The sequence below is a fragment of the Heterocephalus glaber genome, unplaced genomic scaffold, assembly GCF_053883595.1.
Source record: "Heterocephalus glaber isolate CG9 unplaced genomic scaffold, H.glaber_assembly_v1.0 deba00001673, whole genome shotgun sequence".
NCBI lineage: Eukaryota > Metazoa > Chordata > Mammalia > Rodentia > Bathyergidae > Heterocephalus > Heterocephalus glaber.
Window position 1 is genome coordinate 21,403,016 of NW_028258410.1, and position 142,133 is coordinate 21,545,148.

General features: G+C 46.8%; 3 protein-coding genes and 1 pseudogene across 14 annotated transcripts; 3 read left to right on the forward strand and 1 right to left on the reverse strand.

Annotated features, from left to right (window-relative positions):
* Nucleotides 1-6,977: 6,977 nt before the first annotated feature.
* On the reverse strand, nt 6,978-7,727 carry LOC101702695 (high mobility group protein B1 pseudogene; annotated as a pseudogene).
* A 13,541-nt stretch (nt 7,728-21,268) lies between these two features.
* On the forward strand, nt 21,269-27,701 carry LOC101703077 (uncharacterized). The gene is made up of 3 exons (XM_087197651.1): nt 21,269-21,320; nt 21,813-21,908; nt 25,791-27,701. Exons 1-3 carry the CDS (start codon nt 21,284-21,286, stop codon nt 27,551-27,553), a joined length of 1,896 nt encoding a protein of 631 aa, XP_087053777.1. The 5' UTR covers nt 21,269-21,283; the 3' UTR covers nt 27,554-27,701.
* A 30,400-nt stretch (nt 27,702-58,101) lies between these two features.
* Elmo2 (engulfment and cell motility 2) lies at nt 58,102-96,444 on the forward strand. Of its 7 annotated transcripts, none has more exons than XM_004858109.4 (22): nt 58,105-58,195; nt 68,948-69,071; nt 69,426-69,466; nt 69,931-70,003; nt 70,676-70,726; nt 73,764-73,945; nt 75,498-75,597; nt 76,983-77,134; nt 79,924-80,002; nt 81,164-81,199; nt 83,182-83,232; nt 87,864-87,986; nt 88,336-88,470; nt 88,986-89,090; nt 89,170-89,278; nt 89,719-89,855; nt 90,958-91,121; nt 91,237-91,349; nt 91,525-91,632; nt 92,022-92,104; nt 93,774-93,851; nt 94,954-96,444. In XM_004858109.4, exons 2-22 carry the CDS (start codon nt 68,994-68,996, stop codon nt 95,152-95,154), a joined length of 2,199 nt encoding a protein of 732 aa, XP_004858166.1. In that variant the 5' UTR covers nt 58,105-58,195; nt 68,948-68,993; the 3' UTR covers nt 95,155-96,444. The 7 variants fall into 7 exon arrangements, with proteins under 7 accessions (XP_087053914.1, XP_004858166.1, XP_087053913.1 ...); XM_087197783.1 differs by having other exon boundaries at nt 58,111-58,195; nt 69,426-69,554; XM_087197784.1 differs by having other exon boundaries at nt 58,111-58,195; nt 69,426-69,554; nt 92,034-92,104.
* Nucleotides 96,445-98,073: 1,629 nt separating this feature from the next.
* On the forward strand, nt 98,074-110,792 carry Slc35h1 (solute carrier family 35 member H1). 6 transcript variants are annotated; one of them, XM_004858112.4, is made up of 10 exons: nt 98,074-98,146; nt 103,038-103,410; nt 103,765-103,915; nt 104,604-104,667; nt 105,428-105,500; nt 105,992-106,160; nt 106,253-106,336; nt 108,337-108,512; nt 109,602-109,731; nt 110,052-110,792. In XM_004858112.4, the coding sequence occupies exons 2-10, from the start codon at nt 103,291-103,293 to the stop codon at nt 110,153-110,155; spliced, it is 1,071 nt and encodes a 356-aa protein (XP_004858169.2). In that variant the 5' UTR covers nt 98,074-98,146; nt 103,038-103,290; the 3' UTR covers nt 110,156-110,792. The 6 variants fall into 6 exon arrangements, with proteins under 6 accessions (XP_004858169.2, XP_021094680.1, XP_087053915.1 ...); XM_087197793.1 differs by lacking the exon at nt 98,074-98,146 and adding an exon at nt 98,396-98,535; XM_021239021.2 differs by lacking the exon at nt 105,428-105,500.
* Nucleotides 110,793-142,133: the final 31,341 nt, after the last annotated feature.

The following is a 142,133-nucleotide window of genomic DNA, read 5'->3' on the forward strand; positions in this document are numbered from 1 at the left end:
CCTTTTTAGAACAATATATTGGATTAGGGACACACCCCGGCAATGTATCATCTTAACTACATCTGTAACAACCTTATTTCCAAACAAGGTCACATTTCGTGGTGCTGGGGGTTGTTAGGACTTCAACATAAACTTTGGAGAGACACAATTCAACCCATAATAAAGTAATATATTTCATAGCTACTACTGTGCAAAAAATTATCCTGAAATATATAGTTTAATACAGTAGTAAACATTTATTTTTCTCACTTTCAGAGGTGTAGAAACCTGGGAGTAACTTAGCTAGGTAGTTCTAACTCAAGGTCTTTACAAGGTTCCGGTCATTTAAAGACCTCACTGGGTCTGAAGGTTCCACTTGCATGATGGCTGTCTCGCATGGCTATTGGCAGGACACCTCAGATCCTCATCTCGAGGCTTCTCCATATAGCTTTCGTGTTTTATTTTTTCAATACTGGGGATTGAACCTAGGACCTTTGCACTGGGCTACATCTCCATCCCTTTTTATTTATTTATTTAGGGGTTTTTTTGAGACAAGATCTTGCTAAGTCACAAAGTTGCCCAGGCAGTGTTCAAATTTGTGATCACACTGCCTCAGCCTCCCAGAATGCTGGGAGTACTGGCATGCACCACCGTGCCGGACTCCTAGAGCTTCCTGAATATCCACCCAACATGACAGCTGGCATCTCCCCAGATCCAGGAGAGCAAGGCAGAAGCCACAGTCTCCCTTGTAACCTAGCTTTGGAGATCATCTTTCACCATGCTGGCTTGATCTCACAAACCACATTCCGTAAGGTGTAGGAGACTGCACAAGAGCATGGATGCCTGAAGAGGGGGATGACTGAGCCATCTTGGAGGCAAGGTCACCACTGTAACAATGGAGTGGCTACAAGAAAAACTGAAGGGGACACACGGGGAGCAGTGAATTTAACTCTCAAGGAGAGGTACTAAAGTTAAGAGAAATGATATGGTAGCTCAGCAGAGAAGTATAGTCAAAAGACATTTCTTTCTAGAGATAGATATAATTGCATGTTTATGTGCTATAGGAAATTAAGGAGAGGAGGAAGTAGTAGAGTGATGTTCTGGGTAGATAGAAAGAATTGGAGTTTAGTGCATAGGAGGAAAAGGTAGCCTTTTTGAAAGACTAGGCAACTGCCACGACATGCCAATGAAGCCATTCATGAGTAGGTTGATAAGATGAAAGTTCGTGGATTTTTCTTATAATTGTCCCCATCTTGCCAGTGAATTGAAGACTATGGCCATTATTGAGAATGGGAGTTATTTTATATATTTATTGATGGGACTGATGTTTGGTCTCAGTTTTGCCATATTGCCTCATGTTATACCAGTTTGTCTTTCACTGCATAGCATGTGGGGAGTATGCCTTTTGATATTTAGGAAAGTTTGTGTATTCATTTTATTGGTTACCATTATTGCCGTGTCTTTATATAATGCCTGAATGTTCTCTGTTATTTGCAGGGAGTGGCAGTAAACACTGTCTACCAGTTTCTTACTAACGGTCTATAGGGAAATTGGTTGGTAATCTCTTCTCTTCTCTCCCCAGTCACCTGGAATATTGTTTTATAGTAAAAATTATCTCTTAGGGTATTTGTACATTTTATTTCTTTCCTCTTTTCAATTTTTAAAAAGTTAATTTTATGGTACACTCTCATACACATAATGTTTGATAGACATAAAAATCACACCTGGAGTTTAATTTAAAGTGGTAGCTCATTCTCTACTCTAAGATGGACACAGACAGCATCCCATGAATTATTGTATATTCACACTGTTTCTCTGTGGACTTTATATTTGAAGATGATCGGTGTGGCTGGTTAGAAAACCCCTGGCTAACTTTTTCTTTCATTGAGTGTCCTAAAATGGCTCACTCCATCACATGTAGTGTGAGGAGTCATTTTTCAGAAGCCTGATGCAACTGGATCATCTGTTTCCCCCTCTACACACATGAGGTGGACCTCTATGAACTGCGTGAGCCAAGGTCTTTTGCTGTCAGGTTACTTGTTGGTGTCCTAACCAGTGGCCCTCTTCTATGACTAAAGCTCTCCCCTGAGCCCAAGCCTCATTTCCTTCCTGTGTCACTCAGGGTTCAGTCAGAAGCAGAGCAAGTTATGTGGTCTTAGATCAACAGATTTTGTTACAGAGGTCTGACTTTATATAACTGTGTGGAAATTGTCACATGATTGCCCCCATGTCTGATGCTAGAGCTTGAAGTCCGCAAGCCAACCATTCAGGAAAGGAAAGTGGATGTTCAGTGGGAGAGAAGAAAAAGCGAGACAAGCTCACAGAGAAGATGGACTTGTGTCAGTTTTCACCATCTTCAACCCAAATGATGTGAGTGTCCTGCTGTAGGAGACTTTGATACCACTTTTCATGTCTCTAAGCACACACTTAGCCCAGGAGCTGGAAGAATTAATGGAAGATCCCTGGAAAGGGAGAGCAACAGACCCACACCACCAGGAGAGCCAGCAGGTAAGATACAACGTGGTCAGTTACAGACACCTTCTGAGCACACAAGCAAAACCACTGTTTCTCCACCAATACCCTCCAGACCCCATCCAGAAATGTCTTTTGTGGTGGGAAATACACAGGGAAAGGAAGTATGGGGGAAGCTAAGGTAACACATTACAAAGACCACGCTCCATTTCTCCTCCAGGGATAGGGATGGTAGCTCCTGTGTTGATTTCCCAAAACCCTTCCCACTTTCATACTCTTCATTCAATTTCCTTTCATTCCTATTGAGCATGCCTATTCTTAACAGGACTGATTCTGTAATTGGTACCAGAATGGGCCCTGGGAGATAGATCCACAAAATAATAGGATCCTGGAGTGACCTTTGGAGATAAAGGCACCTGACCTTGGAGATAAAGTGGGCACTGTTAATGGAGCAAGTATTGGGACAAAGGGATAGTCAGGTTTTGGCCCTCCAGTGACTGATCAGGGAGACCCTAGACTGAAATTAGAAGGACAGTCTTCTGAGGTGCACCTTGACACATAAGTGAGGCTGAGGAAGGAGGATCAGCAAGCATTCAAGGGCAGTCTGAACTACATAGTGAGACCTTCTCTCAAAACAACAACAACAACAACAACAACAAAAACCAAACAAACAAAAACAAATCCAGTATGGTGCCACTTGGATTACAGAACTTTTAATTATACAAATTCCAAAGGGGCAAAGGGTATAGAGCTTAGTGGTAAAGTGCTTGCTAAGCATATGTGAGGCCCTGGGTTCAAGTCTTAGCACCACAAAAAGAGAAAAAAATGCTAAAGAATGATAATGTTCATAATAATGTTTCATATTGGGCACAAATTTCAGTATAGTACAACACTTCCAAAATTTCCAGAAATTGTAAAGAACCACATAATTTAGGCCAGGTGTGGTGGCACAAACCTGTAATCCCAGCACTCAAAAGGCTGAGGCAGGAGGATCACTGAGAGTTCAAGGACAGCCTGAACTGCACAGGGAGACTGTGTCTCAGGAAAAAAAAAAAAAAAAAAAAAAAAAAAGGACTATATAACTTATGAGCAGCAAAGAGCACTGATTTTCAACTTTGTATATGTTAGTGACACATCGCTGTGTCATTTAGCATATAAACCAAAATATACCCCTTTCACAATCAAATCCATGAATGTCTTAGTTACTTTTCTCATTGCTGAGATAAAACACCCAGAGTTAAAGGGGAAAAGGTTTATTTGGCTTACAGTTCATAGAGGTTTCAGTCCATAGTTGGCTGGCTCCGAAACAGTGGCACGTGGCAGGGAGGCATCACAGAGGAGAAGCAGTCCATGGCAGCAAAAGCAACAAAGGAGAGATAAGCTTCTTTCTGTCCATTATTTTGTTTCCAGGCTACCAGGATTAGAGCTGTGCCAAACCAATCAGTGTACTGATTTAGTAATCACACGCCCTTAATCCCAGCATCACACACTCTAGATTCAGTCACCTCTGAAAAAACAGCCTCACCTAAGGCTGAATGAGGCTTTGGGGGAACATCTAACAATGAGAGCTTGTCCTGTGAGTGAATACATTGTTACTCATACTTTAGAATATTTTGAATGATTGTGTAATGTGGGCAGTTAGTTTTAACATTTACTTTTCTTGAAATTTAAATCTTTTAATTAGCGCATCAGTCTTAACCAAATACAGCACTCATTAATGATGGTGCTTTTACAAGGTTCTAAAAAATTCATGAAGACCAATTATATTGAAGTGGAAATTAGATGCTATAATGTACAAGAAAGGCACTTAAGCACCATAATGCACTGTACAGTTAATTTAGTGGTGAGTGCTCAATACAGCACCAGTGCTAGAGCTGAGAAAATTAAGCCAGGATTGGAGTGGAAAGCTTCCACAAAGGATGCAGATGTATGCTCCTTGAGAATACATCCTCCCTATTCTGCCTGTTCCATTAGGGGGATTAGTATTGAATGATGCATGTTTTCAATTCTTCTAGGCCTTTTATAAACAAAATCCTTGCATAGACTGCTCTATTGTTATGTGTGAGAACGAAGCGGCTTTTAATTTTTTTATTTGATTTTGTTCCTGTATTTGGTACTTACATTTGTTTTTAAACCCTTAGGAGATGCATATGATTTTTATAAAAAATAAATCAATCAATACTTTCCTGTATAAACAATATTTTATCTTAAAATAGCTATATATTTTAAACTCTAATGTCAAAGTATATACCTGCATTATAATTTTAATGGTTATCTAGTATTCCACCTTTTGGATCCCTGAAAGTTTTTTATCTTTTTTTATATTTAGATTTTTTATAATATATTGCATTTAACATAAACTGAGAAATGCATCCATACATGCATCTTTTTAAAAATCTCTGCAATTATTAGTTTATTAGTATCATCCAGAACTCAGATGTTCAGTATTTCTCCTGAAATTACATAAATAAAAGCAAATTGAAAGAATTCAAGTCAAAATTATATAACAGAACAGCCCTCCATCACAAAAGCATGTAAAATTATAAGAATGCTATTTTAAAATACTGGCACATTAAGAGAACAATAATCTCAAAACCCACAAAACTCCCAAATTGTTCCTGAAGCTGCTAAGCAAATAAACATGACTCCAATGAGTTTGGATTTTGTAAATACAAAAATTAAATAAATTGGATAATTCATACCAAAGATGGGAAGTTCATATTCTTTTCATGTGTCCATGCAATTTATAAAGGGACCGGCCACAGTATAGAAAATCTACCTGTCATGCCTGACTTAGTAAATCTTTCACAAACAAACAGGACAAAAGCAAACAGGCTGCTTTCAGCAAACGACAAGGCTATTTCTCAGTAAACAAAAGACAATCTCCTCAGTGCTGAAAAGTCCTGTGATTGTCTACACACCAGTGCAGACTGTCCTTGGACTAACCATAAACCTTTTACCCTAGATTCCTTGGCGCCTTCAATACCTATACTAGCCTAATTCCTTTCCTAGTTAGCTGCTAGTATCTCTCTCCTAGTGTTAGCCCATCCACTCACAAATGAAATCTCTTCTAGCTAGCTGCCACTACCTCTCCCAATGTCAGCCCATCCACACAAGGATATAATAAGCTCGGCTTTTCCCACCTGGCTGCTAGAATCTCCCTGATTTTAGTCCTTGATTTTAGTCTCTGTTTACTAGAATAAACTTTTCTTTCAAAAGCCCATTTAAATGAGTCGTTTCACATGTGCCGTCTATAACACTATCCCACTTCATAATTTGTGGCATCATAATTTTAAAAGATGATCCAATTAATTAAAGATATTTTTACTGGAAACAACTGTCCTGAGCAGTCCATATATAGATGAATGTGTAAAGGCATTTATAGCCAGGACTTTCATAGCCTTCACTGTGACTAATATCAATAAAAAATTTAAGGGCCAGGGATTTAGCTCAGTGGTTCCGCTGCTTGTCTTGCAACTGCAAGGACCTGAGTTTGATCCCCAGTACCAAAAAAAAAAAAAAAAAAAAAAAATTAATATGACAATCTCGTATTTTAAGCTCATGTTTTGGGGAATACATTCTCAGCTCTCTTTTAATGTGGGAACTGCAGAATATAACTGCCATTACATGGTAATAGGAGTTAAAGAATAGAGTCCCCGTGTAAAGATTAGAACATACTTTTCTATTAGCCCTTCAAGGACAGACTTCCAGATTGCTTGATCCTAATAATCCCGTGCTCTGAATAGAATTGGCTCCTCTTTGCTTCATAAGTGTAAATGGGCTATGTGAAATTTGTCATCAACTGATCAAGATATTGGAGTTTGGGGCCAGGGATTTAGCTCAGTGGTTTCGCCGCCTGCTGTGCAGTGCAGGCACAAGGACCCAAGTTCGATCCCCAGTACCAAAAAAAAAAGATATTGGAATTTGTTTTATGGATGAAAATGTCTTAATTTAACTTTTATTACCCCCATTATGATATGCAGGGTATTTTAACAAAAGCTTTGCATCCATTAACTATACGAAAAGAATAACACTAATGATTAGTGTGGTCCAAAATGGACAAAACCTAAAGACTAGCTTCCCCTCAAGAAGAAAAATTTCAGACCTATGAAAAAGACAACAATTTTAATCAAAAAATTTTATTTGCTTAGAAGCATTCAACAAAACAACTGCAACCTTTTTTTTTTTGCAATTACAGAGTAGTATTCAGTTAACAGAACAATTATTTCATATAAGCTGCATCAGAGACAACTAAAGATGAAAAAACTATTATCCTCATATGTAATTAATTTGTGCTCTGCGCCACAAGAACCTGCTCTAAATTCTTGTGCCAATTTACAACTCCCATAAGTACCAGGCAAGGTTAGTGGCTACTGGAAATATCACCAGCACAGGGCTATTTAAAGACACAATTGGTAGTGTGTTATCAATACAAAAAAAGATACTGGTTTAAAAACAAATCTAATACAACTTTACATTTTTTTTTATTTAAAAGGAGTGAGTTGTGAACGAGGAGGTTAAATCCTTTATAGATAAGAAAAAAACTGCACTAGAATCAATTTATTATCATCCTCTTCATCTTTCTCTTCTTCCTTCTTTTTCTTGCTTTTTTTTCAGCCTTGATGATTCCCTTTCCTGCTCCATCAGGTTTTCCTTTAGCTGGGAAGGCAGCAATGTCCCTTTCATTCTTTTCTTTCAGCTTAGCAGCCTTCTTTTCATATGGTTGCTGGTCATCTGCAGCAGTGTTATTCCACATCTTTCCCAGTTTCTTTGCAGCATCACCAATGGAGAGGCCAGGATGATCTCCTTTCATTTGGGGGAGATACTCAGGACAGAAGAAAAAGGCTAAAGGAGTCCTCTTGGGTGCATTGGGATCCTTGAATTTCTTTTTTGTTTCCCCTTTAGGAGGGATATAGGTTTTCATTTCTCTTTCATAATGGGCCATGTCCGCCTTTGCCGTGTCTTTAAATTTCCCTTCTTATTTAGCAGACATGGTCTTCCACCTCTCTGAGCACTTCTTAGAAAACTCTGAGAAGTAGATGGAAGTGTCTTGGTTCTTCTTGTGCTCCTCCCAGCAAGTTTCCACAAAAAATGCATATGATGACATTTTGCTCCTCGACTTCTTAGGATCCCCTTTGCTCGTGTTTACCTATTTTTTCCTCAGCGAGGCACAGTCACCCTATGCCTGTTCAGCTCTCACTTGCTCTGTCACTCTCCTTATGGAGCTCAATATCTTGCAATGGCCCATACACATATCTTTCCGTGTCTGGGTCCATGTCTCACTAAGTCAAAGAATGAAATCAAAGACTAAGGAAGTAGACAGGAGAAATGTTTATTAAGAAGAGAGAAACAGCTTCCAATAGTCAGGAGGGGACCCAAAAGTGGGCTGCCACAGAGACTCTCTGTCAAGGAGTTTTTATACCAAAAAATGACGAGGGCTCAGACCACTCTGAGTCAAACTAAGGTCAACCCATAGGACTAAAACAAGTTTACTTAAACTAGAAATGGGCCCATGAAGAGTCTAGGAACATAGCAAGCTTATGTGTATAGGTGCTCTTTGCCTCTCTTATCTAAATGGTTTATTAAAAAGTGAGAAGGAAAAGAACATTTTCTAGATAGGTAGGAGCAGAAGTGGTCATACTGGCCATCCATCATTGCTTGTTGCCTCAATTGTTACATCCTTGAACTTAATTGTCCACCTGGTTCTTGCTAACTCTTGACCTCAGGCTCCTGCATATCTGACCAAGTCCTGGTCATCTTGACTCTATTTTGGGCCCAGTGACTCTCTAGCTGCCTGTTGTCTTCTGCCTAACTTGCCTAATTTTCCTAACTTGGATAATTATTTTCTTAGATCATATTCCCAGAAATAGAATTACTACATGTCTTAGTTACTTTTCTCGTTGTTGAGGCAAAATACCCAACTACCAGAGTTAAGGGAGGAAAGGTTTATTTTGGCTCACAGTTCATAGAGGTTTCAGTCCATAATCAGCTGGCTCCAATGCATGGTGACATGGCAGGGGGACATTGCAGAGTGGGCAGCAGGCAGCAGAAGACAAGCAGCATCAGCAAGCAACTGCAGCAACCCTCCTCCTGTCCCTTGTATTCCATCCAGGCTACTCGCACTTAGAGTGGGTAGCACTTACACCCAGGGTGGGGCACCCTTAATTCAAGTATGACACTTCCTAGATCCAGCCACCTCAAAAAAAACCCCACTTTTGACGGCATGAGGCTTTGGAGGGACATCTAGATACAAGTCATACACTACATTAAATAAAGTGTGTGGTCCTTTTAAATCTTGGCATGGAGTGACTTCAAAATTGTTTTACAAAATATGTTCCAAAAAGGAATTTATAATAATGAACATTTCTCCAAACTTATGCCACCCTGGATATCATTTTTCATTATGATCTTTGCCTACTGTAAAAGCCAAAATATGTATTTAAACATTGCATTTTTTTATTTGTAGTGTATGAGCTATTTTCACATATTTATTCCTCATTTGCATTTTCCCTTTTATTACTTGCCCTTTATAGATCATTTTTATGATAGTACCATCTCCATATAAATGTGTGAGAGATAATTAAATGAAGCCAATAAACCATTTCTTTCATATTCTTAACAAATGAGTTTTCCCAGTGTATTTTTACTTGATTTTTTTTCTGAGAGTAAGGTTTTAAATGTTTCTAGAACAAAACAGCATTCTTCTCTTCTGTGGCTGCCACCTTTAGTCCCTACCAGAGATTAAATAAGAAAATTATTTTCCTCTTTTCTACATAATTGATGGTTTGTTGTTAAAATGGTCAATCAAGTCTATATGAAATTTGTGTATTATGCTGTGCATTACTGGAGACATAATCTTCCTATCCTGCCTCCCCCACTGCTAGGTTCTTAACATACTTTTTGGACTACCTTTCTCTCCTGCTCTGACCATCTCTTACTTGGCAATTTCACCTTATCATACTCTAAATTCTTTTTATTTTCTTTCTTTCTTTCTTTTTTTTTTTTTTTTGGTACTGGGCATCGAACTCAGTACCTTGTGCTCACAAGGCAGGCATGGTGCCACTGAGCTGAATCCCTGGCCCCATACTCTAAATTCTTATGAACTCTTGGGTATGTACCTGTTCTTCTAAGGAGCAGAGGCAAGCTTTATGTCTAATAGAAAATACCATTAATTTTTCAATTAAAATGTCCTGTCCACTCTCTTAGGGTTTTTGTCCTTCCAGATGAAATTTATTTTTATTTTATTTTATTTTATTTTTTGGTACCGGGGATCGAACTCAGGTCCTTGTGCTTGAGTAGCAGGCGGCGAAACCGCTGAGCTAAATCCCCGGCCCCTTCCAGATGAAATTTAGATGTATTCTATTAAGTAAAAAAAAAAAACAAAGGAAAAAATACACATCATTCAACTTACTGTGGTTTTGGTTGGAAGTTTTGTTTAAAAACAATGACTCTTGGGCTGGGGATTTAGCTCAGTGGTTCCGCTGCCTGCTTTGCAAGTGAAAGGTCCCGAGTTCGATCCCTGGTACCAAAAAAATAAAAATTTAAAAAATGACTCTTTCCATCTAGAAAACAGTGTTTCCCTATGTCTATAGCTTTGATGTCACACAGTAGAGTGGAGTAGTTTGTGCAGTGAGAGTTCTGCCCAATTCTTGTCAACTTAGTTGTAGATACTGAATGCTACTCTGAGTGGACTTTATTATTATTATCTTATTATCATTGACATAGGAGAAACTACTGACATAAAACTATATTGACCATATATCATCAAAGTTAATATTACCCAAAAGTAGAATAAATGACATCACATGTGTGAAACTGATCAGATGTGATTTACTAAGAATATGGCATCTCTTGTGCAGCATCCTGCCAAGAAATCTACAACCTGAATCTAAATATGAGAAAACAATCAGATAAACTCAAATGAAGGCACATTCTTCAAAACAACTGAGGTCTTCTTTGAAATTACCAATGTCATCAAATACAGAAGAAGGTAGAGGAAATAGATTAAAGGAGTCTAAATAAATCAATTGGAGTCTAAATAAATTATCCTGAATTGAATTCTGAGTCAGAAAAAAAAAATCTGTTATAAAGGATATTATTAGGACTATGGGTGAAATGTGAACATAGTCCAGTGCAACCACTAACTGTGCTATGTCAACTTGACAGGAGTAAGAAACCCTGAGCACTTTGTGGAGTTCTAGTGTGTCTGTGGATGATTGCCATGTGGGCCAGCAAACTGAGGTAGAAGACCTTGCATGTGGGTGGTACCGACCCATAGGCTTGTACCCTGGATGGAAATAAAAAGGGAAAGGAGAAGGAAGTTCATCAGTTTCGAAGAACTCCAGTTTTCTTGAGCAGGGGTTTTCTTTGATGCCATTGCTTTTGGACATTGGTCTCCAGTTTCTTCAGCCTTGAAATACAGACTTGTGCCAATAACTCTTCAATGAGCTTCCAGGCCTTTGGCCTTAGACTGGTGCTGCATCCTTGATCCCTCTTGTTCTGTGGCTTCCCTCTTCTTGGGCTGAGCGGCTACTGGATTCTCTGACTGTCCAGCATCCAGAGGAGCATTGTGGATCCTCCCGCTTCTGATCCTGTATGCTTATCTAACAAGTTCTCTCACATAATTATACATATATTTTCTGTTGATTTTGCCCCTCTAGAGAACCCTAACTAATACATCCAGTATTATACAATAATAATATATCAGTGTTCAATTTCTTGGATTTGATAATTGTGTGGTGGTTATTTTTTAAAAAACTGAGCAGGGAGGATGCCACAAGTTTGTAGTCCCAGGAGTTCAAGGCCAGTGTGGGCAATACAGTGAGACCACATCTCAAAATAAGACAAAAAATCCCCATGTTCTTAGGAAATATATGCTAAAGTTTTAGGAGTATCAGTTCATGTGTGCAACTTGTTCTCAAAGGAAAGAAGAAGAGGAGAGAGTGCATGTGGCAAAGTAGTCACAATTGATGAATGCAAGTAAACAGTTTACAGATGTTCAGCCAGAATAATCATTCCTGCAATGTTGCTGTCAACTTGAAATTTGTCAAGGTAAAACAGATAAAACTATTAATAACATGTTTAGTGGAAAGACCAAAATAACACATTTAGCTTTAAGGGCTGCCTTTCAATGAAAGTATCACCTAACATTGACCATGGGACGTCCAGAAGGGGAGATCATGAACTGCTTCCTTTGTGATTTATGTGTAGTTTCTGTTTTATCTATAGTTTTAGCATATTACTTGGGAAATCTACCTTTGAGTAGAGGTAGTTGTTTGCATTTGGGAGAGAAAAGTTGCTGGTCATCAGTATTAATGTTTTACTATCTTGTTTAGTTTTTTGTTGTTGTTGTTGTTGTTTTCTGGTACTGGGGATTGAACCCAGGGCCTTTGGGCTGACCTACCTCCTCATCCCATTTTTAAATTTTGAGACAGGGGCTTGCTAAATTGTCCAGGCTGGGCTCGAACTTGCAATCCCCCTGCCTCAGCTTCTCAGTGCACCATCACTCCCAGCTTTATTTTATAGGAGCAGTTGACATACATCTTTTCTTTCTCCCTTTCTTATGTTTTGCATGTAGTTGTAGGTAAAACCGAGTTCAAATCCCTAATGGGTGAACTGTAAGGAACCAGGGCTACAAACAAGAGTACAGCTGATTTTGGAACGTAAAATCACCCAACTTGCCAAATAAGAACTCTTCAGACATTCCCGGAGGCGGGGACACAAAGACTTGTGGAAAACAGACGCTGGAATTTGATTATCCCGGGAGAGGGCCGCGGAACTGGCCCCTCATAGCTCCTTCTGCGCATGTGCAGTTCTTCCTCATTGTTCGACCGCCGCTCTTTTCTCCAGCCAGGCAAGCAATCTTGTTGCCTTTGGTTCTTAGCGTCGCTCAATGACCGGGCCCTGAAGGAAGGGTGTGGTGTGCACTATAGGTGAGAACCTGGTGGTGGGGGGGGGGGGGGGTTGCTTTCTCGAGTTTGGGGCAGGTTTGTGTCCACCGCTGGTAGACGCAAAAACTTGAGTGTGTCCCACGGGATTGAGACCCTGAAACACTTGTTCCCCAGTCTGCTCTCCGTTTGCCCGTCTACTGAGAGAGAATGTTCGCTGCGGATCTGCAGTCTCCTTTCTCTAAGGATAAATGCGGGGTGGGGGATTTCTACATCAGAATAAAGTGCATTGGGAAAAGGCATTCAAATGTCAAAAGAGTTGTTTGCAGAAGCTCCTCGAATTTGCGTGTGCCCAACATCCGTTCCCTAGAGAAAGGAATCGACGGGGCTGCGGGGTGTGGGGGACGGGGGCGGGTGACGCTGAGAATGAATTCTTAGGACCTGTATTGTATTCCTGTAGGCTAAAGGGGGTGGGGGGCTGCAGTATAAACGGCTGATTTCAAATTCTAGCTTTGCCACTGAATCCTCTTGGGCAAAACGAATCTCTAAGCCTCTAAGCCTCAGTTTTCCCCCTAGTAAAATGAAGTTGTTGCTAAAACCTGCCTCAGACTTATTCTGAGCTCTGCATGGGAGAGCACCTGTAAAGCCCTGGACAGAGGTTCTGGCATTTTCTCTGCATTTGGTAAGGTTATCTTCTTTCCTCACCATTCTGTTCTTTAGGTATTGTCTCTCATTTGACTCTAAAGACTCCCTGAAATCCGGTGTTACCAAGCCCATTTAACAGAGAAGAAATCCCAGACTGGGGGGAGGGGGGCGCGATGCTAGCACCTGAAGGAGTTGGGTTGCAAACCTCCAACCTTCTGATTTGCAGATCTCCTCCTGGGTTTTACCAGCAGCACATTGCCCACAGCCCTCAGCAGGGGCACATCCCTAAGCGCCACAAGGAACGTCCACAAGGAAACAGATTTCTTCCATTTTTAAACTAGCATGCATCAGAATCACCTGGAGGGTTTATGAAATCCCAAAGATGGCAGCCCGCCCACCTCCCAGTTCCTGATCAGTAGGTCTGAAGAGGGACCCAGAAATGTACCTTTCTACCTAGTTCCTGGGTGATCTTGATGCTGCTGGAATGAAGACCTCAGTGTGAGAACCACCATTAATAGAGGATGGTAAAAGTGTGAAAGAGGTGGGAATCAGCTGAAGCTTCCAGTTATTTGAATTTATTTCCTCCAGCCAAGTTCAAATTTCCTTGGATCACATGGCTTCTATAAGGAAAGAATGAGGGGACCCAGAATCAAGAATCCTACATAGGGGAAATCCCTACCTCACCTTGAACCTCAGCTGCAGGGCCTGGGATTAAGAAACCAGCCCAGACTATATTTGGGTGTCCTGAAGCACTCCCCAATCCTCCTGCACTGAATAGCATCAGAGGGTTCCCAGCATTGGCAGTCAGCAAAGGTTGAGCCAATTTCCAAAGGAAGGAGGTGAGCTGGGCAGAGGGTAGTGAGCAAGAGGTAGGCTGTGTGGGAAGAGACAGTCCCAGGAGGGGATGGAGAAGGGCGATCGGAAGGAAGGCCAACAAGATGCTGTCTCCTTCTCCCAGAAGCTCCTCCTACACCTTCAGGCCTCTAGTCCCTCATCTCAAATTCTTTGGAGCCCTCCAACCATGCCCTCACCTACACTGGACTTCCACTACCCGCCCCTGTTTTTAGGGCTTAGGTAATTCTGCCTCACTTGAAAAGTGAAAATGCTGCGCCTGAGAGAGTCATCAGCAAAGCACTTAAATGCATGGTTTCTGGAGCCAGACTGCCCATGGGCAGAGTTGGTTCAAAGCCCAACCCTGGCATTCCCGTTCTTCCTCTCTATGGCCTCATCTGTGAAATGAGAGTAACAATAGGACCTTTGCCTTATTTCAGGGGTTAAATGAAGTGATACATGTAAAGTAATTAGAACAATGCCTGCTATATACCTCGCACTATATAAGTATTGTGGGTACCTAATATTACAATCTGGGTTTGCATTATCCATTTGGGGTCAAACTAAAGATCACTGAGGCCCCATGACTCTCAGGCATTGTCCACTATGTCTCGGGTAACTCTTTCAACAACAAAAATCCTTTGGAAACCCTAAAACCAGGAGGACACAACCCTTAAAAAAATTAAAAGAAAGACTTCATTTAAAGTGCACCTGCCTCTGTTGTCAGTGGTTCCTTTATATTCTTTAACCCCAAGAGTTAATAATATATGTGAAAAAGTAAGTGAGCAGGTCTTTATAAGGTTTTTGTTGTTATATCAGTTTTTACATCTTCTATTATGGAAAAATTCAAACATATAAAGAAAATACTGGAATAACTCCTTAAAAATATTGTGATAAATCCTTGTCATAGCCTTAGCATATGGAAAATCACCTACTTAGCCCCCACCACACATGCACACCCCTATAATTGCTGTCTTTCTACCTTCATTTACAGGGTTATTTTAAAGTAAATCCCAGATGTTTAAAAAGGCAATATATAGCATGTTTAATGACTGAAGGACTTTGTAGTAATGTGATTTGTTTAGCCACATCTTTCTCAGTTGAACTTCATGTTGTTTATACAGTATTTGTCTACCATCAAATCAAAGGAGGTTTTAAGTTGTGAGAAAGTAATATTCACTTTCCCCAATGAAATGCTTGCTTCCCTGAGCTCTGCGTGGCTACACGAAGGTTGTAAGAGTCCCCTAGCACACCCCTACCTGCTCCCTCTGATTGGGTCCAAGTGACAGTCTCCTGCCCTGTGACCGTATGTCAGTGGATGTGTGGATCTCCTGCAAGCACTATGAGGACCTTCCAGGTAGCCTGTATTTCTCATTATTTCTTCACTTCATCCCTCTGCTCTGCCTTCACAGCTCTCTACACTTTTCCAGAGGCAGAAGAGAATGAACATAGCCCAGGTGAGTTGTTTACCTTTTACTCTATGTTTTCAGCAAAATGTAAGAATAACTTTGCATTTTTGTTGACCATGCTTCCTTGTTGGTTGTTTTTCATCATTTGTTAATTTCCTGACTTTTCCTTCCCCTGCAGTATTATTTAACTTTCTTTTTGCTTCATCCGGTGGATTTGAAGGTCTACATTTTATTTTATTTCCCCAGGTGCACTAAAAAATGCATAACATATTTTTCTGTCAATATCCAGGATATTTTTCATCCAAAGTATCACCTAAACAAGATACATTCCTCCTACATCTCAGGTTTTGTGAAAACCATTTAATATTTTTCACTTTTTTTATGTAATATATATTACTTTTTATTTAATACATCATAAATAATATTATCCTTTGTTAACCATCACATCTAGCTACTTGAACAATAATCATTCAAATTTGAATATATATTTTCTAGTTATGTTTTTGCCATTCCCAGTTGGAAGATAGAGTAAAAAAATTATAATCATTGGTCAGCTATAATATTATCTATAATTGAGAGCTGCATTATTATGTTCCAGCCACTGTTAAATTCCCTACCTGGATTAGCTCATATAATTCTGATAACATTAGTAGGTAGGTACTTTTATTACACCCTTTTTTTCCTAAGAGCTGCAAAGATTTAAGTAATTCTCAAAAGCTTGGAGGTGAAATAGAAAGGATACATCATGAGAGGTTTGGCCAGATGGAGACCTCATCAAGTTCAAGTTCGCTACAAGTTTTCCACCCATTTTTGAGAACACATTTTCATCTGTTCATGTTCCAACCTCACCAAGAACTTGGAAGGGGAACTCTTAAGAACTGATTGCCAGATAAGACACAGGACACATAAAACAAAGCATGGGACATGCTTATACTAATAACTGTTCCAAAGAATCCACTTGTCAAAAAAAACAGGCTCTTTGTTGTTAGAAAAAGAAAAGTTTATTTCAGTGACCAGGGACTAGAAATCAGATTTTAGAGACTTGCTGAGAAAAGCTGAGTTTATCACATCCATGTGTGGATGGGCTGTCAATGGGAGAGAGACAGTGGCAGCTAGCTGGGAGAGATTCATCCATGAGAGGATGGGCTAACACCAGGAGAGAGAGAGATGTTAGCAAATAACTGGGAAAGGAATTAGGCTTACATAGGTATGGAAGGGGCTAAGGAATCTGGAGTGAAATATTTATGACTTGGATGGCCAGGGACGGTCTGCTCAAGTGGGTACACAATTCCTGGACTTCTCAGCGCCAGAGGGGTTGTATACTATATTTGAGTTCATTTGCTGTATTTACTAGGAAGCTGCTGTTGTTTGCCAAGAGCAGCCTGTTTGCTTTTTCTTGTTTGTTTGTGAAGGATCCACTGAAGTCAGGCCTGACAATAACTTATTTGTTTTCTATCTGAAATTCAAGTGAAAGTGGGTGCTTGTATTTTTATTACTAACTGTGGCGACCTCGCTTAGGTGGAAAAAGGGTTTGCAGTGTCTCTCTTGACCATGAAGGCTGGCAGTCCCAAGTCATCTGGAGGAGCAGATGTTCTTTGTTTTCATGGCTGATTTTATGGCCTCATTCCAGATGTTGGGTGTTGAGTTGGAAGGGCCTGCTTCAGCTTCCCCGTCAAGCCACTGCAGCAGCTCTCCTTCTGGAGTTTCAGCACTTCTCAGGCTTGGTGCCTACATGTAGGTTTTGTTTGAAAATGCAAACACTTTACCAGTATACCCTGTAAACAGCAGCCCTTGTGGTCTGTTCACCATAATCGTCATTTGCCGTGTTTTCTCCCTGGGGTTCTGCTGAGTTTAGATAGGGGCCTGTGGAGCACTGCACAAATTGACAGTGCCTTGTCCGCCCTGAGTCTGCATGTCTGAAACCACCTTCATCCTGCTTTGTCCTGTGAATGAGTGATCGTATCGAAATCCTTCTCCTCGGAATAGTATGAGAAGAGACAATTTGCAATATCTCCTAGCATTTGAGGAGACCAAGAAGTGGCAAGGCAGTTTGGCTCTCATGCCTTTGTAGATAACCTGTTTTTCCTCTTCTCCTTCCTCTTTTTTTCTTCTTCTCCACTTCCTCCTCCTTCTTCCGTGGATGTCAGAGATTTCACCATGCAGTGTCCGCTTATTCTTTTTTTCACTATCACGCTTAGAAATGGAATGTGTCCTAATAAGATGAAGACTCACATGCTCAGAGATGTTTTTAATTATTTCTGTGTTTATTTCTTGCTCACCTTCCTCTTTATCCTCACCACCCAGAAACCCTATTGGAGACTCTCCTCGGTACTCTTTCTGCGTTCCCTGGCTTTCGTGTCTACTTTTGTGTGGTTTTGTCCTGTGCTCTGAGAGATTTGCTCATCTTGTTTCCAGGATTTCTCCGGCTGGTTTTGTTTTCTGTTTCTCTAAATCAGTAACAAAATATTTAATATCTGTATGCTTTGTCTTTACTCATAGCAGGCTTTCCTCATTTATGGAAGTAAGACTCTTACACTGTGACTTGGAGACACTGTTTGAAATGTTTGAATATTATTCTTGTGTGCTTCTCTTCTAGGTTGTTTTTATTTACAATAAACTTATTCAGCAGTCTTCAGTTTCTTCTTGATGCTTATTTCTCAGGCTGGGGTTTCCCTCCAGTGTCCAGACTCCTTTATTGTTTTCCAAGTGAACAAGGAAAAAGAGGGACATCACCCAGCGTTCAGTGTAGGTGGCTAATGTGTGCTTACATGATCAGCAGTGTGGAGCAGTGTGTCCCCTTGAGTGAAAAGACAGACTTGGGTCCTTCCTTGGGCACTGTAATCTCAGCACTCTGGGAGGCTGAGGCAGGAGGATCATGAGTTTGAGCCCAGCCTGGGCAAGTTAGTGACTTAGCAAGATCCTGTCTCAAAATAAAAAATAAAAAAGAGCTGGGTATGTAGCTCAGTGTGAAGGTCCTGAGTTCAATCCCTAGTACTACCAAACAAAAAAAGTCAGGAGATGTCTACAGAGATTCCCTTTAGGCCGGAGCAGGGAGGAAAACTCTGGGGGACCCCTCCCCTACCAGAGAGCTTTAGTTTACCTAATGACAGAGCACACTAACCTGTTTCCCTAGAACAGCTCTAAAAGCAAAGCTGTGCCCATACAAGGAAGGGTACTGGGCACAGTACTTAGTTTCTCTCTCTTGTTACAAAGTTCTCACAGACTCCTGAGGGTAGTTTCCTGCTTATATAAGGAACATTCTCCTGAGCATTACCCTTAGGAGTAAGGATCCACCAAGGAGTCTGGCAGCCCTTCTGCTGATCATGCCCCCGTTCACCTCCCAGCCTCCAGCTGCTGAGCTGGGAGCTCTGGTGGGCTCTGAAGGGAGACCCGAGCCTTGTGCACCTTCTATGTTCAAGTGAAGAGGCGCACACAGAGCCTCTGGTATCTTCCTGCTGCTCTACATCTTCCAGAAACTCCTGGAAATTGCTCACTTGCTGATGGCCTTCCCGGTACTCCCCTGCTGAGAAAAACATAGTGTTTTCATGTTTCTCTAGAGGAAATAAACATATATAATGTGCCCAGCTCATTGTGTTGATCTGGAGTGTCCCTTACTCTTTAACTTGTTGCTTTTGAGGCCTGCATCACTCACATACCAGCTGCCTATTGAGCTCCACTGTGGGCTGGGACTGCGCTTGGTGCTTGCTAGCTCCGAGTTTGCTTTCTTCTAGGCCTTCAGGGCCTGCTCCTCTTCCTCTGTCACCCCCTGGGCCCTGTACATTCAATAGCCATGCTCTTTGTGAGCAAGTTCCCTCTCTCATGGCTTCAGCTACCACTGAGATATACCTGATTCCAAAAATGTACGTATCTTTATCCTCTTTACCCTAGGCCTCTACTGAGATCTAAGAACTTATATCCAGCTGTTACCTGGACATCTCCACTCATTTCACAGATGCCTTAAGTACAATATGCCCAAGAGTCAGTCTCTTTCCTTCCCTCCTCCATGCATTATTTTACATGTTTTATCCATCTCAGTACAGAATGTGGCACCAGCATTAAGCCTGCTGCTCTGTGGATAACCTGAGAGTAATGCTCCATTTTCCTTCACTGTGTAATCAACTGCTGGATGGTTCCACGTAGAGTTAGTTTTAGTTCCAGCTTCTCAATTCCCACTATTACTACATGAAGGGAAGTGGTCATCCCTCACACCAGTCTATTATCATCCTCTCTCACTGCTTTTTAAAAGTTTCCTACCTTAGCCACTGACATCTTGGTCCAGGTAATTCTTTGTTGTGGAGGTGACCTGAACAGTGCAGGACGTTTAGCAGCATCTCTGGCCTCTACTCAGTAGATGCCAGTAGTAACTCTGCCTTCCTCAGTTGTGATAACTGAAAATGTCTCCAAGATTGCCAAATACCCTTGGCGAGGCAAAATAACCTCTGGTTAAGAATCAGTTCTCTAAAACATTCTCCAATCTGCTTCTAGAGCATGACTTCCAAAATAAAAGTCTAGTCATGTTATTTATCCCTTTGTCCCCATTGTTTATAGAAGTGATCTCCTAAGAAGGAGTGTGCTTCCCAGGGCAGTTCATAGGGCAATCAGTGGGTGCATGGTGTTAGAATAGCCACTACATGTATTATGTATTTTTTTATTTTAAAAAAATTTAAGAAAGTTGTTAAGCTGTCATTTTGGTGAATGTCTTCAGAGTTGGCTACATATATAATTTATAAATACAATGAAAGATGCTAAGGAAAATTTCCTAATGGATGAATAAATACTGTAGAGGTCACTGGTCTATAGGGGAAGGTCCAAATGACACTCTGACCACTGAATACTTCATTGTTCTTTATCTCATCCAATCCCCAACCTCCCTCTTCTCTCACACCACACCCTTTGTAACTGCTTTAAGGTAAGGTATTACTTTAAAGTTGTCCATGCCTTTTTTTATGCTGTTGCCCCATGGCCATATCAAACTCACTGTTCATGTGCAATCAAATGTTTAACTCTTGATCAAATATGATCTGAAAAAAGGGAGTATTTGCTTCCCTTCCTCAATGGTTGAGGTTTAAAATGCCCTCCAAGGGGCTGGGGATTTACCTCAGTGGTTCCTCCACCTGCCTTGCAAGTGCAAGGACCCAAGTTTGATTCCTAGTACCAAAAAAATAAATACATAAAATGCCCTCCAAAAGTCTCCTGTGTTCAGAGGTGGGGCTTTTGGGAGGTGATTGGATTGTGGGAGCACTCTACTCAGCTGTAGATTAATCTTATCATGAGTTCATGGCTGAATGTTCTATTAGAAGGTGGGGCCTGGTTGGAGGTGGGTCACTGGGGATGTGACCCGGAAGGGTGTATTCATGTCCCTGGGTCTTCCCTCCTCTCTCTGCTTCCTGGCTGCCATGTGTTGAGCAGCTTTCCTCTGCCCTGCCCTTCCACTATGTTTCTGTCTTGAAGCCAACTGACCATGTATTAAACCCCTGAACCATGAGCCAAATTAAACCTCTCCTTCTTTAAGTTGTGGGTGTCAGTTATTGTGTCTCAGTGACAAGAAAGCTAATACACTCCCTCTTTGTGACTTCACTCTGTGTTTACCACACATTTTTTTCATGGCTCCCTTAATTCACTGTTGCACATGTATGAGTATATAGAAAGTATCTTCACCGGGCTTCACCCCTAAAAATAGGACCAATGTTTTATTTGCCTTTGTGTCTTCTGCAGCCAGAACAAATCCACAAGGAAACTCAAATTTTTATGAATTAATCAATGAATTTGTAAATAGGCATAGAGGCCTATTGTTTCCATTGTGATTTCTGTTTCTCTCACAAAGGATAACATGGAGGAAGGTAGCATTAGACAGCCTCTGTAACACTGGTAAACTCTTAACAGAGAACATGGTGGGACTTAGTTTCTTTATGTATTTCCCATGACCTTTGTCTGGAGCACTTCCGATTGAGCAGGATCGGACTGTTGCAGGGGTCGGTGTCATTTGAGGATGTGTCTGTGGCCTTCACCCAGAAGGAGTGGCAGCTGCTGGACCCCAGCCAAAGGCACCTATACAGGGACATGATGCTGGAGAACTACGGGCACCTGGAAGCACTGGGTAAGCCCAGCTGCCCACGCAGTTCTGGCTGCGTGCATTTCCTATCTCTCTCTTTTTGTTTTGTTTTGTTTTTTGGTACCAGGGATTGAACTCAGGACCTTGTGCTTTCGAGGCAGGTGCTGGAACCACTAAGCTAAATCCCTGGCCCTGCATTTCCTATCTTGAGCGGCAGAGTATTGCAGAGAATAATATGTCTTATGCTTGAGATTTTTGGTTCTAAGACTCCTTTAGTGCACTTGATAGAATATTGTATTCTCACTTCCTTAATGAAAGAATCTTTCACCAATGCCCATTCCCCCAGGCAGAGGACTTAGCCACTCACCCAAACATTAACCAGGTTGACCAGAAGTCCTCATGCCTAGGGAAGGGACTTGGCCACTGGCTTTGGTGGAACATAGTTGGGCACTATCATTATATGATTCTCCCTTTTTGTCCTTCAGAGAGTCCAAACCCTAAATGCTTTTGCCAAGTCTTCTGTCCTTTTCATCACAGGCCTGTGTGTCACAAAACCTGAGCTGATACGCAGGTTGGAGCAAGGAGAAGAACCATGGATCCTAAAGAGGGACCTGCCAAGTTACAGCCACTGGGGTGAGTTGAGGTCAAATAGAAACTGAGAGAAATAGGTCCGAGATGGCCAGTTCAAAGTTTAATGTCTTTGAAATATGTTTTATAAATCTCTGTCAGAGGCTCTACACTTTCAGAAGTGAGTAAAGAGATAATCACATACCTTAGATATCACACCTCCCAATGTCACTGTCATGTGCAAATGTTCTTTGTTTTCTGTTTGACTTCTAGAGAGAGATTCACTTGATTTTTATAGAATTCAATGACTGCCTTCTCCATCCTATACCTTTGATTCTGTTTTTCTCTGTGTTCAACAATGGCCATTGCCCATCTTTCCTCCAGTATCAAAAGCTTCATAAACAGGCATTTCTTTTATTCAATAAATATTTGTTAAGCTCTTGCTGTGTACCAGTCATATCCTAAGCATGGGGAATACAGAAGCAAAATTTCTACTCCCATCAGAGGTCCAACTAGCAAATAAATGCATAATAGAACAGGTAGTAGCCAGTACTGTGAAAACTTAAAATCAGATAAAAGGCAGGAGACAAGTATTTAAGAAGGGAGGTTGGGATGGTCTCCTTGAGGAGGTAAACATTGAGCAGGAACACTGGGATGGTGTTCTGAATGAAGGGATGGAGTGAGCCATGGGTTATTGGAAAGATTCTCGGACCAGGGGAACAGCAGGTGCCAAGCCTCTGAGACAAGAGTGTGCTTGGTAATGAAACAACAGCAATGAAGTCAGTAGGACCAAAGGAAGTTGAGGAGGAAAAAGCAGATAATGTCAGAGTTTATGGGGAGAAAAGATGTGTAGGTGTGGTGAAGAATTTCAGTTTCACTGAGTGAGATAATAGGCAAGAGAATAGGTCAAGGATGGCACCTTTAAGTGCTGAATTTGGAGGCCAGGAAGACACAGGGGACTAGCAAGGAAGAATGAGAGGGACTGGCCATCCAGGATCATGGGAGAGCCTGAGAGTGGTGGCCTAGAAGCCACCTGAGCAGTATTAAGAAGGAAAGAATGTATACGATATAAGGACACTCATCGTTGGAAATTTGCACCTTTACAGAATCTCTCTTGGTTCTTATTTTTCACCCTTGCCCACCCTTTCCTTCAACCCCTCCATTCCTCCCTATTTGCAAAGATTTTGTTCCTATTTTTCCATTTTCTCATATTAATCCCATTCCCTTCTATCCTTTCCCCTAGCCCTCCCACTTCCAATTAGAATGAATAATCGATAGTGCAAAATAGGAAGAAAAGGTCCAAAGGGGTAGGGGTAGTGGGAGGGGCAGGGGAAAGGAAAGAAGGGAAAGGAAAAATGATGAGAAATGGAAAAAATGGAAATAAAGTCTTTGTAAATAGGGAAGGGTGGAGGGGGTGAAGGGAGGGCTAGGAATAGGGAAAAAATAAGAACCAAGATGCATCATGTAAAGGTACAATTCCCACTGAGAAATGTAATTGTGTTGTATACCTAAAATGTACCAATAAAAGAATTTAACCAAAAAAAAAAAGAAGAAAGAAGGAGTGGATTCCAGTATAGATACAGAAATGTATTGCCCTTTCTTTTCCTGCAAATTGTCCAGAAGCCACAAGACAAATGAAAACAAAATGCCAACCGCATTTTCATTGGAGGTTGGAGGAAATCTCAAAATAAAAAGAAAAAAAGAAGATTCAAGGTAGAAAAGCTGCCAAAAGCCATGAAAATCAGACTTGTTTATGAAAGAAATAGAGAAAAACATGTAAACCAGTGCACTGTAAAATAATGTTAGAATATAGACAGTATTTACTTCCGAATTTTGCTACAAGTGGGACTTTAAGTGGTGAAAATATTTTAAACCATAGAACAGTGGTTCTGAGAAGGGCTGAGGGCACAATATGAACTAAATAAGTGAAAAACATGAAGGGTAGGTTTATGATAGAAAGGAACAATTTATGGAATTAATTGATACCCATACCTGATAGGAATTCACAATACCATAGATTTGTGGGGTGATTATTTGAATGTGTGTTGTGATTTTAGGTATAACAATCTAGTATAAAATCTAAGCACAAAAATTTAATGTCACATTCTCTTTGTTAGCATAGGCATTGACTTTTGTATTATCATATATTTTAAAGCATACAGTCAATGTTATTACATAAAATATAACAGAAGAGAACAATAATTATCCATAGGGCTAGAAATGTGGTTCTGTGGTACACTGCTTGCCTAGCACTTGCAAGGACATGAGTTTGACCCCCAGCACTGAAAACAACCACCAATACTCAAAATTATTTACAACAAATAAAGAGAAAGGTAGATAAAGGTAATTAAAGGTCCTCAGGCCACACTGAGTAGCCTGGTGCTTGAATTATCACAGGAAAGAGAGAAGCAAGAAAAGAATAAAACATAATATAAAAACAGCATTAGAATTAGGGCTTGAAAAATTATGCCCACATGAAACTTTCTCACAGATATATATAAATATACATATATATGTATATATTCATAACTGCCAAAACTTGTAAACAACCAAGATATCCTTAAGTAGATGAATGGATAAATAAATAAACATGGTACATTCAGACAGTGGAAATGTTCAGCACTAGAAAGGCATGAGCTATCAAGCCATAAAATGACATGGAAAAACCTGAAATGTATATTGCTAAGGGAAAGAGCTAGTCTGGAAAGGCTATATTACTGTATAGTTTCAACTATATAACAGGCAAAACTATAATAAAAAGATCAGTGATTACTAAGAGCTGGGGGTAGGGAGAGAAGGATAAATAAACAGAACAAAGAGCATTTGTAGGACAAGGACACTATTCAGTGTGATCCTGTCATGGTGGATGCTAGTCATTATACATTTGTCTAAACCCATAGAATGTATAACTTAAGAATGATCCCAAATGTGAGCCATAAACTTCGGGTGATGATAATGTGCTAATATAAATTTGATTGTAAGAAAATGTACATGCTACTCTTATGGAACATGTTGATAGTTGGGGAGATGCATATATAGGGATACATAGGGACCCTGTACTTTCCACTTCATTTTACCATTAACCTAAAACTGCTTTAAAAAAATAAAAAATAAAATCTATCTTTAAAAGTCAGTATGGAAACAGTACAACCACTTGGTTAAGTAAATTTGTAGATAAAAGAGTGGAAATTAAGATTGTCTTCAGGGCAGATTACTATTAATTAACTCTGCTAGAATCAATTGATAGTACCAAGAGTCAAAATATGAAGTGAAGTTAATCCTACTGCAAGTGTAGCTTCTATATTTAATGTTCTCATTGGACACTGTTTTCCCACACCAGAGCTGTATGGGGACATGGAGTCTGAATGATAGGACTTTAGACCTGAGGAAATAAGTGATTTTATAATCACTTGGTGTGCAGAATGGAAAAGAGGAGAAAGATTGGAACCATGTAGAAGAGAGAAAGGATTCTACTAGTTAAGATCTGGGGAAGAGAGAGATAAGGATTTAGACTCTGATCTGCCTCCAAATCTAGTCCTTGCTCTGACTCTTCCCTTAAGCACCTTTCAGTCCTCTTTGTTTTGCTCCTCATTGCTCCTCATCTTTACCTCATTCTTTTAATGTCCTCTATCCTTGGACCAATCATTTTCCTGACCTTCTTTTTTCCCTAGTCATCATTCTTTTGCTATATTTTGAGCTCCCTCCCTACTTTGAGGTTATGTTTGTAACAAGCCAAAGCTACTTATGTTCATTTTCAGCTTTCTCTCCCTATTTGTACTATAGTATGTTTTTTTTCTTTGTTTTCATGTTCCTCAAACAAAAGACTAAAAAGAAATACTTGCTTAGGACTCCTGTAATCCCAGGAGATTGTGCCTGAAACCCCAGAATCAACTCAGCATGGAGACTTGTATATAACCCTTTCCTTTTGGTAAAATTTTATTTTTCTAGAAGCCCAGAGAGCCAGTAACACAAAAGAAAGTCAAGAAAATGAAGACAAATATTTGATACAAGCTCTATTCATCAAAAATAAAACAGTGAATAAGGACAGAAGTAAAACCTTAAGAGAAATGGTTGATTTGGCCATAGAACCAGCACCCTCAAGAAAAAGATCCCATAAATGTGACTCATTTGGAACAAGCTTAAAAAGTGTTTCAGAATTAATTACTAGTAATAGAAATCATGTAAGGAAAATGTCTGACAGTTTCAATGGATGTGAATCTCTTGACTCTAAACATGAAAACATTCATACAAGGAGTAAAGCATGTGAAAATGATGAAAAAAAGAAATCCCACCATCCTAATGAGGACTTCATTCAATATCAAAAGAATTCATCTTTGGGAGCACTTCTTGAATATAATAATTGTGGGAAGGCCTTTCACAGGAAGATAGTCTTTGTTACACATGAGAGAGCTCTCTCAAGAGAGAAAGCCTCTGAAGGCAATGAACATAGACGAGCCTTCATCAGAAAGTTAAAGCTCACTTCTTGTCCAAGATCCCTTGGAGAAGGGAAGCCCCAGGAGTCCAATAAAAGTGGGAAAACCTCACTTGGGAAGTCAAAACAAGTCCATCAAAATGTTTACATAGGGGAGAAACACTGTGAAGGTAACACATTCGGGAAAATCTTGAAGAAGAGATCAAACCTTACCCAACGTCAGAGAATTTTCCCAGGAGAAAAATCTGGTAAGTGTAGTAAAAATGACAAATCCTTAAAGAAGTTGTACCACACTGAATCTGAGAGAACTTATGCAGGAGAGAAGATCTCTGACTGTAAACAATTGGAGAAATCCTTTCATAAAAAGTCATGTCTCACTCAACATCAGAGAACTCTCACAACAGAAGAACCTAGGAAGGATGATGAAAGGGAAAGGGCCAGTCAAAGAATGAACACAAGAGAGAAAAACTGTAAAAGGAATAAATGTGAGAAATCCTTTCTCAAGAACTCAAAGTGTACTCAGCAACAGAGGACAAACTCGGGGAAAAATCACAATGAGGGTGAGGGAAGTGGGAAGGTCTTAAGTAAGAAGTCACACTTCAGTGAAAACCAGAGTACCCACAAAGGAGGGAAAGCCTATGACTGTCGTAAATGCGGAGAATGCTTCTGCAAGAAAACAGACCTCATGCAGCCTCAGAGCGCACACACAGGGAAGAAGCGCTATCAGTGCAATGAATGTGAGAAATCCTTCTTTGTGAAGTCCAACCTCACAGAACATCAGAGAACTCACACAGGAGAAAAGCCATATGAGTGTAATGAATGTGGGAAGTCCTTCTGCCAGAAATCAGCCCTCACAGTACATCAGAGAACTCACACAGGAGAGAAACCATATAAATGCAACGAATGTGGGAAAACCTTCTGTGTGAAATCCAACCTCACTCAACATCAAAGGACCCACACAGGAGAGAAACCCTATAAATGTAGCGAATGCTGGAGATCTTTCTGTGTGAAATCCAACCTTGTAGTGCATCAGAGGACTCATACCGGAGAAAAACCCTACAAATGTCCTGAGTGTGGGAAAACCTTCTATGAAAAGTCAGCCCTCACAAAACATCAGCGAATTCACACAGGAGAAAAACCCTATGAATGTAATGAATGTAAAAAAACCTTCAGCCAGAGGTCAGCTCTCACCAAACATCAACAAAAAACACACAAGAAGAAAACTCCCATCAACACTGCCCACATGCAGAAGCCAGTACCAACAAGCCAAACTCAGTGAACACCAGCAATCAGAGAAACCTGAATGTTTACACAAGTAGCAAAGTCTTCACTAAAGGCTGTAACTAACAGGAGCTAGAGAATTACTATAGGAGTGAAAATATGGAATGCATTAAATGTGAATGCTTTCAACAAGTGTTCAAAATTGCTGAGGGAAATATATAATTTTAAGGAATATGAATAAAATGTTCTGGTGGAAATATTGTTTAATTAGAAGTCATTTCAGACGTGATACCAAATATTACAGAAAAAATAATTGAAAATTTCTTCCTAGGGACAGGGATTTAGTTCAGTGGTTCTGCCACTTGCCTTGTAAGTGCAAGGACCTGAGTTCAATCCCCAGTACCAAAAAGAAAAAGAAAAAAGAAAATGCAATCTGGACCTTTTGTAAAAGAATGAAAAATTTAAGCCATTGATACAGCTGCATTTAATTGAATCAGTTTGGCCTAGTAAAATTTCTCCTAAATTTTTAAAAATAATAAAGTGAACACTGACCTGTGTACAAAAAAGCAAAAAAAAAAAAAAGTGGAAAAGAAATGCAAAGTACAGTAACCTAAACAAGTAAAAATGGAAAGAAAACAATAGTAAAAGTCATTACAAATAATATAAACAAGTTGAATTCCCACATCAAAAGGCATAGGTAGTTCAATAGTGAGTTGAATTTAAAAAAACTAAATCTATGTGTGGTTGCAAAAAAAAAAAAAAAACATGTATCTAAGATCAGTTGACAAAGAGAGTTTGAAAATTAAGGAATAAGAAAAAATACATCTTTTTCAAAACATACCCATCCACTAAAGTATGACTACATAAAGGTAAATCTTGTGATTATATTGTTATTCCAACTTACATGGAGTTATCATTTAGGGGGAAGATGGATGTTAAAAATCCTATGTGAATCTGGCACATGGTAACTATGGCAGTGTATTAATTGTCCTCCAGGAAGCCTGGTCCTCTTCCTTTAGTAATAGAACTCCCTGCTCAATGTTAGGGTGCAAAGCCGTCCGATTAAACTCTACATTTCTTATCTGACTTTGCCACCAGATGGCGCTACCTGTCCACTGTAACTCATACAGGTTACTGGCAGAATGTGCACATTTATTTCCAATAGATTACTGAGAATGTACCCTCCTTTGGATAACGTCAAAGAAAACCCTTAAGGCCACCGAATATACAATCACAAAGGATTGACTAAGTAAATTATGGCGCGTCCAAGGGACAGAATGCCTTGCTATCCATTAATAATAGATAACTCTGCTAGAGTTTATCTCTGTGCCAGGCACTTTTCTAAGAAATACATACATGTTAAGCTTTCATTTAATCCTCATAACAATCTATTAAGTAGGTGCTGTTATTCTCATTTTACAGATGGGGTAACCAAAGCGCAGAGGTTAATTTGGCCAAGTCCTACGGCAGGTAAAACAGGGAGCCAGGATTTGAGTCTAGGTAGTCTGGCTCTAGAGCCTCTGCTCTTAACCATTAGATTTCTTTTGTATCAGGAATCGAACTCAGGACTATGCACTTGCAAGGCAGGCATGGTGCCACTGAGCTATATCCCAGGCCCAACCATTAGCTTCTTAACCTCTCATAAAAAGTGATCCTATAGGGAAATATCCAGTGATTCAAAAATATGTTCATGTTATTCTGTCTTTTTGTCTTCAACTGACATTTTTAACCTTTCATGGCTAGAAAGTCTGCAGAAAATTCTGGACGGGGCAGAACAGAACCCTTTAGGCATGTCTCTTTGATTGGTGCTCTTCTTTGGCTGTCATTTCTAGTAAGAAATTTTGTAAAATGCCTTGTATGGATTTTTATTTAGAATGATGAACAGGGCACTGGGAAGTGGAGCAACTTGAATTCTCATCCTGACATGGCTTATAATAGTTTTATGTCCATTTATTCATCTTTAAAGTGAGGAGGCAGAATTGAATAATTCTTGTGTTGCTTTTTCATTATTACCATTCTGAACTTTGTATGTCAGTCTACCAGGCAGTCAGTGCATCGATAGAGGCCAAAGATGAATGTGGCATGGATGTGGGGCCAGTGCAGATCAGGAAAGAATGAGTGGAGATAAAGAAAGCCCATGTCTTTGGAGATGGTTGAGACTGAATTTTGTCAGCTGGGCCTGATGAGCTCCTCCTGCCTCAGTTGTACCTCCGAGCATCCAATGTAATAGACTTTTCTTGTGGAGGCTGTCTCCTGCTAGTCCCTTCAGCTTGGCTCACTGCTCTGAAAGTTGCCACCAACTTTAACTGCTGCACAGTCCTGAGAGTCTCTGCATAGAGTGACATCCGGAAATTTTGCATTCTGAACAGGAAAACAAAGAATTACTTCTGAGCCAGGCATAATAGCCCACACTTGTAATCCGACCTTCTTGGGAGACTGAGGCAGGAGGATCACAAGTTCAAGGCCAGCCTAGGCTGCATAGTGAGGCCCTGTCTCAAAAGAAAGAGTTGCTTCTTGCCCTGCTCCCTGGCTGGATGGGCTCTTCTGCCTCTGCCTTCAGCTCTGGTGAGAGGTCTCATTTCCACATGTTCAATCTGGTGGATTTCTGTTCCTAAAGTCTCCTCTTCCTAATACTCAGGACCCATTGCATTCCAGTGGTCAGCACCATGATATCTTCTTTTTAAATAGGACATTCTGTATTTTGCCTGTATCATTGTCAGTATCTTTGCTGCAATTTGTGGGTATTTGCAAGATGTTACTGTTGGAGGATACTGGGTAATGGTACACAGGAGATCCCTGTGTCATTTCTTACAAGTGCTACAATTATCTCAAAATTAAAGCTTAATTTTTAAAAAGAGCAAAAGAACAATCAACACAATGTGGGATTGCAGTTCCTTCTGGGACAGGAAAAGGAAGACAAGAGGATATACATCACCTGTAGCACTGGAGCATCTGCCTTAGATTTGTAGTGAATATGAGGTTTCAAAATCATGTATGTACTCCTCAAATGACTTTCCTTTTCCAGAAAAACTTAATTTCTATTGCTGAATTCCCATTCTACTTGACAAAGTTCTAATCTAGTCCCATTTGAATGAACAAAGTCAAATCCTATGGCTTCTCAGCCTGTTCATATTGAGAACTCAGTCCTATTCAGGATTATTTTCTCCTTGTCCCCTCTTGTCCCCAAGCTACACTTGGTTGGGGAGGGATGCACAGATGCACTGCTGAGGCAGTAGTGGGGAGAAAGTGTTGCTCCTTCCTCCAATCTCCATCTGTCTCTGGCTCTATGTGGCCTCTTGCTCTTCAGGTGGCAGGTGCACAGTGCTCTCTGGTCCCAGGCACAGGTGTTGTATGGAGCCTTCATGAGCTGCCATAACAGAATATTTGAGACTGAACACTTTATAATGAGAAGAAACTTATTTACCATGGTTCTGTAGGCTGAGAAGTCTAACATAGAGGGCTGGCCTTTAGTGAGGACCTTCTTGCTTTGCAATCCCATAGAAGAAAGCAGGAGGGGGGAAGGAGAGAGAGATAGAGACAGAGAGACAGTCAAACTTGCAGCCTCAAGTCCTTCTGTAATTCACACCAATCCATCCTTGAGGGTGGAGCCCTCACGACCTAAACACCTCCCTTTAGGCCCCACCTCTGGTCACTGTTATGTCAGAGATTAAGCTTCTAGGATGTGGTTGGGGGGGCATATTCAAACCATACCAGCCCTCTATCTGATGATCCATGACAGGGAGTCACATCAGTTAACAAATGAGACTGTCTCTGTGTGGAGTTAGGGTAGAGTGTCAACTTGATTGGCTTTGGTATCTACTTGGGGGATTGTTGGAGAACATTTCTGGGTATATCTGGATGGGTCATAGAGGTGGCCTTGGGGCCTATGTCTGGTCCCTCGCCCCCTCCTCTCTGGCACTGTTTTCCTGCTCTGCTTTTCAGTTGCCATGAACTGAGCAGATTTGCTCTGCCACACTCTTCTTAGTGACGTTTCTGCCTTGGAGCCAGCTGACCATGGACTGAATCCTCTGAGACCATAAGCCAAATTAAACCTCTTCTTAAATTATGGATTTGGGTATTGTGTCTCAGCAACAAAAAATTTGACTAAAACACCCTCCCATATCCTGACCATACATGACTACAGAACAAAATGATAATCCAGCTTTATTTTTATCTTTCACTATCCCTTTAAATCTGTACTGCAAGCTAGTTCTTCTCCTGCCACTGGATGAAACCTTAGGCAGTCATAACTTCTGTGGCTGCTCCTAGGTAATAAATAGATAGCAGCTGGCCCTTCAGGCAGCTGGACAGGGAAAGGGAAGGCAGCTCAATGAGATTCCTGTGTAACTACTTGCCAGGGGAAAGGGATCTAGCTTATTTACTATTTGCCAAAATGTTTGCTGCTTGCTCAAAATATGCTGAGCCCTCGACCTTGAGTTCCTCAGTTTCAAGGATGCTGGCCCAGTGGGTGGGTACATCCATCTGAGCCCATGGCACAGCCCTGTGGGACTTTAGAGCAGAGAACTATTCTGGGGCACAGAGTTTGCTGTGCTGGGAGTGATACGCTGTCTCCTCTCGTCCTTGTCTGCTTTGGGCAACTATAGACTTATGGGAGTGTGACTGATTGTCCTCATGAGATCGGGGCTCTTCTCTAAGACTCTGCCCACACTGCACCAAGGGGAAGGGTCAGCTCCTGCAAGGATCAATCCTCCTGAGCTACACCTACTAGGTTTGCCAGGCCCCTGACCCCAAATTCCTCCTCTCTGCCTTAAACTTATCTGGGTATCTCTTCTGAGCTATGGTCATCAGGACTCTCTGCTGCTGTCTCTTCCTGGTTTTTCTCAGTATCTGTAGAACAAAAGGTAGCAGCAGCAGGATTTGACCCAAGTCATCCTCACCCTCTTTTGTTCCACCTTCTAGGAGAAAAGGGAAATCATCAGGCAATAGTGCCTCAAATATCACAAACTTCTTCCACTAATCTGCCTGTCCCTCATCTTCCTTTCTTAGAGCCCAAGATGATTCCTAAAGCCTACAAAAGAGCACCTCACACACCCCAGAGGAGAGGGCTTGGGACTCAGAAACCTGCTTCTGAATGTCAGGTTTACCACTGACCACTGCATGGCTCTGACTCAGTTATGAATCCTCTCTGGGCCTCACACCCAAATGTAATTCTCAGTACATCACTGGTGGCTCCACAGCAGCGGGGCAATGAGTGAGCTAAATTTACTTTCTGGGAGGATGCTCCCAAAAGGTACAGCAGAGGGCTCTGGTCACACAGGAATGACTCTGAAACTTCACCGGACAGAAAGCTCTGCCTACCAAACCCCTTCTTCCCATTTCAGTCCCCATTTTCATTTATCTGCAATAAGTCACAGTGCTAGGACAATGCTTTCCACACACTGCACTTAGGCCAAAGAACTAAATCATGCAGCTCTACATTTTAGTCACCTACCACTTCATCCTGACCTAGGTTTTATCTGAGTGCAATAAGACATGCGTTCTCTGCAGGGTCAATAATAACCCTAGGAGGCAAAAATTGATTCTTGGTCCCCCCCCAAAAAAAAATCTTGGCTGCTACATTGCTTAATGGCCCTTCAGAGGACCATAATGTACAAACAAATAGGCAATATGTATTTGTAGAATTAAAATGTCAGGGAAAAAGGACAATTGTGAGGGAAAAAACCAAAAAGACTCCTTGGAGAAGGTATAACTTTTAATAGTAAAGTTCAAGCTGGGTACAGTGGCACATGCTTGTTATCCCAGCTACTTGGGAGGCTGAGGAAAAGATTTATCACAAGTCTGAGGACAGCCTGGGCAGTTTAGTGAGAACTTGTCTCAAAATTTAAGTTTTAAAAAGGGCTGGGATATAGCTAAGTGGTAGAACCCTTACCTGGTATGCACAAGGCCATAGGTTCAATCCCCAGTACCACAAAAGAAAAGAAACAAGTGAGAAATAGTGAATTAACCAAGGAGACTGAATCAAGAGACTGTCGATGTACCAAGTTAGGGGTATGTGAGACAATTCTTGCTTCTAGAATTTGAGGCATGCCATGATGTTGCCCAATCTAAACAATTCCTAACTGGAATTGCTCAGAATGAGTCCCCCTGAAAAATTTAAATTTCAGCATTCCATTCTGACTGACTCCAGGTTTCCTCCAGGCCCTCACACCTCCACCCTTCTGTTCCTCACTCCAATCCCAAGCAGCCACCTACTTTAGTTCACTCTAGATTAGTTTGCATTTTCTAGAACATATTATACAAATGGAATCCATCGCTATATACTCTTTCTTTCCTACCTTCTTTCATTCCGTGTAATTATTTTAAGATTCGTGCATGTTGTTGGGTGTCTCAACAGTTCATTTTCTTTATTCCGCATAGTATTCTATTTTAAAGACGTGTGTTCTTTCACTCCCCTGCTAATGGACACTTGGGTTGTGTCCAGGCTGAAGCCAACATGACTAAAGCTGCTATGATGATTCGTGTCTTTAGATGGCCATATGTTTCATTTTTCTTGAGTAATTCACAAGAGTGAAATTACAGGGTTAGAGGAAAGTGGGTGTTTAACTTTGTAACGAAGTGACTGATTAAAACCGTTTCCCAGGAATTGGGCCCCTTTCCCACTCCTCTGGGTACGGGAGCCAGGCTCAGTGATCCCAGAGGATCTTTTCCCCGGACTATTTCTTAGGTGTTGCCCAGTGTTCCTATCTATCCTCTGGAGAGAAGGGACTGAGTGGATGACCACCTTCAGTTAGGCCAAGATGACTTTCTAGGGCCTCTCACCAGAAGACACACATATGCATGTGAAATCTTGAGCATGGCAGCATACACCTCACATTCCACAAAAATGTAGAAAACTCAGAGAAGAGCAAAGAAGAAAAAGAAGTGACAATGACAATACCCTTGAAAGGTTAGTGTGTGTGTGGTCCACAGCCCAGATGTGCTAGGGCAGTGGAGCAGGTTGTCAAGAAACCAAAGAAGATATCAAGAGATAGCTTCTGATACATAGGGTTTATTACAGCTGATTGATAGGTGGAAGTGGAAAAGGATGAAACAGACTGAGCTTACTGACAAAGAAGAGGATCCAGTGGCAAACTCGTCCATGAGGTCCAGTGGTGGTGAGCCGAACAGGAAACCACCAGCAGATCTAGTGGTGGTGGGCCTGACAGGAGGCTCTCAGCAGATCTGGTGGCTACAGCTGGATGAAGACTGCAGCAGTTTGCAATGCACAGCTGTACTACACTACTCCATACTCCATGGTGCTCTGATCTGCACCCAGCCATTGCACAAAGGGGGCTTTAAAGATTAAACTACATAGCAATGACACCATTGACTTGCTTTGTTCCAATGTATGATCAGAATTTCAAGGAATAACTGACTTAGCATACGGGTAGGAAGGCAGCTTCTGTAGATAACAGTCATTTGCCAATTCTCAGCATCCCTAGATAAAACTAACCTGGACAGTACAGTCCCTGTCTGCTTACAATGTCTTCTTGACTTGGCAAGAGTCTTGGGAACACAAAAGAGCCATTTCAGGGACATGGTGCTAAATGGCCTAGTTTTTCTCAGGGATAATACACTGTGTGGCTCACATCTGCCATATTCCCTGTCAGTCTTTTTCCTGGGCATATTATACATAGGAATGAGTGATCTTGTATTCCTCTGTACCACGATACACACTTTGCACAATTGACTTTCCTAATCAGATTGTGACAACATTCAAAATCCAGTTTCCAGACCTGACTCAGCTTTGGAATTCCAAACACATGGGCTGAAGGACAGACTAGGTTCCTGGGGAGAGAGGAACATTCAAACATTTCGAGACAGTATGGGGTGCAGATCAACATGGAAAACCAGAGACCCAAAGCATCATTATGGCCTCCCTATTAAACTGGAGGCATATGAAGGGCAGAAAGCAAGTCCTGGCCCAAGTCTGACTTACAGTGGGGTCCAGGGGACCCATGGGCCAACTCTGTGGTCATTTCCCCAGTCCTCAATTGGAATAGACATATTGGTAACAGGCTTAGCTCCCACACTGATTCTTTGACCAGTGGGGTAGGAGCTATGAGAGTGAGGGAGGCCAGTGGAAGCCTCTGAAACAGCCCCACCACCTTGCCTCAGCCAAGGGAGTAGATCAAAACACTATCACATCTCAGGAGGAATGTCGGATATTAGTGTCACCTTTATAAACCTATATGATGCTAAGGTGGCAGTCACTGTCATATCATGTTTAATTCACCAGTCTGGCCCCTGCGAAACCCAGATATATCCAGGGGCTGATAATGGATGACTGCAAACTTAATCAGATAGTAGCCTCAATGCAGCTGCTGTGCTGATATGTTATCTTCACTGAAATAGATTAGCACAGCCTCAGGTACAGGATGTACAGCCACTGAGCTGGCTAAAGTGTTCTTTCTCATCCTTATCAAAATAGTGGATCAGAACTAGTTCATATTCAGGAGGAATGGACAACAGTGTAAACATCCTGTCTTGCCCTGGGGCCTCTTTCATGACATAATCTGAAGAGAACTGGACTGGCTGGCTGTCCACAGAACTCCCTCTGGTCCTCTCTTATCTACTTGCTAGTTGGACTGGATGAAGATGCTAGAACATGGAGGCCTTAGTAAGACATAAGGCCTCCAGAAGGTGTGAAAGAAACTCTTCAAAGATGGGAAGTCCTGCCAAATAAGTATAATGTTTAGAGTTCTGTGTCAGTCAGCTTTCTGGTGCTGGAACCCAAGAAAAAGCAACATAAAGGGGGAAAGGTTTATCCTGGCTCACACCATCAGAGGTTTCAGTCCATGGTCACTTGGCTGTGTTGATTTTGGGCCTGTGGCAAGGTAGAACATCATGGCAGGAACACAGGGCAGAAGAGGCTGCTCACAGAGAGAGAGAGAGAGAGAGGTGAGGGAGAGAAAATACCAATATCCCTGTCAAGGCCACAGTCTGGTGACCTAACTTCCTACCTCTTAAAGGTTTTGCCACCTCCCAGCAGCACCATGAAAAGAGAACAAAGCTTTTAACACATGGGCCTTCGGGGGATCCTTAAGATTTAAGCCATCACAGATTCCAGTGAAGCTTGCTGAAGCATGCTGGATTAGCTCCTTCACAGAGTAAAACTATTGCATCTTACATTTCCTGCCACACAGGAGGAACTTCCATGCCTGGTAGGCTTCTTTGGGTTCTGGAGACAGGATATTCCAAATCTGGGAATACTGCTCTGACCCAAACAACAGGTGTTGGCTTTCAGAGGGGACCAAAGCAAGAAGGAACTCTGTAACAGATTCCAGCTGCACTGCAAGTGGCCTTGAAACTTGGACCATGTGACCTAGCAGGCCATATGGTATTAGAGATTTTTGTGGTGGAAAAAAAGGGGGTAAAATTCATGGCAAGTCTCACTGGATAGACCACAACTCATACTCGTAGGGCTCTGCAACAAAGCCGTGTCATCTGCAGCAGAGAATTACATGTCTTTCAGCAAATAGCTCTTGAATGCTACTTGAATGTTTCCATAATGGCTGCACTCGTAGGGATGGAGTACCTACCCACAGAAGAGCAAATGGCCATGCAGCCAGAACTATCACAGTGAGTCAGATTTTGTCAGATCAACTAAGTCATAAGATCTGATACACCCAGCATCAGGGTGAAAGTGAGACATTAAGGATTAAGCGGAGGAAGACCAGATGGCACAAAGTGAGCTGCATGGACAAGCAAGCCAGACCCATTTCATCCACCTTGTGCCTCTTCCTCAGTTTACATGGATGCACAGAGTTTGGGGTCCTTTATGGCCAGCTGCCTGAGAAGAAAGGAGCCTTTGTTTGGTGTATGGATCATTTACCCAGTTTTGTTGGTAAATAGACATGTGGATACATCACGGCCTCATGCTGACAATGATGTGGTGACCTGGAAAAGGTGGATCTCTTAGAGATGAGGAGTAGGGTCACACTACCAGGCAAGCACTGAGTCCAGCAGAGGGTGCTGAAGAGGAGGAAGCCAGACTAGAGGTGGAGAAGATGGGTTTTCTGAGCCGCTGCCTCCGCTCTAGACTGACTACCCTAGACTCTTACTGTATAATACAAGGGAAATTGAATGTTTTTTTGTTTTTTGTTGTTTGGGGGTTTTTTTTGGTACTGGGGATCGAACTTGGGTCCTTGCGCTTGCGCAGCAGGCAGCGAAACCACTGAGCTAAATCCCCGGCAAAATTGAATGTTTAAACCACTGTGTGTTTGGTGTCTGATTGACACAGTATTCCAAACAGTAGTATATGGCTGGTTTCATTCTCCAATCCTATTTAATGCACTGTGGGTTTTCATAGGAGAATTCAGCCATTTGAAGTTAGCATAAAAATGGATATAATAAAAAAATGGATATAATCATTCCATTTTAATTTAGGCTCACCATTTTGCTTTTTATTTCTCTCTTCCTTTCCTTATTTTTTTTCTGGTTTAAAAATATGGCCAGAGCTGGGGATTTAGCTCAGTGGTTCTGCCGCCTGCCTCACAAGCACAAGGTCCCAAGTTTGATCCCCAGTACCAAAAAAACAAAAATAAAATAAAATAAAAATAAAAACATGGCCACTTGTTACGTATTTTCTTAACAGATGTTGATGTTCTACATTTTTCCATTTTGCTAGTGGTTATCTTTCTTTTTATTGTCCTTTCTTCCAGCTTTTTGAAATACTGTATACAGTACATTATCTGTAAGTCATCCTGCTAGGGAATAGCACACTATAACTTACTACCCATTGACCAGCCTCTCCCCATTCCATTCCCCTACTCTCTTCAGCCTCTGGTAATCACCATTCTACACTCATCTTCTACGGGGCCAACATATTTATATTCCATATATGAGTGAGATCGTACAGCACTTGTCTATGCCTCATTTATTTCGCTTAACATGATAATCTCCAGTTCCATACACACTGTTGAATTTCACAGGATTTCATTCTTTTTATGGCTGAATAGTATTCCACAGTGTATATGTATATGTACATTTTCTTTATTTATCAGTTGATGGGCACATAGGTTGTTACCATTTTTTGGTTATTGTAAATAGTGCTGCAATAAACATGGGAGTGCAGATGTCTCTTCAAAGCACTGATTTTATTTTCCTTGGATATATACCCAGTAGTGGAATTGCTGGATCATATGGTACCTTGATTTTTATAAATTAGTAGTTCTAGTTGTAGTTTGGGTATTTTTAGGAACCTGGGTTTCCATAATGGCTGCACTAATTTATATTCCCACCAATAGTGTACAGGGATTCTCTTTTCTCCACATCTTTGCCAGCCCTTGTTATTCTTATCTTTTCAATAATAGCCATTCTTATGACAATAAGGTGATATTTCATTGTAGTTTTGTTAATTTTGTTAATTACTGATGTTGAGCATTTTTCATATACCTGTTGGCCACTGGTCTGTCTGCTTTTATTTTTTCTTTTTAACATTCAGAAAAAAATACATAATTTCAATTACAATCATTTCCATTATATGAAAACTGGTACCTACTTCCCTCACGTTAAGATGACCCATTTATAATTCTTTAATATTTCTATTCTTCCCAACCTAAAAGAGATTTAAATGTTCTTATTCTCTATCTTCATCTACCCCATACTAAGATAGCATCTTTCAGCACTTACAATTACTCTTCCTTATAGTTTCTCTTTTCTCAGGAGCATGCCAGGTACAGTGCCACATACCTGTAATCCCAGTACTTGGGGGGCTGAGGCAGGAGAATCACCATGAATTTGAGGCCACCCAGGTCTACATAATGAGAGCTACATAACAAGAGCCTTTCTCAAAAAAAAAAAAAGCCTATAGGACTGGGGATTTAGCTCAGCGGTTCCACCGCCGCCTGCCTCGGAAGCACAAGGTCCTGAGTTCAATCCCTGGTACCCAAAAAAAAAAGCCTATAGATATCATTACACCATAATTTGCTTCCACTGTTATAGGGAGGAAATCCAATGCCAGTCTCATTATTCACTCTTTTTTAAATTACTAAGTTTCTCTCTCTCTCTCTCTCTCTCTCTCTCTGGAAACTGATAAGCCTTTTTATTCATGTTTCAATTTCAGTAAATTTTTCTTTAGGATGGTCCTAAAAGTGAGTATTGCTCTCCATAAGTTTTCTTTGGATCTCAGTGGGACCTTCAATCTGTAACTCAAGTCTTTATTGAAAAAAATTCAATGAAAACTTCTCCCAATATGAATTTACATATTTCCTGTATTCCATTTGCTTCATTTTATGAACTTCCATTATTCCAATAATAAATCCAATACTGCATAATGCAACTATATTATTTGATTGCCTATATCACTCCCTCAAAACTCTTTTGTTCCCTCTCATATTTTCTGTTTCTTAGAATGTTTAATTTATGTGTTGTTATTTTCTGCATTTGGAATTCCGGGTCAGATTTCAACAACAATCATTCTCTTCTTTACTTCATTATTTGAAATTTTTAGTCTGAAAGATGAAACACAGAACACTGGTATGTGTGTGCCCATGCTGTAATTATAGCTTCTTACATGTGGTTGTCATCATTGTCATCAATTCAGGTTATCATTTCTCCTCTACAGGCCAGTAGTTGCTGTACTCTGCAATATTCTGGTTCTTTCTCTTTCTCACTTCCAGGTCCCCCTATATGTATTGGTATTTTCCTTTGCTGGATCTTCAGGGCCCATATTCAGCTGCTGGGCTCTGCAGCAGGGTCATCCCTTGAGTAATGGATGGCCCAGTTGTCTTTGCCTCGCTAGGTCCACAGTACACCGGCTGGCAGGTTGTTGGTCCTGGAGGGTTTTTCCCCTCTGTAGTCATCTCAGCTGCAAAATCCAGCATTTTCACAGGGAAGAAGGACTGAGCACACTGAGTCCTTACCCTTCCACAGCTTTTTGAAGGGTGGAGCACAAGCCCAGAGAAGGTTCACAAGGACAGGTGCAGCCTCTCCCTCAGGAGGCCCTTGGTTTCTGTAAGTTGAGTGTTCCAGATTTCACCACTTCTCCTGTATCACTCCTGTGCGCTCCATTCTGGTTCCTGCACTTTCATGGGGATCAAAGGCAAAAAGTGACTTTGCTGGCTCCCTCCTCTAGAGGACATCTAGAACCCAGAGCTGTACTGGGTTACATTTCCGCTGTACACCCCAGAATGTGCTTGGCTCACAAAAAGTTCAGCTGATGGTTTTAAATAGAAGGATAAGGGCAGCAAAGATGTATTTAAGCAACCATCTCTCCAGAATTCTAGGAGGAGATTTCACTGTATTCTAAAAGGCAGAAACACTATAGGCCATTTCACAAACCACAATGCAATGAAACTAGAATTGACAACCAAAGAACAGCCAAACAAACAAACAAAATAACCCCTGTAGCCATGAATATCCAAAACTTATTTTAATTATCTATGGAGTTAAAGGGAAATCAAAGTAGAAATTATAAACTATTTCTAATGAATAACAGTAAGAGCACAAAATACAAAAATCCATGAGATGTGACCAAACACAAATTCAAACAGATTTAAATAACTCCATTAGAAAAACAAAACAAAAGATTAAAAATAACAAGGAGGTCTCAAATAAAGACAACAGATTGAGCATACAAATCTAATTTCGCTCCCCCTGAAACACCTATTCAATATAGAGGGAAAAGATTTTATTTTCACCTTTACCTTTTGTAAAATGTCAAATCCCCAGAAAAGGCAGAATGATACAATAAACATTCATACATGAGCCATCTGGATTCACACTTGTTAAGATTTTGCATACTTGCTTTCTCTCCCTACCTCTCCCTTTATACATACATACACTCACACACATTTTTCTCAATCATTTGCCTTACCTCTGTCTCTTCTTTTATCCATATATACATGCACATATTTTTTTCTGAATCATTTGAAAATAAGTTACCAATGTTATGACATTTCACACTTATGTGTTCATCCCTTAAGAATAAGGACAATTTCCTCTTGTCATAACTGGCTGCTCTAGAAGAGAGACTCTGAAACATGAATGTGGAAATTTATTAGAGAGAGGTTTGAGGAGCAACAACTATGAAAGGGAAAGAAAAAGGATTGGGCAGAATGAGGAAGTGGGAGGTGCCAGAGATTCAGTGAAAGCACAGCCACCTCCTCGAGGAGCTCTGGAGCTGTGGTGGCACTTCAGAGTTGGCCCAAATTGGAGTGAGGGAGCTGAGCCTGTAGACCTCCATGGCAATAAGAATTGGACATGGGCTGCCCAGGGAGAGGGCAGGATCTTGGGTAGGCAGGACTTTGACCTAGGTTCTTCCTGAAGAGTGTTGAGAACTAGGACTATTTGCTGGAAGCAATTTTAGCAGCTGCAAGAATAAGTCCTCCATTCTTGAAGAGATCTGGGCAGTGCGTATCCGATGTAGTCCACCCCTTTGACACTAAGATTCACATCTTCATTTACATTCTAGGAGCTATACTACAGGATTCCCCAGGGTATCTTTCCTGTGGGAAAGGTATAAAAGAAAGGATAAAGGGACAAAGTACAACCCCTGCCAGTGTAGCTGGTTTTGGGGACACAACTGATGCTTCCACCAATCAATATGTTTGATATTCAAAAATTGGCTTTAGTCTGGAAACAAATAAAATGCATAAGTAGCAGCATTCACAACAGGCATGTTGGATTTTGAGAATAAAATTCCAAACTGGATTGAGAGAGACATTATTACTATGCAATGTATGAAGAGGATGCCATGGGTATAAAACTTTCTGCACCAAACAACATAGCAAGTAAATATAAAAAGCAAAAATCATTAAAAATACAAAAAGAGGGTGGGGGATTTAGCTCAGTGGTGCCACCATCTGCCTCGCAAGTGCAAGGTCCCAACTTCGATCCCAAGTACCAACAAAAAAACCAAAAAACAAAAAGAGTCTCATAAAAATACAATTTCTGGGGGAGGCTTAATATAGCTTCTTTAAAATTAGTAGCTCTGATATGAAAAATAAATTTATAGAAGAAATACATATATATATATTCCATAAACTCAAATAAATTAATAGTTCCTCAAATACAAAATACATATTTTTAAACATACATGGAGCATTTACCAAAGTTTATCATCTGCTTGGCCAGAAGGAAAAGCTCAAAAATTCCATAAATTAAATATTTACAGGCTATCTTTTCTGCTCATTATCTAATATAAAAAGAAGTAGCTTTAAAGATCACCAACAAAATGTTCACAACTTGGAATCAAGTGTAAGAAACATACTGTTAGATAACCTTGGGGTCAAATAAATAAAAAATGAAATTACAAATTCTCTAAGAGACAATGGAAAGGAGACTTCTTCATATAAAAGTTTATGGGGGAGCTGGGGATTTAGCTCAGTAGTTCTGCCACCTGCCTCACAAGTGCAGGGTCCTGAGTTCAATCCCCGCTACCAAAAAAATAAAAGTATATAGCAGACAAAGGTAGCAGTACTCAAAGGAAATTTTGTAGCCTTAAGTACTTCATCAATAAATGAAAAGAACTTAATGCTTTTAAATGACTTAATTTATGCATTGCTCCAAACCCATGGCCATCCTACATCCCACCCTTCTCCCCTACTTGTGTCGCCCTCATGGCCCATTGTCCTGCTTCATTGAACATCACTTTGGCCTTCCTACACCAGTTCTTCTCAAACTTTTAACATGTGCATTAAAATGCAGATTCTGTTTCAGTAGGTCTGAAGTGAGGTCTGGGATTCTGCATTTCTAACATGTTCCCAAGTGCTGCTTCTGCGTACGCGTGCGTGTGCACACACACACACACACACACATACATTTGGAGTAGTAAGGATGTACACTAACCCAAGAGCACCCAGCCTGGCAGGATGGTAATGACCTCTCCAAGATTCAGTTAAGGCACCAGCTTAGAGAAATACTTTTGGGATTGGGGTATTCGCCTCCAAAATATGGTGCATGCACTGGCCATACAACATATATTGGCCATACAATGGCCAATATATGTTGTGGTATTAGGAACAAAGGGGTTGATGTAGGATTAGCCTTTCTCAACACCACACAGCTGCTGGGCATCTTCATGCCAAAGCATTATAGGAAAAGGAAGAAATGGCTCCACTGGTTGGAATAATCCACCTGTAGCATGAGGAACTTGGATAGCTGCTACGCAATGGGGAGTCAGGGAAACACCAGGGTATCTCTCAGGACTTCGATGTGGTAGACAGTCTCAGCAACCGGCAGCGCAGAAAGGGCTCAGATCCCTAGAGGAAGAAGGTCTGTGTCATCCCACCAGTCAAGCAACCTATTTCAATGGCAGTGATGGCCAAGGGGAAAGGAAACACAGATAGTGAGTTTGAATTACTATCCAGAAACCAGTCATAGGAACAGAAACAGTAGCGTAATTGGCTAACTTGCTTTAAAATTTTCAGGAACTGCCATAGGCTACCATCTTGAAGGACTGACCTGCCTCTCTCCTCTTGGGCATCTTGTTTTCATGTGTGCTCCAGATATTCTAGGAAGGTACAAGTGGATCTGAAGGATGCAGGGGTAGAGTGTACTAGATTCTGCAGGTACCACCATAGAGCTCTCTGTGGTGTCCTCTCCCAAACAACCCCTACTCGTGGCCCAAACCACTTGCCTTGATTCCTAGATGAAGGGGCTCAACAGGGGTCAGCAAGCTACTCACTGCTCGTGGAGCCAGATAATTGCCTGTGCTGTCCACTACACTACAGATGAAGGAACCTCATGGTCCCACTGTCAGAAAGGGTGAGACAGACCACAGCTATGGGTAGAACGATCTGGTAGGCTCTGGCTTCCCCGAGGCAGTCTGGAGAGGATGGGTGATACAGCCTGGACATGAAGAATTAATGCTCTGGGGACTGATTTTTGAACCATAGGAGGTAAGAGGGGGAACACACAGGGACCAGTGGATAAATTCTACTCATCTTCCCTTCCTGACGACGTTCCAGGACAGGCTATTCCATTCAGTCCCTTGGAAGTTGTACCAGAAGCAGAGTGGTGAGCTGCACTCGCTACAGAATTCTAGGCCTCTGAGTGGTGCCTCTTACCCTTGCTCTTCTCAGTCCTGCCTTGCTTCCCTTTCTCCTCAACCTACTCTCAGTGCGGTTGCACTCCCCACTGAGGTATTAGCATGTAAAGTTTTGCTACAGGCTCTATTTACTGGGGAAAACAGGCTAAGACCACACTCTTCTTAGAAATAGGGAAAGAACAAGAAAATAAGCTGGAGAAAAAGAGAACTCATTAAAACAGAAGATGATATTTTAGAAATGGAGAAATCCCAGGAAAAATTGCATTTCTTTGAACCAAAAACCCTCATATATCAGTTAGGATTCTATGTGCAAGCAATGGAAGCAGACTCGGATGATTCAGCAGAAAGCAACTTGATTAAAAAGATAATGAGAAGCTCACAGTCTTGGAGGGACTGAAAAGACAGACTGGCCTAGTGAAGAAACTGATGCTGCTGTTACCACCCGCAGTAGTAGGAACCTGAACTGGCAAGGACTGCCACCGTCAAAGCCGATGCCACCTGGGCCCGTGGAATTGGAAATGCCACTCAGAACTTGATCCCCCATGTAGCTCACCTCCAATTCATTCCATAAAGGTCAAATGTGCACATTTTGGGTGTGAGGGAGGCTAGGAATTCGAGGTCTAACACCTACCCTGGAGAGATGGAACTCATGATTGTGAATTCCTGCCAATAAAAAAGGGTATTCAAAGGATGGTGGGAAGTGGAGAGTAAGACAGATGTCTACTATGAGAAATAAAACAGATCCACCCCTCACAAGGCACACAAAAGATAAGTGAAAGAGAATAAAATGGTTTAAGAAATGGTCCTGGCACAACTGATTATCTGGAATAGAGCTGTCTAAAGGAAAAATAAGCTATGTAATTAAAATTTTTCTAGTTGTTACATAAAAAGTTAAATTGAATATGTGAAATTAATTTCAATAGCTTAATCAAAAATATTGTCATTTCAACATACAATCTATGTAAAAGCTATAAATGTAATATTTTGCATTCTTTTTTTTCTGCACACAAAGTCTTAGAAATCTGGTGTGTATTTTAGACTTACAGTCCATTTCATTTCAGACCAGTGACATTTCAAGGGTTCCAGAACCACACATATCCTGTGGCTAGTGTGTTAAAATTTGTACTGGAGTCTGCCTTGCAAGCACAAGGACCGGAGTTCGATCCCCGGTACCAAAAAAACAAACAAACAAACAAAAAAATTTGTACTGGAGATTGCAAAGATAGAAGAAATGAAATTGGGACCCTATTTCACATCATTTAAACAAAAATAAATTCCAGATGAATTAAAGACTTAAATCTAAAAGATAAAACGATCATACTTTTAGAAGAAACATATGACACTATATAAACCTAGTACTCAACAAGATTGTTCTATGTACCTGCAATTCAGATATCAGATAAAGGCTTAATAACTATTATACAAAGAGCCCTTGAAACTAAATCAGAATAAAAATGATGAGAAGCTATCATCAGACAATTCACCGTAAGTGCAGAAAGGTGCGTCATCTCCCCTGTCCCTAGGAGTTAGGGAAATGCAAATTAAACGACAAGGAGATCTTACTTTACTCACATCAGACTCACAAATCAGGAGGATGATACCACCTACTCCAGCCTAGGAAGGGACGCTCTTCACACATGGCCAGTGGCTATGACCTTGTTACAGAACAATCCGGCAACATATAGCAAAATAAATAAAACAACTCCACATATTCTTTCACTCTGCAGTCTTACACGTGGGAATCCATCCCATAGAAATGAAAACACCAGAATATATTTGGATGGATTGTTCCATCAGCAGTGATCATGATTGCAATGAGAGGGGGGAAAATGCCAATAACAGGGTGAATGCCTACCATAGGTAGAGGAATGATCAAATAAATTGTGGTACATTTATATCATAGCACATTATGAAGCTGTAAAATAAGAATAACTTCAATATCTACTGACTTGAGAGCACTGAAAGATACAGAGAAATTTATAAACTATGGCTCCATTTGTGTAAGAAATAGGGAGGAAGAAAAATCTACATATGCTGTGTGCGTGTGTGCGTGTGTGTGTGTGTGTGTGTGTGTGTGTGTATAATTTTATGAGCATGAAGAAGGAAGGATGTAATCACCCTGCTAGCAGAGTTACCTGGGAGGAGGAGAAGAAGGTGGTACTTAGTGGAGAGAAAAGGGGGAAGAAGAGGTTAGAAGAAAAACTTATTTTAAGGATGATTTTTATAGTCATTATGTGTATTTGAAAAGGCCAAACATTTATTTGTATATAAATCTACTCGACAAAACTTGTTAATCATTGTATTTAAATCTTTTATATTATTTACTTGATTTTTTGATCACTTGTTCTATAGATTTCAAACGGTATATTAAAGTTTCCCACAAAGCTGCCTATTTTTTGTTTTCTCCTTATAGTTCTATGAGTTTTAGTAGTATGTGTCGTGTCTCAGCATCTCAACCTTACATTACGAGGCAGATACAAACATTAAAGGCCAAACTTACTGGTAGATTGAACACTTTATTACTATAAAATTGTTCTTTTTTCCTCTTTTCCAGTAATATTGATTACTTTTGTCTTGAAATCTATTTGGCCTAATGCTAAGATTTCTTGCAGCCCTTCTTTTATGCTGGCATTTGCCTGGTGTACCTTTTCTTCAATTCTGTATTCTGTTTTTGCTTCCTCATGGAATAGCATAGTTTAAGAGTGTTTTAGACTCAATTCAGGTCTCTGTCTTTTAACTGTGAATTTAATATGTTCATTTTTTAGTTTTATTGATATATTTGCACATTTTCTACCAATCTATCTTGTGCTTTCTATTTTGTATGCCATTTTCATGTTCCTTTTTCATCTCTACTTTTTGATTAACTGATAGCATATTATTGGTTTCCCAACTAATTTTTATACTAATGACTTGGAAACTATATGTTCTGGGGCCAGGGATTTAGCTCAGTGGTTTCGCTGCCTGCTGCGCAAGTGCAAGGACCCGAGTTCAATCCTCAGTACCAAAAAAAAAAAAGAAACTATATGTTCTGTTTCTGCTATGTTTATATTTTTGACACACATAGTTAACCATATTATTGATCAGTGTTTAGAGATAGTTACTAATATCTATATCTTCTCAAAAATAAAATGAGATTCTTAGGTGTTTTTACTTCTTTCTCTTTTCTGGACTATATAACTTTCTATCCCATATTATTATCTCAGACTTCAGTTCATTATTATTATAATAGATATTTACTTAGACCTAAAAATAAACTTCACTTGTTTTCTTGCTCACCTGTGCTTCTTATATCCCTTGTTTTCTTTCCAGGTTCATTTTCACGTTACTAAAACATATTTTCTACACCTGTGAGTTCTCCCAATGTTGAAGGGATCTTCTATTGTCACAGTGAGGAAAAAAATGTTACTAGCATGTAATGGATAGTCACCAAGGACTGAGTAACCTGCAGTCCAGGATCAGTCTTACACAGTGAAGATTCGTTCTGTCCAAAATATCCATAGTACCCTGTTGAAATGCTACTCTGCACTAATGGCCATAAATTTTTGGATCTGCTCATATCTTAAAGTAACTTTATGATGCTTTCATATTTGCTTGATAGTTTGCTGAGTAAAGAATCCTAAATTCACATACATTTCACCAGAAAACTTTGGGGATAGAATTCTATTGTGTTCTTATTTACAAAGTTGCAAATGAAAACTCTGATGTCAATCTTATTCCATCTTGGATGATTTTTTTCTCACTCTGGAAACATCCCAAGTTTTCTACTTATCATAGTAGCCTGAAATTTCATCATTATATGCTTACATGTCAGTCTTTTGGGATTCTTCCTGTAAATACTCATTGGTTCCTCTCAATGTAAGTATTTAAGTTCTAAGAAATTGCCTTGTATTATTGTCTTGCTTTGGGGACCCTCCTTCCTCAGCTTTCTTTTCTGCTTCACTAATTCACATTAATCAGACAGTGGAACTTTCACATCTGTTCTTCATGGCTCCTTAAACTAGTTCATTCTTTTCAGCTTTTTTCCTGTTTTCGTAGCTCTACAGGCTGGAAAGCCCAATTACAAAGGTACCAGCACCTGGGGGCCTTCTTGCTGCATTCTGACTTGGGGGTGGCACAGCATGGAGATAGCAAGGAAGTGTGTCATGGGTCTCTCTTCCTCTTCTTTTTTTTGAATACCAGGGATCGAACTCTGGTCCTTGCATTTGTGAGGCAGGTGGCAGAACCACTGAGCTAAATCCCCGGCCCTTCTCTTCCTCTTCTTAAAAGGCCACTGATCTCACCATGGAAGCCCCACCCTGATGACCTATTCTAACCCAAATTGCCTCCTAAAGGCTCCACCTCCAAATGCTATCGATGTGTGAAGTTGGGGATTAAGTTTCCAACCCGTGAATTCTGGGAGGCGAGGCCAAAGCTGCCATAGCACATACCCTGCTGTGTGGTACCAAGCAGATACTATGTCAACTGCACCTCTACCTTGCCAGCTGCTCCCTCTTACACTAGCAGGGATATTTGAGGGACACTGCAAGTCTGGGAAAGGATAAGAAGGGTTCTGCTCTTTCCCTTTGCCTTCTGTGGGGTTCCTCTGGGCATCACCCCAACATCATTTATTCATCGTGGCGGTGTCAGTATCTTCCTGCCACACCAGCTGAGTCTAATTTGCAATTTTTCAGCCCTTGCAGACCTGTTTCTAAGTCTTGATCATTCCAATGTCCTTCCTGCGTCCTTTTCAGCCCTAGAGGTGGCAGATGCTGCCTGCAGTTGCTACCGCAAGGGACCTGGGAGATCTTTTCACCCAGGTTGCAACTCTTCAGCTAGATTTGTCTCTGTTTGAATAGCTGGTGTGGTCTCTCTCTCTCCTGACAAACTCATTCATTTGAAAGAGGAGAGCATCCCAAGGACAAGATGTGACTATATACCTAAATAAGGACAAATCTCCAAAGAGGTGTGACCAGCCATGGAGGCCTGGACCTGGGAGAGTCAATGGCATAAGCCCCACCAGGACGTCCTCAACAGTGACAAGAGAACAAACCATTCTCATCAATGGCCTGGGTGGCTGTAAAGACCTCTGCTATTGACTGAATACTTGTGTTCCTCCACATTCAGATGTTGAAGCCTAATCCCCAATGTGATATATTTGGATCCTAGGACTCTGGGTGACAAGTAGGTCATAAAAGGGGAATCCTCGTGAATGGGACTGGTGCTCTGATACAAGAGAATCTTGAGAGCTCCTTTGCCCCTTCTGCCATAAGAGGACACCATGAGAAAATGGAAGATGGCCACTTACAAAACAGGAAGCGCCCTCACCACACACCAACACTGATGCTACCATGATCCTGGATTTCCCACCTCCCAAATTGTGAGAAATAGGACTTCTTTTTAAGCCACCCAGTTTGTGGTATTTTGTTCTTGCAGCCTGAACAGACTACAACAACCTCCACTGGAGGATAAGACTCCACTCAGAGTCTGAAACCAGCTTCACTATTGCTTATTTAAGCTCAGGAGCACTTTGATAGCCAGGTACAGTCTACTGAGGACAACCAATTCCTATCTTTTAGGAAGAAGAATCTGTCCTGGGCTCAGGTTGGTCACTAAGCTGACACCAGTCTTTGAAGCCTGCTCACTGCCTCTACTGAGGATTGGCTGACATTCAGAGCATAGATTGCCACTGATTGGTTGGCTTCAGAGGTAAGTTCAGTGGCGTGAGTTATCGTTAACCTGAGTCAGGCTTAAGACCAGTTCTGGTGGTTACTTATAAGTAGGGCCATGCAACAATCACTCTTTTTCTAGGAATGTGAGGACTTTTTAATATTCACACCCCACTTGGAGTTTGCACTCCATCTTTGTACCCTACTAGCCATTCTCAACATGATCTAGTCATTAGTTTGTGTTTTTTCCCTATTTACAGTGCTCCAATAGATTCCCATTGTACAAAGACTATAGCTGAAACTCTTCCTACTCTTCTTTGCTTTTATGATCCAACTATCCAGTTCACATTATTTTTCTTTACCTCCCACATACTATTCCTTCTACCTAGAACTCCCTATTCTTTACCCTGTACCTAGAAAACTCCTGCCCATCTGTCAGGTACTAGTATAATCAGAACCTCCTCAGAAGGCAACCTCAGTGGACACACTGTCCTCCTGCTGCACTTGCTGGAATGTGGGAAGATGAGCCTAATCATTTTGCATAACATTTTAATAAACACATTTGCTTCTCTGGTTTTTTTGTTTATAGACTGTCAGTCTGTCTATTCAATGTCTGTGAATGCCTTGAGGACAGGGACCATATTTGTTTTGCTCACCAACATGTGTCTACTAGATAGCATACATTCAACATTCAATAAATACTTGAGGAAAGATCAGATAATCTTTCTTACAGGGAGGTCTTCCTATACAAGACCACATGGTCATTTCTGCCAGCCAGACCTCCAAAACCAGAACCTCTGTCAAAAGTGGGCCTTCATTTCTTCTCTGTTTTCAACTAGTGGGCAGCTGCTCTGGACACTTTGGATCAGTTCAATAAAACTAGTGGAGGTATCTACTCCAGCAAAGGAAGCTTAGACAGGAAAGGAACCCCAGCCCCCAGACTCAGGGCTCCAGGATCTGGGCAAGGGATGGTAAGACAGAGGGGCCCTGGGGCAGCAAGGCTTTCATACTCTTGTCACCATGACAGGCAGACAGACAGACAGACAGACAGACACACACACACACACACACACACACACACACACACACATACAACTGCCATTGACCGAATGCCTTACTCTGAGGGAGAAGCAGGACTGTAACTTGTGTTATGTCATGTAACCCCCTCACTAGCTGGAAGAATTTACCCCTCATTTACAGATGAAAATAATGAGTGTCAAAGAGGTCAAGCAAATTGCCCTGCGATCCACAGTAAGGATGACAATGTTCAACCAGCATAGCCAAACCAATGTTGAAATATTGAACTTCTTCCATTTTGGTTGGTAATTAATAGCTGCCTCAGCCCCCTGAGTCTTAACCTTACTTCCCCAGCAACCCTGACTTCTTTCTCCACCTCTCGACCTTCATCTCCCTGCACTCCAGTAACTAAAGGGTCAAGGCCTTGTCGCGCTGCAGGGGAAGTTGGAGGGGTGCCTTCTAGGAACTTGCTCTGGGGCTGCTTGTTCTGCTCTGTCATGCCTCCCTGTTTGCTAAATAGTTTACATTATTCATTAGGATTGTCTGCTTCTGTCATGAGATCTTACTGCTGGAGACTTAGATTCTGGGACCAACCCTGGTGCTGGCTGGAGGTTTCCTCTCCTGTTCAGACAGGTGCAGCCACCAGAGAGGTCCACAGCCTCCCTCGTGAGCACAGACCAGCGCTCACAGGTCTCAGCAGGTTACCATTCCCCAAGAAATCACTGCTCCAGTGGTTACGAGGAGACTTCCAGGGGGCGCTCCAGACCTAAAGCATGGCCGTGTGGTCCTTTCCAGAGCTCTCACCAGAAGGTCAGAGTCCACTGTTCAAGCCCAGATCTGCTACATAATAGCTGTATAGCAAATTACTTAACCTCTCTGTGCTTCAGCTTCTTCTCGTGAAAAATGGGAGCAATAATAATTCCTAATTCAGTGGGTTGGGGTGAAGGTTTAATTAGATGCAGTGAGTAAAGTCCCTGGGAGTAAATAAATTAATGTAAAATCCTTAAAACGGTGCCTGACCTCCACCTCGATGGTATATTGGTAAGTGGTAGCTATTATTTTTATTTACTATGTGCGCTAGAAATTTTGTAAATCTCATTAACTATGCTTCCCCAATGCTCAGGCCCGGCCTCCTGGCTTCGGAGGCTGGCAATGATTTCCTGCGCTGACAGAGGGCGCTAGTCTCCCGCAGCGCCTGAGCAAGTTCCTGCTGGGGCTGACAGCCCGCGGCTCCCCACGGTCTCTCAGTTCCTGCCCCTCCCTCGGCTCCCACTAGCACAAACACACCATAAACCCCAGTTCCTGGAAGCACGATCTTCGCAAATTAAGTTAACGTGAGTTATGTGAAGCCCAGCCTGCAAGAGCTGATGCTAGACTGACTGTCTGCCTCCTGCCCTTTGCTTCCCGCTTAAAGAACCAAGTCACCATGAATTTTCTTAATGATACTTTATTCACCACCCGTTTAGCCATTTTTCTTCTCTTTCTATCCGTGGCAGGGAATTGTCTTAAGGGAGACGGTGGAGTGTTGCAGAAAAGACAGAGGCTTTGAAATTAGAACTGGATTAGAATACTGGCTCCATCACTGAACCAAATAACACAGGGCAGATGTCTAACCAGTTTGTGCCTCAGCTTCCTAATCTGCAAAGTAAGCGTGGTAACAGCAAGTACTTCATAGGAACGTGAGGATCAAATGGGATCAGTCATGCAAAGCCTTTAGCGTTAGCACATAGTCTCACGTGCATCCAGGCTTAAAAAGTGTGAAAGACAACGCAGAACAAAATACCTTGGTGTGTCATTTCCATTGGATGGAATAGACAGAAAGATGGACGTTGTGAAGGCACACTGTCTTAGGTACAGGTCAGACTGTGTGGCCTTAAAAGGTTTCTTCACATTTCTACACCTCAATCTTCCACATCCTGTAAAATGGTCTCACTAATGTCTATAGAAAGTCAACTGTTTTAAGTATGATAACATATATAACAGCCTCCAATATAAGTCTTGGCACATAGGATACCCATAATAAACGTTGGTTCTATTTCTTTTAAAGATAAATGCAAGTTTTGACATTTATGATCTTCCTCCTTCTAGCAAAGTTGCCAGGATTTTATTTTGATAATAATTGTATGTGAGAAGGGTCAAGCTTAACTTACCAGTATTCAGAAAGATTCAAACAGAAACCAAGTCAGAAGCCATTGAGACCTTCCATTCACCCATGGCTTATTTTTGTTTATTCAAAGATACAATAAATACAACATTGATCATACATCATATACTAAATGCTGGGGATATAGCTATGAACAAGATTGTCAACCTCTCTTGTCATGGAGCTCGCAACATGTGGAAGTTGCTATTGTGGAAGTCAGAAAACAAAACAGCAAGCGCTAGCTAGAAAGACAATTAGAGCAGGTTAAGGGAAAGGAGTCGGGTGCAGGGGCAGGTTTACAAGAGACAGAGTGAACAGGGAAGGCTTGTCTGAGGCAGGCAGGAGCATAGCCCAAATAAAGTGAAGAAGTAAGCAGTGATGACCCACAGAGAAGCAACCAGGGAGAGGGAACCTCAAATGCAAAGACACAAAGGTGGGAAGAAACTGTGTACAAAGAAATTAGGGTGTGAGACTTGAGCAAAGTGAGCTAAGAAGAGAGTAGAAACAGATTAAGTCAAAGAAGCAGTCAAGTGCCAGACCATCAAAGGCTTTGCAGAGCGTGGTAAAGATTGTATCTTTCTATGCTCCCTCCATTCTCGAGATGGCCCACGATATAGCATCCGTGGACGCTAGCAGGAATGATAGAAGCATTGGCATTGCTGGGAAGAGAGTAGCTGCATGTATCATCATCTTTCTGCGACTATAACAAGTACCTGAGATAATTGGGTGATAAAGAGAAATAGTTTATTTGGGTTCACAGTTTGGGGGGTTTGGTCCATGGTGTGCTGGCCCATTGCTTTTGAGCCTGTAGCAGCATGGTACATCATGGCAGATACCATCGTTAGTACTAGGAGAGAGGCTGGAGCACAGCAGCTCTGAAGTAAATAGGACGGACTTTCAGATGAGAAGGTGAGATAGTTTCCCCCTTGCTATTTCTTTCTGGAAAAACAAGAAGGTCATCAAGTAAGAGTGAGGGGTTGAGGGCAGAGAGATGATCCAAGACAGAGCCTGGGTGAGTGGGAGGGATCTGAGCAGGGACACACAGTGCAGCAGTATTGCCCTGCACTGAGAAGAACCCTCTTGAGCCAGAAAGGTCTTGCCTTTTTCTCTGGCCCCAGTCAGTTGTTGGGCACAGTAATGGAATCGGTGGTGAGTTGAGTGTAAAAAGAGTTGAGGAGTTGGGATTCCCCCTGTGAGTAATTGGAGATAGCAGGAATTGGAGAAGACAAGTGAGTGCTTAAGACTGGGGTTCTAAGCTGGGTAAAGAGAGAACTGAGACCACAAAGAGGATGACAAACCTCACAAATGTGACAGGTCAAATGGATTAGAGAACTGAGAGGGGTATTTCACTAAGTTCCAGTTTCAGAAGTCATTTAAGGAGAACTCAAACACTACAGATAATTCATACACTAAATACTTACTGAAAAAATTTAAATTTACCATTTACTGAGCACCTATTATGTGTCAGGCACCATGCTAAGTGTTGTGCATTTACCATAACTCATTGAATTCTCATATCAACCCATGAAGGGCTAATACTGTACTGGTGTTCATGCCACTGTACAAGTGACTTAAGTACGACCACTCCGCTGCTAAGTGACAAAGAGGTCTGTATGATTACAGAGGTCAGAATCATAACCTCTGCACTCTACCAGGTGGCAGACACTGTGTAGGGTTCGTGTGATCATGATATTCTGCTGGAGGCTCTCCTCCTACTTGATCCCAGCTGAAAATAGCCCATTGGTAGCAGCTAGGGTGGAGGGGGAAGGATCTGGATCTCTTATTTGTGTGTAGCCTGAGTGGAACTGTCAATTCTGATGTTTACCCTCCTCAGCTGAAGGGCACAATAATTACTTCAACTTAGCTAATCAGACTGCTCCACAGCCTTGGACTTTGATCAGTGAAAGTTCTGATCAAGAAAGAAAAAAAAAAGGATAGAATGGATTCATTTTTGGCTACTTAAACTTCCGAAGCATCTTTGATCTCTGTCCTTTCCTGAGCCTGATTCTCAAACTTCCTGTCACCTCTGTGAGTTAGCCACCAGCCCACCAATAAGGGCCTTTTCTGCTAAAGTTAACCAGAATTGGTTCTATGATTTGCAGTCAAAGAACCTGCACTGGCACATCGGAATGAAAAGACAAAGAACTGTAAAGCAGAGTGAATGATTCATTCCTTGGATAACTATGTATTGAGCAGGGCCAGGACTAGGGTACAGTGGGTTAGGCACCTAGGACACGAAATGTAAGGAGTTTCTCTGGGCTGTGTAGTGCAGGGTGGGCTCTAACGAACAGACCCCCTTCATTCTCCCCCACCAAAAATAGTCACTAACAAAAAACAAAGATTTTTCTTTCACATAAGAGTATGAAGTAAGCAATTCCAGGTCGGCAGGGAGCTTTCTGTTTCATGTGATCATGCAAGGACCCTGACCCCTTGGTACAGTGGCTCTGTCATCCCCCAGCACATCATCATCATCATAAGGTCAAGACTGGGTCCGGCCCGTGAGAAGGAGAAAGAGCAGGGAGGAGGCAGGTCACTGACTTCCAGCCCTCGCCTGAGGTTTCATGCATCATTTCCATTGGCAAAAGCTACCATAGTCACCCAGCATGTCTTAGTGGTAAGTGAGGCTGGGCAGTCAGCACAGCTGGCCAGCAGTGTCACTTTGGAAGGAAGGCAAAGGGAATTTGGTAGACAGCTAGCAAACTCCACCAAAATTATTGCCCATGTGACGCCTACTTCCCAGCAGATTCTATTCTAAGTAATACTACAGGCTGCTGGATGGGAACGCACACAAGTGGAAGGCAGAGGGAAAGGAGGATGTCACTGAGAAGGAGAACTTCAGAAGCAGCTCCTGGAGCTGGGGAGGCTAGACAGGCCATCTGCAATGAGCAGAAAGGACATGAACTAGGCCAATGCAGACACACTCATGGACTCTCACAATGCAGCTGTGTGGCAGACAAAGGATGGAACTTGGGGTGAGGAAAGCTGGATGTGAGTTCTAGTTTCTGGGTTGACTTCAGATATATCCTAACCTTGCCAAGCCTTGGATTCCTCCTTTCTAAAATGACAAGGATGGTAACAAGGACACCATCAATGACACTGAGAAATCTGTGAAAGGTCTCAGTGTCCTGCAAAGCATGGTAGCCCAGGACTGGTGAACTACACACCCAGGCCACTGCCTATTTTATGAATAGTTACATTGGAACATAGCCACGCTCATTTGTTTATATAGTTTGTCTTTGGTGGGTTTCACACTACAACAGCAGAGTTCAGAAGTCAATGGAGACTGTATGGAAAAAATTACGTACTACCTAGACATCTTGGGTAGTACAGGGGTTTTAGAAACATTAGCTATGGCTGAGCCTCTGCATCCTGAGCATCACTTTACCAGTAAAATAGGACTGATAAAAATCATCTTCTGGGCCGGGGATTTAGCTCAGTGGTTCAGGCGCCTACCTCGCAAGTGCAAGGTCCTGAGTTCGATCCCCGGTACCAAAAAAAAAAAAAAATCGTCTTCATTTCCAAGATGGTTGGAGGATCCAACGCACCAAGGTATATAAAACTACTTTGCAGACTAAGTGCCATATAAAAGGTGGCCATTATTTAGTCTCTTTGGTGAGTATCAGTTTCTTTATCAATAAAAGAGAGAACAAAATGCTTGCCTCCCTGTGGAGCAAAATGACTAAAATATAAACTTTGGAATCAAACAGAGAGAGAGGCCAAACCCAAGGCAGTGGTACATACCTGTAATCCCGGCGACTGGGGAGGCTGAGGCAGGAGGATGGCAAGTTCCCAATCAGCCTAATGGTGAACCTTTTAGAGCTTTCAACAGTAACAAACAGCCGGCTGTGGCACATGTGCCTCACGTTCGTCACCACTGAAAGATCCTGACTCAAAATTTTTAAAAGGGGCTGGGAGTGTCGCTCAGCGATAGAGCACTTGCCTAGCACGTGCCAGGTACTGGGTTCAATCCTCAATACCAAAACCAAAACCGAACAAAAGCAAAAAACAAAACAGAGAAGCTGGCCTCTTGCTCTGAGTATCACTCGGGGGAGGATGGATGCCCCTCTCTGAGCCTCAGTTTACTCACCTGTGGCAAGGGGTCAGCATACTGCTTACATCACAGGCTTGCTGTGCGTTTTGAGGGAGACAGCAGGAGTCCCTGGCGCCGGCCGGGCCTTGTTCTGCTCCGCAGGTGCGGTGACGAACGCCACCTCCCACAGATCCTACCACAGTACAGCTGAGTGTACCCCTCTGCCTCTGCTCAGCGCCCACGGTCAGCCTTGGGTGCGGTATAATTAGCTCCATCTCGGTAGTGAGCAGCGTGGCTGCTCACAGCCTCTGACACGACTGTCACCTCCTACTCAGTCCCCAAACCAGTTATTCTCACCGGTAGTGTGCGTGAAGTGCCCGCTGAGCAGAACTCAGTGCCACCAGAGGACTTTCTCAGTAGTCCTCACAATCTCTGATGTGACACAGGAGCCAGAGGCTTTTTTGTTTGGGCAGTGCGCAAAAAAAAAAAAAAGAATAGAAAAAGAAAGAAAAGAAGAGATAAGGGAGGAAAAAAAGTTTGTAGGCAAGTGTCTCTTGTGTTTGCTGGAAAATCACTTTCGTTCTTCCAGAACAAGCTGGAAATAGGCATCCTGTTTCTTTAAGAAGCCTCCGCTAGGGGGCGGGACTGTCGGCGCCCGCCCAACCCACGCCTTGAGGTGGGCCCGCCCCTTCTTGAGTGATAGACAAGTAACCCAATTGAAGAAAGAAAGTTCAGTGTGAAGGCGAAATGAAGCAATAGGCGTTCGGGCCGGCCTGCGTGGGGCGGGGTCCCAAAAGGCGGGGCCGGCGGAGGCCGGAGAAGCAGCGTCTCCGGGACCTGGGCGCGGGAGCTGGGCCTAGGTCTGCGCCCTGGTGAGTGAGGGGCGCGCCGGTGCTGGAGCGCACCGGGGATAAAAGAGACCGGCTCGGGGACGCAGGGAAGAGAGGCCCGGCGGGAAAAAGGAATCTAGTACTGCGGCCTGCGGCAGCCCTGGGAACCGAGGGGCTGGAGCGAGCGGGCCTTGGCTGAACCGCGCTAGTCCGTCAGGCCTTGGGGGTCGAGGCCCTGCAAGCCCAGCCTGGCCGGAGGAGTTAACTGATCCCCGACTGAGAAGGGCGCCGGGTGGAGAAGAGGGCTGGCCGGGCTGTCGGGAGCGGGGGCTGGGCCGGGCAGTGGTCGGAGGGAGGAGTCCGGTGGGAGGATGGAGCCGGGATCGGGGAGGAAGGGGAAGGGCACGGGGGAAGGCTGGGAGAGGGCCCGGGAAGCGTTTGGAGCAGGCCGGGCGCGATCGGAACCCTCAGCCCTCTTCCGCGGTGCCTCGACCCACCACATCGTTCCTGCCCGCCTAGTAGCCCCACATCCATCCACTTTGTATCTATCTCCACTGCTTCCCACTCAGCCCCCCTCGCTTCTTTCCCCGACGAATGCAGTGCCCCCACGGTCCCACGGGCAACTGGGACTGCGCTCCCATCGGCCTTAGAGTTCCTTTCAAAATCCAGATCTGATCTGGACCCTGGGGATTTAGACTAGCTGCTTTCCACGAACACTTGCAGGGTCAGCCTCAGATCCTGACCCAGGCCCTGGAGGGTGACCTCCCACTAGTGTCAGTCTACTAGTCCTTCCTGCCTGCTCAGTAGTCTGCACATGGGCCTTTTTCTGTTCCTTCTACATTCCGAGCTCTTGCCTTTCTCAGGATCTTTCACTTAATCTTCCTTCTCCGTGGGCTTAATCTTTTCGTCCTTCAAATCCCCGCTCAAGTAACACTTCCTCAGGGGAGGTTTCCCTGGTCCTTGATTCCTCAAGGCAGTGTCTCACTTTCAACACTCTGTTCCTCTCCTTCACAATACTTGCACAACTGCAGTTTTACATTTAGTTGAGAAAGTATTGTCTGTCTGACCCTGTAGATAGAAAGGTCCACAAGTAAGAAGACTGTCTGCTTTTGCTCCTTATATATCCAGCATCTCACCCAGGGCCAGCTACTATAAATATTAACTCAATGAATCGAGGGTTAGATTTGTCCAGAGGAAGTGAGGGGACCAGGATCACTGATGACCTACCTGTGGAAGAAGAAAACCAACATTTAAAATACTTTTTCTTTTTTGAAGATGGTCTCACTATGTAGTTCAGGTTGGCTTTGAACTCGTGGCAATCCTCCTGCTTCAGCCTCCCAAGTGCTAGGATTACAGGCATTTGCCACCATGCCTGGCTTAGAATACTTTTTGTGTTCTAAGCTGTGTGCTAAACTGATGCTGTCCAATAGATGTCATGTATATTCTTTTAAGTTTTCTAGTAGCCATGTTAAAAATACAAAAAGAAACAGGTGAAATTAATTTTACTAATACATTTTGTTTAACCCACCATATTCCAAACTGTTCTTATAAATATAGTCAATATAAAATAGTATCAACAGAATATTTTACAGATCTTTGTACTGACTTTGAAATTTAGTGTGCAGCTTGCACTTAAGGCAACCCATCTTATTTTCTTATGGTTTGGGTCTTTTTGTTTTTTGTTTTTTTGAGACAGGGTCTCATTTTGTAGTTCAGGCTGGCCTCCACTGTCATCCTCCTGCCTCAGCCTCCTGAGTGCTGGGGTTACAGATGTGCACCACCACCCCAAGCAAGCCCATTTTATTTTGAAGTAGCCACTTCCAGGTGACCCATAGTCACACGTAGGTAGTGGTTATTGTACTGCACTGTGCAGTACTAGAAACTTTTTATATCTAACAATGTTAAATTCACTTTAGAGCCTTTTGAAGTAATTATCATCTGCATTTTATGACAAAAAATAATGAAGCTCCTAAAAATTGTTACCTGCCAGAGATCATCCTAGAGTTTGTGAGTAGAGGAGGCTGAGATCTCCATCTGTTAATCGTGAGTGCAGCCCTTTTTATACTTCATGCTGCCTCTAAGAGGTGCCAGGGAGTTTGAGGGTGCCGGAAGTGGGGACCAGACTTCTTAAAAGCAATGGCAGCAGTATAGAGCATATTTTAGTTTGCTCCATGCAGAGGTAGTGTGTCTGAACATATCAGTACCACCTGCCTAGGTGGCTCAAGCAAGTACAGTTGATGCAGTTGAAGCAAAACCTGTAGGACAAGTTCTTTTCTGACCCATTCACCTTCCCTCAGCCCAGCCTCACCAACTCAGCCTGGTCCCAGGATCTGGTTAGGAAACTTACGCCCTGCAGCGTCTCAGAAGATGCTGGGAATACTAGGCTTGACTTCACAGTCTGCCCGAGCTCAGCAGTTGCTCACTGAATATTTGCTATGAGGCCCGTATTGTTCTAGGCCAGTTGTGGTAATTGGAGTGTCTAAAGCACAGCCTTCATCTTCAGGATGCTTATAGTATGCTCATAAGGACAAGACTAGTTCACATAAAATGACAAGATGATGTGCAGTACATCATGTGGTATGGTGAGGAACCAGAATCAGTGGTGTGCCAGAGACTGCCAAGTGGCTGTTTGGCCAAGCTGCATGATGTGTTTTTTAAAATATTGAATTTTCACTCTAGGCAGGGTAATACTATGCAGTTTGCCTAGTCCCTCCATGGAGGCTACTTGGTTTACCTACTTACTGCCTGGCTGCTTAAGCATTTGAATTTATAACTCCATTAGGCACGCTGGTTTAATTTGAATCCTAGAAAAGATTTGTCAAACACCTGTGATGTGCCTGGTATTATGTTGGCCATGGTTCTAGAACCGAAAACTTGCCAAGGTTCTTCCATTAGGAGTAGCAATAGAACAACACTAGCAAATGCTTTCCCTTTTATACAGTTTTCCTCCCTAATTGCCTCACATATGTTCTCTCATTTTGTCGACTGTATACCACAGCCTGTCAGGTAGGGCTAATCTTATGCTAAGGAAACCTGGTCACTGTGTCTTTGCAATGTCTTTGAGTTCACATAGTTAGAATTCTGCTTACTGTATGCTAGGTATTAAGTATAACGCTTTACATCTATTACCTCATTTAATGTTCAGATAACTAAGGAAGTTATTAGAGCTGGGATCCAAATCCACATCTGTCCCACTCCAGGACATAAGCTCCTAACCTCTCTAAATTTCACAAGGTCAAGGTTGGAAAAGATTCAAAAACATCTGGATCCAGTCCAGAGATACTTGTGCCGGTGGTAAAGTGAGAGAACTAAACCAGAAGTGGGCCCTTCTTTTTCCCCTAATTGGTGGCGTGAGTGTGCTCTTGACAACTTCTCTGGACCTCAGTTCCCTTCTTTATAAAATGAGGAGGCTTGGGCTATTTAAAAGAACAATGCTGTGTTGTTGTGGTCACTAGTGAAGGAGTCTGGCCCTCAGCCTGGGATCTCAGCCATCGCCAGGCCTATTCTCAGCCAGCAAAGCCCCTCCCTCTCCAAGTTCCATCTCCCTGTGCAACCATGGTAATCTTTTGATGGAAAACAGTTTCTTAAAGTTCATCTGTATTCTCTATCTCACTTTGTTTCTTTTCATTTCCAAAAATGGGGCCAAGTGGTCCATAAACTCCAGTCCCTTCTAAATCCATGCCCTAGGTTGTTGTAGTTGGGGATTTGGAAAGTTCCCAGGCAGTGGATAATCCTGTCAGTAGTGTGTTTATTCTCTCTTCAAGGCAGTTAGGTCTGGGAACACTATGGAGGGAATTTCTGGTGTGAAAATCTGTGAACACAGGTGTATACCAGCCACTGTGCTGCAGACTCGGGGGGATCAGTATGTAATTGAGGGAGTAAACCTAGGGTTTAGAGTCCTTGCCCTCTGGTCGCTCACCTTCCTGGAGTGTGGGTCTCAAGCCTGGCCCCCATCAGAATCATTGGACCTGGGTGGCCATTGGTGATAAACAACCAGAGTAGAAAACCACTGGTTTACAGCCCCTTCCCAGACTTTACCATCACGTGAACTGTTCCGGAGTTGTGTCTGAAGGCAGACTCTGATCAGAGGGTTGAGCAGTGATGCAAACCTCTTAGAGCTTTCAGTGATACACACAGCCCGATGCGGCACACATGCTGTAGGATTGCCACCACTGGTCTAGTGGATGTATCTCACTTGCCTAGCTTGTGCAGGGTCCTGAGTTCACTCTCCAGCACCACAAAAACTGATTCAGAGGTTTTGGGCTGGCAGGGGTGCTACCCATTAGTACCAGGACCCTAGGGATGCCTCTCTGTTCTCACCCTGCTGGGATGCAGTCCCACTTTGAGTAGCTAGGGAAGAGACTACACAAGGAATTATAAAATCTGTAGAATTAGGAAGATCTGTATAAAGGACAGGGAGCACAGTGAATGCACATGAGGGCACAATGAGTTGTACCAAAGTGTGAAGGTTAAGAAGACACATAGAAGAGCGATTGTGTGAACTGGGCCTTGAAGGTTGTGTAGAAGTTTGCCAGTGGACCAGGCAGAAGGAGTAACAGCTCAAGCAAAGGGCCAAGCTCAGAAGAGCATGGTGTTTGAGGGAGGAGGTGATCTGGTGAGACACACATGATAGCATCTGCAGGGGTAGGTGTGAAAGCCAGTTCTGCCCCCTAAAGCCCCAAACGCCAATGAGAATAGCTGGCTGCTCCACTGAGGCATTTACGCACTCTTCAAGGGTATAGGAATGCCACAGCGGTGTCTGCACGGGATGAGCTGGCGTTCTTAGGGTAGGAGTTCAGGGAAGAAGCCCAAACACACTGTTCCCGCACCCTTTCTTGCTGCACTGCTGACTCTGAATACCATATTTGGCCGAGTCCTGTGTTCAGATGCCAACATAAAGGAGACCCTCCGCTGCTGTTGCTCTGGTGGTCCTCTCAGGTTCTTGCAGTGACTGTCAGAATCTGAATCTCTGCCCACAGAATCCCCTCTCTCTGTAGTAAACTAAGGATTGAGTCCTTCTCAGCTGGAGAAGATTGCTGAGGGGGAAGCCTTTGTGGAGACTGGTCCCCATTAGAAAGAGGGTGTGACCTCTGGTTGCTTTCCTGGTGAGATTGCATTCTGTTGCTGGAAAGGTAAACCAAACTTAGCCATCCTCCCCCGCTGAATCAAACAGAAGAACAGGAACAAGAAGCACACATTGATCTTCACTTACCCTTAAAGGAGTGGGGGAGGGAAAGGAGCTGCAACCCTTCTGGCTTTCTTCATCCTGAATCCTTTCTCCAGGGAGCAGATCATTTTTCACTTCCTCCCCTGAGACAGGCTCTCCCACCCTGCCAGCAGATTCAGCTCCCGGAGCAGGAGCAGTCCCCGAAGGGTGATTGATAAAGCTCCATGGGGCCTTGTGCAATGGTGCTGATTTTATAAGCACACCTTCCAGAAGCCACTTGGAGACTGCTTCACGGGAGACACTGCTCTTCCTGTTCTGCTTTTGTTTCTCAGTGTTGTCTTTGAAAAGCAGGGCTTTCATTCCTATGCCTTGTAGTGATCTTCTTCAATCAGCATGAGCCCCTCTCCTGTTTTGTGGCCTTTTGAGTTTCCCACAGCATCTTTTTTCCTCCTTGTGGTGCTTGAAAGGAAATGGGGGGTGTGGCTCAGTAGTAGAGCACTGGCCTAGCATGCACAAGGCCCTAGGTTTTATCCCTAGCACCACAAAAATAAACAAAGGAGGTAGGTTGGAAAAGAGTGGAGAGTTGTTGAATCCAGAAGGGGCGCCCTGGGTCAGGATGTGGATGTGGAACTACAACTACCCTATCCTGGCTGTTTGCTATTGAACTGCAGTACTGCTGAATGGTGGAGCAAGAAGCTATTTATAACCCTGAGAATTTTGCAGTGTTATTGAATTGCTTCGACCTAATTTCTACTTCCTTTCTAAAATGAAAATGAACCAAGTAAGCAAACACGTGCTGGAAGGATTCCCTACAAGGAAATCCTTTATCCTGGGAATATTAATTATCTGGGAAATAGTACTCTAGTCTCTACCTCCTGATGTTTCTATACAGAGAAAAGCACCTCTAGTCAGGGGTGCTGAGCCTGATTCCCCAGTACCAGTGTTCTCACAGTAGACATGGAAACAAAGTTATAATATGGAAACATCATGTAGTTGGAAGGTGTGGGACCTGGAGAGAACAGTAGACAACCTGAACAGGTCCTGTCCCTGCCTGCTGGGATCCAGCCCTGGCTCCTAGATGTGGAAGAGGGTGGAGCTGTTGTCTGAAACAGGCAGAAGTGCTTCCTGAGCCTTAACTGTGTCAAGTGCCATGCTAAGTCAGGAGACCACATGGATATACCTGCACTGGCAGAGGAGCTATGAAGAGGGGAGGTGTGTAAACGTGTCATGTGACAAGAGGAGTATGACAGGATCCTCCATAGACATATGAGCAGAATGCAGTGATTAAATGGGCTTCTATCCTATTTCTTTGCTAGGGAATGGTGGAGAAAAATAAGAATGGCACAGACAGCACATGATGTCTCAGGTGGGCTTTGAAGCTTAAATAGGAGCTGTAATGACAGTGGAAAGGAGAGACTCTATAAAAGATGAGATGAAAGAACAGAGCCTGCATAGTAGAAATAGCAGGTGAACCAGGGAATAGTCTGACTGGATTTTTGGATTGAATACCACATAAGGAAATGGAGACTGCATTCTTTAAACTGTGGAGGACCATTTGTTGCTATAACAGTGAGCCCTTGTTACATAGGTCTTTGTGTGTCAGTGTGTTTTAGCTTTAGGCACTCAAACCAGAAGTTCCCACAGAGTACCTGCTGTGGGTCAGGTACAGAGCTACCTCCTTCCGCGTGGCTTTCCAGCAGCACCACACCACCTGGCTTCAAATCCTGGCTGTGCATTTACTAACTGCGACTGAGCACTTTTTAACTTTTCTGTCCTCCATTTTGTCTATCAGTTGGGTGATGACAACATATATAGGGTTGCTCTGTGGATTAATATTTGTAAAGTCCTTAAAATAGTGCCTTGGCTTGTATATGTGTTAGCTAATATCACCATCGTCAAAGGAAGTACTGTGTAGAAGGAAGAGAAATAACTGGAGTCAAAGACCTCAGGAGGCCCAGTTCTGATGTAATTGTCTTCCTCCCTCCCTCCCTTCCTTCCTCCTAGGGAGGGACATAAAAGGATATGTGCAGAAGACCACTGAACTTGTCACCTCACTGGTTAAATAGAAATGTTCTTCAGGGTTCTTGTGAGCACTAGCTATAAAATGCTGTAGAAGTGAGTAATCGACTATAGAGGCTGTTATGTATTAGTCACATATAATATGAGCACTACGGAGTGGGGTGGGGTGTGCTCTTATTAGTTCAGCCAGTGTTAATCAAGCGCCTATGTAGTACTATCATCTTAAGCCGGGGATGCTGCTGTTTTGACCTCCGTTGTGGACTTCCTTCAGAATTGGTCTTAGCCTTTTTAGATGCAGCGAACAGAAACACAGGCTGACTTAATTAAAGGAGTTGTATTGGCAGAATACAGGGAATTTTCAGGTAACCCAGATGTAGGGAGTGTAGCCATGAAGTCTGCAAAATTGTCAGGCATGATTTTTTCCAGCTCTTTCGGGGACTTTCTGGTATCTGGCTTCTGCTTGACTCTGTTTTTGTTTTGTTTTTGTTTTTTAATTCTTTTATTGGTACATTTTAGGTATACAATACATTTACATTTATCACTGGGTGCTTGTGCCTGTACATGATGTATCTTGGTTCTTATTTTCTCCCCATTACCTGTGCGCCCTTCACTCCCTCTTCCCTTCCCTATTTACATAGATTTCTTTTCCATTTTTTTTCTTTCTCATAATTTTTCCTTTCTCTTCTTTCCTTTCCCCTTCCCCTCCCACCACCCCTACACTTTTGGATCTTTTCCTATTTCAAATGATCAATTATTCATTTCAATCATTTTAATCCTTATTTACACTTTCAGTTTGACTCTGTTTTTTGACCCAGGGTCTTGCTATGCAGTTCAGTCTGGCCTTGAACTCACTATGTAGCCCAGGCTGGCCTTGAACTCATAGTGATCCTCCTGCCTCTGCCTCCCATGTGCTAGCTAGTATTACAGGCATGCGCCACCATGCCCAGTGACTTTTTATTTTTGGATTCTTCCTGCAGAATAGCTTTCTCTGCAAGGCTCCTGGTTTTTGCTTCGCCCTATCTTTGGCTTATGAGTGGTTCGGGCTTGCCATGGTACCTGCTCTGCAGCTGTGACCTTACTGCTCTTACTCCCATTGTTACCCAGCTCCCTTGGTCCTTGTCTTTTAAATTCAAGAAAGCAAATTAGATGAACCAGCTAAAGTTGATTGTCCACTTCAGTCTGTCAGCTGTGGCAGGACGGTGTCATTCAATACAAAATAGGATGCCTGAGCTTTGTGGGAAAAGAAGAGTCGATAAGAATGGGGATTTGTAAATATCTTTTGGATAATCTAGGTGGATGAAAATCTCCATGCTTTAAAAAGGATTTGAATTTTCAGAACAGCCAAGAATCATTCAGGGCTGACTTTCATAAATGAGGAGACAACCTAGGACACATCATGTAGGGTCAAAATGAAGTAATAAATATAATGAGCCTTAGCTCATTTATCTCTAAAGATAGTATTCAAAAAGGATTTTTTTAAAAGTATGATTTGTGTTTTAGCATCATCAAATAAAACAAGGGTATAGCTTCTTTGAAGACTCACAAGGCCACCCTTATTTGGATCTTCAAGTTCTGATTTAGAATCTTTAACTTGAGACTCAGAAGGCACCAGACTCACTTTTGTTCTACACTCACATCTTACAGCAGAAGAAAACAGAGACTTGAGTGAAGGGATGGGTGAATATTGTGATGGAGCCAAGACGATGACCTGATGTCTTGGATGTAAATCCAGTTGCTTTGTTCAGCTGAGAAAAATCTGTTCCTAATTACAGCAGATGTCCCAGTAAGCATAAGACATCCAGAATCATGGCACCACCCTGGCACGAGAGGTCCCAGCCTTGCTCTGTCACTGGAGAAGAGCATTTCAACCAGAAATTACACTCATGGCTCCAGTTTCTTTCCAGAGGTCTGTGGTGTGCCTAAGCACAGAAAAATTATGCTGAAAATTTTTTCCTGGGGCTGCATGGATTTTAGAAGCTGTAGGAGCCATCAGACCAGCCTTCTTCAGTCCCTTTAGGCTTTATGTAGTTGCAGAAATTGAGGCCTGCTCAGGGGAGAGGGGAAGACCACTGGCCAAGTCCTCTCCAAGTTCTGTACCCCCTTTACCATTCACTAGCTGGGTGAACTTGCTTCCCCACACTCAGAGCTTTACTTTTGTCATCCTCAAACAGGATAATTCTGTTCTGCCTATTTCACTGGCCCATGGGAACATTCAAAAAGGAAAGCAAAAGCTTTTTGAAAACCATTTCTTTCACATGGTCATGTCCTGGAAATGCTGGTTTTGTTTGGTTTTGTTTGGTTTGGTTTGGTTTGGTAACGGGGATCGAACTACTGTCCTTGTGCTTGCGCAGCAGGGAGCGAAACCACTGAGCTAAATCCCCAGCCCAATGATGGTATTTTTGACAGTTCAGTTCTCAGTCAGCCACCCTGATAGATAGGGAAATGGTCATGAAAGCTTCCTTCTTTCTGAGGCCTGTGGGTGTATAAGGGACAGACTTTCACCCCTTTTTACCAGACCAGTTTGTTGACACCTGTGTTTGGGCTGAAAATTGATAACATACATGAATAACAGCTTAGCAACCACCATACTACTGTGTGTGCCAGGAGAGGCAGGTGGTCCTTATTAGTGAAGCTAAGAGGGTGAATGGTTAAACCTTGAGGATGCAGAAAGATCTTTTTCATTAAGAGAGCAGCTCTCCTGAACCTTTAGGCAAGGAGTGTAAATATACATTGAAAAAATCCATCAACTGAGTGACTTCCCTTCCCTTCCTAAGATCCTGGAGAGACTGCTTCGAATACCGATAAGCGATCAGAGTTGCCTAGGATACCCGTCACATGGGCCCATCTTCTAGACTTGCTCAAAATGATTTATTTTCCTTTATTTTGGAGAGAAGTAGGGGAGAGGTCAGAGGTACATCTAAAGCCTTTCCTTCTCTAGAGGGGCCTTTGTGTGAGAACAACTTACCTCCCTGAGTTTGAGCCCTCAGCAGTCCTTGCCCTTGGCAGTAAGGACAAAAGAGCATTTCCTGACCCGGATCTCCTGCATGTTTTCTGAACTCTGTGTCATCCACACTGAGGAGGCTCCATATTGTGTCCTTGAGGGGGAAGGAGCAGCAGCAGTGAGTAGGAAGGAGACAAGAGCATGTGGCTGGGCCCTGCTGACACTGGGATCTTATTATGATGCCTCCCGAAGAGAAGTAGCCTGGCGACTTCAGCTAATCACTCAACCAAGAAAAGATTGTCTATTCTTATCTGTCTCAGAGCTTGCACTTCTCTCCTCTCAAGGTCCCAAGACAGGAAGTTTTAGGAAATAGCTTTTCTAAGCACCAAGTTCTCGACCCTTCAAACTGAAGTGTCACTTTGGTATGTCTTGCTACTGGCTGAACTGTAGATGATAGATAGGATTGTCCCATTTCTGCTTGCTGATTTGATCTAAAGAGACAACAGCTCAAGGAGAGTTTGTGGTATGATCTAGAAGAATTCAAACCAAGTAGTTCCATATGTTGCTTTACAGAGTATCTGTCTTCAGACTGCCCAAAATAGACACCAAGAGTGAAATGAAGGCATGTATTGTGACTTTTGCCTTCTTTCTGATTCTTTCTCCCTAGGCAGCTGTGTCTGTGTGTGTGTTAGAGAAATAGGGCCCCTGGGAAGATGCCACCACCATCTGACATTGTCAAAGTGGCCATTGAGTGGCCAGGTGCTAATGCCCAGCTCCTTGAAATCGACCAGGTATGCTTTTGAACCAAGAAGCAGTGCTGCAAGGAGAAGGGACATGGGAGGGGGTGTTTTTGGGCCTGGGGGTGCATGACGAGGGTGTTTTTAGGCCTGGGCGCCATCAGAATCAAGAGCAAGCACGGCCACAGGAAAGCTGAGCTTTGGGCCTGGCACATCCCAGGGAAGGTGGGTCACTATGGCTTGGGAGTTGCTTCCTCCTTGACAAAAGCTGGCCGGAAACAAGATCATCCCATGCCCTAACCTGAGCCTGCTTGGCACTCCGTCTTATCGACCTGGCATGCGTAGGGTACGGTTGATAGTGAAGGACCTCTCTTTCTTTCTCTTCTCCCCCCGCCTTCTGTCTTTCAGAAACGTCCTCTGGCCTCCATCATCAAGGAAGTTTGTGACGGGTAGGTTGGAACTGACCTCACTCTCAACGCTGGCACCTAACACAGATGAGCAGCTAGACCTTGAAGGAACTTCCGTGGAAGATCTCTGGTTAGGCAGATCCTCAGTGTGGGCTCTTGTGAACCACTGTGTTATCGAGGAAGGATAGTTCATAATACATCCTAAGACTTCATATGAATCTTTTTTTTTTTCATGTGAATCTTAATTTGTTCCTTTAAGTCCAAGAATGCCCTGCTTGCGGTCTTGTTAGGATCTGAGACCTATCGTCAACTGTGTGTACCTCTTGCTTTGGTGTTAACCTTTACCCAGGGCTGAGGAGGTTATTTTTTAACATCTCAACGTAAACATTTGTTTCCAAGCAGGCTGTTCAATCTCTTGAGCAACTCAAATTGAAAATTATTTATTTGCAGCTTCTGGGCAACATAGATGAGTAGCCCAATGGGATATACTGTTTTCTCTTATGTAGGTGGTCATTGCCAAACCCAGAGTACTACACCCTCCGGTATGCAGATGGTCCCCAGCTCTACATCACTGAACAGGTTAGTACAGGGCAGGTCAAAGGCTGTGCAGGCATTCCTCATAAGCGACCCACTCAAGGAGATGTCACTATTTAGCTTACTTAATAGCCAGGTAAGCAACATTTTTCTTGAGAAGAGACTCGCTCCCTAGGCAGAGTGGGGAGCACCAGCCCTTTTCTCCTCCAGTGACTAACAGGAGGCGATTTTACTTCCCAAGACCCTGGGGCACTTGACAAGGATCTTAGAAGCTTTTTGCCAGGGAATAAGCCGGTCAAGAGACCTCTGTGAAGAGCTTCAGTTTCAGGACAGTGGTCCCTCCATAGCCTTGTGAGGAGGGGTGGCTCCCAGGACCACCAGGAAAACCAAAATATGTGGGTCCTGAGATGGTACAAAATTTGCATATAACCTAGATGCATTCCCCCATACATTCAGTCATCTCTAGATGACTTGTAACACCAAATGCAATAGAAACGCTGTATCAATAGTTGTTACACTGTATTGCTTAGGAAATAATGGCAAGAAAAAAAACATCTGTACATGTTCAAAAGCAATTTTCCTCTAGAAAATTTTTCAGTTCATCATTGGTTGAATTATCCATAGAAATGGAGCCTCCAGTAAAGACAGTTGACTATACTTTTGAAATGACCAAAAGTTCTTGTTGATTCAGCTTGCTTTTTTCTGTTTGTAAACTAGACTCGCAGTGACATTAAGAATGGGACAATCTTACAACTGGCTATCTCCCCGGTAGGTATTCTTCCTTCCTTGGGAGTTTATTCATTTAATAAATAGATACGAGCACCTCCCATGGCCAGACTCTGTTCTCAGAACTAGGACTGTGCAGACTAAAAAGGCTCTGCTTACACTTTGGTTGGCAGCAAATAATATAAGGCCTCTCTCAAGGGTCTTGAGAGAAAGTTGCTTAGGGAGCTGGGGGAACTTAGAGAGGGACCGCCTACCTCGTCCTGGGGCTCTCAGAAAGCCTTCCTAGAGAAAGGAACACTTAGCTCAGATGTAAAGGATAAGCCAGAATTAACTGTAAAAGAAGAAAATCAAAATTGTTCCAAGCAGAGAACTCAGGATGTGCAGAGGTGCAGAGGTGGGGCGTGTCTGGGAAGGTGGGAATGCTAAGTGGCTGAATCTCTGTGGCAGCCATGGAGGAGCCAGGTCCTGAAGGCTCCTGCACACAGGTTTGAACTTTATCCAGAAGGAATCGGGTGACATTAGAGGAGTTCAGGGAAGAAGATACATTCTGTTTAGATTGAAGTTTTCGATCGCACTCTGACAGTTTACCAGAAGGAAGGCTGGTGGCGGGAGGAACCTCTAAGAGGCTGAGGAGGAGTGTTAACATCCCAGTGAGGGCAAGTGGCGCTGGAGATGGACATGAGAAGTATTTAGGGGATAACTGATGGAAATGGTGAAGTGCTGGATGTAGATGGCGAGGGAGAATCTACGAGAACCCCCTGATATCTGCAAGAACAGCCCTTAAAACTAAGGAAGCGACTAGAAGGGTAGAAAAAAAACCAGGAGAGTGTTAAGTGACTTGGGAGCTGAGGGCAGGGAGAGGGTCAGGATGGAGGAAGGTGTGGTTTGCAGTTTGTGATAAGCAGAGAGAGAAGGTAAACTGAAAACAGAACTGTCTCCTGACCAGGGAGGTCAAACGGGATCTTGACAGAAACAGTTCTGCTGGGGACCTGGGTGGCCAGGTTGCAGTGGATGAGTAAAAGGAAGGTTCAAAAAAAAATATGACTTGCCATATATCAAGAGGCTTTGTTTTTGTTTTCAAGGGGCTTTGTTTTAAAAGGAAATAGAGAGGGTAGTAACTCAGGGGGATATGGAGTCAAAAAGATGTGCTCTTTAAAGATAGTAAAATACTAATGTGTTTCAGAAATCTTAGTTTGCAAAGATCTAGTGAAAGGTCTCTCCCCCACTTTGTCCCCCATCTGTCCAGTTCTCTATCTTTTTGACCCTTCACAGTTGTCAATTTCTGCTGCAGTTTTTTGTGTCCACGAGAATGTGTTAAGATGAGAGAGAGGAAGGGTAAAGCAACAGGAAAGAGGGGTGATTAATAGAACAGGACCTTCCCAGGTAAGGACAGGGAGGACTGAAGACCCAGGTGGAGGGAACCACCTTGATTACCAGGCTTGTGACAAAATGATAGTAAGGATGCAGCATCGGTCACATTTGTAGAAGAGCTGCCAGGAAATGAAGGGAATGGTGGTACCTGCTTTCTTGGTCAACTAGAGACTCATTCATCTGAGAGGAGGGGAAATGTGGAGTAATAGCAGCTAACATTTATCGATCTCCATTCTGCTAAATACTTTGTCTATATTGTAGCATTTAATCCTAACCAGTAGCCAAGGAGATAGTTACTCATTTGCTCCATTTTGCAGACAAGGAAACTGAGGGCTTATGGAAGTTGAAAAAAAAAAACGTAACCATGTGTCCCATAGAAAGGAGGCTGAGCCGGCTCTCAAATCCAGGCCCATGTCACTCTAGGCCAGCTTCTTACCTCTCCTCTCATCTTAAGAACTTCATTCTCCCCTCCTAAGCTCTGCTAGTTTAATAGGACAGTCTGGGAGTTCCTTTTACAGAGGTGCCGAAGCATTTTACAGCCCCTCGCATGGAGTAATTAACTCTCCCAGAAGCACCTTTCTCAGGCAAGGGAGGCAGCAGCCCAGAAATGCGGTCTCTGGAGGAAAATTGACATTCAGACTAGAAGCTTCTAAGAGTGATACAGACCAGAGCTCTTCAAATTGTTCTATCCTGTGACCCTTTCTCATGGTACACATTTTCTCCACGGTAGGATTTGGAGGATTTGTGTTTCATCGAGAGTAGTGTGCTATTCTGGGCCTTTTTTGTACCAATAAACGGAGAGGCAAGAGGAAAGATAGCAGGCCTGGCTTCTTGGCAGGCAGCGGAGCTGGGCACTTGCTCAACACTCTGAGAATAAAGACTGTGGGTGCGCTTTTGTGCCTACGGCCCCTCCTTTCCAACAGAGAATGTTAAATTAAAAAAAAAAAAATGACGAAACAGTAAATTGTGAGTCAGTGACTATGAAGTTAACAAGTTCAGCAAGAGGAGAGCTGAGTGAACATAAGAAGCAAGATTTTAGCCATAGCTTGCAGAAAGGAAGCAAGCATCCTGCACAGGTTCCTGAGGCAGGAAGAAATGTTGTCTTCACCAGCCTTCATTTTCATAAAGCTATTTTGAAATTAATAGTTTCTGGCTCCTTGATATTCTTAGTTTCCCAGGACTATTACTTAAGAAATTGTCAGGCTTATCACATTTAAGATTAAAAGGGATCTTAAAAGTTATCAGAGTAAATTCACCTCCTAGTGTAAAATTTCCTCGAGTAGGGTCTCTGGCAGATGGTTGTCCAGGTTCTCCTCTCTTGGTTTTAGCAATGGGAGCTCAGTTCCTCAAGAGAAACCTCTTCTACTGTTGGACAGTTTTAATTAACAGGAAACTCCCTATTAAGCCAATAGCTGTTTCTCACTGACTTGCCATATTTAGTGGCTCTCTCTGTATTTCCTTGGTTGGAGTTTTTTTAAATCCATAGACCAGAGGGGTACAGAAAAGATATAGATTACTACAGATTGGTGTTGGCATCCTAGAAATTCCCTGACTGATCCCATAAACATTTATTTAGCAACTCCTAAGCAGTGTGAAAAACTAATTCTGCCTGGGACTTGGATGTCTGCACAAAGGCCCCTATGAACTATCCACAGAGTTGTATCCCGCTGCAAGGAGCAGATGGCATATTTTGTCTCTGGTCTCACAGTCCCGGGCTGCACGCCAGCTGATGGAGAGGACTCAGTCATCCAACATGGAGACCAGGCTGGATGCCATGAAAGAGCTGGCCAAGCTCTCCGCTGATGTGACTTTCGCCACCGAGTTCATCAACATGGATGGCATTGTTGTGCTGACGAGGCTTGTGGAAAGTGGAACCAAGCTCTTGTCCCAGTGAGTATTGCTGCGGACTTCTCCTGACCTCCTACTCTCCACGGGGCCTCTGCCCTCGTTTCTAGCATCAGATAAAGATTTGACTGAGCATCTCTGTCCACAGAGTGGTGGCCAAACCCTGCAGTGCTCATGGAGAGGTCTTGTTCGCAGGGGGTACAAAACAATCCCTCGCTGAGTGAGTTGTAAAAACAGAGCCATAGAAGCTAGGAGGAAAGAAGTCAGTCCATGGCAGATCTGTTAATTTATGGATGAGGGCTAGTGAACAGATGAGACCATTCATTATCTCCCAGGCCAGGTGACTGTTTGTTCCTAACCAGTCCTCTGCCTACCCGCTCCCTGTGCAGCCACCTCCCACCCCATGCGCACACTTGTACACATGCACACACGTGCCTGCCTTTGTGTTTGCCACAGGCTTCCCCTACCACTCACCATCTGCCTGCCACACACTGTCAGGGAAGAGGAGAGACAGAACTCTGCCCCACCTCACAGGCCCCCCAGAGTTGGGCAGATGTGGGAAGCTGTGCCTGGGCTCAGTAGGAAGTGACAGATGCTTGGGTTTCTGTCTAAGTCTGTGGAGCCTAGGCTGGCAAACAGGGAATCAGAAACCATCTCTCAGGTGATGGATCAGCTACTGAATTTTTCAACCAAACCCCAAGCAACAAATCATAGGTATTTGTTTTAAGTCTTGGATCTTAGCCTGCACTGAAAACCCGAAGCTCTCAGTTGCCGGTAACAGTGACCCAGGAGTTTTAGGATCTCCAAGAATACAGGGTTACCCCAGCCTTGGTTTCCCTCTCTTTAAAATGGGAATGATGCCTCACATAATTGCTGTGAAGAGTATTATCAATGAGAATGTGTCTGAACATGCTAGTGAATGGGCAAATGCTTTGTTAATTATAGAGCACTGCATAGATACATGAAGGATTAAATGTGAAGAAGAGACAAGAGAGAGAAAACACTTTAATCCTTGTTCTCTGCCAGCATTATTATAAGAGCTCTGCTTACATCATCAACTCACCCTCCCCACAACCCTATGAGGGTAATGCTGTGAGACTAACTCGATTTTATAGAGGAAGAAATTGAAGTTTAAAAAGATAAAATTTGCGTAGTTAGTAAACGGTTGAACAGAAATTGAACCCATACCCGTATCTTTCCTCTTTCTCCTGCACACTGCTGTCTCTGGCCTAAAGGTTAACATGGGATATAAACTCTCTTGGGATCCTCCAGCAAGCATGAGAGTTTGGCAGAGGTCTGAGGTCTTCTGTGTTTTGGGAAATAGATGAGTGATTCTATATCCCAGAGATGAAGCAACATGGAGAAGGCGATCCTAATCACCCAGTGCCTTTTTTTTAAAAAGAAAAAATCATAAATACCTGGGCTGAATGCTCTGCATCTGGCTGGTTGTGCGCTCAGGCATTGAAGATCTCATTGACTTTTCATGGGGTGTTTACATTGAAATCTGTCCCCTTGTGGCTGCTTTCACATTCGTGTTCCCCGGATCTGAATCTGTATTATTTTGTGTGTGTGTGTATGTGTGTTGCACGTGTCTCAGCTACAGTGAGATGCTGGCATTCACCCTGACTGCCTTCTTAGAGCTCATGGACCATGGCATTGTCTCCTGGGACATGGTTTCAATCACCTTTATTAAGCAGGTGAGGCCTCCAACATCCTGTCTCTCTCTCCTTCCTCAGTTGCCAGCTGTTCTCTGGGATTAAGGGCATCTGGGGGCAATACAGCTCATATGTTCTGGTGAGGCTCTGCTTTATATTCCCTGGATTCATATGGTTTTTTTATCCTCAAGCTTTGGTCTTCCTGGCTCCTAAAAGATTTACACCTTATTATACAGGTGCTCCTCAACTTACAATGGGTTCTGATCTAATAAACTCATTGTAAGTTGAAAATGTTGTAAATCAAAAATGCATTTAATACACTTAATCTACTGAAGAGCATAGCTTAGCAACACAGTGTACTGCAGGATCTCAGTTGTTTACCTTTGTGATCATGTAGCTGACTGGGAGCTGCAGCTCACTGCCATTGCCAAACATAGAGAAAGAATATTGTCATCACTAGCCCAGGAAAAGATCAAAACTCAAAATTCCAAGTATAGTATCTCCTCAGTGCACATCACTTTGCACCATAGTAAAGTAGAAAAATTGTAAATTGAATCCTCCTAAGTCAAGAACTGTGTGCTCAGCACCTGCACTAAAAGGGTGGGACAGGATGTGAGAACTGAAGAGGTTCAAAGTGGAATTGATTGTCAGTGTTGCTCAGAATAAGCCAGCAAGTCAACCAGTACCATCCCCGAACCTTCTGACCTGCTTCCTCAGCTCTCCCTTTTCTTTGTTAGCATAAAAAAAACAATAAAAATGAGCATTTCATTTGCAAATCTACCTTCTGTTTGCAAATCTCCGAGGTAGCCTGTTTGAATTGTCATATTGAACACCATAGGTAGAAAGAGACCCCTTCTAGCTTAGCCCTCCTTTCTTCTGCTAGAAAGAGCAGTGTCAATTCAGAAAACTGAATTAGGCTTTGGATGCTGGGAATTTCCCTGCAGTCGAGACATTTGGACAACAGTGAAGTGACCTTGAGTCTAGGACATCATAATGGGGACTGAAAAGAAGAATTAGAGTAAAAGACTTCAGGGTCCTTTCTGCCTCTCAAAATCTGCAGTGTTCTCACTGTTTGTAGGGAGGAAGTGTAATTCAGGAGAAGAGCAGGTGGAAGTAAAATGAGATCCCAGTATCAGTAAATCCTCTCCACTCAGCTTTCTCGTGCCTGACTCCTTATTTTGAAAAAAAGGATTAAGCTTTTAGATTTTGAGGAAACACTTGAGTAGATGCTGTAATCTGAGATTGTGGTATCCATGCCTAGGGAACCCTTGCACATTGGCCAGGGCAGGGCTGTCCTCCCAGCCACAACTCCCCACATGTAGGCCTCATGCCTAAGGAGAGAGCCTCCAGAGCTGGCACCAGGTACCTCAGCTACCCAGCTCTCTGGAGCCCAGCTTCCTAACTGAGCTGCCCCTGTCTGGGTCTAGATTGCAGGGTACGTGAGCCAACCAATGGTGGATGTGTCAATCCTTCAGAGGTCCCTGGCCATCCTGGAGAGCATGGTCTTGAACAGCCAGAGTCTGTACCAGAAGATAGCAGAGGAAATCACCGTGGGACAGCTCATCTCGCACCTGCAGGTGTAAGAGGCCCCATCCACCCTCCCTTCACTTGTCTATTTCAGTTCTACCTCAGCTTTGTGTCTATTTCAAGTTGTGCTCATTCCTTCATTCATCTCCTCTTCCACACGACTGTCAGGATTCCTTCCATAATTCAGGCCCAGTCCCGTTAATGCTCCTACCTGAAATCCTCTTAATACTCCTTGCCCTTTAGGGTAAAGTGGAGGTTTTCCCAGTTTCCCTGTACCACCCAAGTATCAGTCAGAATTAGACACTTCCTCTCCTTTGGGCTTGATAGACTCGGTTTGCACCCATGACAATTATGGCATTCACTATATTGTTGGGGGGTGGGGGTACTGGGGATTGAACTGAGGACCTGGCGCTTTCGAGGCAGGCGGCAGAACCACTGAGCTAAATCCCCGGCTGTGACAATTGTATTTATGTAAAAACTATATTTTTATTATCTGTAATCTCTCTCTTAAACTTTAAGCTTCCTAGAAAACGGGCAACTCCTGCTTTGATTTAAGTAGATGCTCACTATTTACTGGCTGATGCTTACTGGACTAATGACTAATAATGCTATGGGGGCACCAAGAAGTATCAAAGTGTGAGTTCAGGATACAGTTCAAATCTAGGTTCTACAGTTCAAATCTAGGTTCTACAGTTCAAATCTAGGTTCTACAGTTCAAATATAGCAGCTCTCTGCCTTCAGCAAGTTACCTAGTTTGTCTTTTCTAGCCTCAGTTTTCTCATCTCTGTACTGGGGTTAATCATCCCCACCTCCCAGACTGTGAGGATCAAGGATTTTTTAAAAAGGTTTAACACATTCACCATGGGGTGATAATTCATATATCCCCCTGCCAGATGGCTTTGATTTGAATTCCATCATCTGATGTTAAATAGCTAACTGCCGGTAGTTCTAGCCCCCGATAGTGCAGTCATGAATGTACTACCAGTGGTTCAAGGTACCTGATGGGACAGTCATGCATATGTCACCAGTAGTTCAAGCTGGTGGGAACGTGTTATACAGTGACCCCCAAAGTATTCAGTACATTCAGTTTTATTGCTTTTGTTTTTTTAAGAAGCTCATCACATCATAAAATATTTTCCTAGATAATAAAACCAAGTGACAAATGAAGAGAACTGTTTCTCTCCTCTCCATTCTTTTTCTTCACTTGGAGCCAGTCTGCACAAATGAAGGAGGCTGGGCTTCCCAAAATAAGGCTGGTAACGCTGTTGACTCCTTTCTGACTCCTGCTCACTTCAGCTTGTCAGACAGTGTCAGAGTGCCTCCAGATTCCCCGGCCAGGCCCAGGAGGAGTCCTAGCCCACCTTTGGAAGTTCACACCGACCCTGTCTTCATTCAGCCTTGCCCCAACCTGTCTCCCTGACTAATCCAAGTAAAAAGAAAGCACAGTGATTGCTTTGCAGCTGATTTCACTTGGTCGCTTTTGAGGGATTCTTCAGCCCCACCTCTCATCCTTAAAGAGCCAACAGGGTTGATTAAGGTGAGAGAAACGTGATGAACCCTGGATAGAGAGTTGTGATTTTCCAGTGTCCTTACAGCTCCTCTCTGTTCCTTTGTCTTTGAATTGGGACAGTTCAGTTGCCTCAGTTGCCTCCCTGAGAACAGTAAGGGAACATGGCATTTCTTAGGGGTCATTTGTGAATACTTTCAGCCCCCGGCCATCACCAGCACATCGGTGCTCTGCTGGGGGGGGGGGGCACTTAATGCCCTCCGTTAGATTCCCAAGGTTTCCCCACCTGACCAGGAAGTCCACAGTCCCCCGGAAGGCCATAACCCCAGCATGGCGAATAGAGACATCTTACCAGCTGTCGGGATTGTAAGATTCCACAAAATGGTTATAGTTATTTTGTTTAAAATAGAGTGAGTTAAGTTTATAGTCAAAACTTTGAACATACAATAAACACAGTAAGTCCATTATTTGTCCATTATCCCACCTCCAGATATTACCACTGTTAAATGTTAAATTGTGTGTCCCTCCAGTCTTTTTTCCACTCTGCATATTTTCAACAAAATTGGGATCTTACTATACATATTGATAGATTGTTGTTGTTGTTTTTCTTTTTTTCACGTGAATAATATATCTTGAACATTTCTCCCTGTCAAGGATTCTTCTAAAAGGATCGTTCTAAACCTTTTTTTGCATCCCAGACACCTTTGAATATCCAATAACAACTTTGGGCTTTCATTGCCTTGGAACAAATATCACATGGTTAACTAAATGTGTAGAATATTTTCTGTACCATTTCTGGGGTTCACAGACATTTGAAGCCATGCCTGAATCCCAGGTTAGGAATCTTTACCCTAAAATTTTTTTAGTTGCTACTTCACCCTAAAAACATGATTTTTAGCTATTCAGAATCTTCATTTGTTAAACAAAGTTGCTAATGGAAATGTTTGGGTTACATAACATTTTTTTTGTTTCTTTCAATAGTACTTGAGCAGAACACCTTGTCCATAAATCTTGCACAGATCTCTGATTACTCTTAGTTAAATTCCTGTTAGTGAAATTTGTAGGTCAGCAGTATACCCATTTTAAATGCTTTTGAGACTTAGCCCCAGATTATTATTTGTTTCCAGACTGTAAGTGATTATTTGATTGATTGATTGATTCATTGATTGATTTCGGTACTGGGGATCGAACTTGGGTCCTTGCGCCTGCACAGCAAGTGGTGAAACCACTGAGTTAAATCCCTGGCCCTAAGTGATTATTTTAAACTGTCTATAAGTGTCATCTTGCTGCTCAGTCCTCTAATCTCCCTCTGCTGCTTCCCTCCATTGACACAGCTCCAACCAAGAGATTCAGACCTATGCCATTGCACTGATCAACGCACTCTTTCTGAAGGCTCCTGAGGACAAGCGACAGGTCTGTGGCCACTTTTTCACACTTTTCATTTGGGCTCTTCTAAGAGAAGAATTCTCACTTCAACCACTGTTCTCTGTGCTGAGAGCAGAAATCCAGCCATCTCCCCCAAGCTGCTCAGCCCAGCCTTCACCAGTCAGAGCCCAGCAGGTGGCTTTGCTAGGGAAGACCCTGGGAAGAATTGTGAGGGGGAACTTGCTGAGTCGCAGATCAGAGAAGGGGCCTGAAAGCTTTCTCCTTGGAAGACAGAGAGTAAATATTTTCTGCTTCATGTAGTCTGTATGGCAGCTATTCAAGTTGGCTGTTGTAGCCAGTAGCAGCCTTAAACAACAGGTAAATTCGTGGGTCTGGCCATCTTCCAATAAGAACCTTATTTATGCAAATAGGTAAGAAGCCCTGTGTGCCTATAGTTTGCTAACTCCAGGTTTAGAGGATCAGGAATAAGTTAGGGGAGACCCTCTGGGCATCACTGTTGAGTCCAAGGGATCAGAAATAAATGAGACAGCACCAAGTTTCATATATAAAAGTCTTCTCATCAAGATTCTAAATGTCTCTTCCCCTGTTCATTAGCTGTATGATGAGTTACGCAAATCGCTGTGCTTCTCTGAACCTTAGTCGCCTCTCTCCTAATATGGGAGTGACAGCCTCTGCCCTCTTCACCTCAAGGATATTATCAGGAAAAACAGCCCACCTGTTTTACAAATGAGGGAACCAGAAATCATCTTAGCAATGGAATAGGCATTGACCTAAGAATTAAGGGGCCGGGGACAAAGTACTTTTCTTATCTCTGATTCAGCAAGTATTCTGACCCCTGGGTCTCAGTTTCTCTTTCTGTAAAATGAAAGGACCAGATTAAATGATCTTTAAGGGACCTAGTAAGACTTAATACTCCAGATCCTTCTGATAAATGCCCGAAGAGTGTACACAGGTAAGACTTAAATTCTGTCAATGTCATGGGCTCAGTAAGGTGAGAAATCTGGGGGATTGTGTGCCAAGCTCTTGGTAGAATCTAGGGGGAGGATCAGAAGCATCTGTGGTTCTGTCTGTCCTTGTCTTTCTCCAATGGTGTGCCTCTGTGACTCTCTTCCTTCCTGGTCCTTGTTTGAATGTAAGCTGAAGCTCATCTGTCTGCTTCTCTCTGTGCTTTTTGCTTTCTGCCAGCAGGACAAGCATCTTAATCCTCTAGACCTGCCTGTCACTGTAAGTAGTACCCTATGTGGAAAGGGCCCCTGCTCACTTCCAGGTGGGAGGTCAAAGCTGGGCAGAAATGTAGATGTCCAGGAATGCTCAGGCCCAGGGAAAGGTTGTGAACTGAACATCTCATTTATCAGGACACGTAGGGAGTACTATAGATTAGAGTCACAGAGGGATCGAGGGGATGCCTGTCCCAGGTATTGTGGCCCAATCTTTCTTTTGCAACTTGCCTTTGTGTGGGTCTGTGGTTCAGCTAAGCTCAGATTCAGATAGAGCCTATGACTTTCATCCAGACAATATTGCTGCCTCTCACCTTGTATTGCCTGCCAGTTTGCCGTAGTAAAAGCAGGAAGGTAATTTTTGCCCTTTTGGGATTCTTCCTGGACAGTCAGAATTTGAAAAGGTTTAGACAGTTGACAAAAGGAGTGTGGATTCATTTCTTGGCTAGCGAGAGCTTTAGAAAAGCCAGCTTTATGAAGATATGAAAGAGGATGAGTGATTTGCCCCTCAGTACCAAGGAAAGGCTTAGGTCTGAGACCTTTATATTCTAGTTCTAGATGACTGACAGTTACCCACACTGTGAGTTATCCACAGCGAAGTTTAATCTCAGTTGACCTCCTGTAGCTACCGAAGAAGTTTCTAGGCCACTTTTCCTCTCCACCAGCCAGTATGTGCTCAGAAGATGCAAAGTAAAACTCAGGAGCTAAAGCTCCTGCCAGCTTTAGCCATTTGGAACATGGGTAGGAATTTAGAAGTGAGAGAGAAAGGCCTTTCAGCTCAAGAAAAGTGACAGAGCTCATGGTTATTGGCCCACTGATTTAGAATCATCTATAAAATTAAAAGAAGGCAGCAGTTTAGAAAGTGAAATCATACTAATTAACATTAGTGAGAAGTGATGGCTGACATTGGAAGGAAAAGATAGAAGAATTGTGAAAAGCTATCAGAAAAATTAAAAGTATCATTATCTGGAACCATTTTGTTTAGAGGAAAATAGCTTCACATTTCTAAAGCTCCTTAGGGGGGTACAACACATAATAATGACTGATGTTCTTTTGCGTGAAGCCAAGTCCTTGGCAGTGATTAAATTATAATCATTGAAATCTCTTCAGAAATAAAAATGTATATAATTTTTTCCCATTAAGTTTATTGGTACATTTTAGGTATATAATACAGTTACATTCATCATTGGGATCTTGTACCTTTACATGATGTATCTTGGTTCTTATTTTTGCCCCAAGGAACGTATATTTTTTTAAAAAAAAAAAAAACTTACATTAAAATAGTTAAAAATAATGGTTCTGAGAGAAACCTTGAAACTTTACTTCCTGAAAGATTCACTTATGTAAGACACTTTGTTTCCTGAGCATGCTAAATAAATAAAGCATTACTGTCAAAATCTGAATCAAATGTAATTTTAAAAAGTGAACCTATTTTGCAGAATTCCCCGGAAGCACACACATGCTGCTGTGTAAGCCAGTCAGCAGAGTCAGGTTACTGCTTTAGGACATCTGTGGCCTGGCCCTGCCTGCAGAGGAGCTGGAGGAGGCACTGGGCCAGAGTCCGTTCCTCAGTTTGGAGTCAGTGCTTGATCAGAGTCCCTTCTGGCCTTGGGGTGGCATCTGCCTAGAATGAAGCGTGCGGCGTGGGGACCATCATGCTACTCTTTGCTCTACGTGCGATGTCCATTGCCAGCATCCTTGTAACACAAGTGTCTCATTGTCTGTGTTCCTCTGTGAAGATGATGCAGCTGATTGTGCATTAGGAAGGAAAACTTTGAGTTCGTTTGCACTCACAAAAAAATGAGGGAATTTTTTTAGAGTGTAAAATATAGTTGATGGTGAGTGGATTTTCTTCCACTAACCCACTTTTCATTTGAAAGGAAAAAGTATTAAAAGGAAAAGCCCCAGAGCTATGTATGGCCTTCGTTTTGATAGCAGTCACAGGTATGTGCCTACACCTTTCCTTATACTCACTTATTCTCCTCCTAGGATATGGCCAATGCCTTCGCGCAGAAGCACCTTCGATCCATAATCCTGAATGTAAGTCCCTGGAGCACACTGTATTTTGTTACTGATGTCTTCTTACTGTTAATGGCAATTATTTCAGTTATTGCTGAAATTAGTATTGAGTAATGGGGCACACAGAGGAAATTTAATAGACGCTAAACTCTTCTCAAATTGTTAAAGTTTTTTTATAATCCTCTATTAATGAAGCCCTCTCACCAGGAATTGCAGCACTTCCAGGGAGGGACTAAGGTCAGCTATAGTTTTGGTTTTGTTTTTTTTGGTACTGGGGATTAAACTCGGGACCTTGTGCTTGCGAGGGAGGTGGCAGAATCACTGAGCTAAATCCCCGGCCCAGGTCAGCTATAGTGTTTGTTGTAACTCCAACATATTTATCCAGAGGGAATTTGCTAAAATAGGTGCCAAAGAGGAAAGTAATTCACTCAACTCACACTCATCATAAACCCAATTTGTGTGGGGCACTGACAGAGATGAGTAAAGGTATGCTTGTGGTCAGAAGCCAGGCATGGTAGTGCATGCCTGTGATCCCAACATTTGGGAGGCTGAGGTAGAAGGGTTGATCACTGTGAGTTCAAGGCCAGCCTGAACTACCTAATGAGACCCTGTCTAAAAAAAGACCTTGTGGTAGGAAAAACAGGGGTCATAATACAGTGTGGTCAGGGCTTCCCTAGAGATCTGTGACCTGGGAGAGGAAGGGGGAGCTGCACTGAGCCTTCCGGAATGTATCTGGGCGTGCCTGGGTGACCAGCAGGCAGACCAAGAAGAACAGGAGTTTGTGAGACCAGCTGGAACCAAGAGGGACTGTGGAAGTGTGTGCAAAGTGGAACAAGGGGCAAATGTGTCATGAGGCTGGAGAGGTTGCAGGGACCAGATCAACAAAGGCCTTTGTCTTCTTCCTAAGTTCAACTGAGGGAATCTATTCAGCATGGAGAAATACCCAGATTTATATTTTAGAAAGAGCCTTGTGCTTCCTGAGGGGTGAATGAGGGAGAAGAGTAGGCTTTCTTAGGGGCCTCAGGGTCTAAATAGAGGTCTCCTTTCCTGTCCCCATAGTGGTGATGTGGGGTGCAGGAAGACAGAGGCAGTAAGGGCAGATGGGAGCTGAGGAGAGAGCCAAGGATCTGGATTAAAAGAAAGCAGTTTCGGCTGGGGATGTAGCTCAATAGTTCCACCGCCTGCCTCGCAAGCTAAGGACCCGAGTTCGGTCTCCGGCACCAAAAAAAAAAGCAGTTTCATCGGTTGTCAAAAACAAGGGTGCCTTAGTCACTTTCCTCATTACTGGGACAAAACACTCGACACTCACAACTTAAGAAAAAGAGGTTTATTTTGCCTCAGTTTCAGAAGTCTCAGTCTTTGCACAATCAGCCAGCTTTAAGGCAGCAATAGCATGGTGGAAGGGCTTGGTGGAGGAAAGCTGCTCACATCGTGGCAGCCAGGAAGCAGAGAGAAGGAAGGAGCTGAGGAGGGAGAGAGGCCCTTGCAGGCCATGCCCCCAGTGACCCCCCCCCCCCAGACCAAGCCCCATCTCCCCACAGTGCACTGAGCTCTGAACTTGTGATCCAGTCACTTTCCATAAGCACCACCCATGAGCATATGAGGCTTCGGAGGGGGCACTCTCCATCTCCTCCCTAACAAAGGGAAAACAGAGAGACCACAGTGAAGGGAATAAATGAAAAATCAGGAGTCAAGAGTGAAAGACTTAAAATGCTGAACATGAACTTTGGAGTTGACCAGCCCTGCCTTGTCATTTTCTAATCTGCTTTGATCTCCAGCAGTTCTCACTTCTCTGGGCTTTTGGTTTGCTCATGTGAGTGTGAGGACTAAATTTACTAATACTCAGACAGTGCTCAGCAGGGTGCCTGGCACCTGGTAATCTTTGCTCTGTAGGCAGAATAGGACTTGAAGGTGATAGAATCCACGAAGTAAGCTCTGAGCACTTGTGCATGGATTGGTGGGCTGCTCTAAACCTGCAGAGTCCCCAGCTCCTGCCTGATGACTGCTTCTGTGGTGGTCACAGGCCAGTTAGCAGCCCAGCAAGAAGCCCCCCAACAAAGAAATGCTGGAACACTGCTCTTAAGTGGCAGTGGACAGGCTCTCAGGCATTGTTGCGGATACTCCTGAGCAGCTATTGGGGCACCTCCCATTATATGTGAGGGTGAGGGTCCCCTTCTGGAGGAAATGCAGTTTTGTTTGAGACTTCATTGGCTTAGTGGGCTTAGAAGTTCAGCTTATTTCTGTGATCAAGCAAAGATTCTACTACAGAAGACAACTGAGCATTTAGACTTAAATGATTTGCCAGGAAATAGTTAATTCATGCTCACTGAAGTCCAGGGCTGAGTCAGAGAGCCAGAGAGCCTAGTCCTCATCACGTGTGATGGCCAGGTAAGGTCAAGTGAGCCTTCAGATGAAACCTGAAACTACAGCTCATCAAACTAGAGCTGGGCTTCTTCAGTCCACGGCTGGCTAATTACTTTCCCGATGTGATGTCTTTTCAGTTCAAGAAAGGGCACTAAGGTTGGTGAAAACCTAAGGCATGTCAACTTTCATCACTGTTCAAAGCTGTTTTATAAATTATCTTGAGAAGTGAGAGGAAAGACTAAGGATGGACAAGGAAGGAGAAATCCGGGTGAAAGAGAGAGGAAACCAGAGAGAAGAAAAGGCTCAGAATGAGGCAAGGGACGAGTTGTAGAGAGAGGCAGGAAGCAGCAGTGTCAGAGAAGAGCCCGGGGCCAGGAGGGATGAGAATGCTTGGGAGGTGAAGGAACCACTGAGACTGAGCCAGGAGGAGCAGTGTCCGGCAGGAGAGACAGAGAGGGAGGGTGAGTGGCTGGCCCACCACCAGAGGCGGGGACCAGTGTCCTGTTCAGAGGGAGGGCAGGGCAAGGTCTAGCTCGAGCACACTGGCAAACCTCTAGTTTATGGGAATGCTGTCTGAGACGGGCATCACCTGAGCCCTTAAAAGGAGTCCTCTGTGGCTGGGGTGCTGAATGTGTGGTTTTAATTTGAGTTAAATTTAAATACCCATGTGCGGCTTGTGGTAACTCTACTGAGTGCAGATCTTGAGAAGTAAGAGAGCCAGGAATCACACAGCTGGGAAAGAGGTCTGGAGCAATCCTGGCCAGTAGAACTATAAGCAGTCCACATGGGCAGTATAAAACGTTCTGCAATGTGCTAGCAGTGTTAAAAAAGGAATAGTGGATGTGAAGTTTAATGACACAGCTTATTCAGCTCAAGAAACCCAAAACATCACTTTAATATGAAATAAATAGAAAGCACTACTAATGACAGATGTTACATATTCTTTTTTCATACTGAGGCTTTGAGGTCTGTGCATTTGACACAGCACATCTCGGTTTCGACTGGCCACATGTCAGGTGTTCAACACCACGTGTGCCTAGTGGGCACCAAATTAGACTGTGCAGGTTTGAAGATATTGATCTAGAGCCAATGCAAACTAAGAGAGCTGATCTAAAGTTCCAGGGAGCTCTGAAAAGAGAATGGTTAGGCTAGAGATCTCCAGAACAAGACTGTACAGTAGAACTTTCTGTGCTGATGGAAACATTCTGTGCCTGCATTGTGTCACAGCTACTAGCCACAGTGGCTTTTACCACTAAAGAACTGAGTTTCTCATTGAAATGTAAATAATCACATACGGCTAGTGGCTGCCACACCGGACAGCACACTTCCAGAGACAGGGTCCCTGAGTAAGAGAACCTGAGGGACACAGAGGTCACACATATGGAAATTGGACAGGAGGCTCATTTGGGCAACAAAGGACCCAGAGTGACAGGATTCAGGATGGTGGGTTAGATAAGGAAAGGGGGCAGTGAAATGTCCAGGGGAGCGAGGAGGAAAGAACAGGATATTGTGGGCGTAAGAACAGGGTAGTCAGGTTCTGATCATCGGGACAGGAAGGCGTAGCATACATGAGAAAGACAGATGGATGGAAAGGAGAGAAGACAAGGGGACCTAAAGTGGGGTTGGGCATGGGTTCAAAGGGAGGAGTGATGAGCCACCAGGGAGGGCGGGGCCAGAGTGGGGAGGACGGAATCAGAGAAGGGAGGGGGACATGGTGTGGGAGACACGAGCAGTGGAAGGAAGAGAGGGACATGCAGAAGGGGGAGTGTGGCATGCATGAGTGGTTGGACACGAGAATTAGATGTTTCTCCACTGTGTAGGTGGCTCAATATCATTTAAAGAAAATGATCTTTCCTAAAGCCTCTCCACTGGGTAAAGCCATCTAAGATGTTTTTATTTTTCTAAGAGAAAGTGGCTGTCTCCCATGCACTCTCCATTGTCCTGGATTCAGTAATCTTGTGAGGGGCCCGACTGGAGTGGATCCAGTCACCTGAACTCAAGGACTTGCCTCCCCCATCTCTGGCGAGGTTCAGGCCGGGGCCCTTCATCCCACTTCCTCTGCCCAAGGGAGTGCGAGGGACGGGATTGTCTCCTCGGTTTGCAGTGAATCATCTCTGTCTGAGTCCGGCCCATTCATCCTCCATCCCCTTCTAGAACATGAAGTCCCTGTGTGTGGGAGGAAACTCATTTCCTGCCTGGTACACTTTTTTTTCCCCCGCTAGCATGGATGTGGCTCTTCAAAAAAGAGACAATCAGTTCAGCCCTGTTCCCTGCCTTTGCTTTTCTAGCATGTGATCCGAGGGAATCGCCCAATCAAAACTGAGATGGCCCATCAGCTCTATGTCCTTCAGGTCCTGACTTTTAACCTTCTGGAAGAAAGGATGATGACCAAGATGGACCCCAATGATCAGGCAGGTGCTAAGTGGAGCAGTGCCATCCTAACCGAAATCACGTGCTGTTTTCTCAGGGCTGTGGTGCATTCCCCCTCAGTCTGTGTGCCAGCAGGCAGTGTGTGGGTGGTCTTCATTTGCAGAAGTGGTTTATGTCTGCTCTGAGAAACCATTGCTCTAGCGTGGTCTGTGCCTGCTGGGGCCTCTATGAGCAAGCGCATTTCTATCCCTCTGTGGTAGAGGTAATGCCTCCCAAAAGTCTTACTGGGGCCAGAATTTGTCTTGGAAGAGCCTGAGCCTGCCCCATGTTCTCTTCCTTGCTTCCCCTGGCCAGCTCACTTACCTGCTGACTGTCTGCATCTTCACTCAGGCTCAGAGAGACATTATATTTGAACTGAGGAGAATTGCATTTGATGCAGAGTCTGACTCTAGCAATGTCCCTGGGAGTGGGACTGAAAAACGCAAAGCCATGTATACCAAGGACTACAAAATGCTGGGATTTACTGTGAGTACCCTAGAGCGTCGAAGCCCTGACAGCTCCTTCATAATAGCGGCCCTGCACTAGATACCAGTAAGAAAGAGAGGGGCACAGCACTTGGTTTGCTTCGGCAGTGGCACATTTGCAAGTTTATTGCAACATTCAGTCCTGTAAAACAAAGTCCTAAGTAGGAGGGCCCAGAAGGTCAGGTAGAGAGGGACCTATTCCCCAAAGCAGCTACATTCTTTGCAAAGCTAAGGTGACTATTTTATGGTAGAATGTAGCTGAGGGTGGGCTTACTTTGATTAATAAGTACTTACTGCACACCTCCTCCATGTCTGGAAGCAAGCTAGGTGCTGGGGATACAAGATGAAGCAGCCCCAGTCCAAGTCAAGCTTAATTTAGCAGTAGAAGCGGGTGCGTGAAAAGAGCTGGGCCAGAGGGGTGTGAGTACAAAGCACTGGCAGCAGAGAGAGGGAGAGGGCAGTGGGCTCCACACACAAGGACACGGCCAAGTCTCAGATGGGTGTGTGTTTCTCCAGAACCACATCAACCCAGCCTTGGACTTCACCCAGACTCCTCCTGGAATGCTGGCCTTGGACAACATGCTGTACTTGGCTAAAGTCCACCAGGACACCTATATCCGGGTAAAGACCGGTTGGCTTCTCATTCCCCTTCCCCTCTCTTGCTTTCCTCCTTTAATCTCCCTTTCTTCTTCCCCCACAGATTGTCTTGGAGAACAGCAGCCGAGAAGACAAACACGAATGTCCCTTTGGCCGAAGTGCCATCGAGCTCACCAAAATGCTCTGTGAAATCTTGCAGGTTGGGGAACTCCGTAAGTGCCCGCAGCTCCTTCTGCCCCCTCAGCTAGTGTTGTCACCAAAAGCCTGGTGAGACTGGAGATCTGAACAATTAGAAGTCAGTGGGACTGGACAGCCTTTTGGGGGTTTCTAATTACTGCCTGAGCCAATGAGAGTCCATCTTATTCTTGCTTCTGGGAGCCATCGCCATTGCTTTAGGCTGGTAATTTGAGCGTGTGCAGAAGCTGCATGTGAGGGCCGGCTAAGTCTGTAACAGGGTAGAGGCAGACCAAGAAAAAGACCCTGCAGAAGAAGCTGAGAAAGTGAAGAAAGGCCCATACCACTCTGGTTGGTAGCCACTGGCCTGGTCTGCTCTTGTTCCATGGGACTTCAGTGCAGGAAATCCAGTGTTTGGATGTGAGCTCCCGAGGCCCTATAGGCAAAACCATCATCGCTTCATTATTCTCTTCCACAGCAAATGAAGGGCGCAATGACTACCACCCGATGTTCTTTACCCATGATCGAGCATTTGAAGAGCTCTTTGGAATCTGCATCCAGCTGCTGAACAAGACCTGGAAGGAGATGAGGGCAACAGCAGAGGACTTCAACAAGGTCAGTGTCGCAGAGCTGCTCTGAAGCTCATAGAAGGAGATGGCCTCAGATGGCAGCTGGCCAGAGCCTGGAGAATCCCTTAGCTGGAAAACCAGCTTGGTCTGCCCTGCTGAGTCACAAGACTGAGCCATTGGAGAGCCTCAGTCCCATCTGGTTGTGACTCCTTCAATAACCTTGGGGTGGTGTCTACCCCTTGGTGCCCAAATCTCTCATTTGCTCAATGAAGCCAGTACTGAGCCTCCATTTTCCTTAGGACTCAGGAAAATAGCACAGCAGAATAGCTGTGGTTTACTGTGCACCTCCCTACCATGTGCAGTCTCTGAACTGCAAAGGTTAGGAGAGGCAGCAGGGGACCGCTGTGCTTTGCACATTGTGGGTGCTTCATTATGTTCCTTTGGTGCTTTCTGGGTAGTCTCTCCATGTAGAGCACTGCTAAGTCTTCACAAGACCTAGCAGTCTAGGAGCTGAGTGTTTGAAGTTGATCATCTCATCATAAAAAATTCGAAAAGTGCAGTATAAAAAAAGAAAAAGTGACCTACAATTTCACCACGCAGTGACATCCATTTGTGTGTTTTCCTACAGTCTTTTTGCCATGGGGTTTTCTTTCCTTAGGGAGATCATATTGTACATGCAAATATCCCATTTTGTGCTTTTAAGAGTTTGTTTTAGGGGAACTGATGCAGTTTTTAACACCCCACACCATGCAGGCACTGTGCTGGCCTTCCCTGTAGCGTCTCCTATTCTTTGCAGCAGCACTATTCTTTACGGGGCATAGAGGCCTCAGGATGTCAAGTAACTTGCTCAAGGAACAAATTCTCAAGGACTTTGTCCTAGGCCAGAGTCAAGAACTGCACCCATTTTTCTCTGACTCCCAAAATTCTGTGCTTATTCCCCGATACCTGTGATTAATTGGAATATATGAGAAATAAAGTATCTGTCACTAGACCTGAGTAGCCACTAACAAGATGTCCCTTAGAGAGTCAGTGCACTCATTCCCCCAGCAGGTATCCGATCAAGACACCAGAGCTGGGAGAGCCTTGGTCTCCACTCAGCCCGGCCGTTTCTCAGAGCAGTTGTGTGAATCCCTGCCTTCTTTCCTCAGGTTATGCAAGTAGTCCGAGAGCAAATCACTCGAGCTTTGCCCTCCAAACCCAACTCTTTGGACCAGTTCAAAAGCAAACTACGTAGCCTGAGCTACTCTGAGATTCTGCGACTGCGCCAGTCAGAGAGGATGAGTCAGGATGATTTCCAGTCCCCACCAATTGTGTAAGTGCCCTCCTCGAGAGGCCCATTGGGGAGGCAGCCCCTACTTCTGCCTTCAAGGCAACTCCTTCTGCCTTTGTCCTCATGACCTTCTTACTCTGATGCATGTCCAACTTAGGGAGCTGAGGGAGAAGATCCAGCCTGAGATCCTTGAGCTAATCAAACAGCAGCGCCTGAACCGGCTCTGTGAGGGCAGCAGCTTCCGCAAGATCGGGAATCGCCGGAGGCAAGGTGAGAGGAGGTATGGGCATTGGGCTGGTCCTCGCCCACTGGCCTCCCTCCTCCCTGGAAGGAGCCTGCCGGCAAGGTCCCTCCAGGCAACAGGCAGGCCTGTGCCGTCCTGGCCTTTGTGGACCCAAGCCTTTGCCAGTGCTTTCCCAGCTCACCTGCTTGGCTTGTGTTCCAGAACGGTTCTGGTACTGCCGATTGGCGCTGAACCACAAGGTCCTGCACTATGGTGACTTGGATGACAACCCTCAAGGGGAGGTGACATTCGAATCCCTGCAGGAGAAAAGTAGGTTCATTTCTCTGTTGATGTGTTATGACAGCTGGACTCATCTACCTGAATCTTAGTCTTGTTTCAAACTGAGTATCTGGTCTTGGGCCTGTTACCTCTCCGCACTTGATTCCTCATCTGTCAGAGACCATCTACCTGGTCTCACAAAGTTACACCCAGTGAGGTCTGACAGCTTCATCAAACCACAGTTGACCAGAAATGACTAAGGAGGAGGGAAGAGTACCAGGCCGTGCTGCATGATCACCCTCCCTAAGCTAGTGGAGCCCTTTGTGCCTGGGAGCTGCAGCTTCCTGGCACCCTGTCCCATACTTCCCTTCCAGCACTGGGGTGAAAGCTGACCAGCTTGCAGCGTATGCTTCCAGACACTAATTCCCATCATTTACCAGTCCCTGTTGCAGATATCAAGGCCATTGTCACTGGGAAAGATTGTCCTCACATGAAAGAGAAGAGTGCTCTGAAACAGAACAAGGTAAATGGAAGCAGTCCTGGCTTGAGTGGCTGTCACCGGGCTAACTGTAGAGTACAGTTGGTGCGATTGTCTTTTTAGGTAGATTCTTAACTGTCTTCCCTCTTTAAATTATTACTAAACATTCTTTTAAGAGGAATTTTGAACATACACAAAAATAGAACCCTGTACACATATCACCCAGCCTCAGCAACTATAGTACACGCTGCCATCCACTTCCTCTTTCTTGTGACTGAAGAAAATCCCAAGTGTCCCATGGTTTCATCTGTGAATATCTAAAATATAGACCTGTCAACCATAATACCTTTAGCACACCTAAGAGGAAATTAAAAGCTATTTTACATCTAGTATTCCATTCATGTTTGAATGTCTACCAATTATCTTATGAATATCATAATTTCTCCATAAACAAATGTGCAAAGGTTTGTATGTATACACACACATATGCACACTCATACCATTTCATTTTGAGGTTTTTTGTTTTGTTTTGGTTTGGTTTTTGATATCGGATATCAAACTCGGGACTTTGTGCTTATGAGGCAGGTGGCAGAACCACTGAGCTAAATCCCCGGCCCCATACCCATTTTGTTTAAATCACAATTCAAGTAAGGTCTGCACATTACGATGAGTCTAATTTTCTTCATTCATTCATAAGTTCCCCCTCCATCTTTTCCCTCCTCTTACTTTCTTTGCAGTTTATTAGTTGAAGAAACCAGGTTGCTTGTTTAGTAGTTTCCCAGAGTCCAGATTTTGCTGACTGTCTCCCCATGGAGTAGTTTAACTTGTTCCTCTGTCTCAGATCTGTAAATTGGTAGAGGGATCTAGAGGTTTGATTTGGTTGAGGTTTAACATTTTATCTGGCAAGACCACGTCATAGATAGTATTATGTTCTCTCAGGAGGCCCGTAATGTCTGGGTGTCATGTCAGCAGCCTGTCATGTCAGCAGGCTGTTGCTGCTCACTGCCTCATTCCATAGTAAGCTAAGGTTTGCAAACTAGTGATGTTCTCCTGCACTTGTGCTTTTGTATTTATGAGCTGAACCACTTCTCAGAGGAGAAATTTGCCCTTATCTACTGTGAGTTTCCCAGTGGTGCCATTTATGTAAGAAAAGAAGATAAATGCTTGATTCTTCTTTTATGTGCCTACTTTTACAACAGCAAGTTAGTTCCCTGGTATGCAAATTTTCTGTGCTTTTTTAAAGCACTGTTATGAATTTTAGGGATTTAAGCAAATTATATTTGTTTCAATCCATTGCAGTTATTTTGTTGATGTTCAGACTGTCCGGCCTTTGCAGTTTGTTTTTATTTTAAGCTGTTAACACTTTCCTGTGCCAATTACAGCACGATAGAAAGATGAAGTAGTCATCTGGGGAATACAGAATGAAAACTTTTAGGGTTTCATGCAGTCATGAACTCTGGCATTCAAGGGTTCTGAGTATTGGAAATAATTTTTCTTCTATCTTTACAGCATCACAATATCTTAGGCATGATTTGGGCAAGGAGTGAGTGAGTTAAGGTCGATTAAGGCTGGGCCTCATTCCTGGTCATACCTGTATTGACCTAAATTGACGCCTGTGGTGCTATGCCAGATGACTAGGACTTGGCCAAGATTTTGGTATTCAAACTTCATGCCATTCCATTGTTCTAAGTAACTGAAACCCTTTGCCCTTTAGGAGGTGTTAGAATTGGCCTTCTCCATCCTGTATGACCCCGATGAGACCTTAAACTTCATCGCTCCCAATAAGTATGAGGTGAGCACTGCCTTGGACAGCACGGGTCTGTTGACTCTTCAACAGCTGGAGGAAGGAGTGCACAGAACAGGCGCACCCCCGAAAGGCAGGTGGCCACAGTGGATCTGGAAGCATCAGTGGACACTAGGGATTTGCACACAGTAGGGCTGTCATCCCTGCACCAGGCTCTCCACAGTACTCTTTCGTAACAGCTGTATGTTGTCATTAGAAAGATAGGGCCAACTAGGGATGACTTATTTGCCTAGGACTTAGAAAATCCTCCTCTCTTCAGTTTCACCATGGCCTCCCACCCAAACAGACATGACAGGTCCTCCCTTCTCGGGGTCCCCAGTTACGTGTTGTAGTGGGTCATTCCTGGCCTTTGAAACCAGATGGACCTGGTTCTTCTGACAAGGGGCTCACAGTTCCATTGCAGCCTTGGAGAATACAACACTGGATTAAGTGAGTAACTGCAGTGGAGCCCTCAGAGTTCTCAGTGGGAACTGGAGGCTTTGAAAGAGGAGATGCACAGGCAGAGCCTGAGCTGCCAGTGAAGTTTTGTTGGGAGGAAATGAGGAGCAGGTGGGGAACCAGGTGAACAAGGTATGAAAAAGAGGGCAGCAAGAGAGGGAACAGGAAGAGTTAGGGAGTTCTGTGCTCTTCCCTCTCATCCTGAGAACCTCTTGCCCAATTTTTTATTTACTTTTAGAGCAAAATTGAGATCCTACAGTGTTCCTGTTTGTGTCCTGGTTTGGTTTTTTTTTAATCTAGTATACGCTTTCCCCTTCCTGTTTGTAATTTGGGGGAGTAGCTGGCATTCACCGGACTACACAATCACTGCTGATTGTGTACCTAACTTCAGGGAGGTGATACTCCCAATTTTCATTGCATTTTTAGATCACATTTCATATTATTTTAAGGAATTTTAATGTAAATCCCTCATAAAAACCAGATCTCTTGAAAAACTAATGATCACCTCCCAATTTATCTTTGCTATTATTCCAGATCAGTTTTTCCTGTCTGAATAGTGCCAGAAGGGACTGAGTGAGTCCCATCAGAATCCCTTGGCAGGATCTGCAGCCCTAAGACTACCATATAACATTTTGCAACTTGCTTCCCACAGTACTGCATCTGGATCGATGGCCTCAGTGCCCTTCTCGGGAAGGACATGTCCAGTGAGCTGACCAAGAGTGACCTGGACACACTGCTGAGCATGGAGATGAAGCTGCGGCTCCTGGACCTGGAAAATATCCAGATTCCCGAAGCACCACCACCTGTGCCCAAGGAGCCCAGCAGTTACGACTTCGTGTATCACTATGGCTGAGCCTGGAGCCAGAGACCACAGTATCCAGGAAGCGATTGGGGCCTAGGAGTGACACTCATAGTCTGGTGCCTTGTCATTTGCTTGTACAGAATCTGCAGTGATCGTGGTGGCCAGTGACCACCAGCCACTCTTCAAACCCAGCAGCATTCCTCTTGGACCCTGTCCACTAGGAGTCATGAAGGCAGGGTACTCTGCCCTCTGTCACCGTGGAGCCTGGGATGGGGCCATGAGAAATGAACAGCAGGTGCCCTTGCCTTCCAGGCCCCAAACTGCAATTTGAACTGGATTTAACAGCAGTCATCTTCCTTCTCTTCCTGAGCCCGCTCTCTGGTTGGCTGGACCTCGTGTGAGCCAGAACTGGCCCAGGAAAGGCTGCCTGCAGAGGACCAGCGTGCTGGGCGTGTTGAGAGCCTTGGAGTGACTGCCTTTGGGTGGCTCATGCCTGTGGCTCAGATCTGAGTGCAGGCCTTGGGCCTTTGCTTTTGTCTTCTTCCTGAGGGCTCTCTCTAGCCTCATCTGGTGCCAAGATGTTGCTGCTCCTGAGTTTCGGCTTTAACATCTCTGGTCCCTAGAGCTATCAGCTCTTTTCTTGCTCGTGCAGGTATCGGGGCAGTTGGAATGTTCTCCTTACAATCTCTCCATCTCATGCTGGCCAGGCAGAGACCTACAGGCTAAATCCTGTCCTCTTAGTCTCTAGGAACGGTACAGGAAAAGCCCAGCTGAGACCAGGGCTAGACTGTGGTGAGGTCACTAGATTCCAGCCCCAACCCACATTTATATCTTTTCCTTCCTAGGGGAGTAATCTCCCACTAACCTGAACTGCAGCCCTCTCTGGGCTGCTTCCCTTTGGCCTTCCAGACTCTAGGAAGTTTGCCTTCCCTTCCTCTCCTTTCTAGTGCTGTGGTTTCTGCCACTGGCTGTGATTTCAGGGAGCTGGGTGAGGCCAGCTGAGGCCACACCTGTGCCATGGGGCTTCCCCAGTGCTGCAGCACTTGAACCACACGCACAGCCTCTCTCCTTGTACATATGTTAACACAGTGGCATTCAGTATTTGTAGCCTGGCATGGTAGGTACTACCCAATGAAGAGTGTAGTATATATTTTCTTTACTATACGCCATACTTATACAGACGTGTATATATATTTATATAACATCTACCTATCCTAAAATGGAATGTTTGGGGGCGGGGGGGGGGGGATGCTCACAATCGTGAGCCAACAGTGTAACCAGAAAGCAGCAGGAGCTTCCTGTCAGTAACCATGTTTCAGTAAACACTCTTTCCTGTACAAACTGGTTCAATTAACAGCTGTTTGTCTGCACTTGCTCCCTACCCAAGGGTGGAGAGTAACTCCGGCATTTCATTGTACCTGAGAGACTCCAGCTAGAGCCCTTAGCCACCTTTCTCCTCCTCATCCACCACACCCCCACCACACACTCAAGACACACACCTGCTGGTTAAAGATGCTTGCAGACTGTTGCCCTGGGACAGAGCATTTCCTGCTCAGCACTACAGGGTACAGCAGGGAAAGGCATACTGTACCACCTCGTGAACATGTTCTCCCTCTGCTCCCTGCCAAAGATACAGCCAGGTAACAGCTCAAGTACTTGTGCCTTACAAAGAAGACATGTTCTTCAGCCAGTGTGTCACCTATGCTTAGCGCCCAGCCTTCCAGCTGGTGCTTTAACCTGTTGCTCCAATCCGTGGCCTTGGTAGCTGGGAAGCTTGAATGAGGGAAATGATGAAAACAGATACTTTCTCTTGCCTCTGAGAGAGAAGGGGTTAAGGACAAGGTCTTGCAAAAGGCATAGAAAGTACATGCAATACAGGCCTTGACGACTGAATAAAGTCAAGACCTTGGATAGTGATGGGTACCACTGTAGGTGCTTGGTAAGCACTGAATGAACTAATGCCTGCATAACACCAGCTGGCAGAGGCAACAGCAGCAATTTGCACAAAGTACTGCTTACACTTGGGCCTTCTGTTCAGAGGGGCCAGGGGCCCAGCTGAGTCATTTGCAAGGATCCATGTTTGCAGCCAGTCCTTCAGTGCAGAACCCAGGAAGAAGCTAGAAGAGGTCAAAAAACAAAACAGCCTCATTGTACAGCCCCAGCCTGCCTGCTTTAAAAATGGCTTTCCTTGTCCACGAACACTGCCCTTTTTAATTCATCCTGCAAGATGAATCAAATGCCCCAGCCTAGCATTTTGAGTCCACTGCAACCTGCCCTTTGGTTACTTTAACATTGGTTTTGTTAGCTTTGTTTATGAACAACCTGGGTTCCCAGTAAGGCAGGAGCCTTCTCACCACCTTTTAGGATTCTTGTTTCTTTTAGGATGCTCTTACCCTACTCAACTTCTTTGAGACAGAGTTTCACCGTGTAGTTCAAGATGGCCTTGAACTCACCGTGTAGCCCAGGCTGGCCTCACACTCACAGCGCTCGGCCTCCCAAGTGCTGGGTTTATAGGCTTGCGCCACCCAACCCTGCTCAATTTCTTGAAATTAGATAATTCTTACAAAGCTTCAGGCATACAGAAAATACTTCAAATGTTTATTATTAATTGAGTCTTCTAGGTCAAAATTTAATGCCCTTGACATTACTCCATTACTGCCTTGGGCTCCAAGAAGAAAAAGTCCATGAGAGATTTATTTTCGGGGTTATTCCACGACTGTCCAGCACTGGACTGGACCTAAACAATTTAACAAAAGTAGACAGGTGATCTTTTTGGATGTTCACTTGTTTGCAGGGCAGTAGCAGGCAACAGGGGTCCAGAGCAAGTCCCGCCTGCAGCGCAGTAAACACACGATTCCAACCCTGGGCGGTGCTCCGCCCAAAGTTAAGGGGCTGCGCGGAAAATAGAACCCAATTGGGTCCGCGCCAGGAGGTTAAGTATCCAGCCCCGCCCCTCCTCCCAGTGCCTTCCGGCGGAAGCGCAGGGGTGGAGCCTGCCCTCATACTTCCGGCAGGAGAATCCCGGGGAGTGCCCCGGGCTGAGGTGAGTGTGGGCTTGGCCAGCACTCCGGGGCTTGGGAGGGTCGCGGCTGGAGCTGGGTATGGGCTGCGCGCGCGGTGTGGGATACGCCTGCGCTCCTGCCCGCCCCAGGCCTCAGTCTCCCGGCGTGTGGAGGGGAAGGGGTCCCCAGGGCGCCCTCCCGCGGGTCGCCTCCCGGGGGCCAGGCGGGAGCCTCTAGCAGCCCTGCAATAGAGAGGCTGAGCCCCGCGGTAGGGGTGGGGCAGGCGGGCGGGAACTCCTGAGCAAACACGGAAACGTCAGGCGGTGAGAAGTGCCACGAGGACAGGGAGGGGAGCCTCGGGAAAAGGGTCGGCCCAGCGAAGGCAGACGGAGCAGAAGGAACTGCAAGTGCCGAGAAGGACCAGGACTTGGTGTGTTGGTGAACTGCGGAGGTCACGGTGGTGGCTGCTGGGGGCAGGAGTAGGAGGATTAGGTGGCAGAGACCAGATCGTGGGAGCCTCCTTAGTGGCCCGAGCCGAGGAACGGAATCAGTCCTCGAAGGGCTCAGACTGCTATGTGTGTTTAAGGCGTCTCTGGCTACTTTGTGGACTCAGAATATGGAAGCCAAAGAGGAAACAGGGAGACCAGCTGGGAGCCCAGCTGGGAGAAGTAGGTGAAAGGTACCACACTGGTTGTGGGTGCAGAAGCGAAGAGAAAAGTGCACGGGACAAGAGGTAATTGAGGTGGAACTGACAGGGCAGCATTTGAGGAATGAAGAAAGTGAGAGGGCGCTCAAAGATGACTTCATCTTTGATGTTTGCGTTTGGCTTAAGCAATCAAGTGTATTATGGTGGCACTTTCTAAATTACTGTACTTTGGAACAGTTTGGAGGCATGAGGAATAATTATCAGAATAATAATTCTATTAGAATAATAGTTCTAATAGAATAATAATTCTAATAATTAGGATAATAATTCTATTAGAATAATAGTTCTAATAGAATAATAATTAGAATAATAATTCTTAGGGTATCTTAAGTTTTAGATATCTAGAGAACCACCAACAAAGCAGTTAGATATAGTAGTCTGTGCTCATGAGAGGTTAGGTCTAAAGAATGTAGAAATTGGGTCTGTGGAGTAGCATGAGATTACTTAGGTAGGGTAAGAATTAAGATAGAAAAGAGAGGCCAGAGTCCAACCTTCAGGTTCCCAGTTCTTACAAGTTGATTTGAAGAGACAGTGTCAGCCACAAAGATCAAGAAGGAATGCAGAAAAGAGGAAGAAAAACGAGGATGTTGGTGGCACCTAAGAAGTTTCTTCAGAAGAAGGAACTGGTTAGATGTATAGAAGTAGAACAGATTTGGCCCCTGAAGGGGCAACAGGGAGGAAGTGTAGTACCTGAGGGGCAATAAGAGCAGGCTGAAGTGAGGCAGGTAAGGGTGTAGAGCTGGCTGTGCAGGGGCCTCTGGGGTTGTTTGGCTGTAAGGAGAGCTAGAGACAAGTGAGCCCTGACCTTGAGCCAGCATCAAGTGCTGTACCTGATGTCATTGAGTCCCCTCCCCAAGAGGCAGGTGTTTTATCCCCTATCACAGCTTGAGGAACTGAGTCAGGTAATTTAGAGTCAGGCAGTAGTGAGTAGAAGCAGCAGGATTTGCTTTTGGGTCTCTCAACTTCAAAGCCCAGAGCTTTGAGAACAGGTGGGGAAATTGAGAGCCAGGTCTTGTGGTGGTGCACTAGTCCTCCTCTGTTGTGCCTGTTGTTCCTAGCGAAGCTGATCCTTAGGAAAGTGAGGTGAAATACGGAGTTTCTTTCCTAGGCTAGTGGGATTGGAAAGAGCATTTAGCCCTTTAAGCCTGGTCTTGTTTACCATAGAACGAGGATGAGGATCTTAACAGTTTTATGTCTTTATCTCCAGTGGTAGGTACATAAGGTGACTTAATGAATGCACATTGAGTAAGTGGCTATGTGATTTCAAAGGACGCTTTTAGCTGAGGTCTGGTGTTGGGGTCGGTGTTCTGAATGCTGATAAGATAATGATCCTTGTTCACTTTGAGCCAGTGCCCCTGTGTCCTAGGGTAGAATTTCCTGTAGTTGGGGGACCGAGACAAGCTCTTTGAAGAAAAGGAAGGATTTGAACATGGAAAGAGAACATTGCAGAGTTGGAGCAGGAACTGCATCAAAAGCAGAAGGCGCAAGAAGTTGATTGACAGAAGTGGGGACAGATGCCTCTGGCTTGGAAGCCACTGGAAGGACCCAGGGAGCAAGTGCCGGGAAGAAAGTCCTTTTAGTGCCAGCAGGGAGCATTTTTGATCCCCAGACAATATGTGACAAACTCTGGGCACAATTTTGGCCATTACAACTTAGAATTGGGTCTAAGGATGCTCGTGATATTAAGGGGTAGAAACTAGGGGTGCTGCTAAACATCCTGCAATGAATAGGAGAGGCCTTGTTCCCACCAAGGGTTATCTGGTCCCAAATATCTGAAGGGCCAAGGTTGGAAACCCTGCGGTAGCTGGGGAGAAATTCAGTGGTGAAAGACAAGCTTAGCATGTACGGTGCCCTGGGTTGGACCCCCACATCAGAACAAAAGACAGGAGAGACCTTGTGATAGAGCAAAGGATGTGGCCCTTGAGGTCTTGCCTGAGGCCTGCACGACCCACCCTAGCTGTGCAAGCAGCAGTCTAGCTGGAATAGCTGGAGGAGTGGAGAAGCCAGCAGGGGATTCCTGCAGACCTTTGGGGAGAGGATGGGGGCTTGGTCAGCAGACGTGTAGGTCAGAAGATGTAATCATACCGAAGTGTTCCTCAGAGCTAGAGCTGGCAGTAGTTGATGGAGTGTGGGCTAAAGGAAAGGAGTCAGGGATAAGAATGGGCAAATGATGGTGCCTTGTCCTGGAAAGTGGGAAGAGGAACTGATTTGGCTTGGAGTGGAGGTGGGAAACAGGCCCGTTTCGGGCATGAGATCCCGGATACTAGACATCCAGGTGAAGAGGCCGGGTAGGCAGTTGGCTGTGCCTCGGGAGCTCATGGGGAATTTGAGTTAGGGTCCATACAGGGGAGATATCAGCTCAAAGAATTTCAAGGAGTGAGACAACACAAAGACAATAACATTCAGTTACTCAGCGCACTGGATCTAACACACCCTTCTTATCATAAATAATTTCATAACAACCCCCTTTGTTATCCTAAAGTGAAACCTATGATTAGTAAAAGCTGCCTACACATATTTTTTTAAAAATCAATGTTGCCCTAAGTATAATACATGGAAAGTAATGTACAATAAAAGAAAATGTGTTCCATTTGTAAGTTTCTGGGGACAGCAGTACTAGAGTCAGAATGAATTAGCCAGTGTGTCCCCTCCCTGTAGAACTTCTAGGCATGTGCTAGCCACAAATGAAGATTCACACCACTATGGTGTGTTGGTGGCTCAGAAACCAGGAGCACCATTACCATGATTAGTGCAACTTTTCCAGAATGGAAACTCTTGGTGCCATTTTGACAAAGCGTAGTCTCCCCTCAGGGTACATGGTAAGTTTTTTCTTGGAAATTTCAGTGCATAGTAGAGAAGCCATTCTGTTTACATATAACAGATATGTAAACATATGTAACACATACCTGAGTCGGGTTCTAGGTTTGATTAATCGTAAGTGAACCATACGCGACTAAGTCTTGAATGCAGAACAGTTGCTTACTCTGTATACCAAAAGTATCCTCCAAATCACCACCACAGGTTTCCAAAGCCCCTCTGAAGAGAATTACAGCCCTCAGGAGCCCTTTGGGCAAAGCCTGGTGCCGGCTCCCAGTTTGCCTTGGGAGAGGGCAAGTGACTGTACAGGTTTCAGTGTGCAGAGCAGCATATAATCGGTCCCTTCAAAAGGGGGGTGGGGTGGGATTTAGCTCAGTGGTTCCACCGCCTGCCTTGAAAGCGCCAAGGACCCGAGTTTGATCCCTGTACCAAAAGGGGGGGGCAGGGGAGGGAGGTCTGAGAGGGTGGTTCTAGGAAGGCTTCCAGAAGGAATAGCATTTCAGCAGGGGGGAGGTCTCAGAGGCAGTGCAGAAGAGGGGCATCCAAATGAAGAGGCAACTGGGGTAACACAGGGCTCAGGCTCCCCTAGGCACAGACAGGTCTTCACTCTCCGAGTCTGGCATGCCCTGGACGCTTATTAGGGTTGTTGGTCTGGTAGAATGGCAAGATCCTAAGCAGGCACACCTCCTTGGGAGGAATTGTCAGAGGCTAGGACCAAATAGGTGTGAGTTTCTTGGTCTACTTTAAACTACAGAGACGGCCAGATCAGTTCCCTGAAAGTCAGGTGCACCGTCTGAGTCATCAGACCTAAGGGAGAACAAACAGACTGCCCGTGGACAAAAGGCCTGTATGGACAGGCTGTCCCTACCGTCCTGTTACAGCCTTGCAGGGGACACATATTAACTCCAACCACGCCCCGTACAAGGGAGAAGGGAAAGTAGGGGGCCTTGCAGGCCACCTGTGTTCAGTGGGGGATGGAGTGTCTCTGACGAAGTGGCATTTGAGCCAGAGATAAGTAGACCTGAGGAAGGACTGAAGGATGAGTAGGGTCCTTGCTCCTCGAGAAGGATCCCCACTGGGAGAGAAGGGCAGCGGGCAGCGGCAGGCGGCAGGACCACCCCAGGGAGCGGGTGAGACGGGCAGGGCCAAATCAGGGCCTTGGGAGCCCCAGGAAGGACATTGACCTTTATCATAAGAGCACTAGCAGCCGCTGAATGGTCCCACATGATCTGCTTTACATGTGAAAAGGTCACTTTGGTGGCAACCCATGGAGAACAACTTGTGACAAGAGAGTGACAGGGCTCTGTGAGTATCTGCTGGTGTGAGCCAGGCCCTCAGGAGCCACACACCCCTCCGCTCCCAGGCCCTTCTCTGCCTGAGCCACCATAGTCGCCTTCTGGTCTTTCCAGGAGCAGACCCGGGGACCCAGAGCTCTACATCCAGCCCCCCATGGAACTGGCCAGCTCAGGCCACCAGCCCCTTAGGTGAGGACCCACCTGGGGCTCTGTCGACCCTTCTGAATCATGGAGACAAAGAGAGCTCTTCCAGCCAGGGGACCTGTCTGTTGAAAGTCGTGGTCCAGTTCATCTTCCTTCCTGTGAACTGTCTGCAAGAGGGTGCCGGTCCCTGCTGGCCAGGAGCTGGGCACTGCAGCCTCCCCGAATGGGGCGCTGGGCCCTTGACCTGGCCTTTGTGTGGAAGGCGGTGTTCACCCTGGGGCTGGTTCTTCTCTACTACTGCTTCTCCATCGGCATCACCTTCTACAACAAATGGCTGACGAAGGTAACTAGAAGCTTCGCCAGTGCGGGCTCTGGAGTGAAGGTGGCCGTGGTTGGTTCAGCCATGTTGGGGACACAGCAACTCTTGCCATGGGCAGGGCTAAGCAGGTAGCTGGCAAGTGTGTTGAAGTGGTAGATACAGCCCAGGGCTGCAAGTGAGCCCCTGGGCTGCCACTTTTCTATATGGCCTCTAAAATGGGGATTAAAATTCTAAGTCTAAGGGATTTTAATGCAGGTGAGACCCCTGTGCACTGCCAACTACAAGCTCTGCCCGCTGGCACCAGATAGAGGGAGGAAGCAAGGCAAGGAGGGCCAGGCCGTCTGCATCAAGCTCAACCCTTGCTTTGGGCTCCCACAGAGCTTCCACTTCCCCCTCTTCATGACAATGCTGCACCTGGCTGTGATCTTCCTCTTCTCCGCCCTGTCCAGGGCGCTGGTTCAGTGCTCCAGCCACAGGGCCCGAGTGGTGCTGAGCTGGACCGACTACCTCAGAAGAGTGGCCCCCACAGGTATGTGTCCTAGCTAGAGGAAGGCTGTGGACAACCAGGCCAAGACCCAGAGAGAAGTGCTCCTGGCCGTGGAGCCTGGCCCTTCCCCTTGTACCCTGCCCCTCACCACCCCCTTCTTGGAGTGTGGCCAGGGTTCCCATCCTGGTGGTGCTGTGACAGGGCCACAAGGTACACAATAGAGCAGAGGAAGGGAGGTAACCACAATTGGCCAGCAGTGGTAGGAAGATTTCCTCGATCAGGTGCTGAGTCAGTGACACCCGAAGGATGGATAGGACCTTCCAGTCCCGGGAGGGAGCACGGGGCAGCAAGTGAGGTCCATGAGTGTCCTCAGAGGCTGAGGACTTAGGAGAAATGAGAACCAGAGACCCAGCAGGGGTCCGGTTCTGGAGGGCCAGGTGTCCTGCGGAGTGTGTATCGCTTCCTATCAGAGAAGGGTTTTCACTAGGAAAGTGACAAGATCAGGTCAGTACTGCTTCGGGTATTGACCTTCAAATCAGTTAACAAACGGGAGTCACATAAGCACCCCAGTCAGAATAGACCCCAGCCCAAATGCTGACCCACCCCCGCTTTTTGCCACATGTTAGCCATTTAGTCGCTAGGTGAAAAGGCCTGAGACTCCCAGAGGGATCCATGAAGGAGCCCCAGGAATATACCAGCCACACTGGCCAGGTGCCCCTTGTCTCCACAGCACTGGCGACAGCACTGGACGTGGGCTTGTCCAACTGGAGCTTCCTCTACATCACTGTCTCGCTGTGAGTACCGGCCACTCCCTGCAGCCTCCCTTCAGGCTCAAGCTCTCTCTGTGTGTCCGTCCAGCTGGCTGTCTGCACACCCGGCCGATGGGCCAGCCACTCCATCACCCTCTGGGACCAGCTCTTGTTCCCTCAGCTCCTCGCTGGCACCCAGCCGCTCTCCGGGAAGCCTCCAGCCTCTTCCGTAAGCCGAGCGCAGAGGGCATGCTGTGTCTGCCTGCCAGGCAGCTGGGGGAGCCAGGGGGCTCAAACAGAGTAGTTACAGGTGCAGCGGGGGAGAACAGGCTATGGAGCAGCGAAGAGAGGAGGGGTTGGTACGTAGTGTGTAACCACCTCAGAGCTCAGGGTGGGCACAGGCCTGCGTGGTAGTTCTTCTCCCATGTCTTGCTTCAGAGACAGTCTCTGCCTTCCTCTGTCCCCTGTTGGCTCATCCTTCCTCCTTACCTGATCTCGGCCAAGATCTAGGTAAGGAATAGGACTCAGCAAACTCAATTGCAGTTCTCCCTGGTAGTGATCAGAGGCCTCTCAGAGAACAGTGAAAAGTCACCTGTCAGTCCGGATGATAGGCCAGCTATTTTTGGTCTTTGTACCTCGGTTGCCCTCCTACCCTGGACAGTGCCAGGTGCCCTCTGGGAACTCAGGGGTCTCCCCCTTCCCCTTCTCTTTCCCAGCCCACTGATCTGTGCTCTGGGCTCTTTTCTGGGTGGTAGCTCTGAGCCCCAGGCTCCAGCAGTGCTTTGTGGGTAATTTCTGCTTTTAGGTACACAATGACCAAATCCTCAGCCGTCCTCTTCATCTTGATCTTCTCTCTGATCTTCAAGCTGGAGGAGCTGGTGAGGCCTCTGCACCTCTTGTCCCTCCTACCCCACAGATGCCAAGAATAAAATTGTCACTCTGTGTAACAGAGGAGACAGGCCCAGGCCAGGTGGCAGTAACTTCCTTTGCTAAGAAGGGACCTAGACACAGGGGCGATACGCAGAACGTTTAGAAAGGCACAGCAGAGCACTGACAAAAGGGGAAAGCACCAGGGTGCTGTAGGGCAAGACCTAGGGAGCCCCTATTGTGTGAGCCCGTAGCCCTTTGTTGCTAGGTCCAGAGGGGAGGGAAAGACTTGGGGGCCTGGGACAGACATCAGAAAGCCCTTTAGTATTTTAGAGCAGGTAGGGATATTGGGAACATCCAGCTTGAATGTCCACCCTGTGTACATCAACTGGCAAGGACTACCTATGACCCTGGGAGGGTAGGAGAGTGGAAGAAGCAGCCAGGGCGATGAACTTTTGCCACTGGAGCCCCCTGAATTAGGTGCACCTGCTCCCCATCCTAGCGTGCAGCACTGGTCCTGGTGGTCCTGCTCATTGCTGGAGGCCTCTTCATGTTCACCTACAAGTCTACCCAGTTCAACGTGGAGGGCTTTGCCTTGGTGCTGGCAGCCTCGTTCATTGGTGGCATTCGCTGGACCCTCACCCAGATGCTCCTGCAGAAGGCCGAGCTGGGTGAGCACATGTGAGCAGGGCGGGCACAGGAAGGCTGGAGGCTGTGCAGGCTTAGGCCAGACCTGATGGCCCCCTGTGTCCCCATCCTGCAGGCCTCCAGAACCCCATCGACACTATGTTCCACCTGCAGCCACTCATGTTTCTAGGGCTCTTCCCTCTCTTTGCTGTATTTGAAGGTATGTTGGGTCATCCACCCCTGGGGCACGTCAGCACAGCAAATCCCAGATACCTGCTCTGAGCCCAGCACAGTGCTGGCCACAGAGGTTACTGGTCAAAGCTGCCATAGTTTGGGTCTGGACAGACACATAAGCGGTTATAAAATGGTTAGGATCCAGTGTGACAAGTGCTGCAAAGCAAGTGTATATACACAGTACAGGGGACAACGATGACTGTGTACAGATCTCTGAAGGTGCCCATTAACGCGCTCCCTCATTTCATCCTCCCCCGAAACAACTGTGGAGGACTGTTACTTTCTCCAGTTTGCAGGTGAAGGAAATAGGCACAAGCCAAGTGTGGATCCAGCCTCCTGGCTCCCAAGTGGTCAGGTCCCCTCTTAACCACTGTGCACACTGCACCTAAGCCAGGGCTCCCAGATCGTGCATTTTGGAGGATGGGTGGAATGTGGGTGGGCTTGGGGACAGGGTGTCCTGGGAGGTGGGGCAGGAGGCTCAGCTGGGACCAGGCATGCGGCGGTGCGTATGTTCAGGGAGTCTGGGCTGGGTCGGCTAAGTGTGGGCTTGGGGGCTGGGGCCAGGGGCTGGAGATCAGGAGCCAGCAAGCAGGAGCCTGGGGCTTCCATCTATTGTTCCCCTCCTCTTTGAGCTGCCAGAGAAGGGGAGAGGCAGGGAGAATTGAACAGGATGGGCGGCACAGCGCCACCTCCCTTCCTCCTGTGTTTGGGGTTAGTCTTTGTCCTCTATCTGTTTATTTGCCCTTCCTCCCAGAGTCCCGACTGTCCTCAGGGTCATTACAGAAAATTCCGTCCCACATCCATTTAAGTCTCAAGCAGTGAAGCGTCTCCAGCCTCCCTGAGAAAATTATTCTGCAGCCCCGTTGTCCGGGAAACTTCTGTTCAGAGCCTTGTGTTTTTCCTTTTTAAAATTTCTCCCCATTCCTTCATTATGCCCTCTTGTACCAAACTCCACACTTGTCCCCTCCCTCCCTGGGCATCTGCACCATCTCTGCAAACCCTCATCTGAAAGCCCCTGGTAGTCACCACTTAGTAAAGCTGCATGGATTTAGCTCCTTTAATCTTTTCTGGTAAATTAATCCCCCAAGCGCCTTCATTACTTATGTTGCTCTTCCCTGAATTCCCTTCAATTTGCCGACGCCTTTGCAGTACTGCTGAGCCCAGCACCAAACAAAATATCCTACATTGGAGGCTGCTGGCCTGGGGTTGGGGCACAATCACAAAGTTCTCATGCGCTTCCAGCTCCCACAGGTGTCTCTGTTGTGCCCAGTGTGGGGCTGACTTCACCCCCGGCTGATAAGGCCCTGGGGACTTTGCTGCTGCTGGGAAAGACGCAAGAAGTCATTCTCTCAGACAGGCCGTAGATCCTAGTGTATTGTGTGCACATGTGTGGGTTCTAGAGCAAAGGGTCAAGGCTCTTCGTGTGTGTGTGTGTGTGTGTGTGTGTGTGTGTGTGTTGAGTGAATCACGTTGCTTGTTGGAGAAACACCAGGCAAGTCCCAGTCCTGTTGTTTTATCAGGAAGGAGATGGGTCCAGAAAGGGGACATCTCGCCCCAAGTCCCATAGATCTGGGCTATGGAGTAGCTCAGTAGCAGAGTCCTTACCTAGCATGCATGAGGCCTTGGGTTCCATCCCCAACACCAAAAAGCAACCATTCTGAAGCAGTGTTGCTCTGCCTTGGGTTTTCTATGCAGTGCCAGCTTCTCTGCTGCAGCCATAGGTTCAGATCATTCCCCTTAAGTGTCACTGACTTGTGTTGCCCTAGGGCTCCCTGGCAGCTATCCCTGTCCCCAGCAGAGTCCCCAAGCCTCAGGCCATCTGTGTGGGATTATTTGGTACCTCCCGTTCTTTTTCTCTGGCTGTAGACAGTCAGTAGGCGCTCAGAGTGTTCACTGCAGTGATAACAGAGTTCATCTGGTTGATGGCAGGGTGGACTGAGGTGCTCCAGGGGCTGGCCTTCCACTCTCTCTCCCCATTGCTTTCAGGTCTCCATTTGTCCACGTCTGAGAAAATCTTCCGTTTCCAGGACACAGGGCTGCTCCTGCGGGTGCTCGGGAGCCTCTTCCTTGGCGGGATTCTTGCCTTTGGATTGGGCTTTTCTGAGTTCCTCCTGGTCTCCAGAACCTCCAGCCTCACACTCTCCATTGCTGGCATTTTCAAGGTACAGATTTAGAGGTGACCCCAGTCCTTTCTTAGAAGGAGCCCATAAGGTTTCTTACCAGCAGCTTCTGTCCCAGCTCTTCTACCCCCAGGCCCTTTGGAGAAGAGACAGAAGGGCCTGGGTAGGTGATAGCACTGTGCTTGTTTGCACCATCCTGATAGCCCTGTGGGTGAATGTCATCTTCCCACTCAGATGGGGAATTGGACCTACCCAGGGGTACAGCTAGGGATTCAAAGCCAGGTCTGACTCCACTAGTCATGGGTTTGACCTTGCATGCCAGCTCTGGTCACATGGCAGTGTCCTGGGGCCATAGGTTGGGAAGCCCGCACCCAGGCTCATCAGTTGAGTTCCGTAATTGCCTGGCAGTGTCTGCCGTGGACACAGAATGGTTACATCCTGTGTGGATGCCATGTGTTGCCAGTCTTGCCTCTACTGCCACCTTGAAGCAGACTCCCCTGTCCTTCCCCATTCTTCTCCCCTCTCTGCTCACTCCCCCATCCCCATTTCTCCAGTCCTCCCTGCTCAGGGCCACAAAGAGCGTTTTCTCTTTGACCAGCACACGTACTGGAGCATTGCCTAGCACCAGAAGTGCAGGTCTCCCCACAGGCCTTCTGGCTGCCAACCAGAGCCTGGGACAGGAGCTGTGGCTCTCAGAATGGATTGTCTGACCCGTGCCCTCTGCAGTCCCGGTTGGGGAAGCGTCCCGGGACAGTGTGTGTCCTCAGAGCCCAGTGTGATGCAGCATCCGCCCATGAAAGCAGAGATGCCCCGCTGCATTTCTGTCTGCAAGGATAGCTCTCCCTCGCTCCTGCGGAGATGCAGGGTTTGCAGCCCTGTGCCCAGCCTGGGTCTGCTTTGCTTCAGTTCCTGGCACAATTCCATGGAGAGCTGCATCTCAGTAGCCAAGGCTGGCAGGTCAGCCCGGTCCCCTGATCTCTTTGCCCCGCAGGCCAGCCTGTCCTGCCTGGGCAGGAGTCGGGGCACTTCTGGACCTAGCCTCTGAGTGTCCTCAGGCCCTCCACCCTCTGCTGTCCTTGTGAAGGAGCCAGCTCCTGCTGAACAGCCCCTTTTCTGTTTCTCTGCCCCCAGGAGGTCTGCACTTTGTTGCTGGCAGCTCACCTGCTGGGCGATCACATCACCCTGGTGAACTGGCTGGGCTTTGCCCTCTGCCTTTCGGGAATATCCTTACACGTGGCCCTCAAAGTCCTGCACTCCAGAGGTAACAGGAGCCCTTCCAGATGTCATTGTCTCTGTGACTGTTAGTGCCTGTGTCTTCCCCTCTGCCCATCTCCAGCCATACCTGGGAGAGCCACCTGCCTCTCCAGTGTGGCAGTCCGGTGGCTCTCTCCCCAGGCCAGCCTCCTCTCACTGGCTGCTGTGTTAGCTCAGAAGTATGTGTGGTGGGACTGCACCACCCATTCCCCCAGGAGAATGCGGGGTCATCTCCACAGGGGCAGGGGCCTGGGTGACTGGGCATGCATGCTGGTCAGGGTACATCCAGAACACTTCCTGGGTCCATGCTCTTATCTCTACCCCAAGGTAGCAGTGGCTCTAAACCTCTGAAGAGTTTGGGCTCCAGCCCTGACATGGAGCTGCTGCTTCGGACCAGCCAGCAGGAGGACGAGGACAATGAGGAAGAGTAATTTGTGGTCCAGGGGCAGCAGTGACCAGCCTGGAAGGAACTTGGAAGCAGGCCACCCAGCAACCAGCACCACTCTGCATGCTGGGCAGCAGCCCTGGGGCCAGGGTGTTTCTTCACAACAACTGAGAGCCGCTGGCCGGAACCCTGTGATGGAGCTAGGGCAGGGTTTGTGGCTCCCATCTTCCCTTCAGAGCACGGGTAATGAGGTGCCTGGAGCTGGACCCATGCTATGCCAGAATCACTGGAGAAGGGGCCAGACTGGTTCTTCACTGTTGACCACGCTCTGAGAGCCAGGACTAAATGCATAGCGGTTTTCCAAGGACTGTGGATTGCAGGGCAGTTGGGAAGGGGACCTGGAGAGGCTGGAGCCCCATCACCTGGACAGCATCTTCCTCAGAGAGCAGATTTATTTATAGTTTGGAAATAAATGGTTCACGGTCCACTGGCCACTCGCATTGCCTGGCAGTGTGGGGACAAGAAGAGCCATGGCCTCTCCCCTTTTTCCCTGCCTGGGGCCTCCCTCAGTGGCTGTTCTGAAACCCAGCCTCCTGCATCTTTCATCTTCTGTTTGAGCCCCAGTGCCCACTCCCTGGGGCACCACCACACCTGCAGGCAGAAAATAAATGAATATTTTCTGAGTACGGTATTCTGGAGACCTACACATTTTCACAGCCTAGGTATGAATCCTGGCTGTCGCTGGCTGTTTGACCTTAACCTCTCTGTGCTAGTTTTTCCATCTGTGAAATGGGGCTGATACCTATTCAGAAGCTTTCTAAAGATTGTTGCCAATGCTGGTAATGGATTAAGTTGTTATTTTAAGAAATCAAAACTTAGAAAAGATAAAGAACTTAATGAGTGGCCAGGCAAATATTCATAGCCAGGTCTGTGCCTCCATGTATGTTCATGTGCTGCCTCCTGGGAGGGCTCCTGGAACCTGAGCCTTCTACTCATCTACCTTGGCCAAGTCCAGCCCCTTCTCTAGTGTGCAGTAAAGTGAGGAGGATAGGGGACAAGCCCAGGGCCCTGTGGCAAGAGCTGCCCCTTGGGGCAGTGCTCCCCCCAGAATGCTTCTGGCTCTCACAGCAGGTGGCGCCATTGGCCCACACTGGCTCCAAACCCAGCCCCACTGTGGCCAGTGTCCAAGCCCAGGCAGACGAGGGTCCTTGGGAGAGGACCAGGACACGGCTTGTGATAAAACTGGCCTAATTGGGCTGGACCCCTAGCACTCGCTCAGTTAAACCTTGGAGAATCTGGATACTTCAGGAACCAGTCTGCAAACTTTATAGGGACAGATAGTAAATATTTTCAGCATGGGGACCATATGGCATCTATTACAGTTTCTCAACTCTGCCGTTATAGCATGGGAGAAGCCACAGACGACTCAGAAACAAAAGGGTGTGGCTGCGTCCCAGGGAAACCTGCTTTACAGGAGTAAGCTGGCTTGCATCTGTGGTTTTTGCCAGCCCTGCTGTAGAAGAATCCTTGAGAAATGTTGAGTGCCAGGCCCAGGCTTACTGGCCCCAGGCCCTCCAAGCCTCTGTCTGCAGGCAGAATTACAACCAGGATTGGCTTCCCACTTAGTTTCCCAGTTGCCTTCGGCAGACAGAGGTGGGGCACCAAGGGTACTCCTGAGCTGGCCTTATCTGGCTCCTGCACCCCTCTCCCCCTGATTCTCTGAGCTCTGAGGCCAGGATTAAAGAAAGCTAGTGTTCCAGCTGGATGACACAGAAGGGCCAGCCAGGAGAGGCAGGGAGAGGACAGCCTCGCTGGCTCAGGTGGCTGAGAGCTTCCTGTCAGCCCACGGCCCCTCTCCTGGGCACAGGAGCAAGGGCTGCTGTCTGGTGCAGTAATTATAGGGGGCAGCGCAGGAGCCCTCTCCACACACATGTTGGGTTCAATGACAGCCCCTCACTTAGCAGCAATTACCAGCAAAGCCTGGAGGGCGGCTCCTCCCACCCCCAGCCTGCCTCGTCACCTGGCCACTTGGGCCAGACAGTGTCCACCCTCATCCCTCAAACCATCCATGCTGTCTTAAGCCACTACGTGGTGGGGAGGGGGGCGGCATCACCATGGCAACACGGTGCTTGCACAGGTTGAGGGAAGCTGTTCTCTCCAAGGCTGTGGGCATCTGTCCCCTGGTCCAGGCCTCTGCAGGAGGGGGAGTAGAGGGGAGGGCTGACCTGCAGGTTCAAGTTTTAAGTGCTTACATGCCCACTGCCTCTCCCAGGAGCCTACAGTGGAGGGAAGGTTAATGGCCCCAATATAAGAAGACATCTGCAGTCGGTGTTGTGGTGGGGAGGAGAACAAGCTGGAGTTTGCTGTGGGAGAGACCTGAGCCATCAGGCAGGCCCTGCATCTTCATTCTGTTGCCTGTGTCTGCCTTGGGAGCTCAAGGATCTTCACCAACTGAAGATCTGCTCCACTCTGCTGTGCAACCATGAAACTCCCAGTGGCCCCAGAGTCATTATGTGGCTCCAGGAGAGTCCTTGCGGCGGCTGTCTACATCATGGACTAGTGATGGACTGAGTTGCACACACACACACACACACACACACACACACACACACACCCAATTTGTAGTCCAGAGAACCACAGGTATGGACTGCAGATCATCCACTTAGGGTGGCAGCATTCAGGGAGTGGTGACAGACTCCATTGGACTTGAGGACAGAGATATCTGTCCTTGGAGTCATCCTCCCAGCCCAAGGAAGAGAGAGGCAAGGGGTAGGCAATGAGGAAGAAAGAACAGAGGGGATGCCGGTGTGGTGCCGCCTGTAATCCCAGCCCTTGAGAGGCTGAGGCAGAAGGATTACCATGAGTTCGAGGCCAGCCTGAACTAATAAAGAGACTCTGTCTCAAAACAAAACAAAACAGGGAACCACTCACTAAGCACCCTCTGGCCCTTCACAGAGGTTATTCAGACCCCAGCAAGCCAGTGCAGTGGGGATCGGTATCTGTTTCATGGCTGTGGAAACTAAGCACACAGTGGCCAAGAAGACACCCTTGGGGCATTGCTTCTTCCTGCCCTGTGATCTGCTGGGGCATGTTGTCGATGCCTTTGAGCCTGTTTCCTTTCCTATAAGAAAGAAATAATAGTAGTATACATATATTTCCCAGTGAAGCAACTGTGAAAATATTTCAGAATAACGTGTGTAAAGCAGTTTGCCCAGTGCCAGGCACACAGTCATTAGTTCTCAATAAATATCAGTGATGAGGATGTCACATAACCTTCCCAGGTGACGACACATGGGAGAGGAGCAGCCAGCATCAGAGCCCAGGTCTTCTGAGGTCCCCATCCTTGGTACAGTGCCTGGCACACGGGAGCCATTTAATAGAAACTTATTCTGTGAAGGGATTTCCAATAGTGGAAACCAAAGTGGAGGCTTCACGGGCTCTAGCTCTAGCTTTGAAAGGATGGGCTGTTCTCACTACTGCCAGCGGTCCAGGCTGGCCCAACCACATAGCCCCCATGGGAGCCAGGCCCTTCCCCTGCTCCAAAGCAACCATTACTGTGCCTTCTATTCCCATGGTTATTTACAGTTTTGTTGGCAACTAATACATTTCCCTGAAACAGCCCAACAGCTCCCAGCCCTGCTGGCGTCTGTTGGCCAGGCCGTCCCTTTCTCCTAATGTCTAATGAGAACGCTCCTGCTGGGGACAGCACCAAGGATCTGAAGAAAATGTGTTAGAATGCATTCAGCAAATGTTTCTGGAGCATTTACAGCGTGCCTGCCCAGTGCTAGCTGCTGGAGATAATAGTTGACAATAAAATACTATCCCTGCCCTCAAGGAACTTCTGCAGGGCTTTTACCCAGCAGAGGGAGGGAAGCCACAGAGGCAGACTAAGAAGGGACGGGAGGGACAGGGAGTTTGGCAGAGGGAGAGGTTGAGGTCCAGGGCTTTCCTTGTTCCACGGAAGCCCTCAGAGAACCACAGGGTGGGGGTGCAAGCAGAGTTGACCTGTTATTGGCAGTGGGCCTGGTACCCTTTAAGACCTCCCTCCAAGGTCGACAGGTGGGGACGGTCTTCTAGCCTTGTTCCCCCACCCCTGCTTCTTGGGAGTAAGTCCTTCATTCCCAGCAGTGCATCTGAACCCAGCCCCACAGCTACCCAGGGACAACCGGAGACCCCTGAAGAGGAAAGCAACGTCTGGAATATATGTGCTTCTGTGCATTTTTCTGGGGGAATTCCTTAACCCCCAAAAGATTAAGACCTGGTGGCCTAAGGAAGACCAGACTTGTCCGGAACTCAGTGAGATCAGAGATGCACATCATAGGTGTTCAGTTGAAAGGATGGACGATGGATGGATGCAAGGGTGGATGGAGGGTGGTCGGGTAGTGGATGAGTAGATGCCATAATAGAGGAATGTCTGGGAGGCATGGAAAAGGGAATAACAGATTCTGTCTGGGTCAGGGGGAAAGCAAAGACTTCCAGGAACTGAGTCAGGAACTAAGCAGGAGTTTGCTAAACAGACCAAAGCAGAGATGCACACCACGCAGAGGGAAGAACAAAGGCACAGAGGCGTGGGTGAGTGGGGGGAGGGTGGTTTGGGCGGTAAGAATTATTTCACTTTGGCTGGCCAGAGGTGTGTGTAGGGAAAGAGGGCTAGAAGGGGGCTGCTGACCTGCCTTTGAAAAGCCTATGGGCCCCATGAGGAAACCCGGTGGAGACTGTTCCACCAGCTTCTCCAGAACAAGGAGGTGTCTTCCCTCCCCTTACTGACTCAACAGTGGCTGGTGTCTCTTATGTGAGAGGGGGAGGAGGGTCCTCCTGAAAGTCTGGAGCCCTTTACAGGTCCTTTCGATTTCCTTTAGCCCTGCCTACAGCCCCACTTTCCAGATAAGAAATAGGCTCAGAGAGGCTAAAGGACCTGCCCGAGGTCACTCACCGCGTTAGACACCAAGCAGGAAGCTCTCTCTCCCGGGGCTCACCTCTCCCAGGGTCCCACCCTCTCCACCTCTCACTCTGCAGCCGGCTGGCAAGGGGGGCAGGCAGTCTAGATAACCTCCTGAGAGTGGGCCTCTCTGGTTAGGGACGGAAATAATGGTCCACGGCAGGGGGGCTGTAGGCCTAGCTTCGACATCCTGCTGTTAATATTTTGCCCTGGGAGGAATCCCCCACTGAGCCCTGCCTCTCATCCTGTTCCTGGGCTGCCCCATGAATTAAACATGCCCCCGTGGTTAACTCAGTAATGCTTTTATTAATAGTTAATTACTCAACGAGCACTGGGGAAATGAGACTCACTCAGGCCTCGTAAATTAAGGCAGTGATCTCGTGAAGGAAGCCAATGGGAGTCCATTACCCTGGCCCCTTCCCTCCCTGCACCTCTGGGCTTGCCATTTAGCGCTGCTAAACAGTCAGCCTGGGTGGGGGATCAGGGGACAGGGCCTCCCGTGGGACTGGGTGTGGAAACTGAAGGATAAGCTTCCCAAGTTTCCTCCCCACAAGAGACCGGACCGGGGGAGAGGGGGGCAGGCGTGTCACCTAGCAACTGTTACCCTGCACCTTGGCAGCTTGTCATCTGCCTGTGTTCCCTGTCACTGCTGGGGACTCCAGTGCGGCCTCTCGGGATTCCTAGACAGGACAAGGCCACCTGTCTCGGGTGAGGGACTCCCCCACTCAGCCCAGGCGTGGGCCTGTCCGAGCTGCTGCTGGCGGCATCCTCCCTGCCACCCCCGCCTTCTCACTTCACAGGGGTCAGGGTTTCCCCTTCTAGGTTTTTGTTGTGGCTGAAGCCAATTTCCCATTCCTGAGTCTGCTGCCGGGCTGGATAAGGGCTTGTTCTAACCTGGCTTGGCTTTTCTAAATTTAACTTTCCCCCATGTTGTTTCCTGGGAGACAGAAACCCCTCTAGTAATCTTCCTGGGAGAAGCAGCCCACGGCTGCTGTGAACCTACTGTGGGCCAGGCCTGTCCCCCTGGTTTGCGCTTATCCCCTCTAATTTCCAGCCATGGGACTCCACCTCCCTGCACCTCCATTTCTGATCTGGAAGTGGAGTTAATAATAATAATACTTTTGGCTGAAATTATTTTGATGAAATGAGCTGCTTAGAACACTGTTCTAAACATGTCAGTTCCAGAGGGCAGCCATTATTATTACCTTCCTCAGAACTGCGTAGGATATTGTCTTCATTCTACAGATAAGCAAAGTGAGGTTTTCAATGTGCTGTTGGACTTGCCTAGGGACACACGACCCGGGACACTGTTTCTAAATTCATCCTTTTCCTTCCATGGAGGCAAAAAGGGGAGCTGATCTCCCCTCCAAGAGAGGAGGAGAGGAGGAGTACCCAAGCCTCAGGAGCCAAGGAAGATCTGCTTACCTGTTCTGGGGTCCCACAGCCTCCACAGTGCAGAAGGGGATGAGACTCTAGGAGCCTGGGCTCTGCACTTGGCTGGCCCACGTTCAATTCCTGCCGTGCCCACCAGCTGTCACTTGCCTGAGTTGAGCCTCAGTTTCCATGTCTGGAAAAATGAACTCATGGTGAGATCTACATCCTTGGACAATCAAGGATCTCTGTTTGGAAGTGCCTGACATCTAGTAGCCTTCTTTCAAGACTCTCTACACTGGTTTCTTTATATGGCATGTGAGGATGACAGAAAGCCTGCCTCCAGGGCAGTGGAGGCCCCACGGCCAGTGTGCCTTGCAGGCAGGAAAGTGGAAAACAGGCCAGAGACTGGTGACCTGTCAAGGTCCCTGAAAGGCAGGGCTTCTGGGAGAGTAAACATTCTCAAGCGGCTGAGTCAGTGACCCTGGCTGTCCTGGGTCAGGTGACGCAGAGGGCTGGGAACAGATGCCACCAGCTACCGGCCACTTCAGCCTCTGACTGTGACTCTCAAACAGGCACAGGTAGGCAAGGAGGCTAGAGCGGGAGCTAGAAGCCACCCCTTTAGGGAGCACCAGGCACGGAGGAGTGCAGCTCAGGGTTCATGTATAATAGGTAGCGTCAGATTTAAATGTCACTGCTGCAGGCAGCTGACCCGAGTTCCCACACAATGGACCTCGAGGGGCGCCTCCGCTGCCTCTTCATCTTCCTGGCGGTAGCTGACCAAAGGGAGGGAGATTTGGTTTCTTAAAAAACTAAACAGTTGTTGAACACTCTGATGTTGCCTGGGCAACAGCCAAGGGGAGAGAGAAGCATCTTATTGTTTAAAGTTATTCTTGCTGGATTTCAAAGGTCTGCTCTGAAAAGACCATATTCTCCAAGCAGCCTGCCTGCGCCTCTCTGAGGCCCAGCCATGCCTGGCTCTTGTCTGCCCTCAGCCCCAGCCCCACGCTGCAGCCCGAGACTGTGGAAGGGGTCAGGGCTGTGCTGGACATCAGAATGCCTGAGGCAACTTCCCAGCTGTACCCTGTGCTTTCCCTCCGGGCCCAGCAGGACTCAACTCACTCGGTGTAGACACATAGGCAACGTGCTGGGCTGCTCCAGCCATCAATGCTTTGCCAGCCACCCTGCCTAGGCACTGGACACAAGGACAGTGTCTTAGGAGGCCGTGCCACACAAGTCCCGGAACTCGGAGGATGGGGTCCTCCCCTGTGTACATTCTAGAGGTAGACATTTTGCTTTTCAAACACAACCAGGGCCAAGAGAAAGGTGGCCTCGTCCAATCCTTACTTAGGAGCAGTGGCTGAGTGCAGCCACCGGGATCATTTGAAACCATGTCGATTGGCCTGGCATCAGCCCTGCTGCCCCTCCTGTAACATTGTATTGGAATTGTTCACTCATCTCTCTTCCTCGGGAGACTGTCAACTCCCTGACAGCAGTACTGTGTCTACTCATCTCTGTGTATTCTCGTAAGCTGCCTCAAATCCTTTCAGGAGCAAGGTAAATTCTGAAAATCCAAATGAGATGTACATATATTTTTAATTAAAAAGTGTTTAAATAGTGAAAACATATGTTTGCTACAGAATTCAAAAGGTTCAAAAGCAATAAATACCCATGTCTCCCAGTACCCAGTTTCCCTGCATGGGGATAGTCATGATTTCCTTCCAGTGCATCCTTCCAGAACTGTTCTGCCACAGAGACACAAATGAGGAGCCGATGTTATTAGTTCCACTACCCAGCATCTAGCAACAGAAAGATGAATGAAGACTGGATGGGTGGATGGATGGATGGGTTTAGGTGTAGCTCTTGTACTGCCAGTTATCATTTCTCACAAGTTATCCAGGGCGTTAGAAGTCCTTAAGAGAGAGATGGCAGACCTAGCATTTGGCATCTGAGGGGCCTATTCTGTCCAGTAAGCAGTTGGTTTTGTGGTCGTACTAGGTGAGAATTTTACTGTGCTAATAACAAGACCCAGTTACAAGGGCTTGAACCCATAAAGGTTTATTTTCTCATGATGGAAAGTGCAGATGGAGGGTCAGTTCTCGAGGATATCAGGGTCAAGGGCAACATGATTCCCTTGACCTTTGTATCATGGTTCCAACAAAAGCTCTTGGTGGGGAGATAACTTCAACCATCATGCCCATGTGCTAGAAAGGAAGTGAGAGGAAGAAGAGAGGCAAAAGAATGAGTCAACACCCTACAAAAAGCCTATTCCTGGAAGCCCCACCTGATGATTTCTAATTAGATCTCCATGGCAACCCCAAACTGCAAGGGAGACTGGGATATGTGGCCTCTAAGCTGGGCACATTACTGCCCCAGATAATATTGTGATGTATTAGTCAGGAGGAAGGGAGAGTCAGGTAAAAGGTAGGCAGTTGGTAGCCTCTGCCAGGTGGGTGAAGAATCAGAGGGCCAAGGGAACAGGAAGGTGCATCCCAGAGCAGCATGAGACAAAGCAGAAGTGGGAAGGCACATGGTTCTGCCACCTCAGCTCACGCCCTGTTGGCTTTAGCCTCAAACTGCATCCTAAATGTGATGGCTTCCCCACTCCTACCTGCTCCAAGCCACCACCATTTTCCACTTCATTGCTGGTCTCCCTGCTTCCCTTATTACCCATCGCTTATTGCTTCATTTTCAACCCAACATCCAAAGTGATCCTTCCAGTGGACAGATCTGAAGGCTTCACCCCCTGTGCAGCGCCCCTCAGCGTGGTCCTTCTTGCTCAGAATATAAGATCGTGTATCGTGCAGCCCCTGCTCCTCAAGTCCTCTCCCCTATGGTCACTTTGTGCCAGCCACCCTGACCCCTCTGTCCTTTCCACCCTGGGGTCATTAGCCTTTTGGTTCCCTCTGTCCAGAGAAAATTTGGCCTTTGTGTTCTGAAGGTTTCTGATCAAGTACCGCCTCCCCAGAGGGCTTCCCTGACACTCTGCCTAATTCCCTCCTCTGTCACCTTTCTGCTCACCCCTGCCCCTGGTGAGCCCTTCCATCCCTCCCTCACCATAATGTTTCCAAATGCATAGAAGAAAACACACAGATTTACAAAGGCAGCCAATTATATCAAAATACAGTTTTCAAAATATTTACAAAACACGTGTGTGTTATAGTACGATATATGCCTCTTTATTAATGCATTAAGCAACAAGATCTAGCAGCAGTTCCATTAACTACCACACTTTCAAAGCAGTGATGAGTGTCAATGATATTTTGAAAAGTCTGCAACAACTATAATGTGATAGGAAGTATCTGATTTCTGTTGGTGACAAAGTCACAGGCAGTTAATACCACCACCGTGTGTTGCCAACATTTATAATTGAAGAGAACTGCTACATTTCAGTCAGAGGTTAGTGAAATTAAAATGTACTGTTTTTCCCATCTCCCTTCACTGACCCTCATGACTTCTCTCTGCAGATCCTTTGGCTGGGCAGAGGCGTCTGCTTTCCCCCCCTTTTAAGTCCTTTTCACTTCCTGACATCATGCATGTACTATTCACGAGTGTACTGTCAGGTCCTCCCTGACAGCAGCGATTTTACCTGTCCTATTTTCTGTAATACCTGGAACAATGCCAGGCACACAAGCGATCAGCAAAGGTTTTTAAAATAAATGAGCAAGCAAGCCATGAGATGGGAAGGCTGGAGCCGTATGTTGGAGGCCTTGAATGCTATACCCAGAAGCATGGCTGGAACTGCATGCCAGGCATGCACTCACCCTGGGAGGGAGGTGGCTGTCCCCACAGCAGCCAGGCTGGTAGGTGGGAGACCTAGGAGGTGGGCGAGCAACCTGTCTGTGACCACCTCCTAGAGGCAGCTCAGGGAGGGAGGCAGAGCCTCGCTGGGCCCCATGTAAGTCGTGGGTGTCAGCAGCACTTCAGTCTCTGCCCTCCCGTCCCCTCGCTCCGGCCTCCCTGGATGTTAAACAGGGACCTCAGAGAAGCTGGGCCCAATGTGCTGTCATCATTCTCCAGAATTTCCCAGGCAGCGATGGAGGACCTGGAGACAAGAACAGGCCGTGGTGCTAGGGGGAAATAGGGATCCAAGGCTGGGGACCTGCACAGGGACCCAGCATATCAGCTAGGGAGCCAAGGAGGAGCCAGCTCTCTCTCCAAGACCTGGGCTGGCCGGTCAGGGCCGGGGATTTTACAGCCACCTGAGAAGCAGGGAAACAGCCAGCTTCTGGAAGCAGACCAACTTGGGCGGAATTCCAGCCCTGCCTCCTGTTTCTTAATTGCAGGTGGTTGAGCAGGTCACATGCCAGCTCTAAGCTTTGGTGTCAATCTCAGAAACGAGAGAGGTTCTTTCCACACCATAGGTTTGGGGTGAGGACTCAGCTCCAGGAGTGATGGCTCTGCTGCGGCCAGCTCAAAGCCAGGTGCACAGTAGACACTCAACAAACCGTTGTCCTTGTCACTAGTAACATGTAGCAAGTGACAACGCAGCCAGTGGTCTCTTGACTGCTACAGGATCCTCCTTGTCACCTTGTGCAGAAAGGGACAGCAGAGAACAAGATGGTAACATGAGGCCAATAAGTCAAGAGTAGAGAGAAAAGACAAGTTTTGGAGTCAGACAGATCTGGGTTCAAATCCCAGCTCTGCAGTTTACATCTGTGCCACCTCGGGTGAGCTCCAACGCCTATTGAAACCTCTTTTCCTCACCCACAAAAATAAAGATGATGCTCTCTCCTCGGGGTACTGAGAGCACCCACAGCCTGCTCCACGGTGAGCACTCGGTCAGCAGCAGCCAGGACCAAAAGACCCAGTCACAGCCCTGTGCAGGAGCCAAGAAAGACATGGAGCAGCCATCGCCTCTCAAGTTTGTGAGCGTTTCACCCTCTAGAAAGCACCGGTCACAGTCAGTCAGCACTGCGTCTGCGCCTCGAAGCAGCCCTTCAGCCAGTGGGGACCGAGTCTGATCACCTTGGACTCAGAGCTTGGTGACAGGTGGTCTCCGGGGGCAATCCGCTCACAGGTCACAGAGCCTGTGGGGCCAGACAGGGCACCCCAGCGGCGGTCTCTGTCCCTGAGGGCCCTCACCTGGCAGATGGGCCCTGAGCTGGGCTGAGGGACTCAGCAGACAGCAAGGCAGACCTGGTGCTGCCGCCTGGAGCTCGGAGTCTGGCGGACTCTTCCCACTGTGCTTGGGAGGAAGTCCCCTGTTTGCTGGTGGTAGGAGACCAGGAAGGACCCAAGTCCAGAGTCACGATGCCATGCGCCTGCCCGGGGCCAGTGGGCAGGCCAGGAATACAGGAGCTTTCTGCCATGGGCACCGAATCCTTTCTATAGCACTATAGGATCCCAGCACAAACAAGCCTTCTCTCAAGTCCCACTGTGAAGATCCATCTGACTCAGTGCTACCCAAACTTGCTCAAGCATGCAAGCTTGCTTTTCTCTTCTTGCTTTCCTTTCCTTTCCTTTTCTTTCTTTCTTTCTTTTTTTTCCAAAGTGGAGATTGAACTCAGGGCCTTCACACAGCTACATCCCCAGCACTTTTTAAATTTTATGACAGTCTCATTAAGTCGCTAAACTGCCCAGGCTGGGCTCAAACTTGCAATCCTCCTGCCTCAGCCTCCCAGAGTCTTGGCGCTATAGCCACTACATCCAGCTAGTGATCCTGTTTTTCAAGCCACACCTGCTGACTTTGGAATGTGCTGGGGCTGGGGGCCAGGGAGAGGAAGAACACAGAGACTGGAATGACTTGGGTTCCAGGCTCAGCTTTGGACTTTCAGCCCCCTTGACTAAATGCCCCTGTGCAGACTACAACCTGTACAGCTATACCTAGCGACCCTTGTTAGCTCCTGACTCCTCTTACCCTTGGCCCCTGCAGGTGAGGGCACCGTCCGCTCAGGGTGCCAGCCCAGGTTGTTGTGGGAGACCTCAGTTGTTGGGCTGCACTCCCCCCACCCCCCACCCCTAAGCCGCAGGGGCCAAAGGTGCTGACTCAGCAAAGTTTAATTTATCTCACAGGCCAGGGGTGCGTGTGAAGCAATTAGTGAAATAATGGTTATGTGGCACTAAAAATTATTTATAGAGTCACCGTGCACACAGCTGTGATTAAATTAGACAACCAGGGGGACTTTAACTGCCAGTGGAACCTCATCCCAGCCCAGGCTCCAGCTGGCTGGGGAAGGGGTGCAGCTGCTTCTATGTCCCCCGAACTCCTGCCCAGCGGAGTCAGCCCCGACCTGGTGGGTGGGGGTTCGATCTCGGCAGTGCTGTGGTGAGCAGGAGCCCCAAGGGAGACTCGGCAGCAGGAACTTTCCTCCAAATGCTCTTCTGCAACCCCCTCAAGTGAGAGGTGGTCGGGGGGACTCGGAAAGATGGTCCCGGAGCGCCGTGGTCTGGGTGTGGGCCCCAGCTGTGGCTCGGAGAGTCCAGATCCAGGCTGGAAAATGCGAGACTGAGAGCAGAAGTTTCCTCTTTCCTGTCGCCAGCAAGCGGGCATCAAAAGACCTTTCATGCCTGTTATGTACTGGATACTGTTCTGTGTTTATATCTACTGTTTTATCCCTTCCTATTTGTTTGCATTTTTATTTAGCTCCTCACAACACTCCTGTAAAACATTGTTATTCTCACTTATAGATGGAGAATCTTAAATCCAGAGAGGTTAAGATGTTTGCCCACAGTCACACAACAATGAGGGCAGGGTGGTTTGCTAAAGGCCTAGCGGACTTTAATGTATGAGCATTGTGGTGCTTTGACCATTTGGGGTACCTTCTGGATTCCTAGCACTGTGCTGTGATGCTGTAAAATGAAGATACAACTGCCTGTGCACTGGACACGGGGCCAGACACTTGGGTGCAGATGGGGAGACTGAGTCACAGGGTAGTTCAGTGCTTGGCCTCTAATCTCCCTTGGAGGAGCAAGGATTGTGTTTGTCAGCAAGATCTGAGCTAAGGAATTTGTAAGGGGTTGCTGTAGGGGCCCAGCTACTGAAGGGGCCCAGCAAAAACCATAAAGGGACCCGGATGACAACTGTGGCCATCTGGACCCATTCACCGGCTCTGGGTTAAACTCTCCCCATGACGTACCCCAGGTTTGGGGCACAGATTCCCCCAAGGCGAGGGCTACCTGTGTGACTCCAGGAAGGCGCTGGGAGCAGCCCAGGCAGCGTGGAGAGGTGCGGCTGGGCTGTGGGCTGCCGTCAGGAGGCCCCGGAGCTGGCTCCCGGCCTGGCGCTCCCACTTTCCCTTTGCTAAGATGTGTCGCAGACCATTTCACAGGAGTCCCTGTCTCGGTCAGTGTTCGTGGTGTAGGTCCCGCCCAGCCCTCCTGCCCCCTGCCGGCCCCTGCAGGCTCAGAGAAGCTGGTGGTACAGCGGGGCAGGGCCTACCAGCTCCTTCTCTTACCACCTGGCTGTGACCAAGCCGCTGCCTCCTGCAGTCACAGTTCTGCTGGCAAATAGGATGCGGCTTACTCTCCAGATGTCTCCTGCTCAGGGCAGGCACTCAGCCAACTCCTCCAAGCCCCGCCGAGGACCCCACGGAAGAAGAGCTGGATGGGACTGTCAGAGACAGGCGAGGAGCTGGAGCACCCTAGTGCCCCGTGTTCCGGCAGGTATCCTCCGGGGAGTAATATCGACCCCTCGGGATGCACCCTGCCATCAGGGCCCCCGACACTGCCCAGTGTGACTCCGCCTCCAAAGCCAGGGCTGGCCTGGGGTTCTCCCGGGGGCACACAGGCCTGGGCCCTCCTGGGGCCTATGTGGGGCCTCTGCTGCCTCTGGCCACTTAGCATGCAGCCCTGGTTGTGCAACTGCAGCAACCAAATGAGATTAGTTCGCCTGCTAACCAAGTCCCCACTCACCACCAGCCACTACCCCGAGCAGCCGCCAGCTGTTCTGAGGAGCCTCCCACAGCCGGAGAGGCCCAGACCCCCAAGCTGGGGCCACAGTGGGCAGTGGGAAGAGGATAAAGTGTCCACTCAGCTTTGTGGCCCTGCCATGGCTCCCCCAGCCAACCTCCTGGAGCCAGCAATGGGGGTTGGGGGTGAAGGAGACAAACAGGATGAAGCATCTTTCCTTGCTTTGCCTCCCTTGCCAGCTCTCCCCCACCCTTCCTCCTGGAGGGAACAAATGGGAAGCAGGGCCTCCGCAGCCTTCTCTTCGTGGCCACCCCTCCTCCTGTGCCACCCTGGGGGCTGGCAGGGGGAGCGAGCAGGGGGCAGAGTCCAGCCCTCTGCCCTCCCTCCACCTCTGTTCCCATGGGTCGCCGTAAGAAAGTCCCTGCAGCCCAGGCCCCTGCCCCTCTGCTGCTAGTGAGGGGGTGGCAGGAAGAAGAAGGGACCAGCTCAGCCCTCAGCCCCACACCAGCCTGAAGAGGCTGCCAGGGGCTGGGAAGGAGAGGGCGGGAAGGAAGTTTTCAGGAGGCCTGAGTGGCCCACCAGGCGAGGCGGCCGGGACCTGGGTGGGGGCCTCATGGAGGGTCCCTGGGTTTCTGTGGCCAGGGCCGCTGCCTTCCCACCTCCCGGACTGTGGCCTGTGCTCCCTGGAACCTCCGCTCCAGGGTCTCATACTCATTGCTCCTGCACACTTCACCTCATGATTCTTGCTCTGTGTGCCTGCTGTGTAGCCTTAGCAAATCACTGAGCCTCTGCGAGCCTCACTTTCCCCATCTGCAAAATGGGAGCAATCGTTGCTCATCTCAAGGGCTGGGACATGGCTCAAACTCTGTCTCCTCTGTGCCTGTTCGAGTGAGCTCTGGAGCGGTCCCAGGGACAACGCAGCAGCGCCAAACACCAGAATCCCTGCTGGGCTTGCCACGCTGGCCCTCAGCCCTGAGGACCTTTCCCCCAGCCACGCTCATGCTCCCCAGCATGGCTGTCGGGAGCCGTAGGCTGCTTCTGTGATGGCGACCACATGCAGGGGGAGGAGGCAGCCTCCAAATGCAAAGGCGGGGGTGTGGATTAGAAGCCCATCACGGGAAATGGCTTTCTTATCATGACACAGCCCGAATTGCCAGGACCAACTCTGGAAATTGAATTGCCTCCCCCTCACGGCCCCCTCTCTGCTACCCCTTCCTCTGCTCTGCTTCCCTCCCTGGCCCAGCCCATTCAGAGCCCTGTCAGGACAGACCAAGAGGCAGAGATGCAGGGAAGAGTGGGTAGCAAGAAAAGCCAGGGGACTCAGAGATGGGGCCAAGGTTGGGGGACCAGTTGGCAGGGGCAGTGGGAGCCATGGGGTCAGACACAAGGCAGGGATGAGGGGACACATGAGGCAAGGTGGGATCCCCAGCAGCCTTTGGGCCCTGCAGGCTTCGGTCTGGGCCCGCCACGGTGTGCTCTCTCCTCCTCACTGGCCCAGCTCCAGCCCCCACCCTCATGGCCAGGGCAGAGCCCTGGGCTGGAGCCCACGGGTGCTTGGAAGCAGTCGCATGAGTTCCTGGCAGGGGCTGACTGCAGGTGTTGGGGAACAGGCCACAGTGGCTGGGGCAGCCAGCTGTGCAATCAGGCGAGCTCCCACCACCGCAGCCCAGACAGAGGTGAGCAGCCGGTGAGGTGAGGCGAGCAGGGGAGCCCAGCCATCTGTCTCCAGCTTTCCAGGCCGGCCAACCTGGAGTGGCCCTGGGGCAAGGGCCTGGAGGCCAGAAACTCGGGAGCGACTGAGCCTGGCAGTCCCAGCTCAGCCCAGCCCAGGCTCCAGGCCTGTTGGCAAGGCAGCAGCTCCACGCTGCCTGCCAGCCTGAGCTGGGCCCGGCTCCCCCTTCCCAGCCACCGTGTGCACCTGTGCAGCCTGAAGGTCTGAACTTGTCCTTCCTGGGTGGGGTCCGACCTGTAGGGAGGCAGTCGCCCCTTCCCTCAGCTCCTTCTCTCCGCAGTCCCAGCTCACCCATCTCCCCTACGTATGTCTACCAGGAATAGACCACTGCAGCCTGGAGCCGACAGAGCCAAGGGAGCCCAGCATAGGGAGGACCCAGCCCCAGGGTTATGTGGTTCCCTTCCCTTTTCACCCCACCCCCAACCCCACACACACACCCCCTCTTTGGAATCACTCGGAATGTATCACTGAATTTCAACTTCACGTATTATCAGCTCCAGAGACTTCTTAATCCAAACCCCATTTTACAGCTGGGGAAACTGAGGCCCAGAGAGGAAATGGACTCACTCAAAGTCACCTGACAAGGCAACCTCTCTGCCTCAGCCGGTCCCTCCCTCCCTCCCTCCCAGGGGACTCTGCTGTAGGCCCCGCTGGCCTTAAGACTCTTCCAGCTTTGGGGTTCTGCTGGCCTCCCTGCTCACCTGGGCCTCCCAGACCTGGCCAATTGCAGAGCCCCAAAGTTAATAAATCAAGGTGACTTTGGGGACAAGAATCGGCCTCTTTCTCCCTTGTCCCTCCCATTTGCATAATCCTGGCTGGCAATATGATAATGATGTTTGTTAAAGACAGAGCACAATAAATTAATACCGTTAAGTTGTTGCTGCAAAATGCAAAGCAGGTAATTTACTGCCGGCGAGGAACGGAGCCTTTAAACTGTAATGGATTAACTTTCCCAGCAGCAAATGTGTCCCCCGAGGGAGGGAGTGGGAAGGCACAGGCTGGGCTGGGTTGATGGCAGGGGGCCTGCCTGCTTCCGGGGGTCAGGCCTTGGGTGCCCAGGCTCTGCCGGAAGTCTCCAGCGGATGTCAACCCTCCACCCTGTACTGAAGGGTAACTGAGGCCCGAGCACAGCGGGGTGCCGCGGAAGCACCCCCAAGGGGCTGTGATGCTGACCCTGGGACTCAGCCAGGCAGCCCATCCCCCTAGCCGGGGCTGCAGACTCCCCCCAGCTATAGACCCTCGGCCTCCTTTTCCTTTAAGTGACCAGAGAAATCCCCCCCAGGCCCAGGGGAGGCCTCAGCCCCAGAGTTGGGGCTGGCCCAGGCCCTGAAGAGGGAAGAGGAGATGGGGGGGGAGAAGAAGGAACGCCGGCTGGCCCTGGCACGGGGGCCTGGAGGGCAGGTCTGTGGGGCCTCCAGAGGGGAGAGAGAGGCTACCACGGCCTGGGGTGGGTAGGAGCAGCTGTGGCGGTGGAGGAGAAATGGAGACAGCAGACCAGGCTCTTCGGGCAGCCCCTCCATTAAGGCTCAAGACAGCTCCGCTAGTCCCGAGGAGAATTGCTGCAGCCCGGCTTAGAGCAGGCCGGCAGGTGGGTCTGGGGGACCCCAGCAGAATTCTAATTTCCCATTTATCTCTGCAGCTTCTCTGGCAATATTCAAGGGGCAACGCTCTGCAGCCGGCTCCCAGGCTAATTGGATCTGCGCCTCCTCTCACTCCTGGCCGAGCGAGGGGCAGCCCTTGGGGGAGGGAGCCTGGATGGGGGCTGGGCCCGGCGTGGGCAGCTGTGGTCCCTGAGGCCAAAGCCCTGGGTCACACTCCTGACTGCCAGGGGCCTTGTGGGAGCCTCTGCCGCTGTCTGCCCCCACATTCCTTCCTCTGAGATGACGCCAATGACGGCAGTACCCCCCTTGTCTTTCCTTAGCTGCCAGGCACTGTCGAAGTGTTGTGCAGGCAGAGCCCCCATTCCTGTCATCCTATCACACAGCCCAGGGAAGAGACTGCTTTCTCCCCCATTGCACAGATGAGTACCCTGAGGAAACAAGGACTGAGGAAAGTGGTCAAGGTCTAGAGAGACCCCCAGAGAACCTTTCAGGCTTGTAAAGTACTTGGAGTCCTAATTTTAAAAGCCCAGGTAGGCCCAAACAGCCCCAGGGAGGGCATGGTGTTCCCTGTGTCCATTTTGCAGATGGGGAAATCAAGGCCTGAGCTCAAGCTGCTCTTAGCTTTAGGATTCTGTTGCTCCCACCCAGGGCTTCCCTCTCCTCCCTCCCATCCTAAGGTCCAGCATTTCCAGGGAAAAAGGAGTGGACAGAGGGAGAGGAGGGCCCATCTGCACAGGAGCCTATTCCCAGGACCTGAGAACCAGGCTTTCTCCATGTGTTACCTCATGTCATCTCCTTGACCCAGCCAGGGCCACTCACACACCCCTTTTACAGACAGAGAAATGGAAGCTCCTGTGGAGGCCTCGGCAGTGTCCGTGTGGATGACGGGCTGAGCTGAGCTTCCAACTAGGCCTGCCTGCCTGTGTGCAGAACCTGAACTCTTGGTTTGTGTTTGTTACATGGCTGGGGCTGGACCCCAGGGCCTTGCACATGTATACTAGGAGAATGTTCTACCTCTGGGCCACACCCCAGCCCTGGAACTCAGGCTCACTCTCCTGTGCCAGAGGGAAGTGGAGACTCAGAGTCACAATAAGGGAGGAGCTGGAGCTAGGGCCCACGAAGGTGACTGCATGGAGAGAGCCCTGTCTGGAAACCAGCAGACCTGGCCTTAGTCTCTGCTTGGCCCAAACTCACTTAGTGATGCTGGGCAAGTTATTTGTTTCTCTGAGTTCAGGGCAAAGTAGAGATAATAATCATGGCTACCTTCTAAGGCTATAACTAAAGCATTTGTCACAGTTCCTGACACATAGTAGGTCCTCAGTTAGTGCTAGCTGTCATTCCTGTGGACAGATAACACACCAACTGCACAAGATAGCGGAGTACATGTGAAGAGCTCTGCTCTGCTTCATAGACTCAGATACGGTTGGAACAGGAAGCACTGAGCAAAATGCCCTTGTCTTTCAGATGAAGAAACTGAGGCCCAGCAAGGGAGTGGCAGGGCCAGGATTCAGCCCTGAGTCTCCTGGCGGCCTCCCTGCTCCCACCAGGGTGACAGCTCTCCTTCCAGTCTCCTTTTGCCCTGGGTGCCCGCATCTGTCTGTCCAGGCATCCCTCCCCTCCAAGGCCAGCTGTCCAGCTGGACAGCTGACCCCACAGCCCTTTGCAGTCCAGCTGCTGGCAGGAACCAGTTGGCAGAAATGCAAAGAGACCCCCTCTGGAGGCCGCTCTTGCTGTGTCCCCTGTCCAAATGTTAATTTTGCCAGGGCCTTGATAAATCTTCCTGTCGTCTCTATCTGCTCAAGACATAGATTTCATCTTATTGAGAGGTGACATTTTTGCCCTTTGGTGCAGCTATCAATTTCAGGCAGAGAGCACAAAGAGCCACGCCGTCCAACCCTGCTTCTGCCACCCCGTCCTTCCTTAAACCCCACAGGGCCAACCCATCCCGTGAGGCACCCACCTAACCTCCCTTTCCAAGGCAGCGTCGTGGTCCCACCCGGTCTTCTCGCCCTGGAGCTCAGTGCACACCTGCCTGGCTATCAGCCTGTATCACTTGCCAGAGACTTTCCTCACCATTCTGCTCAGGTGGCCAGTGGGAGAGGCCCGCAACTAAGGTTCCGTGCTTGGTGAGTGACTCTGCATCTGGAGCATCATTGGCCCCGGCTTCCCCACTCTGCTCAGGACGGGAGCTGAGAACTCCAAGGTGTGAGCATTACACCACCTCCAGAATCCCCCGGGGGTGCTCAGCTATTGCCCATGATGGTGACAGGCTCAGGGATTGGCTTCCCTCCCCACTGTCCTGCTGGTACTAGGATCGCCTCTCCCATAAACTGCTCGCCCTTCCATCCTTCTCTTTCTGTAGGAACCCAAACTGAGACCCTCAAACACTTTTCTCTCTTTTTTTTTTTTTTTGGTACTGGGGATCGAACTGGGGACCTTGCGCTTGCAAGGCAGGCACCGGAACCACTGAGCTAAATCCCCGGCCCAACCCTCAAACACTTTTGAGCACCTTGAGATAAATGTCCTCTGGTTGCAATGGAGATCTATCAGGAGGGCTGACATTTATCAAATGCCTGCTATGTGGCAGGGGCTATGTGCTTCTTGAGCCTAGATCAGTTTTTCATTTAAGTTGCAAGATGGCTCTGGGAGGTTGTCCCAGTTTTACAAATGAGTAAGGAGATGCTCAGAGAGGTGAAGTACTTTGTCCAAGGTCACACAGCAGACAAACAAGGGTGAATATCCAAATTCAGGGAACACCCTGTCTTACTCCTTCTACCCCTCTGGGCAGGGGCATAGAATGGACCCAGTCACCTCCACATGTGACCAACAGTCCACTCTGTTGGGCAAGTTTCTCCTGAGGGCTGACTCTCAGACAGCCTTCTGCAAAGTGCTAAGGACACCACAATAAAAAGATGCAGTCCTTGCTCAGTAGAGGCTGGGGATCTGGCTGGGAGGAAATCCCAGAGTGCACCGCAGCTCCTCCATATGAAATCCTCGTGGATTCATAGGATGCTCATGCTGGGAGGTAGCTCAGCGTTCTGCTTCAGCACATCATCATACAGTTGTGCAGCTGAGGCCCTGGGAGATGGGCAGTCACCAAGGCTGCCCTGTACAGCCAGGGCTCTCGTGTCTGACTGCTGAGTGTACTCACCCCTTTGCCTGCTGCCTGTACCTGGGTCTTACCCAGAAATTCCCTCCAGGAGAGCCAAAGGATCACTCAGGCTCATAAGCAATTTTCAAAAGTCTTAAAGAAAAAAAAAAACAACAGATTTTATCAGACAAAATATTTATACTCCTATAAAACTTAAGGAAAAGAATAAATGTAGAAATTTAGGAGAAAATATAGCGGGTAAGGGGTTAATAGCTTTCATATGTAAAGAGTTTTAACCAATCAATAAGAGAAAGACAATATAAAAAATGGAGAAAAGATATCAGCAGAAGATGCCCATCTAATCAGCTGATGCCAGAGCTTTGGGTTTCTGAGGATCCTGAGGGTGGTAAAACTGTTATTGCCTAATAAATAAATGCTTATTCATTATTAAGAGATCCATTTATAGTGTGGGTCATACATTACTGCTTGTTAACACTTTAAAGTGCTCGGAGCCTTCCCAGATACCTTATTTACAGCTACAGTCTCAGAGAAAGGTGGCCAGATGCCAGAGCCACAGTCCTGTGTGGAGCCCCATCCTGTCCCCTGCCCAGACCTCATGCCCGTTGTCTCTTAGTCCCAAGCCAAGTGGCCACAGAGCCAAACTGTCCCTGTGGCCTGGGTGAGGCCCACCAAGGAGGAGCCTGGCTGGGGAAGAGAGAGGCTGGATAGGCCTTATTCCTGGCCTTACTCCTGCCTGGTCTGTGACCTCTGCCCCACCTCGACCTGTTTTCTTACCTGTGAAATGGGTAGCTTAGCACCAGCGACACAAAGGTCTTTCTTACAGTAAAATTCGGGGTGGCGATAAGAGTAGATTTCCTGTCCTCCAGTACAGCCCCGGCAGCCACACCTGACCCACTGGAACTTCAAGGAACTTGCAAGTGACCCAACCAAAGACCTCACTTTGCAGATGGACAGTCAGAGCTCCCAGAAGAGGGACTCTCTTAAAGCTGCCCAGCTCAGTCAAGACTGAAGCCTGGACACGGGCTCCTCCACTTCCTCCCCGGAGGTGAAGCAGAGGCCAGAGCCAGAGCCAGAGTCTGCTATGCCCAGAGTCCCCACTGCCACCTGTGGGCCAGAAGCACGGGTGACCCAGTGGGGTCCCCCCAGCCCTCCAGACTCCCTAATCTCTGCTCCAAAGACCACCTCTGGCCCTAAGCGGCAGCTCCGAACTCCACTCTGCCTGACACTGGCTCCTGGAGACAGGTTCCTGGGGTGGGGAAGGATGGCCTTCGTCAGGATTCCCGGGAGGGGCACCCACATAGTGTTGATCTCCTGCTGCACCTTCCACAGGGTCTATGTCCTTTATCCTATGTCCTTCATTGCTCCCAGTGGCAGTGCCTGTGAGTCTCTCTGTGGCAGTGAGGACGGCAGGGCTTTGGGACAATTCTACCAACTTACTGTATGACTCCAGGAGAGCTGGGTCACTTCTCTGTGTCTCTCAGTTACTGGGGGCCACTGCAAGGAGACAGTGATATAATAAATTAAAGGTATTAGCACAGGGCCCAGCATCTAGGGAGAGGCCAGTAAGGAGTACTACAGTTATCTGAAAAATGGGATTAATAATATCTACCTTCGGGTTCCTGGAAGAGATAATGGCATAATGCATCTGAGGTACACAGCAAAATAGCAAAGGCTCATTTAGTGCCCGCCCTGGGTTGAGACCAACAATGACCAGGGTGGCTCTGTGGACAAGGGGTCCATCCTGGTGGCTCCAAATGCTCACCAGGGTCACAACCTCCTTGTCAGCTCCCACCCAGGGGGCTGAGCCCAGGCCAGACCCACTGGGGTGGGGGTGGGGGGTCATCCGAGCTGGAGAAGCAGCGTGAACGGTGGGTGGGTGCGCAGCCCAGGAAGACGTGCATGATCAATACTAAGGCAATCTCCTACAAGGTTACCCCGGTCTCTGCTATCCACTCGTAAAGAAAATCACTCAGCACACTGGGGAGATGTGAAAAATGCCGCAGATTACAGTTTGGGATGTTCCAAGCGAGAATAAGTGAGTCCAGGATTGTTTGGTGCAGTAAATAATTCATCCACTTTAAATTTCGTTTTTTCTTGCCAACTCCCTCCCTCCCTGCAGCCCCCGCCTCTCCCGCCAGCTCCTTCTCAAGTCTGCTGTCTCCAGAGCTCCCACCTCCTCTATGTCCAGAGCACCCTGAAGCCAGCGAGGAGCTCATCATACAAATGTTTTTAGTCTGTTAATGACACTAATCGTCTTTCGCTGCTAATTAGTAACACTGCCAAGGAAAACTTCCTTGTTAATGAGGCTGAGGACCACCCAGGCAGGGTAGCCTACTTTGGGCAGCACGGGAGGGGCTACAGCTGTGCTGGAAGCCAGGGTGGCCAACCTGGGGCCAGGACAGCTCCTACTGGGGGGGCCCTGTCCTTCGCCTGACCACTCACGGGAAGTGGGTGAGCAGAGGCCAGGGAAAGAGATGGGGCTCGTGTGGCCCCATCACCACCACCACGGACATTTCTAAGCCTCCAGTCAGAACCCCAGGTCAACTCCAACCTAAGACTCAGTTCTTGGACCCTGAGCTCACAGTGAGTATCTGTGTGGGGTCCCTTTGGCCACTTGGCAGGGCCTCCACCAGGTGCTCACTGTGTCAATATAATGGCCAGTTTTCCCGTCAATGGGACGAGATACCTGACATACACAGCTAGGAGGAAGGTTTATTCTGGCTCACAGTTTCAGAGGTTTCTGTCCAAGGTCAGCTGGCTCCAAGGCAGAAAGGGCACTGCAGAAGAGCATGGCAGGGGACAGCTGCTCAACCCATGGCAGCCAGAGAGGCGAGGGGAGAGGGGAGAGGAGAGAGAGAGGAAGGGTCCACGGACAAGGTCTCCCCTTCCACGCTACACCTCGTGACCTACTTCCTCCCACCAGCCCTACCTTCTAACAGCACATACAGCTATGAACTCTTAGGTGAGGTCAGCATTTACATTTTCTAATCACCTTTCAAAAGCACTGCCTCCGAATAGAAGAACTTTCGGAGGACACATTTGTCTTTTTGGTGTCACTGGGGATTGAACCCAGGGCCTTTGCACGAAGCTATATACTCAGTCCTTTTGATTTTTTATCCAAACCCTAACACCGCTTAACAAGCAGACCCTGACTCAAAGACCGATCAGAGTCTGCTCTGACCTCCAGGAACTCACAGCTTGGTGGAGGGAGATAAATAATAACCATAACAACCAATATTTCTTGAGCACGCACTTACTCTGTGCCAGGCACTGTGCTGAGCACTTACGCACTCGATTCCTCCCAAAGACCCCCCAGAGGTCAATGTTTTCTTGCTTTAGCGATTTTTTGCTTGTTTTTAAAATTTTTCTAGTAGTACTCTCTTCATCCTCACTTTGTGGATGACAAATCCAAAGTGCAGAAAGATCAAGTAACTTCTTGAAGGTCACAGTAAGGTGAAGTTGGGAAATGAACTCGGCAGCCTGGCTCTAAAGTCCACCTGTTTTGGCAGAGAAATCAAAAGACCATTCCAATTCAGCAGGAGCTCTCCCAAATGGGGGTGTTTGAGGACTGTGGGGTGCCAGGGAAGCCTGAAATGCAGTCCTGGCTGCTGCTGGTGGAGGGTGAGGTCTGAGGAAGCCTTGGGGGATGCTTAGGTGTTAGGAGGTGGAAAGGACCTGAAAAAGACGGGGTGCATGAGCAAAGCTCGGAGAGGAGAGGGTGAGCTCAGACGGTCTAGGGATATTGAGGGTGAGGCTCGTGAGATGGAGACTGGGGCCTGGGAGCCTGCGGAGGGCGGGCAGGGCCTGCAAGCTGGGCTGCGGAGACCTGACTCTGGGAAGGGGAAGGGGAGGCTGGTGCCAGGCCAGGGAAGAGTGGCCCGGGGCTGGGGGCTGGCCAGGGCTGCTGCGAGAGGAGGAGGCCACTCCAGCAAGTGACTTGGAGGGAAGTGGGGAGGCCCAGTGGCGGACTGGAAGTGGGAGCGGAGGAGGGAGAGGGAGGCCACCTTCCTCCCCCGCTCAGGGGCCATGCCAGGCTTCTGAGGGTGGGGGCACAGCCTGCAGAGTCAGTCCCAGCTCGGGCTGCAGGCGGCCCAGCCGCCAGGCACTGATAAGACAAGAAGTGGCTAAGCCTAAAAGGCCCCCTGGCTGACTCCATCGCCCCCCTTGGCATCTAAACTCCCAGCCTTCTGGCTTCATTTCCTTGGTTTACACATTGCCTGGTCTCTGATGGGAAGATCATATTATGCCTTGAACTCCTCTTAGGCAACACTGAAGACTCAAATTACATATCATCTTGCTGCAGGGGTAGCTTTCTGGGGTTTCCCCAGGGTGAATAAACCGTTTTCTCCTCTGTGATCCCAGAGTGCCTTGTCTGTGTGCGCGGTGCCGATGATATCGAAGGAGCATTTTCCAGCCTGTCCCCTGCAGGAGCCTGTGAGCTCCAGGAGGTGCAGGGTCACCGGCTGCTTCGGTTTGTGTGTGTTCTTGCAAATGAGCACGATTTGTGCGAATAAACTCTTCAAATGTATGCCTCCCCTTCTAGACTTCCTTCTGAAGGTGGCTTCTTGTTTCAATCATGCAGTAACAGTGACTTTTTTTCAGTGTGTACCGCTATAAATTTGAACATGCAACTTGATTCCTGTAACCACCACCTGAAAGTGCCTTCAGTCCATACAGGTGCTGTTAGGCTACCCACCCTTCCCCGCCTGATTCTCCCTCCTATATTTTGTGTTTCAAAGACCCACACTGGGCTGTTGCTGTGTGTTTGTCTGTTGCTCTGACAGCTGCCTGGACTCCCCAGTGTGTGTCCTGGGACGGCAGCTGGGTTGGGATGTCCTGGGTTGGGATGTCGGATGGGTATCCTCAGACTGGTCCCTCAGGGTCGTGCTGAGAAATAGAGATTTAAACCCAGGAGCAGAATCTCTAGGACACGAGTCAGTGTATAAATAATGGTTTGCAGATCCTGGGTCACTCACAAGGGTGCCCGGCCCATCATGGATGGGGTCGTTGCTCAGAAGAGGTTGCACAGAGCTACACGCACCAGCCGGTAGGGCTGTGCAGGTGTTCAGATGTTGACACCTACCCATTCTGATAAGCAAATAGCTAAGTCCTTGACTCCCGGTCTCTGGGGGCTCAGCCCACCTCCTTGACACCAGCTCCTTCCCAGAACCCCTACCTCTTCCCAGAATCCCGCAACTCAAGTGTTTTAAACTAAATCCTGCAACTAAAGCCAGGCCTCTGGTGTCTGTTACCAACTGCTACACATCTTGCAGAACAGCTCTGTCCATATCCCTGTGCAGAAGGAGCCAGACAGGGACTCCCCGGGCTGAGTTAAGTCCTCCTCCTGTGGTCTTGAGTGGGTCTGTCCCCTCACTGGACCCCCCCAACACAAGATGAACACCAAGGGCTCGCCAGGCCTTCCCAAAACAGGCTCTCAGCCTCCTCTTGGCCTCCAGGCAGCTAGGAAGTGCTTCCCGTCCGGTGGATGAAGAAACAGAGGACAAGGAGTGGGACTTGCCTAAGGTCACACCGTGAAAGTGAGGGAGAAGCAGAGCTGGGACCCAAGACAGTCTGAGGACCAAGGTAGACCGAGCGCACGCCGGCTCGGAGGATCCCCACCCCATTACCCCACCCCACTGCGCCCCATACGCAGTCAAATGCACCAACTCCCATCTCAGACATTTCTTACGCCTCAGTTTGGGAGAGGTGAGCCCAATTTTAACTAAACACTCATTCATTTCAGTTTGCAGTTTTCTTTTTGTATTTTGGAGCTAATATTTCTTCCTTTCACATCTTGAATTTTTTGGTGAGCACTTGACAATTGCCAGAACACTGCATGGGGTCCCGTGCCCCACAGTACTGCCCAAGTCTGTCAGCCTCACACATGGGCCCTGTAGAGAGTCCCACGCTGGTGGATCAGGGTAGCAGGGGCCTGGGGGGTCATTCAGCTGAGGTCCTACCCTCCAGGTCTGCGGGTCTGCCTCTGAGACTCAGCATTCCCAAAGGCAAAGTTTCTGTATCCTGGGAGACCATTCTTCTAGAGCTGGGATCAGGCGGGTTTTGGAGCTCAGCACAGAGAGACTCTCTAGGGCCAGAAGCTAGGGTGGGGAAGGACATTCCTGGGGGAGACAGGAAGTTACTGTCTTTTTTTTTAAAGATTGGGGGCTGGAGGGGCCGGGGATTTAGCTCAGTGGTGCCACCGCCTGCCTCACAATCACAAGGTCCAGAGTTCCATCCCTAGTACCAAAAAAAAACCAAGATTGGGGGCTGGAAAAGATTGGAGACCCAAACATCAGCATTCCAGGCCTACAGCCCTGGGCCAAATTAATAATAATGTCCGTTACTACCTCCATCTTTTAAGTAACACTGGACCCCAGCACTGTTCTCTTACCCTATTTACTCTTCATGACATCTGTGGGATGTGGGCAGGACAGACATAAAAAATAATCTGATGCTCAGCATGTGTGAATCGGTCAGAACATTCATTGTGGATGCTGGAGCGGGTCCTCACAGCCCTCACAAGTTGACCTTTAGTTTTTGGATCCCTGGGATAAGAGGCGTCCCTAGGTAGATGAGGGGTAGTGGAAGGAAGAGCATTTGGCCCACTGGCTATTTCTCCACTGCCATGGAAGTCTTGCAGTATTTGAGCAAGCCTGGCTGATGACCAGTTCACATTGCAGGTACTATTATCCTCGTCTCTATTGTACATCATGGAAACTGAGGCTCAGAGAGACACAACCTCTATTCAGAAAGTGCCATCTGAATTCAGATCTGTGCTGGGCGCCCTCCAGGGCCCAAACTTTTAATCATTAGGCTGCTGATGTGTGGCTCTGTTGTCCCACCCCAGGGGCCTCCCTCTCTGACTGCTTTCCCTCCCCACCTTGGCCTTGAGCAAGGCCTACTACTGAAGCTTCCAGAGCCAAAGGGAGGGAAGGGTTAATTGGGCAACAGCCCAGGGCACGCATGGCACCCCTCCTGGGCCTGGCAGTGGCTGGCACCCATCCTGGCCTTTCATCTCCACAGGCTGCAGGTGAGAGAAGCCAGAGCAGGTCGGCCAGGGACCCAGCAGCGCAGCTTCCCTTTGATTCCCACAGAGACTGCTTGCTCGGAGCCCAGAATCAAAAGAAGCCACAGCCACCAGGGCCCTGGGTCCCCAGGATGGCGGCCTCATGCTGTCCCTTCACCACCTGCCTGGCCTGAGTTTCTGCTGGGGTTGGGCCCTTCCTGCCATATTCTCTGGACGGATCAGGGCCAGAGGGGCTGAGGGAGGCTCTGGCTCTGGGGGGAGAGGGGACAATCGTGTGGTCAAGGGGGTGGCAGGGGCTAACACCCACCTGGGGAGAGAGCAGTTTCTGAGGGTGAGAGTGGACCCAGAGTGGATCCCTGGAAAACACTGTGCTTGAACATGGCCTTTCCCTGCAGCACTGGCAACCTGGTGGCGCTCAAGCCTCAAGGTGAGAGCCGCGGGGGGCCTGTGAGAAAAAGCACTGAATTTAAAAGGAATTAGTCAGGAGGAGGTGACAGGCCCATTCTGAAGCAAGATGAATGGGTTTCAGTTGGCGAAAATGATTCTAATTTATAATCTGCTTCTTGCTGCTGCTTGCCAATTAATTCTCTATAGATACATAAATAGGCCGCGTGTTTGCTTTGCTTCAAACGTAATAAACATTACACTCTGTCCCCTTCTTTTGTGCCGGTTCCTGTCATGGCATTAGTCCCCACAGCTAATTCCTCACACCTGTCTGTGCCGCTCAGGGGAGCAGGGCTGAGTGGGGAGGAAGTGCCCGGCTCCAGGAAGCTTGTGGCACCAGGAGATAAATTACTGAACCAGAAGCTTCTGGCACCCGCAGGGACCCTGGGCTCCCCACGCAGGCGGGATGGAGGGGGGAGAGGGAGAAAAGGGAGGGTCCTCCTCCTTCTGAGACTCCAGGTCACAAACTTTGGGACCCTCCTCCTACAGAGGGAGGGAGGCGGCGTCTTTTCTCTCTGATCCTCCCTCCCTCACTGCACCAGCTCACTGAGCACCACACACCCCAGGCCACCCCTGCTTCTGCTCCTGCTATTTCCTCTGCCCGGAAGACTCTCTCCCGAGAGAGCCATCTCCTTTGTGTCTTTCTGCACATAACACCTTTCCAGGGACTGTCCAGAACCCCCTTTCCCCTCTCAGTTCTCCTTGTGCTCCTTTCCTGTTTTACATTTCCCCTCAGTATGACCGCCACGCGACATACTGTTTATTTTCCTAACTGCATCTTATTTACTGTTTTTCATGAGGGCATCGCCAAAGCCAGTGCTATATCCTTGACGTCAATAGGCATGCTCAATGTGTATTTGCTGAATGAATGAATGAAGCTAAACGGGCTGGAGAGTGAAATGACATCTCATTCCAGTGCCACCGCTCCTCACTCCTGAGAGGCAAGCAGGGTGTGAGGGACATGGCTGGGGTGATTCAGTGGAACGATTAATCCCGACTGTCAACTTGATTGGCTTGAGAGGCGCCTAGGAGATTAATAAAGAACACTTCCGGGTGCACCTGGGTGGGTCACAGGAATGTGACCCTGGGGACTCTAACCGGTCCCTGGCCCTTCCTCTCTGACTCTTCCTCCATGGTCTGCTTTCTGGCTGCCATGAGGTGAGCAGCTTTCCTTCACCATGCCCTTCAGCCATGATGTTCCTTCCTCAAGCCAGCAGACTATGAAGTGAAACTTCTGAAACTGTGAGTCAAAATCACCTTTTTCTCCTTTACGTTGTGTATGTGAGATTTTTTGTTCCAGCAATGAAAATCTGCCCAGTACACACAGTGAGTTAGGATCCCAGTCTTCTCTAAGGCAGCTCATGCCACAACATACAGCTTAAATGATTCTTTTCGGTGAGGTGTTGAAGAAAATGAAACCCAGGGAGAGGTTTTATTCATCCTTCACTCAGTGAAATAACCGAGTACCTACCTCGTGCCGGGCAAAACTCTAGAACAGTGGTGGCGAACCTATGGCACGTATGCCGAAGTGGGCTGTTTGAATCATTGAAAGCTCTAAAATGTTCACCACCTCTGCTCTAGAACTTAAGGATATAGCAGTGGACAAGGCAGGAAAGACTCGTGTCCTCACAGAACGCAAATCCCAGAGGGAGAAAAGGGAGTTAACAGATACACAAAAATGTCAGGAAGTGAGGAGAGCTCAGAAGGTAAATAAAGCAGGGTGAAAAGACAGACGGGGCGGCAGGGGCAAGGTGGAATGGAGTAGGCACCATCTAACCTGGTGGGCAGGTAAGTCCTCTGAGCCAAGATGATGTCTAAGTGGGAGCCCCACTGACCGGAAGGACACAGGCCTAGTAGCACACAGCCGGGCTGGGATTTCCACTGACATCTGTCTTCTCCCCAAGTTGAACTGTGTTGCACTAGCAATGAGCACCCTGGGCAGTGAAGACTGCCATATGTGGAAGCGCTAGACCCTGGGTGGGCAGCAGTGAATGGGGGCCTGAGACAGGACGGAGAGTCCTGGTAGCAAGGGGTGGGGCCTCTAGGGGGCTTTCCAGAATGGCCTGCAGGGGAGAAGGCTGGAGGCGGGAATGGGATGTACAGGCAGAGGTAAGCTGGCTCTGAAGAAGAAGGGGGTGAGCCCCGATTGGCATTTTTTGTTGATTTTCATGGGGTTGATACTCTCAGTGGGACCAACTTCAAGGGCATGCAAAACTGACTTGCAAAATTCCTGAAAAAGTCTTAAAATTGGTTTTGATAAGTCAGTAAAATCACTGAGGGTCACTTGCAGGAGCTTCCATGGGGAAGAGCAAGAAACAGATCGAAAAAAATGGATGTGGGCAGAGATTCCTGAACCCAGACAACTGGAAAGGCCCCTTGGTCCTCACAAAATGAGCCTCTGTCACATCTCCTTTATTTTACTTGGTAGAAAACCAGGGCCAAGAGATAGTCAGTCTCGCCCCCAAACACTCAGAGAGGTGGGGCCAGTACCAGGGCACCAGTAACTCTCACCTGCTTCCAACTGCCTGCTTCTAAGGGGTCAGGGTCAGTGATGGCCTCACCAGCCTTGAGAGTCCAGGGCTCTGCTAATAATGGAGGGCAGGAAGAGGGAGGCCACCAGCCCCAGCGGAGCACAGAACTGAGTGAGCTTCATGCCATCCAGGGGAGCTAGATTTTGAAAATTTTATATAGGAGTTTTCCTGCCACACAAAGGAAGAAATGGAGCTCCAAGTGGCAAGAACAACATTGGAAAGGCTCATAGTGTGATAAAAAAAAAAAACTAATGCGGCTTGGCAATGCCAGAATATAAGGTGTAAGAAGGAAGCCGAGAGAGATGAAGCAGAGAGGCAATACCCTGTTCCTTGTGCTGCAGCCGTAATGGGGGGCTTTCGGGTAGCTGCAGGGAAGCTATTTTTAGACAGGTGCTCCCACCTTACCAGAAGCAGTGAGGGGGGTGCTATGGCCGAGTCCGTTTCTTGATGGATGAGGTTTGCGGGTGAGAGAAGGCCCGGGCTCTCTTGCATCCCAGCCAGGCCCTGGTGATGCTTAGGGACTGAAACTCAGCAAGCTGGGGCCATGGTAGTCTCCCCTGTCCCTCTGCTGATCCTCTCCTCCGCTGGCTGCTCTTCTCCAGGCCAGGAATAGAACCTCACATCTGACAATCCTCAGCGGTGTTTAAATTTAATGGGCCTTCCTGCTTTTCTCCTCCTCAGCACCTGGGCTGGGCGCTCTGCAGCAGCCCTGGGGAGAGGCAGGTGAATAATTCAGGGAGAGTCGAGTGATTGAAGTGCGTGTTGGGGCGTATGTGTGACAGGGCTGCCTCACCCTGCCGCCAGAGGGAAGGGCTTCAGGAGGGGTGTCCCAGGTGCTCAAGCCCTGTTCAAGTCGGCTGTGCTTTAGAGCCTTTCAGGAAGGCTCGGGGACCCCTGTTCGCATCTCAGCGCCGCCACCTGCAGCATTGGGCCTCAGGGCTTCGGAAGTTGTGTGGGGCTGAAGGCAACAGAGGAGAAGGGGGCCCCTTCCCCAGTGGGCTGTCTTGGTGGAGGGACAGTGTGCCTAGGAGGCAGAGGGCTGGAGCCTAGCCCCAGGCTGAGGTTACCGGAGCGGGCTCCCGCTCCGGCCCTGTCTGCTGTCCATGGTGCTGCCGCTCCCAGGCCTGGCCGTGAGTCCTGGGTTTGGCCAGCGCTCCGGGTCTACACTTCACCAGGTGAGGCGCTGGGCTCCTCCTTTCTCACCCCCACCCCACCCAGCAAACAAAGTGCCTTTCCGCTTTCCAGCCTCGGTCCCTTTCCGGCACCTTCATTCATGCATTCCCTCATTCCTTCAACAAATGTTTAATGAACATGTACTACGTGCTGCCCCTAGAGGACGCAGCGGCGAGCGAACCAGACTCATCCTTAAACTCTCAGACCCTGAGTTCCATCTCCGTGCCTGCTCCCCAAAGGAGA

Bases quoted from the DNA above. Each gene is read 5' to 3' on its own strand.
- LOC101703077 (XM_087197651.1), top strand. From the start codon at position 21,284: ATGATGCTGGAGAACTACGGGCACCTGGAAGCACTGG. The intron at 21,321-21,812 runs GTAAGCCCAGCT...TTTTCATCACAG, and splicing joins CGGGCACCTGGAAGCACTGG to GCCTGTGTGTCACAAAACCT. The intron at 21,909-25,790 runs GTGAGTTGAGGT...TTATTTTTCTAG, and splicing joins GCCAAGTTACAGCCACTGGG to AAGCCCAGAGAGCCAGTAAC.
- Elmo2 (XM_087197783.1), top strand. From the start codon at position 69,046: ATGCCCAGCTCCTTGAAATCGACCAG. The intron at 80,003-81,163 runs GTCTGTGGCCAC...TTCTGCCAGCAG, and splicing joins CTCCTGAGGACAAGCGACAG to GACAAGCATCTTAATCCTCT. The intron at 87,987-88,335 runs GCAGGTGCTAAG...ATCTTCACTCAG, and splicing joins AGATGGACCCCAATGATCAG to GCTCAGAGAGACATTATATT.
- Slc35h1 (XM_004858112.4), top strand. From the start codon at position 103,291: ATGGGGCGCTGGGCCCTTGACCTGGCCTTTGTGTGGAAGGCGGTGTTC. The intron at 103,916-104,603 runs GTATGTGTCCTA...TTGTCTCCACAG, and splicing joins CAGAAGAGTGGCCCCCACAG to CACTGGCGACAGCACTGGAC. The intron at 106,161-106,252 runs GTGAGCACATGT...CCCATCCTGCAG, and splicing joins CCTGCAGAAGGCCGAGCTGG to GCCTCCAGAACCCCATCGAC.